At 36.5% G+C, this 123888-nt stretch overlaps 1 protein-coding gene across 1 annotated transcript; it reads left to right on the top strand.

The window, feature by feature from the left end:
• Positions 1-2293: 2293 nt before the first annotated feature.
• On the top strand, positions 2294-120511 carry ADGB (androglobin). The gene is made up of 35 exons (XM_037393047.1): positions 2294-2483; positions 21760-21910; positions 25139-25231; positions 28118-28189; positions 29437-29625; positions 35808-35947; positions 38273-38359; positions 40031-40233; positions 41823-41951; positions 47632-47726; positions 49787-49961; positions 50714-50804; positions 53537-53681; positions 61938-61983; positions 68257-68425; positions 70333-70396; positions 72065-72167; positions 73092-73233; positions 75348-75462; positions 76903-77070; positions 78999-79137; positions 83000-83134; positions 85412-85505; positions 88134-88268; positions 88464-88617; positions 93441-93628; positions 95210-95394; positions 101952-102136; positions 103360-103471; positions 110269-110399; positions 112035-112190; positions 114584-114692; positions 116769-116871; positions 118254-118437; positions 120060-120511. Exons 1-35 carry the CDS (start codon positions 2407-2409, stop codon positions 120249-120251), a joined length of 4656 nt encoding a protein of 1551 aa, XP_037248944.1. The 5' UTR covers positions 2294-2406; the 3' UTR covers positions 120252-120511.
• The last annotated feature ends 3377 nt before the right edge of the window (positions 120512-123888 follow it).

Genomic DNA, 123888 nt, shown 5'->3' with positions numbered 1-123888 from the left:
TAGCAGTTGACAATGTGATGGTTTAAGGGAAAAAATAAACAAGCCAGTGTTTTGAATTGTGTCTTAGAGGAATGGTGACCAGAATGCCACCCATCATCCATCGCTAACCAGTCCCTGTTATCTTAGTGTTTGTTTAGCTATGTCTCAATGGGTTCCTTCTTGTTTTGTTGTCTTGTATATTCAGTTCACATTTTCCTACTGTAAGGCTGCCTCTACCCTAACAAGTTTTCCCTTCAGGGAGTGTCTGTCAGATATACTTTATGGCTTGAGACACTATGCCAGTGAAACAGCTGATTTGACCTTACAGATTCTTTGCCAGTTAGAAAACTAGCTTTTTTTAAAATTCAGATTAACTTCCCTTACCAAACAAGCTGCCCTTGTCATTCCTGTTAGGTTATGGAATTCTAAATTAAATTCTTGGATAAATAAAAAGATGTAACTTGATGGACGCAAAATTTGAGATCCTTTTTTTTTTCTTCACAGAGCACCTAGGTACATGCTTGTAATGCCATCACTCCTGGCAAACAAAAGTTATTGTAGAAGTTTATAGTAAAAGGTGCATTCTGAACTTCATACCTAGCAGCTATCATTTAACAGAGCCAAAGAATGAAGGGCTCTGTAGCTTACATATTCTCTTCTGATTTCTGTCTTCTGTCCTTCACCACCCAAAAATGTTTTGAGAGACAGATGCACACAAGTTTCAGTTACTTTTCTGTTGTCTTTCACATAATTGTATTACAAGAATTGTATTTGCTGGGATGCTGTAAACCTCACTGGTCATCTGCAATGGGATCAGAAAGGAAATTTTCCTACTAGGAAAACATTCACAGGTGCCTCTCACACCTATGTTTCCTAGATACTTTTCCATAGTAGTTTCTCTGCCCAGTAAGTACAGGAAGGAAAGGGAACTCGGAGGACCAGACAGTCATCACAGCTTATTTGAGGTGATTTTATCTGTATTCTGGTTCACAAACTCAGTCCTGTAAATTCCAGCCTCAGTCTGCAAGTTTGCGTCAGCACCCAGCCAGGTGTGGAGGTTAACAGCCCTGCACTGGTACTGAAGTGGTAGCCAGCTGTTTGAGCTCACCTCTGTCTCTGCTATTATTCACCTGCATGCCCTGATCAATATTTGATAGTTAATTGTCTGAAAAAGAGACCAGCTGCTCAGTTTGAAAAGAAATAAATAAACCTGAAAAGTTTACTGGGTTCCCAAGTGAGAAGTGTCCCAAGGCGCCTTACTGAAAACGGATGCTGTTGGACATAATGCTGAAGGAAGTGCAAAGAAGTGGAAGAATTTTCCACTTTAAAATTTAGAAGTAGATATATCTAGCCTTCTGTCATCTTGATATAAATCAAGATCTGACATTTGTCTAAAATAAGCCTCTAGATGTAGCAACATCTGCATATTTTTCCTTGTATCTTTTGACCTACTCCTGCCCTCTGCAATTTGACAAATACATTTGCATTGGTTTTTATATTTCAAAAAGACTTAGCTTGAGTAAGTGAAGAAGTATGTTCCGTTTTATCATGGATTTTTCATCATGCACTACCGATTGGGAAATAGCAAATAGGTTAAGAGTCGGAAACAGGAGGAGTTGGCGACAACGTGATCTCAGGAATGTACCTGAAAAAGTCTGTTTCGTTTAGGCAAAGTTTGAGCTCCCCGCTGGTGTCAGAAGTAGCCGATTAATGTTAGTTTTGCCTGACCTGCGTGGGACCCCATTGACTGCAGTAACCACAGCCTTTGTATCAGAAATTCATTAGTTGCATCATTTTGAAATGAAAAAAGAAAATAAAGACATCCTCGTTCCGGCTCTAAAATCTCTCGAGGCTCCAGGATTAATTCCTTTTTGCTTCCTTCTCATGCAGCTGATATCTACTGGTATAAAAAACGGGGTGGGGGTGGGGGTGGAAATTCGACCATTTCAAGTCGGTGCTTTTTACGCTTGTTCTTCACTTGTTCAACGTAGTCATGCGATTAGAACATTTATAACTAAAATGCATTTTTCAGATGTCTACTTTTTTTCAAATTATTGCCTTCGCACAGACCCCGGCAGCCGCAGGGTAAGCCCCGAGGGCAATGTCCTGTCGCTTTCCAAGCCAAGCCCCTCCCGCAGGGCACTGCATACCGGCCCTCGCTTCCCTGACCGCGGAGGCGGCGGCGCGGGGCCCGGCAGCGCCCGGGGTGGCGACGGGACGGGACGGGACGGGACGGGGCGTCACCCCGCAGCGGCCCCCGCCGCCCGCCCGCGCGCGCCCTCTCCCGCCCCTGCTTCGGCGGGTGGCTCCTGCCGCCGGCCCGTTCCCGGTGCCGGGAGTGGGCTGGCCCCGGGGCGGCGCTGGAGCCGCTGCCTCCGGCGGGCCGGGTCGCCCGGCAACGCGGTGGACGCGGCGAGACCCGCGGCCATGGCCTCCAAGGGGAGCAAGAAGAAGGAGCTCGACAGCCGCAACGGCTCCGGGCTGCTGGGCGCCTCCGCCAGAGAGTAAGAGCCCCGGGGCGAAGGGGAGAGGCGCGGGAGGGGGGCTGCCCCCGGCCGGCCGCGGGGTGCGAGGTGCGAGGTGCCCCCCGGGAGCCACACCGGGGTGCGCGGCCGCTCCGGGGCAGGCGGCTCGGCCGTCTGGGGGCTTCCCCCGGGGCCGCCCCCCTCCCTCAGGCGCGGGCGGCCGGTAGGGCCCGGGGCTGGCAGCCCGCCGCCGCCTCCCGGGCTGCGGGCCTCCCCCCGTGAGGGCGAGTGGCCGGTGCTGAGGGAGCGCGGGTGCCCGTCACAGCGGCTTCAGCGGCCGGGGCGGTTGGGTGGCTCACAGGCGTCCTCCCCGCCGGGCAGGTGCGTGCGCCCGTCCGGTGGCAGCGTCCCGCCGGAGCGGGCTGGGGCTCCTCCTGCCGCCCCTGTCCCCGCAGCCCCGGTGCCCGGCGGTGGCGGCCACGCTTCGCGACGTGGCACTGGCTGTGTGCGGGGGGCGGCGGGGCGGCGCAGCTGCACCCGGCTTACGCGCAGGAGTTACGCGTTCGCTGAGGGGGTCGGTGGGGTTTCAAAGAAGCTCAAAGCTGCGAACAGGGGCAGTAGCAGCGGGAGCACACGGTCCCCGCCTGCAGCCGGTCACGGAGCTGAGCCGGCTGAAGATTCCAGAGCAAAATGGTTAATGACTCTTAGAGCACATGGGCTGCGTTTATAGAAGGGAAACACAATTCCCAGTGCCTTGAATGTTTGCTTTGTGTTATAATGCATCTGAGGAAATTAAGTGTTCGTTTCTTAAATATTTCTTTACGTATGAAAAATGTCTTAAATATTTCTTAAATCCCATTCATTTCTTAAATATCTCTCTGTAAATAGCATCTCTTGTGATATTTTCAAATAAATCACTGCTTGCTAGGTATCTGGTGTAATTTTGGATATTTACATGAAAATCTATATTTCTTCCTGCAAAGAAAATAAATAGGAAATATTGACTTTCTGTTGCTGTTGCTATTTTGACCTGAGAATTCTGGTTCTGTGTTTTGAGCAGCTTTCTTATCCTAAAGTGTGTAAGCCTGAGTGCATGGCACTGGATTCACATGATAAAGGTATCCAATGTATATGCTCATGCCCTTTTCTTCTTTGTCGTGCCGTAAATAAAGGTTCCAGTGGTATCACTTGTTTGTCTCTTGAAATCAATCTTCAGATGCCCTTTGTTCTTATTTCATGTTCCGTTACGCAGTCTTTGCTACAAAATAGTTTATTATTTCGTATTTTCATACTTGTTTCATATTTCACACCTTGATTCCTATTTTGGTAGCTTTTCAGTTGTTGCAGGCAGACAGTATCTTGATTTCCTCACTTCTCACTGCATCCCTTTGCTTAGGAACAACTTTTGTTTGTTGTCACCACAGCCGTGCAGCCCCTCATATTTACTGCTTCAGGCTGTTTATCAGAATTTTTCTGAGGATCTATCTAAGCTGTTAGGGACGCTTACTTTTTAGCGCTGTTAAAGAAAAAGAAGTATTTTCTTTCTTTTTTTCCAGCATATGTGAAACTGAATGTGCTGTCATCCAAAGATTTTGTCTAATATTTCAGATATGGTTCCCTAAGAGGCATTCTTAGTGTGAGAATTTTTTTAGCTGTTCCATTAAATTAAGATACATCTTTTTTTGAAGTCTTCTTTTATAGTAAAATTGTTAATTCTCTCCTGTATCATACGTAATAACTTGTAAAGGAATAATTCTTTCGGAGTTATTTGTATCAGAATAGCTAGAAGAGTATCTTCCTCTCTTTAGCACATTGTTACTTGAGACTTTATTAAATAAGACCACGATGCATAAAGTGTATTATAAGATTGTTTTCCCAGTGTCAACTGAGATGACAATATTTAATTAGAAACTGTTTGAATGGTATTAAGGTTTACTGAAAGACCTCTGAAATGCAATCTAGGAGATACACTTGTGTTTTATTTGAAATCTCATGTTGGACCTAAAGGACAGGAGACATGATTTATCTCTCACTTTGCAATTATAAACTAATTGCAATGGAACTAATATCTAGCATATGCCAGTGTTAATTCAGTGTAAGCTACCGTCATGGTTTAACCCCAGCTGGCAACTAAATACCACGCAGCCACTCGCTCACACACACCCCACCCCCCAGCAGGATAGGGAGGAGAATCGGAAAACGATAAAACTCATAGGTTCAGATAAGAACAACTTAATAATTGAAATAAAATATAATAATAAAAATACAATAGCAATTGTAATGAGAAGGCAAGAGAGAAGAATAAAATCCAAAAGGAAAAAAGAAAACAAGTGGTGCACAATACAGTTGCTCAGCATCCCTTCCCAGTTTATATACTGAGCATGACATCCCGTGGTATGGAATAGCCCTTTGGCTAGTTAAGGTCACTTGTCTTGGCTGTGTCCCCTCCCAATTTCCCGTGCTCCTCCAAGCCTTCTCACTGGCAGGGCCTGAGAAACTGAAAAGCCCTTGACTTAGTATAAACATCACCCAGCAACAACCAAAAACATCAGTATGTTATCAACATTATTGTCATGCTAAATCCAAAACACAGCTACTGAAAAGAAAATTAACTCTATCCCAGCCAAAACCAGGACAGCTACGAATCAGAGTTCAGGGGTTTTTACTCCCTTCACTGCAGCTATTTTACATTAAGTGTAGTAGCTCAAAGATGTCCTAGTGGTGGTTTACTGTCTTACGTTACTAGAATATGGAAGAAACCGTTACAATAACCTGATAGTAATGTAGAACCTTCATAACAGAGAATATAGAGCTTGTTTTAATTGTTTTCGCTAAGCCTATACCTTTTGTTTGAACTGTAGCATGTCTTTTGGGTTTATCTGCTCTGCCGTTGTGATAGAGTACCCATGTCGTAAATAGGAGTAACTCTCAGCAGCAAGCATCTAGATGTTTCAGTGCATGTGCTTTATACATTCCCATGTGATATCTTATTGTCCTGAACTATATGCAGGCATATGAAGAGATGACATGACCTTTTTTTTAAAAAAAAAAAAAAAATCTTTGATGGAACAGCTTTTCGTATACAGAACTACCTCTGCATCAATCAATATTTATATTAATATATATGTTACCAGAAATACTGGTAATGTAAAAGGGGAAACCAGGAAATTTGTGACTTTTTATAGTTCTGAAATATTAGTAAGGCCTTTTGGATAGATGAATGGATGGATAATGTATTGCCAAGTTCAGCAACTGACCTGATAAACCTTCTTGTTTAAGCTGTCAGGAAAGATTTGAGTTCAGCATCCATTGAGCTATAGATAATGATCTTAAATCAAGGAAAGCTAGTGACAGCTTATTCTAAACTTTTGCATCAATAATTTTTTGTTTTGAAATGATACAGAAAAAAGTTTTTCATGAAACAGTAGAGAATGGTGCTATAAAATATTTGAAAATCTGTGCTCGACTTTCAATCATGTTGTTTTGCTCCCTAAGTTTTAAGTGCTTTCTGGGTTGATTAAAGGCTCTATTCTACTGCAGTGTTCAGTCTTAGTAAGATCTCATCCTGCTGAAAACCCCCATGCATCTTAGTACTCTCTTGTCAAAGATCTGGGTGAAAATCTGGTTTCACTGAAATCAGTGAAAATTGTTGACAGTGGGGAACTGAACAGAGTGAGGCTCAGAGTTTACCCTTGAGAACACTTTTGATGCCTTGAATAGCCTTTCTTCTTGCTTGACCTTTTTTCCCAGATGGATTGGGATTTATACCCCAAACCCAGTATCAAAAAGATACTTTAGCATTCTTAGTCCCTCTGAAAGGACTGAACATATTTCTTTTCTTTAGTTATGCTATGTGCCAGTAGTCTCCAAACTGTTTTGATCATGCAGCTCTATCAGTAAAAAAATTTTGAGCAACCCCTCCAATATATGTTTGTTTGTTTATCTACAAGTTACATGCATGCAGTACTGAAGTTCTAATGTTATCTTCCTTGTGCGCACATCCCACTTTGGAGACCGCTGATAAAAGCCACAGAATTTCTATGGAGAGAACAAGCAACTAGGCAGTTTCAAGTTTTGAACTACAGTCTGCTAAAGTGTACAGGGAGCTTTTTATTTGGATGAGGCTTATGGTCAAAGTGGTGATTTATGCAGAATGGGGGCTATGTCTCATTTTTCAATTTTCAACATTGCTTCTAGAGTGCTTTCCCCTTTGTCATAGGATTTGTGATGTCAGAATGCTGGGAATGCAATTGATAGCAGACAGATTGATGTGTTATTTATTTAGAAATGGAAAGATGCTGTATAGTAAGGAATATCTGTTTTACAGTAAAGACATTCTGTGTTTGGAGGTCCATGAGAAGACCAAGAAAAGAATGTCATTCATTTCCTAGAAAGTGCAATTCTAGCCCATTCTCATTCAGAGAATGTTCAGTTTTCTGATTTAAGGCCAGATCTGTAGTCAAGAAAAATCAGAAGAGTACCAAGCTGATTCTGCAGGAGTCCACTCTGGGACAAAATGATTAGTACTGGTGCTCTTAGTATTTGTAATTGTTGAGAAAAACTGCTGAACATGGTGATAAAACAATCGTACTGTGACCCTATGACTTAAACCTCATCTTGGTTGGTAATCCTTGTGTTGGACAGATGTGTTTCCTAGATAATGATTTTCTCCTAATCGTAGGCAAGTGTTAGTAGTGATTATAAATATTTTATCAAAGGCAGTGTACCAAGTCTTCTTTTAGTGGGCTGTGGTTAGAAGTAAGTCTTATACACACACTGTAAGATTGGAGCTGTGTTCATTGGAGATACGACAATTACTTACTAGGTATTTCCTTGACATCTGTTCATGTTCATTCTGTTACCCAGCTTGTTCAGTGTATTTGTGAGACAGAGACAACTTCTACTGTACAAATTTTGTGTAAATGAGGACTTAAATAATGTTGCTATTTCTGTGTCTGAAAGAGGGATGGATGTGTGCAGGCAGCCTGAGAAAATGTTACCTTGTAAGTTTAGTGTTCTGTGGTAATTGCAAGTTAGGTTTTCCCTGAGTATCTCTCTTTTATTTTTTAATACAACTTGCAGTTGCAGCGATAAAAATGTCAAAAATATTTTGTCTTTTTGTCTAGTATTATCTTTCTGATAGTAAATGATACTTGGTTTATATGTCTGTAATAATTGAAATACCAAATAGAAATATCAGTAGTATAGAAAAGGAAGAAGGCTAAACATTTTAGAAATAATTTATTTAAAAAAAATTCTGAGATCTGGCAGTGCTTACCATGAAGAATTACAGTGTTATAATTCCAACATTAATGCAAAAGCCCTCTGGGAGTAATGCGTACAAACATCTGGGCAATACATTTTGATCACCTTAAAATTACTTTGCTTGATTTCTAGTGAGATCAGGCATCTTTTTCCCCTGCAAATTCCTACAGCAGTCAGCACAGTACATCTGCACTGTGGAAAATCAACAAGGATTACTGGTGGATATATTGCAATGCTGGAGTGGGACCTCAGAAGCATATGGAGAAGGCAGGAAAATTCCTTTGGACTCACTAAGTCAGACATAATGCGTGGGTCTCCGCAGGATGCTCCGTTGGGTCTCTCTTCATTACTGCTTTCTAATTAGGTAGCAATTCCCTGCAGGAGCTAGGCAGTTGCTAGAGATGACAGGTTGAATAGCTCAAAAGAACTGCTGTCCTTACAGCTTTTCTTAATTGCACCATTAGAGGCCACTGAGAATCTGATCTTTCCCAGGTTTCAATGACTATAGTGAATTGGAATTGATGTCTTTGTCAGCACTGAGAGAGATTCTGGCTAGTAAGAATGGATAATGAATTTAAATGCTTTTTAAGTGAATTTGATGAAGCTTTATGCCATCACGCCCAATCTTTTGAATTAAACTTGAGTCATCAGCATCTATCTGAATTAGGGTTTGGGTTATTAGATACAAAGGTGAGAAATTAATGGTCAGTGCCAAGGGAAGCAAATGATTTATGGTTAATTGTGGCACAGGCAGAGGTCACCATGATCATAGTAGTGCTAAAGTTCTTTTTAAGGAGAGCAGTAGCTAAGAGCAATATTTACTGCTAATGGATTCTTCAGGACCTGCAGACACAGGCTGAAGCCTGGCCTAGCTGGAAGAAATTATTTAAGGTTAGTTGTATGCCTGACTGATTGCAATGAGTAGCAGGTTGACGCACTGTTGTTGTACAGTGGGTTGCTGCACCAAAGCCTAGGATTCTGTAACGTTTCTTGTTAAGACTAAATGCTGGGACAGTAAGAACAGGGAAAAAAAAAATGGTGTCGCTGCTTGCTCATACTTGTATTCTCATATGTAAGGATTCAGCCATAGCTTGTGACTGAGGTTTTATCCACCACCAGCATGTGTTCCTCATGTAAATATTCTTAAGGTTTAGGCTATAGCAATGGTCTAGAAAACATAGACTGAACAGATTAATTTTTTTATGTTTTGGGTGGGGCTTGCTAAGTTAACTGAAGTTTGGGAAGGCAAGAGCTAAGGTCTTGTAGATGACAGCATGGTGGTTGAACTTGAAGCTGCTTTTAGTGTTGTACTGGAGCAGTTGTGTTTGTTAGTCTGAAGTTTTAATGAGCACTAAAAATTTACATGGGGTCATGGAACAAGTCCATGGAAAAGAAAGCCTTTGAAGATTATATAAATACATAGCAACCGCATCTAGCTCAGGAAGTGCTTACTCTAAAAATGACTGGAGACTATTAAAATATTAGAGAAATACACAACATATGCCTTTATGCTCTTCATAGGCTTTCAGTTGCGAGTATTGCTTGAGGCAAGCTGTTGGGCTATAGTTCACTCTTGCTCCGACTCAGTACTCCTGTTCTTATGTTGTGTGCAAGAAGGTGGCTCAGTGGTATATCTTTGTCTTGCAAAATATGTTGCTCTATTATTTTAAAAGTTACTTAGATTTGTGTCATAGAATGGTTTAGTTTGGAAGGAACCTTAAAGATCATCCAGTAAATACATCTCATACATCTAGTATGTAGATGCTTATGCATGTTTTTGACCTTGCATGAGCTTCAGAGATGAGTGTGGTGTGGCTTCTGAGGTTTGAAACAGAGTTAAGATGTTCTACAAAAGACATTGAGGATACTAGTCCCAATTTTTGCAATTTTTGGTTTAGGCATATCCATTTTACGGTTATTCTACCCCATTTCTTGGAAACTGGGCTGTCTTTAAAAATACAGTTAGTTTTGAGGTTGTGGTTATGATAAACATAATGTTCAAGCTGAAAACCTCCTAATGTCATGGTTTAACACCTGTAGGCAGCTCAGCCCCACACAGCTCTCACTTACTCCCCCTCCCCAGCAGATGGGGGAGGGAATCCAGGTAAAAAAAAATATCTCATGGGTTGGGATGAAGACAGCTTAATAGGTAAAGCAAAAACTGCATGCACAAGCAAAGCAAAACAAGGAATTCATTCACCACTTCCCATCGGCAGGCAGGGGTTCAGACATCACCGGGAAAGCTGGGCTCCATCATACCTAATGGTTCTATGGGAAGACAAATGCTGTAACTCCAAATGGCTACCTCTTCCTTCTTTCCCCAGCTTTTATTGCTGAGCATGACATCATATGGTAAGGAATGTCCTTTTGGTCAGTTGGGGTCAGCTGTCCTGGCTGTGTCCCGTCTGTCTTCCTTGTGCACCCTCAGCCTCCTCACTGGTTAGGCAGTGAGAAAAGCAGAAAAGGCCTTGGCTCTGTGTAGGCACTGCTCAGCAATAACTGAAACATCCCAGTGTGATCAACACTGTTTTCATCCTGAATCAAAACCAGCCTTGTACAAGCTAATGTAAAGAAATTTAACTCAATCGTAGCCAAAATCAGTACAGCTAGTTACTGGACTTTGCAAGGGAAAGAACATTTATATGAAGAATTTTAAACCTTCACTGAATTCATAACCTTCTTTACAATTGTAACTGATAATGTATACAAGATTATATATCTGTACTGCAAAGCTACTTTTGGGTAACTTGGGAGGGTCTTATGTCTCAGATATCTCAGTTCAGATCCTTCCTAATCATACCAAATCATCACCAAAGCCAGTTAAGGCTCCACAAGAGTCTGGGAGCGAGCTGTGTTATAGCTGGAGTTACAGCAGTTGTTCATTTCCAGTTTGTAGCTACTGTCCTGATAATCCTGAGGAACAGGCGTTTTGAGATCATGGTCTTATTTAGCAGGCTGTTAATTGCAATCACTCCAAAGATAAACAAAATTCTTTTGTTATGAATGGCTGTCCAAAGTCTTTTGGAAGGGTTTATTGGCTGTTTGCATTACCAATATGACAAGGCATTTCCTGTTCTCTCAGGTAATTCAGAAGCAACATAAACCTGTAATGCCCCAAGATTCCAGGACATTCAGCTGCAGAATTGAAGGAAGAAGTATCTATGTAGCTTAAAATTTAACCATCTGAAATACTGAGCAAAGATGCCATTATGCATGTGCATGCTTTCCCCAGGCATACTAATGATCGTGGATAAATGTGTTATGATCTTAGGTTCAATTTGGGTGACATTCTTTGGTTCGTGATGGTTCTTCAGAAGTTATTTATTGCATCAATGTGCATCTGCAAACTCTTTTACTGTACTATTGACTAATAGCTAAGTTGTAATCTCAAGAAAAACTAGGCATTACTGAAGAGTTTGCATTGTCCTTCCTGAGCATAAAATATAGGCTTTACATTTAGTGTCTTTTATTGTCCATTTGTTTTGTACATATTTCCAAGGCCAGTGTTTTTGTTTGTCTCAAAAATAAAGTTAAGCACACCTAGAATTTTCAGTATTAGCATTTTCTGGCCAGGAGGATGAAGATCTTGCTTTCAGCACCTGAGCTTCATTCATTCAAAGGTTTCAGTGTGTAAACGCAGTACCACTTTAATCTACATAGTTAATTTGCTAGTACTTTCATATTTTTCCATTTGTTCTGCCTTTAACTTTTGTTTAGTTTCATGCTTTGTGGTGAGACAGTGGGTTCTTATCAAAGTAAATATGATAAACGTATTAAAATAGCATATAAGCCAACTAGTAAGTTGAATTTTTTATTAAGTAGTTTAGATTTTAATTAGGAAATTATGTATTGAAGTTCGTATTCCTAATTAATTCTAATTAAAACAATGAACCCCTGAGAGCTCAGCCTACCCTGATCTGTAGATTTCAAACTTCATGGACTCATGGGCATGAAAACATTAAGTAATGTACCAGTGGCAATATCACACTAAATGCTGTGCTCTCTATTGGTCTTAGTTTTAGGTTTTGTTTCCATGGAACTCAAATCAGTGTCAGAGGATCTTGCAGGCAAACACTCTCCATGAGCCATTGGCTGGAGAAGGTGCAATACAAGTCTAACTTCTATTACAACGAACAGCGTAATAGAGAAAAGCAGTTTTCAGCAGAACTATATAGCAGAAAAAGTGCTATCAAAAGAAGAAAATAGTAATTGTGCATTGAAACTGGAGAGCATTCTTAAAATACCATGTTAAGGACTCTGTTTTCCATGGATTATTCATTCACTTAAGCAGAATGGTCTTCAGCTTCTTGTGTGCGCTGTCTGTACCACTGCTGAAGAAATGGGATTTCCTGGTTTTCTTATCAACGCACGCTAAGTGTTTTGTAAATGGGTTGACCTAAATCCACAGAAGTACTAATGTGCTCTGCCATGCAGAGATTTTTAGTTCTTAGTTAATTACCCAGGTGCCATACAGAAGGCACAAAAGGATTTTACAGAAGCCAACAAGGAAGAAATGCTGAAGAAAGGAGCAAAGCACAAGCTTTGTTCTTAAAAGTTACTTGAGGATGAAACCCTAGTGTGGAAAGAGGTGCTGCAATCTTCCCATCACACATCTAAGGCCAACTCAGTCTTTTTAGCAGGCAATATTGGGAGAAATAAGCTCAAAAAAGTTCTGTAATTTCTAAGGAGCTGTACAATTATATGTGGAAACATGGCTTCAGACTCCCTCTTTGAATTAGGTACAGTAAAGAAGGATTTGGAAAGAGATCCTCAGCTTCCTGCCATGGAGGACAACCATAACAAGTGGATGCTCTGTAACCTATACTGTTAATGGTTTTTCACACAGAGCTCGGAGGAGCAGAACTAAGATCCCCAAAACGGCATGTTCCTTCTTTTTCTTGTCCCGAGTTTGACAGAGGTATGTGCTGCTTGAAATAGGCTGTTCCAGAAGCTATAGATCATTGTTCTCACCTGAGTTGCACATGATGTAAAAGAGTTCAGCTGGCTAATTATATGCTGAGGAGTCAGGTGTTTCCTTTTATCAATTTTAAATGTGCTGTATTTAATGTTAGATGCATTATTTTTTTTCTTTTGTAAGAACAGGTAAATACAGTCTTACCTATACTACTCAGAAGTTTGTACATTTACACTTTTGTTATTCCTCCATGCTCTGAACTGTTGCCTGTCACTGAATTTCCAGTTATTTTCACATTGCTAGGGCAACTGAACCAAACACACTATTTGATACAAAGGACTTAAAATTGATTATACTGGATGGCATTGTACTCATTTCTTGTATTGGACATCCTGCTTCTAATGTGACCTGGTGTTTTACTTTCTTCCTTGACCTTACTTGAACAGAGATCTTAGTTATCTTTCATGATGACAGACAGCTCCTGATCTTGAAGAGTTTATCATTGACTGAGAACTATATACGCGTAGTCATTTGCTGCTGGTTGGAAGGACAGTGCATTGATCAAACAGAAATGTGGTCTGCATATTGGATGTAGATGTTACTTGCACTCAAATCTGTGACTTGTTGAAAGACTGCAAGATGCTGCTGGGACCTGCTGGTGCCTATGGCAGTCTGCACTCTGTTCACTTGGCCTGTTTCCTCCACCTTTTGAAACCAGGTAACTATAACGTTTGGGCTGGCTGACAACAGTCCCACCTGGAGCACAACCCAGAGTCAACTGCCTTGAAAGAATCAGTCAGAGATCACTTCTGTTAGCTGAGATTGGTGCCTGAAAATGACCAGAAAAGGCACTTCTCTTTCCAGGCCCTTGCTATGATTCTAGCTAGGTACTGGTATGTCATATCTCCACCCGTAAAACTGGATATAAAGCCCTCCTCTGTAAACTGTTTTTGTTTGTATAAATTAAAAGTGCTCATTTAAGAGCTTGATATTATAAGGTTTTTGGGAGGCATCTTGTGGAATTAACCTTCAGTGTTCCACTCTCGGGAATGTAAATTTAAAACAAAAAAAATATATTTTTTTTCCCCAGGGGTGCCTTCTGAAAGTCTAAATGACCTCCAGTGTGGCAGAACATGGAAGGCTGGCAATTGAATGACCTCCAGGCCATCTGATACCTTCTATTACTACTTTTCAAATATGTAAATTAGGGTTTTTTTCTCCATTCCATATTAAAAACTCTTTGACAGCAGACCTTTGGCTCCATAGAATCAGGAGCAGAGATTTTTTGCTATAGCTGGCTCTTCCTGGCATTCCTCTCATGGGCCACAGAGCCTTGTGCTGCTGTTGAAAGCAGTAGTGTCTATGATATTATTTCTGAAATCTGTAACTTCACCTGATGTTGCTTCTGTCTTTGAGCTCTTTACTATTGACAGTTTGTGCAATAAAAGCTATTCTTTTTCCTAGAATGCAAAAATAGAAGGTCAAATGAGTCCAAAATTCTAACACTGTGCATGAGCTTGCTATGAGCTTGAAGGTTGGATTTCACATTAACTCTTACAAAAATACATGAAAAGATGTATTCTTGTTTTAGCTTTGCTAAGATTTAGTCACACAAGGTAAAACAAATCTATCGTGATCGATATGAAATATTCCATTGCCTTATCACTCTATTTGTATTCAGTTTTTGAATGCATCTTCTATTTTTTCTCTAACACATGACACCAGTCTAGTACTCTATTCTGCTTTTTATATTCAATTTCTGACTTTTTTGTCAGTTCAGATTTTTATATAGGAAGAAGTTATAGCTGGTATAAATGGATCAAAGTAGCAAAAGTCTGAATTATGCTCATGAGAACTGACCCAGACTTTTAAAAAAAAGATACTCAAATATAGCTGGAATTTTAAAATTATAAAAGACCAAAACTCAGACATTGTTTATAAGGAAACAAATGGAATCAGGCTGAAAATTAAGAGAACAACAACAAAAAAATAATAAATTTGAAACCCACAATGTTTCTAGGCCACTACTTTCCATCAACTTTTCTTTGAAATAATGTCCAGGAAACACCACTGTGTATAATTTGAGCAAGGGATTTTTGCATGTAGCTTTTTTCTCCCCCTTCTATAACCTGAAAAGCAAACCAGGAAGGGACATCTCACCACCCATTAATACACAGGCAAATAAAAATAAAGTATGTGGGCTTCTAGCTAGCAAGGCTAAACGTGAGTCTAGGTGACCATTCTCCCTTAGCAAATGTTTCTGCATTTGAAATAGGCTCATTCTTGGCAAGTTACGGAAGTCTATTAGTAGTTTACCTGACACCTACAAGGATATCACCTATGTTTAGAAATGAGACTATTACACTTGAAAGTAGTGATCCAGTTTACAGACTCCTTCAAAAAGAAGATACCTATAAAGAATAATCAGTTGGTATTAATCCTTTCTATCATCACTTCAGTTTTCCATAGTTTGATCTTGCTTCACATGGAAAGCACTCTGTTTTTTGAGGAAGAAATCCTAGTCCAGTACACAAAAGCTAAATGACGACAAAACCTGTTGTCATAGGCTTTGCAAGCAACTATCACTGCAACTTCGATCCTTTACAATTATTTGCTCTGCTCATCATACCTGAACTGCATCCATGGCTTGAGTCTCTCCACAGGCATGACAGCTCTGAGCATTTAGACTAATGTACTTTTCTTTTGCAGAGTCCTTTAAGTTTTGGCCCCAGTGTCCAAGGTAAGAATAGTGGTAAATTACTGTAAACAACACATACATATATAGATTTTATTCTTTAATTGCTGCTGACTATACTAATAAGAGAAGACTGTATTGACATAGCTGCTTATGAGATCATTTGATCATGACTCATTGTGTTCATTCCTCTTCTGAAGAGTGGCACTAGGTATGAAGAAAAAGAGCAAATAATTTTGCCACAAAATTACTGATACTTGGTCAAACATTCTGATATCCTTTCCAGATTCTTATGAGCTTGAGTGTTGCTATGGCTTTTGTTATGGGTTTCTAAGATACTCAGATGCTACTTATAAAAAAATGTTTCAGTGATTAGAGCTTAAAAAAACTTTCTGCCATAAATAAGGTGTTTAAAAGCGCCTTTTGTCTTTGAGTTTTGAAGAGATTAGGGAAAAAATTAAGTAGCTTCCCCACAGGGCACGACTGAAGTTGAGCCATCTGTTTGTTTCTCTGCCTTCTTTTTTCCTAATATGAAAAGGCCTTTCCTTGGGCCAGAAGTTCTTTCTTCTGACTGCTCAAACAATCTAAGGGAAGGGACACATTTTTCTTTACTGCTTTCTGCTAAATGGAAAGAGACCAAAATTCTCATTTCCCTGTGATCCAACGTTGGTATCTATTGAGCAATATGAGGTGTGAGATTCCTATCTCTTCCTTCACATTGCTTTTGCTTCTGTACGTATAGAGGAGTTCAGAGCATCCAGAGGAGTCAAAGGAGGAAAGAAGGATAAAAGTTTCATCTCTGAGCCTCATTCATTGACGTGAATACTAGTTATCTAAATATCATGTCCTGTTACTGAATCATTTCCATTAATTATTGGCCGTCCCAAGAACTGTAGTCAGTGTGACATCAGATATATGTTAATACTGTATTTCTGGGGTTTGGATGAAAATCAGCTTTACAGTGTAATGGTTGCAGACATTTCATGGAACGAATAGGTTGTATTTGGTAAAAAATAAAAGGTTGACAATGCTTTTCTGGCAATAAGGTGAAAATGATGAGCATCAAATGGATTTTGTCTGTTGTTGGGGTATTGTTATGATTAAACCTACAATTTATTTTTTCATCTTTAAAACATACTAGGGGTAATGTTTGTGACCATTTAAACAATGTACAGGGAGCACTAAGATGGGATGAAGTGATGACCTGTTGGCAGTTATTTAGCAGCAAATGCCCTGCTGTGGAGGTAAACAAATTCTTAACTGAGTGAATCAAATGAAGACCAAACTCACAATCATTGCATCTACAGAAAAGCTAGTCTAGAAATACCTAATCATACCCTATCACTTAAATGTATCATACTGCAAATAAAATGACTGTTTTGTTTAAACAGTTTCTGTTACAGATATCAATGCTGTCTTTTGATTCTCCAAAATGTGCTTTAAGCAAATGCATATTTTACTCCCTAGTTAAAGTTAGCTAAGAACAGATGCATGGACATGAACTGTAGCTCAGCTGCTGAGTAGCAATTCACTAAATCAATAAAAACTTAGCTTTCAGTTTTGCGTCTCAGTCCTCAGGCAAAGATCCCAATACTGTATCCCAAGTCCATCAAAACATCTATTTTGATTTCTTAGGATGATAATATAAAGTAGATCTTAAACTTTGAAATGTAAATAGGTATATTAGAAATAACCAAATGAAACCTTATGAAAGTAGAAAAAAGATTTAGGTGCAAAAAATATCTCTGCAACCTATGTCATAAAGAATAACAAGGATCACAAAAAGAATAAAAAAAAGATTGAATATATCCATATGCAAATAACTACCCAGAAACCCTGAAGAAGTTGTTGATGTGGTGCAATCCCTGGGGATTTTTTTTCCTAACTTCCAAAGTACAGTCATGAAGACAGGAAAAGCTGAAGCACTTTTATCTTGTCAAGGCTCCAATCAGATTTCTGCATAAAGCTCCAGAGTCATTCTCTTGGGAAAACTCCTTCAGTTTTGCCGGGTACCCTCTGTGAGGAATGGTCAAAGATAGTTTACTGGTAGATTTAACTGCTTCAGGATGAAAATATTTGCTCCCTAGACTCCATCGACCATGTTGACAATATCGTGCTTACAGAGTGGATGAGCAACTAAAGTGTCTATGTCTACAGACCAAAAGACTATGTTTAACTTAAGAAAGCACACTTCAGTGCCTTGAGGGCCTGTTTCCCATCTCCCTATAAAATCTGAAGTCTCTGAAAAACTTAGGGTGCAATCTGTCTGCAATTTTTTTTTCCTGTTGTGTTTGTCTATGCTGCCATTCCCTATTTCCCTGTTGGCTCTGTATCAATTATAGCAGTATTTTTGGAGAAGCTGCTTAGAGAATCAGAGGTGAATTAGTGCCAACTTCATGTTTCCCTCATTTGGCAATTTATTCTTCCTTTTTTTTCCTTTAGGGTTTAGCACAGGATTAAAAAGAAGTCTGCCAGTAGGTTGGTGTTCAAAGTACAGTTGCACGATGAAGCCATCCAGTTTAAGCATAAAATACCAGTAATGGTTTGCATTGTCCTTGTGACTGTTAGTTTCAAAGGATTCTCAATGAATTATATTATTCAATTCCTCTAATAAAGGAACTTCTTAATAGCCTTATTCAAATATAGTATTTTAATATATTCAGCTTTTTTCACTTATTCATTTATATTTGGAGTCCCATTAAATTGCAGTTCTTGATGAATTTTTCCAAAATATTATTGAATCATCTTTTTTGAGAAGCAGGAGCACTGGGCTTCCCTCACTTAGTTTGGACATTTCAGTCATACTGTTTCCATGTCTTCCACCTTGTTAGTGTTGAGGGTATTCTATTATGTCAAAGTATATTGGAAAGTTATTTTCTGTTGTAGTGTGATAGTAAGCTAGGCAAGTCTTTCCATATCTCATCATTGGTTTTTATCCTCTTTTTTTATTCCGTTATTTTCCCAAAGCAGTCAGAAATCTTACAGCAATCATTGCAATTATTATTTAACTTTCTTTGGGAACAGCTTCAGAACATCTTTATAATTATTTTTATTACTATTACTATTATTATTATTATCATCATTATTATTGTTATTACTGTGTGAAACTTCCATGCTTCTCTATAAATATTTAAAAAGCAAATGCAGACTTAGAGGGATGAAAAAGATACAAAAAATTATACGTAGTCCTTGAATATTTAAAATTGCTACATAAATCATTCATATTTCATCTGAAACAAGAGAAAAGTAGAAAAAGTAAAAATTTTAACTGCTCATTTTTTGCTCATAGGTACATGTAAGAAGCTACCAGGAGTTGTATTTAAATCAATGTTGAAAGGGGCAAATTTTCAAAATATCACAACTGTCGAAGCTGTTGGTACAACTAGCATTCTGGTTTTTGTTCTTCATGCATGCAGTTGATTCAGATAGAGTAGAATCTTTGAAATAACCAGAACTAATATAGACATTCCTAGTAATTCAAAGAAACTGATAAACACTTTAGGATTTTCTACTGCTTGTTAAGTATTATTGAATGTAGAATGAAGTATCACTGATTTAAGAAAATGCTGGGAAAAAAATGATATGATTAATGAAAGATCAAACATAATGGAGAGGGGCTGGAGGCCATTTACAGATGACTGAGGTGACAAAGATGGAAAAGCAAAGTACCACTCCAGAGAATACATCTTCCTTCCAGCTAGAGTGGTAGAAGCTGTGGTTTTTATTTGGACAGCAGAAGGCACAGATGGTATTGAATTTTCACAGCTGTCTTCCAACAAGAGTTACTGGTAGTGTGGATGAATATACTTATTGTCTAAACAGTGAGAAATCTTTATTTTTACCCAAGTCTTTGTCCTTATTATTGTTAACAACAAAGTGTTACGGAATCACAGAACAATGTTGTTTGAAAGATGCCTCTGGAAACCATCTAGTCCCACGCTCTGCTCAAAGCAGGGCCAGCTTATATCAGGTTGCTTAGGTCCTTGTCCATTACAGTTTAAAGTATCTCCAAACACTGTAGTTCCACACATCCTCCTTACCATTTTTTGAGATGAATGTGGTGTTTGCCTTTTCACAGTCATCTTAAACTGCCTGATTAGCCATGGTCTTTTAAGTATGATTGACAGGAGCCTTGAAGTGACTCCAGTCAGCTCCCTCTGTACCTTTGCTCACATCTCAACTAGACTCGTGGAGCTGTGTGTGTCTAGCTGGCTTAAGTGCCTCCTAGCTGCTTTCCTGTAGTGCAGACGATGCTTCATTTCCACAGACTCTTGTTAGTAGCCTCATGGACTGGGAGGCTTGAGAGCCAAATTTGCCAACAAATTCTAAGACACAAAAAGGCATTGAGTACCTTGGCCTTTCCTATGTCCTTTGTGGCTAGGTTCCCTGCCCCGTTAAGCAGCAGACATGCATTTTCCTTACCTAGTTCTCTTTTTCCTGCCAGTGTACTTATAGAACCTTTTTTCCTTGCCCCTAATATCCTTTATTATTTCGACTCCAGCTGAGCTTTTGCTTGTGTAATTTCATTGCTCTACACTTGAGCAATGTCTCTGTTCCCCCAAGTGACTTGTCCCTCTGCTCCCACCTTTTGGGAGACAGGGCTTAGCAGTATTTTCAAGTGTCACTTGCTACACACCATTTTCCCCTAGCCAGACTACTCATTTATGTAGTCTGTGTTTGTCTTTAGAATGCAGTCATAGTTAGTGTTGCACCTGTATAGGAACAATGAATGGTTATTGTGTACAGCAACTGAAAAAGAACATGTGTGAATTATGACACTGACCATTTTATCTGAAGTGTCAAATGCTTTTTGCAATCTGAGTGATGCTGTAAATCATAATCAGGGCTCACTTCTTTTCCGTGCAGTCACCAAAATCTCAAGAGAAAGCTATAATTCTAGTATCTAAAATGTGAGTATGGCTTTATATGATATCACTGATATATATTGGTATAAATATCAACATGATATCATATGCAATATATGGCCAGAAGTTAAAAAACCCTGTTCTTAAATATAAAAAAAACCTGGAAGCTTTCCCTTTTAAATCTCCTGAAGACATCAGTTTCTAAAGAAATTAAGCTTTAATTTTTAAAATAATTATGTACTGGCATCAGTTTGTAAAAATAGGTCTCCAGCTATAGCCCAAGATACTGGTATCTTCCTGATCTCCTGGACATATTTGTAATAATCCTGCTATTTCTCATTTAAAAAGAAAAAGAAAAAACCAACAAAAAAACCACACAACAAACCATGGTGTTGTATAAGGAAAGGAAAGAGAAAATTTCAGTATCTTTAGCTTTTTATAGCTGATGTACATAATGTAATAGAAGTATCTTGTAAGTACATGTAAGTGTATTGTTAAGGCTGCAGTAGTAAAAAAGTCTGTCTCTACTGTTCTTCTGCTGTAGGACACTGCTGAGTGTGAATCAGAGGGAATTCTGACCCTAGGCCTTTTTATGGACTAGTTGAAGTCTGTGTCTTTGCTTGGCAATAAGATTTATTTAAACCCTTTTGCTCAGTTTCTGTTGCCATGTTGCTTCTCAGGTCCCTTCAGCTTCTTCCCTTTGTTCTTTTGAGTGGACATCATCTACAGTTTATTGCTAGTGGGTTTGGGAGAATATCATTAAGATGTGACCTGCACATACTTCATCTGCTTCCACGTCTGGTAGTTAAGGAGGAAGGAGCTGCTGTATTCTCATTGTAGCTAATTCAGTTTTCCAGCCCTTTCTATGCACTGGGAAAATGATGTACACAGATACTTCTAGTGATAGTTGGTAACTATGAACATGTTGTGGTTTAGTCCTGTGAAAATCCCTGCAGCCTCAGCAACTTCTTACCAGAGCTGTGAATCCCAAGAGGGTTGGGAGAGTGCTGGTAGCACAAGAGGTCCTGAGAATGAAACTACCTGGAGACAGAACTGGCTGGTCTAACAGCTCACAGATGCCTAGAAGTGGGAGTCATTTGCCCAAATATATCTTTTATCCATGGCAAGCTCCTTTTAGTTGGCTAAAGAAAATAAGTCAGGGAAAAGGGAAGGGGGGGGGGGGTGAGGGGGAGAAAAAAAAAAGATGAAAGCCTTCAGATGGGTGAGTTACTGGCACAGGAGAGGAAGGAGAATCATGTGGCTTAAAGCAGGGGAAAATGAAGAGGGAGGAAATTGTCCTTAGATTCTGCTTTTGTTCTTCAGCTGTCCCATTTATTTCAGCAGGACTCCTAATATAAATGCATTTAAATATTTTATTGGTTTATACCTAATAACACCATCCAGCACTTCTATAGGCATGCTTATTTTAGTGACAAAATGTTATTGTAGTTACTAACACTAAAATTTTTATTATAGTACATTAAAAAAGGAATATGTTATGAGATAAAAAAATCTTCCTACTACCTACCCTTGCCTAATGTACTACTCATTTTTATTCATGCCTCTGTTTCCCAGGGCAGCTATGTCTTCCCATGTAGGTGCTTCCAACAAAAAGTGGAGATTTCCTATTTGGCCAGAATGGAATGAAGCAGATATCAATGCAGAAAAATGGGATACTGGAAAGGTTGGAAAAGAGAAAGAAAAAACTGGAAAAAGTCCAATTTCAGTAAGTTGTGTGACACACATATATTATTTCCACTTTGTTTTTCGTACCTGTATTTAATAGAGTATTTGTCACAACTTCAGAATAATTTGTTATTGATAAATACATTAAATATATTTTAAACTTACTGAAATAGTTCCCTACTAAACTACAACAACAAACTATAAGTATTGTACCTTGTTTATTTGTTGCTTTTTAAATGAACTGGTAACATATTTGTATGCATTAATGTGTGCACATTAATGGTTAAAAAAAATGCAACCCCAATATCTGTTTCATAACATAATTAAAACTGGGTATGTGGAAACAGCTGAACTGTTGCGGTATGTTAGAGCAATCCATTCTCTGGGCACCGCACTTCCTGTGGACTCAAAAGGGTAAATGCACCCACTTTTATTATGGGAAAAACAGATGCTGAAGTCTTTTGCACACCTTGGTTTCTAGACATGTGAAGCACTGTCTACAGTTCTAGCGTGCAAAGACAGATTTGATGGCATGGGATATCCTTAGTTTGCAGAATGTAATTACATACCAGATGCAGAAAAATTCCTTGGTCTTTCCAACTCCAGGATGACTTCTGAGTCTTATGTGAATTTTTGCTCCTCCAAACTGGTTATCATTACAGAATGTGTGTGTGTTTTATGCAGGATTATAGTAGATTTCTTAAACTTAGCATTTTCAAGTGATATTTAAAATCCATTTAATACCGTGCTTAATCATCTATTTTATGTGCAAATTATGCATTGTTCATATATTTGTTCTGTATATGTGTGCTAAGTATATGTTAGCATATGTGTTCGTAGATTTTTTACATTTTTTTTATTGCAAGCTTAAATATCTTGTACTCCTCTGGGGCCAAAGTACTCTTTTTGAGAGAAGGTATAGGTTCTATACTGAATGCTGCCATTAACTTGACAGGTAAATAATTTTCCTTTGTGTCTTTCTTTTGTTCCATTACCACATTTGGTGTCCTTGGGCTGTACTCTAAACATTTATCTAGCACTGATCTGTTAGGTCTGCCAGACAGTATTATAATACATAAAATTTTAAAATACTTGTAACTGAAAATCTTTCTTCTTTTTTAGCTTGAGGCAGTCTGAGGTGTTTACTAGACTATTCAGTTCTTCAGCCACAGATTATATGAAACTTTGCTCTTTCAACATGTTTAAAGGAGTTGTTAAATATGTTGGTCACAGCAGATGAATTTACAGATCTAAAGAATTTTCTAATGTAGCCTCCTTTGATCCAAGCAGCTAGCCAGAAGTGAACACCGTATAGGGTATTTCAGTTAGAAACAGAATTAGTGATGGCATCCATTATGTTTGAGTACACATAGAACTCAACTTGTATACAATCCTATTTTCTTGTGTGGGAAAAGGAATAAATCAGAAGTGATCTCTTTCCTTGTAGGAGTAAAGCTCTTTTACCAAGCACCTCTACACAACAGCCTGTCTTAGAGCAGCGCAGTGTGCTGCTGAGATTGGGCATTTGACCTTGTGTATTTCCTCTTGTGACTTTTTCTTGCTTGTCTTTCCTGTATAACTTATGGTTGAGGCTCCTGTCCTTAGAGCATGAACTCCTGAGACCTGGCAGTTGTCTCGTATAGCCACCCAAAATTAAAGTTCAGTTAAACCTGATTTTGTCAGCCAACTTTAGCTGAACCTACAAAATCCTTCTTCAAAGTATTTTTTGCACTTGTAAGCTAAAAAAAAAAAAGTGTATCTCCCAGGTTTGTTTTTTTTAAGTGTTTCTTTGTGTAGTGTTCCATCATTCTCACCTGCCTCCTTTTTCTGGTTTATCTAGCATTTCAATGCTAAACTTCACTGTTACACTACATAGTGAGGGTTGGATGTCTCTGAAAGTAGAATATAAACACTGTTAATACAGTTCTGTATGGTCCAGGCTCACAAGATTTCCTTTAAGATTTCAGGAAAAATAAGTATTCCTAAAAGGTTCTTTTTTTCTCCGCAACTTCTCTTTTTTCTTTCAGGAACTTGAAATTTTTGCAGATTGATACTGTAGTGGAATGAAGCTGGGTTAATTAGCATTGATAATATAAAACTGTGGGCTGGCTTCAGGGGCGGTGGGCTGGCCGATGTGGATAAGGTGCAGCTGTGGCTGGTTAGGTTAAGTGGTTGAGAGGCAATGAAGAGGGAGCAGCTGAGGAAGGAGGAGAGAGTGTGCCCTGGATGAGGTGAGGAAAAGGCAGCAGAGGGACAGGCATGAGGAGTATGCTGGTATGAGATGGTAAAAGACCTTGTTGCAGCTTGATAGTTTGGAGAGTGCTGCAACAGATATGTGGAAGGAACGTACACAATGAAATAAATAAGAAAAAAATTGCAGGGAATAGACTGTTTTGGAGTCTGGTTTCTGTTTGGTTTTTATGCTTATTTTGTCTTCCTTTAATCAGTAAATACTCAAGTCTCATAGTTTTTCCTTCCCAGAAACACTTTCCCTTGTCTGGTCTGTGGAAGATAAACAGAGTACAACGTGGGCAGTGAAACACACAGAGATTATAATACGTCTAAAAGCTATGTAAGGTTCCAGGCACAAATAAAAGGCATTAACTGTGTTACTCATTAGTTTGTCAGTCAGCACGAGCAGCATCAGAGGCATCTCTTCATCCTACATGGTGCTATTAAGTAAACAGGTATCATATATCCTGGCGCCTTTTGTTCACGTGGAGGATAAATATCACTTGGGAAGTGAAAGTTTGAAAATTGTAGGATGCTCTCTTTAATGGGCTAATTTATGATGCTGTACAATTATAGCTCTGTTTGGTTTCTATGGCAGTTTTAAATGCATGGAACCCGCTTTGTTTGTGTCTAAATATCGCTTTAAATACTTTCAGTATTCAATTTAAAAAGCTTCAGAAATTAGTGAGTTAGAGAAAGTACCTAGAAACAAATTGGTAGAAGAGTGCCTGACTTAAAAGCTTGAACAGTTTTTTGGGAGGTTTTTTTGAAAGGTGGAAAAGAAAAAAAAAATCTCATATAGACCTATTTAGACAGTGCAGGCCACATAGACTTCTCAGAGCAATATAAGCAGCTTTCATGCTGAATCTTGATTTGGGTTTTTGCACTCTTAGTCCAGTTATAGATACTATTAGTTCCTTTTTATGCTGGTTTTCCTCTTCAGTGATTTATTGTGTGAACAATATATTAAATCTTGTGGAAGATACAGTACTGAATAAAAAATGTTTCGTTTTTTGTTCATGCCTGTTTTACATAGCATGTTTTTGAGGATCCTGAAGGGAAAATAATATTACCAGCATCTTTGAAAGTGCATTCATGGAAACGCCCACATGAATTTTTAATAAATAAGGTAAGAAACAAGCAAGGTCATAATGAAAAAATGTTATTTGCCTAGCTATGTCACAAGTAGAGGAAAATTAGCAGAGAAAGTTAGTTCAACAGGTAAAACCCACTTGACCATGCATATTCATCCTGTCCGGGAGACTGTTCCACACCGAGGAGTCCCTGATCCATGTAACAGTTAACCTATGCAGCACACACAACTTGGCCTTGAGGTCTTTGTGGTGCTGAGCTGGGCATAATCCCTGGTCGCTGGATAAACTCGGGCAGCTCATCATTAGGGAGGTGCCTGCAGGCAGCTCCCACTTGTTACCGCAGTTATACCACCTGCATCTCCTTGCCTTTGTCTAAATGCAGCAGCAAGTTCTTATGTGAGCATCCCTTCTGATGTACAGTAGAAATGACAAACAGAGTTGTTTTCTTGTAAGAATATCCTCTAATAGTTCAAATCCTATCACAGCACAATAACAAAATGGGGTAACCCTCTCTGCAGATGGGATCTGCACAGAACACTGAGCATGGATCAGAGGCCTGTTTGATGCTGCACAGCTTGGGTTTCCCAGTGGCTAAAAAGACACAAGGTTATCTGTACTCATCCCTAGCATTTTAAATGATACTCTATGGAGTCTGAGTGTCTTTCTTACTGGGAACTGCCATGGACCAGCACCTCCTGGTGCAAAGCATCGTGGTAGTGTATCTTCCCAAGTCTGCTCTGCTTTTTAGCTCTGCATTCATTTGGAAGACACCTGGACAGAGAGATGCCTTTCTGTTCTTCTTTGTCTTCTAGTTTTCTCATTTAAAAATCAGTGTCGTGGCTAAACAAGTTTTATTTGTTCCAACTATAGCTTCCCTCGAGCAGGTATCTGAAGTAAATATCTGTCCTGAAACCATGAATTAGCTTTACCAGAAATATAGCACTTTTTCTCACTTCAACTGTTGTATTTCTCCAGTCTGCATACACAACGTGTCCACATTTTTGACAGTACTTGTCTGGAAGGTAACCATAACATTTTAAAATCATGCAAAGCTCTTGTTCAGTTTATTTTTAAAATTCATTGCAAAGAAAAAAAAAAAAAAACCAACAGCCTACCATTTCAAAGGTTAGTGTTTTCCAGTGCTGTTGCTAGTCTAAGTGTTAAAGTAATTTTTGCTTCAGATGAAATGCTGAAATTTTAAAACACTTTGACCACCCTTCCAACTTCTTTAGACTTGTCAGTTTTCCTTTTGTCAGCTTGTCAGTTCCATTTTTTATTAACTAGATGCTAAGCAGGTCCAAATTTAATGTTTAATGGAGGAAGGAGAGGGGGAGGTCAGGGGGAGTAATTGACAAGACCAAAAGATTGGATGAGAAACGCTGCCAAAATGCATAAACTGAATAGAGGTATCTGAAGGATGAGGGCAAGAGTGCTGGCAGCCCAGAAAGCCATGGAAACATGTATCTGTATTAAAAAGAGCTTTCAAAATCTATCCTCAGAGCACCATGAAGAAAGCATTTGTATTCTTGTAGACCTGATTAAAACTTTGATGCTTGTTTTGGTCCAATGTATTTTGAATCAAGAAGCTATGATTAGTAGAAATTTTGTACGTTGTTAAAAATTAATGTAAATCACAAGTGATGAAAGGCTGTTAAGATGATACATGTTACTACCTAATCTGTTAGCAACTATAAAAGAAAGTGTCAACGAGCCTATTTAGTGTGCTAAGGAAAGAATCAAGCCATGATTCTTTGCTCACCACAATAAATATCTCCCCCCTGTACCCGGCCGCACCTGTACTGGTGAGGCCGCACCTGGAACCCTGTGTTCAGGTTGGGGCCCCTCACTGCAAGGCAGACACTGAGGTGCTGGAGCGTGTCCAGAGACGGGCAACGGAGCTGGGGAAGGGTCTGGAGCACAAGTCTGATGGGGAGCGGCTGAGGGAGCTGGGGGTGTTTAGCCTGGACAAGAGGAGGCTCAGGGGGGACCTTGTCACCCTCTACAACGACTTGAAAGGAGGTTGCAGTGAGGTGGGGGTCAGTCTCTTCTCCAAGTAACAGGCGATAGGACAAGAGGAAATGGCCTCAAGTAGCGCCAGGGGAGGTTTAGATTGGATATTGGGAAAAATTTCTTCACTGAAATGAAGCACTGAAATGGCCACGCACTGGAACAGGCTGCCCAGGGAAGTGTTTGGGTCACCATCCCTGGAGACATTTAAAAGACGTGTAGATGTGGCACACAGGGACATGGTAGTGGTGGACTTGTCAGGGCTAGGTTAGCGGTTGGACTCAATGATCATAAAGGTCTTTTCCAGCCTAAATGATTCTATGATTCAACGATCACCAATACGTGCTGAGAGACACATATATATTTAGTTCAATAAACTACAGTCCTAGTATGTTATTTCTACACTGCTTCCAAAAATAAAATGGACTGTATAAACAAGCAATAGTCATCAAAATTCGGTAATACAGTCAAAGGCTTGATAAAGTTAGTGTTCGTACTGACAATACCAATATCTAATTGACCATGAGGAAACAAATCCTGTTGAATCTTGGTGGGGGGCCAAGGAAGTCTTAAAGTATGAGAGTGTTATGATCATGATTTAAATGCAGAACTGCAAATATCATGAATAAATTGTGGGAATCTGAATTTACTTACGTCATTATTTAATTTTATACTCCACATCTGGTAACAATAATGATTTTTTTTTTAAAATTCTGAACATCTACTTTTTAAGACGTTTTTATTGAGAGATACCAAAGCAGCTACGAGATTTGCAAACTGATGGCCTTTAATTTGCATATAACAAATGTTTGCCAGATGTCTAAAATTTGTATGTCACTGCTCTTAAACATGAGTGTTCGTTTAATTTTTTCCAGATAATTCAGCTATGGACTTAATAATGTACTTTCTTCTAGATTCCTGTGGTTATCAAAAATGAAACCTCATTTGACCTTGTTTCAGCAAATGAGCATATATTTTGTAGTGAGGTAGGTAGAAATACATTATTGTCCCTTTTTAAAAATGTTCTCTTTAATTCTTTTTAACTCTTTCCACCATTTTTTATTTCACTCCAAATTTCTACCATGAAGAAATAAGTTGTCACAAATTTCCTATATGAGTGATGGGAATAAATGACAAGAAGTCATCTAGAATTGTATAATTAGTGTTTACCTTTTTTACAATTTGAGAAAGTAAACCAATGATGTTAAGAGATTTTTCCGAAATTTTTTTTTTTTTTTAAATATACAGTCTATGAACTACAAAGTTTATTATGGGATAATATTCTCTAAAGATAAGAACAAATAAAAGCTTTATTAGAAAGGGTTTATGTTTTTCATTCAAGCTTTTCTGAAGTCATTTTCTTAGTGTGCCTGCATGTGTGTGCAAATGTCTGTCACCCAGCTGGTCTTTTCCTTCTCTCCAGAGCTGAATGTTTACTGAATTTCTATAGATCAGGGAAAAATACAAAGCAGGTAGAATCAAGGCATCTGAGTGCCTTACTGAATATGATATTACATCATAATTTCAATTTCATTCAGTGCTTCAATGCAAATTCAAAATTCAGACTAGAGAAATTGTATGGAAGCCATCAGAAAACAGATGATGTAAATTTCACTGTCTACAGAACCACTAAATAATTTGGGGCAAGTTTCTTGTAGTAAAAGTTTATTCTCATTATTGCTTATATAAATCACTGTAACAATCTGGAAATACTTGTGAAATTATGGCACACATCAGAAATCTGCATGTTAGAAAAATACATGCAATAAAGCATGATTAGTTAAAGCTGCTGTTTTAAATTCTTTAAATTATTAAACGCTTTTAATGATTTAGGGTTGTTTTTTACTGAGTACAAATGACAAGTATTAAAGCCAATATTCACAGTGAGCAGATATCTAGTAATAAGCAATTAAACAAGTGACAGTTCACAAATCCTGTAACATAATTTAGTTTGGAATCATATGCCCTTATTTTTCTTCGCTAAATGATGAACAGTATAATTTATAGTATGCCTTTACTTCGTTTTGTGTTATTGTAGATATTATGATGATTTTAAGAAAAATTGTACCAGTGAAATTAATTTTTTGCATGAAACCATAGCTATAATTTTATGTCCCTTCATTTAAAACAGGATCCCTTTATTCATTGCACCATTCATAATAAAACTAGATTTAATTTTTCTAGAAGATGTAAGTCAAAAACCTTTTTGTTTTCTGTTTTCTTCTGTTTTCAGCTCATGAGATGGATTGTAAGTGAAATCTATGCAGTCTGGAGGATATGTAATGAAAAGGCCTCAACTAATGGAACACGCACAGTGTTTTGGAAACCATGGGAACATATTTATGCCTTATGTAAAGCTACCAAAGGCCACATGCCGCTGTACAATAGCTATGGAAAATACGTAGTGAAACTTTATTGGATGGTGAGTACTCCAACAATACATAAACATTATGCAGCTAGCATGGCAAATTTTAATGGTCAGGGTAAGTATTTATTATTACTGAAAAGATAGGGATTTATAGGAATAGAAGTGTTGACAAATTATTGATGAATGTTAATAAAAAGGTCTTTTACAGTTCATGTGACTTTTGTACAACTTAGAGCTTGATAAAGCAGAGTTGTTACTTGAAAAAGCAATATTATTTTTTCATAGGTTATGTAGAATTTTGCTGATTGTTAGGAGATATTTTTTTTTCCTCTGGGCACTATAGCGATATACTACATTTGAGTTCATTTGTTTATTTCATTGTAGAAAGAGGATCCAATAATGGCATGTTGTATATGTTCAAACTCTACTGAAATAACTTTCCTTATACTTGTGACTTTTTTTTTTTTTGGTGTCAAACAGTAGTTTTCAATGTCATTCCTTAGCCCAAACACAACTTCAGTGCATTTGACAGAAAATAATTGGTTCATTCTGTATCATATAGTGAGTGGTTAGAATAATGTTGATGTAAGATGTGATTAATTTTCACCATTTGTAGTTTCTTTGACCTGCATGTGGTCCTTTACATCCTGTTTTTACAGGGTTTTTAAAAGGGTTGATTTCTAAACCATGTGCTTTCTTATAGTCCAATGGTTTGTGATTTGGTTTTCTTTTTTTTTTTTAAACTCTTGTGTTTCAAAATGTTGTGACAATACTAAGCATCAATGGAAATTCCTTTTACCACTTGAATTCTCAGTGTTTGTTGGCTTTAACTAAATAGGAAGGTATGTTTCATTTCATTTTTGCTAGAGAGGAAGAGATGAATACTGATTGTGAAGTTTGCCCTGCACTATAAACTGTATAAATTAAATTTTCACTCAATAACTTTTACCCCATTTTTATTTCAGTCTTAATTTCATCTTGTCATTTTTTTTGTGTGTGCCTGCATTAATGGTTTTGAAATAATATTCAAAATATTTCTGTTCCTGTGTAGTGAATGACAGAATACAGAGTTTTGATGGAAGTGTTCAGTAGAGCCAGACAGCTGGCCCACACCTCTGGTCTATTAGGGTTAAGAATGATTTTTATTGTTTAAGTAACTTAGTTGGATGACTTTACAGAGATATTTGTATGCAGTTTTATTTAAAGGTGATCAAAGACTTCCAGTGTGAGGACCATTTACTGAGGATGTACTGGTAAAACCAAAACATCCCATGGAGCTTCTAAAGATAACAGACCATAACTTCCTAATGCATTTTACAGTCAACAGGGTACACTTAATTCAGTATTGAACCTCATACTAATAAACAAATAAATAATCTTTGACCTAAAAGTTAGAAGTTGTCAATGTTGTTAGGGTTATTCTGGTTACATTTGTTTTATGCAAACAGAATATATCACAAAACACAAAGACATATAATTGAACCCATTAAACTTTCAGTTGCCCAAATTTGAAAATATTTTTGATGCAGTCAGTTGGAAACATAAAGTTGGAAGTGTTAGTGAAAACTCAAAAGGTACCCAATTGGGCTTCTAAAAAAATACCATTCATGGAAACAGAAAAAGTTATACTTTAAAAAAGGAAACAAAACCTAGAAAAGAATGTGTAAAAGCTTTTTTTTAAAAAAGCCAAAATCAATGCTATGAATACAAGTGAACAGCTAAGACAATGCAGACAGGTAATTAAGCAGTCCAGAAATTTAAGCTGCTAATAGTACTGATATGCAATATTTTAAAACAAGCTATCACAAGTTATTGATAATAAAAACATAAATGGCAAAGTTAAAAAAGAAAACCACCAACAAGCTGTTGTTTGATGAATATGTTGCCTGAGCACTGGAAGGCTGAAAGAGATATATCTGTTCCTTGGCACACTGTGAATTGAACAAACATAACCACGTCTAACACAGCAGGCTAAGAGGCTTCAGCTGCTCAAATTAAATACTTTTGTATCAGTAGATCCAGGTAAGCTACGGACATTATTCAGAGTGCCTGCTGGAGATTCCTTCTTTAGGCATCACCACTCCACCTGTCTCTAGCAGCAGAATTTAAGTAGATGAATTAAGTGGTGAAGTGGTCTGGTACTGTCACTGGGAATAGGTGTGGGGTTTTTTCCAAGGATAATTAAGTTGACTCTCATACTGAGTGAGGAGCTATCTGAATTAGTCAAACAAACATCCAGAGTTTCTGAGAGATTTCCTGAAGGTTAAGCAGGGCTTTGTATTAGGTGCATCTGTTTATGCAGATACCAAACACTAGATTATTCTGTGAGAGTGCAGGAAAAGTTATAGAGAGCTCATATCTTTTATCAGATGGCTGCCACCTCTGCTTTTTACATAAAATGTGATGGTTAGAGCACTAACCATCCATAACTTAAGAGTGGAATAATTGAATATTCTTCCCTTCTCAGCTGTTAAGGACTAAAATTCCCAGTTTCTGCAAGGGAAGTTCCATGACTACAGCTATGACTGCTCTGCAAAGATGTATGTCATGGGACCAAAACCCAAAGGTGGCACCTGGATTCTTTTTCAAAGTTTCAGCATCATTTAGACTTTAGGATGTCATGTGTTTAACTTGGGTCTCTTCCAGCTTCATTGAGATTACAAAGACATTGTATATAGTTAGTTACAAATGGAAAGGAGATGATCCTAGTGAGGAACTTCTTACTGAAATACAGAAAGGACGAAGAGCTAGAATTCTACTTTAGATAAATTCAATCCAAAATATGGCATAATTAATTATGAGAATTATTATGAGAAAATTAATTATGAGAAAAGGCAAATAAATATTAAAAGATTTTGAGGAAAATGGCATATTCAGCACTACTTCATATGCTTAAAATGTGATTGGGTAATTAAAAAAAATGCTCACTTTGCTTTCTGGGACAATATGTTATTAATAGATATGTGCAGGAAAAACCCCATACAGTAAAAAGGAACCACCAAAGATTGAAGGAAATGCAAGAGGAGAGGAGGAAAATCAGGAAAGAACAACCTGAAGGGGTTTTTTTGGTCTTAAGCCATGGTAAAAAAAATTAAAAATAGAGGTCTCTTGAAAAGATGTTCTCAGCCAATAAGAGGCAGTCAAAAGAAAGAGCAACAATAAGTATATGAATGAAACTCAGATTTGGGGAGAAAGAGGTTTTGTGAGGGTTGTGACTGTGAAAAATGCTGATGTGGTTAGTGAAAGGATTTGGAAGGTGGAATGTAAGTCTGCAGGTCAGTGTACTCAAGGACAACACTCTTAAATGCATAACAATAGGAAAACAGTAAAATATACTAGAGGAGAAGAAGAGAATATATATATAATCTGGTTGAAGGGTGAAGAGATCTTGTCTTCCTATGGTCCTCATGGCAAGTCTCCAGTTTACCATTATTTGAGATAATTAGTATTGCTGTACAAAAAGAGAGGGCACAAACTTCCCATCTCAGGGTGTTTTTAGAACTTCAGAATAAAGGCACTTGCATCACATCAGCAGATGATGCTCCTGGAGAGGGACAGCAGCAGGTCAGTGCCTTGGATGGATAAGCTGGCCGTGTTTTGTGTTGGAGCTATGTAGAGAGCCTTGCAGTTGCGTGCAGTATGTCACTTGGAAACACCTCAGCACAAAGTTATTTCAGAAATCTCTGAAGTTACAAATACAAAATAATTATTCAAACACTTCCATGATCCTTGGAAATTTTCTCATATTCTGTTTCTATGCTGGAAACCGTTACTTAGTGGTTATAGTACAAAAGATTCCTGTGAATAAAAAGTAAGGAGAGATTTCTTTTACTTTCTCTATCACCCTGTTAAATTGTTTATAAATCTGTCTGTCTTTTGGAATAAACATAAATGCAGACAAAGCTGAGGAGAGCTTCTGAATGACTGCACTTACGCACGTTGCAGTTTGATATGTGCCTCCTGAGAGGCAATAAACCCCTGAGTGTATTAGTTTTACTTTTAAATAATCCTACACCATATATTTGAATTAAGAAAAATGTACCATTCTAATACAGCATAGATCAAATACGATATTTTAAAAGGAACTTTCCTATAGTTTGCTTTTGATACATGTCAGCTAGCCATCACTGAGGAAGAAATAGGACAGCAGTTAAAACTGGAAGAATCTCTTAACTTTCCTGTAAGGGGGAGCACTTAGCTGATTTGCATACCTGTGCTTTCCTTATCCTTTAGTACTGCCTCTACAGACCGAATATCTTGTATTCATATAGGGAATAAGAGCTGCATGAGTTTGAGAAGGCAGAAATGATGTTGCCCATGTTCCTCAGCAGAGGACATTATTCTGTGTGTGAATTTAATGCTGCAGAGGTTGTGTATTCATGTGATAAAACACTGCATTTTAAAGCATCTATAAGAATTATCAGGGCAGTTTAGGCTTTTTTTGTGTCTGTTTTGGGCCTTTGGGTTTATTTAATTTCCTTTCCTCTGGTTTTACAGCTGTATTTCACAGAAAGAAAATCAGGGAGGAAAAAAAATAGTGTCAGATGGTGGAAGGTTAAAGAAAATGTGCAAATGAGAAAAGACAAATTAGAGATAGATGTGAAACAGATTTTGCAGGAGAAAGTGGAAAATTAATAGGGAGAGAAGGCACAGTGGAAGAATAATGAACTTGTTTCAGTAAAGTATTTGTATTAAGTCCTGAGGGGTTTGTCATCCACCAGATCAAACTTGTGGATAGTATTTTTTCCCATAATAGGCACAATATTCTTTCAGTGCCACCCCATATCCAATTTTCCATTTTGCATTCCTGAGGTTTATTGAATTTGTTTCTTCATTTCCACTTTTTCTCACCTATAGATATCTTTTTCTATCCATAAACCTTCTGCCCCACATATGTTTGTTTCTTTTTGTTGGTGTCTTACCTGCTTAAACCAGCATAATTGTTTTTAGAGTTAATAGTGAAATGCTATAAAAAGGTTATCACTGATAGAAAATAATTGCAATATGAATTATATTATTTATTAAGCATAAAAGGCGAGCAATTGGTGAGGAGGGGAAAAAAATAATGGTGCTATATATGCACAAAAATACTATTGTCTTTTAAGAATTACATGCACAGAATTACTACTCTGAATTAAAAAGTGTCCTCAGCTGCAGAAAACCAGTTATCTCCTCAGTCTCTTTCTTTACTTTTTAACTTGAACTGTTCTGTCTATTAAACTTCAGCAATTACTGAAAGAGGAAATAAGTATGTGATCATTTCACTTACCAGGTCCTTTTCAAACTTGTGAAATCGTAAATATTTAGTTTTGGCTGTCAGGAAAAGTTTCTATCCTAAAAAATGTTAGCCTCTTTTAAGGTTTTTAGGTATCTTTGCCATATGGTCTAAATTTATTTTCTTCTGAAACCTAACTCATGTAAAGTTAATTGACAGGCATTTCAGCTTGGAGCCACACTTTAGTTACAAGCAGAAAGCAGTAGTTTTGCCCTCTCTAATAACATATGGTGAATATTTTAGTGATTTGGTCATTCTTCATCATTTTGTGGGTGAGTTAACAGAAGTACTTGCATTTCTCCACTAATTCCTTGGCCTCTATTATGTAGTGATCATTAGTCAGACTTTTTTGGAGAATGGTAGGCAAGATTATTTTATGGGATACTAGTTCAATTTACTAATTAAATATCTATCTGGTACTGGAGACATCAGTATCTTGTTTTGCCTGTTTTTTCCTTTTTCTGGAAATGTGGATATTTTTAACATTTGGGCATTTTGAGTTATTTCCTATAGTGTTTTATAAGATATAATCTTAATGCTTTCCAGGATACTGACCACTGCAGCCAGCATCCCCAGGTAGTTCTTGGGAAGCAAGGGGGACTGCTTATATCACAAGTATTTTCCAGACTAAGACCTTAAAGAGGCGTTTGCAAAACTGATATCTTAGTTAAGCCACTTTTTAATCATTGTTACAGGTATGAGAGGAAATATATTAGGCAGTAGCTGCAATTAGATTAATCACTGAAATTAATAAGTCAGAGCAGTAATAAAGTGTTATGAATACTGTTTCCATGCTTCTCAGATACTATGTGAGAACTTTTAAAGCCATCTGTAATGTAAATCAAATTACAGTAGAATTAGGTTCTTAGGAAAGTGTTAAAAGTTCTCTTACATACATGTTCTGTTTCTAGCCCAGAAACACTATTTTTGCTCTTCTTTCCTCCCCCTCCCTCTGTCACAGGGGTGCTGGAGAAAGATCACTGTGGATGACACTATGCCTTTCAATGAAGAGGATAGTTTGTTACTACCAGCTACAACCTGTCAAATAGAACTTTGGCCAATGTTGCTGTCCAAAGCTATCATTAAGCTGGCAAATACGAGGTATGTTTAGTCATGGGATCACAGAATGGTTTGGGTTGGAAGGGTCATCCTTAAAGATCATCTGGTTCCAACCCCCTGCCATGGGCAGGGACACCTCCCACGAGACCAGGTTGCTCAAAGCCCCATCCAACCTGGCCTTGAACACTCCCAGGGATGGGGCATCCACAGCTGCTCTGGGCAACCTGTTCCAGTGCCTCACCACCCTCACAGTGAAGAATTTCTGTGGAGGAATTGTAGAGGAATGAAGCTGGATTAATTAACATTGATAATATCCAGCTGTGGGCTGGCTTCAGGGGCGGTGGGTTGGCTGACGTGGATAATGTGCAGCTGTGGCTGGTTCCTGCTAAGTAGTTAAATAGTTCTAAGGGGTATGGAAGGGGTGGATTGTATGAAGAGGAGGACTGCGTGGAGGGAGACCTGGAAGAAACAGAGGGAGGAGAGAGAGAGTGTGCGTGCCCTGGGTGTAGGAGAGGCCTTGAAAGAAGCAGAAAAAAGGGGACCTGGATGAGGAGAGGCTGGCTGGAAGAGGAGACCAGAGAAGGAAGAACCCAGACATGGCAAAGGGACGGAGCAGTGTGGACAGGCCTGAAGAGGATGAAGAGACAGTATGGACAGTAGATGAACTTTTGAAACCTTGTGGGGGATTAGTGGCCGTGCTGGGGCAAGGCGTGTGAGCTACTTATTAGAGTTAACCTGGTATGGGATGGTTGCAGCCGGCTAGTTTTGATAGTGCTGTGACAAATTTCTTCCTAATATCTAGTCTAAATCTACTCTCTTTCAGTTTGCATCCATTGCCCCTTGTCCTATCACTCCGTGCCCTTGTAAAAAGTCCCTCCTCAGCTTTCTTGTAGGCCCCCTTTGGGTACTGGGATGTAGACATTAGGTCACCCTGGAGCCTTCTCTTCTCCAGGCTGAGCAAAGCCACCTCTCTCAGCCCATTTTCATAGGAGAGGTGCTCCAGCTCTCTGATCCTCTTCATGGCCCTCCTCTGCACTTCTTCCAGCACGTCCATATCCTTCTTATGTTGGGGCCCCCCAGCGCAGTACTCCAGGTGGGGTTTCATGAAATCAGAGTCATCTCACTTCTAGTTTGTTTTGTGAAGTCACATGGAGTTTGCAAAATGTTGTTTTAATACACATAGGAAATATATTTTGCTAAAAACTTTGTAATGACAAATATACACTTTTGTGAAAGCTGACGCTGTAAATCAGTAAAATCCCCTGTAGCTACAGAAGGTGCTATGTCTCCTTTTTAGATGTGTTTGTAAATTTATGCACAGAAAACTTTGCAAAGAAACTGGAGTGCTCTTGTCGTTTGCCATTATTCCTAAAAAGCTTCACATGTGGTTTTCTGCCAAATGGAAATGTTAAAGAATTTTTAATGAAATTTTAATTGTCAGCCTTAGCCAGTATTGACTTAACCAGTATGGAAAAACATTGTAAGCTACTTTGATGCTTTTGCTACAATTCTGCTGTTGTGGGCTGTACAGTGGTCCACTTCCCTGAAACTGGCCTGTGGTGCAATTATTGACAAATGATTGCCACAGGTTAGATTCCTATGAGATAAGCAATGAACACCAAGTGTTTAAACGACTAAGCTTCAGAAAATAATTCAAAACACTGATCTGGGTAATCAAGCTTCCCTCTTTTGGTCATATCAAGTTATGCTTGTCAGAAGCATGGTCTGATGTACTTCTATGCAGGCTAGGGAGTTGCCTAGAGCTGCCTGTTAGGAAACTCTGTTTGCAGGGATGTGTTTGAAACACTGCATTTCTCCAGAGCTCAAGGGTTAGTTGTGGCCAAGCACTGGCGTCTTTAACCTTGGTCCTCTCTCAGGATCTACAGACAGAAATCTCTCTGGAGAGTGCTATCAATTTGAAAGAGTAGAGTGTGGTACACTGGAAATACAGACAACTTGTGCATAATAACCTGGGGGTTAGAGCAGCTGCTCAGGAAATCAAAGTTCTAGATTCATACCCCCCTTCTAGCATGAGGGATTTCAAACCCACAGCTCCAACTCTGCAAAAAAAGGCTTAACTGTGTGCCAGTATACTTAGTATGCTTGCTAACAATTTTGAAACTGTTGTTGTATCGGAGGGAATGCTAAAACAATGAACCTGATCCAATGGCATAAAAAATTTGGCTTTGTAGGCTAGTAGTCAGCAGTGGTTTGGAAAACTGCTGAAATTGCAGTTAATCACTTGTTTTTCAGCAAGCTGTTCTGTTTATTTATGGTTTTGCTCCTACAGAAAGCAATGTAGACTACAGAGTTTACTGCAAGTTGGTTATATTACAATTCTGTGTAACGTCTGCTTTTGTCTTATAGTATATGTGAAACTGGAAGAAGAGAGCTGGAGGAATTTACAGTTCTTCATACGCTGACTGGATGGATACCAGAAGTTATTCCTCTCCAGTAAGTTCTTCTGTTAAACAATTTACATATTAGTTATTTAATATTTAATTCTATAAGGCATTATGAAAAATGAAGCTGAACCCTAGAAGTTGTCAGCATCAGTTTTGGGAAGTGTATGGGTTTTAATTCTGGCACTTGAGAAATATGCCTTCAAGGAATGCAATTTTATTGTGTTTTTCTTTGTGGGTCATACAGTTGCTTGTAAAGCTATTTATCATGTTAAGCTGGTGCCTATTCTTCATAAAATTAATTTATTTTTAACTAATATTAAACACTGTGGTGAAAACAGAGTTAGAGAAAACTTTGTTTCATGTAGTATACAAATATAAAATGTCTGCCAGTAATACTAATAACTTGAAATCTGAATGTCATATAGAAAGTATACTATAATGAATTTGGAAGTAATCAACTTCAGCTGGTATGCTGTTTTCACCTTTTAAATTGGAACAGTTGATATGCTTTTATTTCCAGTCAAAAACAGTGTTTCCAACCTATAATAACATTTTTCTTTTTTCCTGTGTGGTTCAAGTCTGTTTTGTGGTTTTAAAGAATAGACATTCTGATTTTGCAGCTTGTCATTTCATTTATTGAATGAATAACTGGGATACAGGGACTAAATATTCAGACTTTTAAAAATTACACTTTTCTGCCTTTTGGTGTATACATTCTAATGAATACCTAAATAAATAGTTTTGGTTTATATATAATTTATTTAGGTATAATTGTTCTTTATAACAGCATTTCAATATTAAATAAGTTCAGTCAAAGGCTATTTCAGCTCTTATTGCAGCAATTTTTATGTCTCAAGCTACGCTTGCAATTTAAGTTTTTGATATTTTGTGTCTTACAGTAGTTTGTATGTAGCCTATCTAAGTAACCTAAATTTTGGTTTTGTATGTAGCTAGTTTTTCAACTGCAACAGCAAAAACCAGTATTGACAACCCTGGAACTTACTGCAGATATAGTATGTTCTGGAATAAGAAAATGCGAATACCACAGAGTCTTTGCAATAGTAGTATAAGGTGGCTTTAGCTCATTGTACAATCAATTATTTTATTTAAAAAAAAAAAAAAAGGTTCCATGCAGTAAGCATGCTTGAGGGTTATTCATGGCCCTGAACGATTCATTCAGTTTTAGATGATTTCTGGAATCACTGAGATTCTGTGGAGAAACAGTACGACTGCAGCTGTCGTGTCATATCAAAAGTTGTTGTAGCTAGTGGAATCGGTGGAAGAGGCATGGAAGTACCTGTGCTGAAAAAGTTATGAAAACCTAGTTTGAAAGTACCTTTGGGAAGGTTTTTAATATACAGAGCCAGGATCAAGTTGTAGTTGGTGTAGCTGCAAAGTGGTCTGCCAATTTCCCTGCTGCAACTTTTATCTACTAAAATCTTTAGAAAGGATTCTTTATTTACATGCTTCTCTAACAACTACCTGTTTCTTTATGGGTCTGTCTGTAATCTATTCACAAATTGGCTGACGCACGAAATCAGGCAAGTGTGGTTTATTTGCTAAAATAACCCAGTAACTTTTCTTTGAAGAGTTGGACTGTCAGTTGTAGTATAGTGTTGTCTAAATGAACATCACACTTTCTTTTCTTATTACAAATATCATTCTCATTGACATATATATGTGGTGTTGTAGGGTTTTTTTGTTTGTTTTTTTTTTTAAGGCCTGGATACCTGGACAAAGTGTGGGGCTTTTTGAAAGAGATTGTGCCAGAATTTAAGTTGACAAATAAGAAAACTCCAGAACTTGATAGTCCTCAGTCAGATACAGAACCTAAAGAGACCGAAGACTCAGAGTTAAAGAATGAAGTTCCGTCTGTGAATAAACAGTCAGATAAACTTGAGAAAGCTGATAAAGCTGGCAAAGGTTTGTAATTTTAGGTAGTGTTATCTTTTTAGGCTAAATGTAAATAAAGTTAGCATAACCTCTGGCTTAGAATTTGTGTATCTTTATTATGCCACAGGCAATGTTTGTTGTCTCACCAAATATGTTGCAATGGTGTAAATTCGAAAAGGTTTTGCTTTAACTGTAGGTCTCATTAGAAGCAGTGCTAGTCTCTTATTTTATGAAAACAGCTTCATTTTATGGCAGAGATTTGTTCAGCTCTGTGTCACAGCTGTTTCTTTAAAGCCTGGTTCCTTGCAGAGACATAACAATCAGAGAGCTTACAGTTTCCCCAAAGGAAACACTACTCTGACCATAAATAAATTAAACATTTCATAATGGATGTTACAAAATGTGATTGCCTACAGAGTCCTAATAAGTACATTCTAATGTCTACCTGCATTTTTATTTATAGCAGCTTTTCTGTTTATGCTACTAGGTATAGGTATTAATTTTCTTCAAGAGCTGCTCATCCTATTTCCATTTAAATGAAAAACCTTAGGTTTAGAAACTTACTTGTTCCAGGGTATTGTTCTCTAGTGTCTGTATTTGAGACTAGTTTTCTTAGTTTTTGTTTTTAACTTGAAGGCATGGATGCAATTTCGCAACACTTCTAATGTCTTTGGAAGGTACAAATCGTATACTAAAATTTCTGTTTTTTCCTTGATTTTCAGAAAAATCCTTTCCTTCCACACTTTGAATCCCAAAGACTACGTCCTAATACCAGAAGTGTTACAAAAATCTTAGGAGAGACCTGGCTGAGGGGGTAGTCTGTCTTCTTAGGAACTCTTGCTCTCATTTTATGACCTACCCACCAGTATAGTAGATATTTCAGTTTGGAATGGACATGCACAGGGATGCAGCCCCTGGGAACAGCACTGTCGTTTGTCTAACAGGGTGCTGTAATTTATTCCCAGAAAACTTTGTAAATTTAATCCTGCTTAAGACATAGAAATTCTGTTAGTAACTGAAACAGCTAAAAATAAGGGAAGCATTATGTTATGATACAGCTCTGTAATCTCCATCTCTGAGGCCACAAGCTCTGTTCAGATGCTTTATTAATGTTTGGGATCTTTTTCATTAGAAATGGATTTTCCTATAGTCTTAAGTTCTAAGGCTTGAAAGAAGGCAGTGATGGTGGGAGACTTTCTTCTTCCATGTCCATTGGGAACTTATGCCTCATCTGTGTTAGATTATTTTTTTTTTCTGAAGTTACTGATGCATAGGAGCAAGGACATGAAGAAAATATTTAACACAGTGCCAGGAATTCAGGAATCCCAAGCATTATATAGGGACGTGACAGTTGTGCACTAACGGGAAGGTGGCACCAAAGCCTTCCTGGCCCCTTCTCAGTAAATCTGCATTTACATTTTAAGAGTGTTGGTGTTTTTTTAACTGAATGGTATTAGTTCTTTATTGTATCTCACAGCTCTTCTGAGTTGGAATAGTTTGTTGTTGATTTTTTTTTTTTAGTTTAGCTAAAATGTCATTGAAGTATTTTACACATATGAGACTTTATGACTGAAAGTTTGTATCTGAGAAAAATATTTAATCTTTATTTTGCTGAATAGAAAAAGCAGAGCAGGGAGAGAATGGAAGGAAGAAAAGCAGAGAAGGAGAAAAAGAAAAAAACAAGTTAACACTGCAATCTTCACGAACGTTGGCAGAAAGCCAGCATTCTCTTAAGGCCTTATCTGAAGGTGAGTCCTATTTTGAAGCTAAAAATACAGACAGGAGATATATATATAAAGCAAAGGGCTTTGCTTTTACTTGGTTTTGAACTTAATTGGGGGAAGGGATTATATATACTGATTTTTTAAAATATTGTAGTTTTTTTACAGGCTGAAGTCATTCTAACCTATTAAAATCTTGTAAATTATATTAAGAATAATATTGCAATAGTTTGTGTTTGATGTCAAAAGGTAAAGTAAATCTATGCAGAATATTTTGAAGTTGCTGGCCAGTCATGTAGGACCAAGATTTTTTCTACTAGTAAACTTTCTGTTAAAAAAAAAAAAAAAAGCCCAACCTCCCTTCTTCTCTAGTAACTTATCTACTTCATTCAGTAAATTGCAGCTGGAAAAAGCAGAAATGCTTCCTTGTTGAAGGGCAGGGTGACCACAGATATTCATGAGAATTCACTCCACAGTTTGTTTAATAATTTCTTTTCTTCTGGAAACGTAACTTGAATTTATTTTTTTGTATTGATACATTCATGATATCATAAAAATCAAGTTAATTCTTGATTTGTGCATTTCAATTTAATTATTTTAAAAAAACACCAATATATGGTTTAAACAAACCACAAGTGAATAATATGAATAAATTCAACTGATCAGTCAACAAGAAATGTTGTGCTTAGTAGCATAAAATACAGAAAATCTTCATTATTGTGCATTAAGCTGATTTGCTTTTGTGGTTGCTTATATTTGCATATATGCAGCATTTCCATTTGGCTAGCAGTAGGAAACATTTAATAACTAGAATATTATCTAGTTGCAAATCAAGACGTAAGAGTAGGTAGAACATCTGTCTTTGGGGAAATAGCTTCAAAGTAAAAATGTATAACAAGAATGCAATTCATTATGTAAATTGGATTCCTGATTCTTGATTTAAATCCTGATTAAAATTAGTGGTTTAAATAATTTTAATTTATATCAAACAGATATTGCTGTTTGTCATCATATTAATTTGCATTCCTACCTTATATACTATTAAAAGAGTTAAACAGCAATACATTTTAAAATGTATTGCAGGACCATAATTTGCTTTAGTGGTGGTAGTTGTGGAATAGGGAATGAGATGTTCCACGTGAACAGAAGGAACGTGACTAGTACTCAAGCACATCATGGAGAAAAAGCAAAGGCAAAGCAGAAGGATCCAAATGATGAATTCTAGAAACTGTGTGAAATGAGTGAAAGCACATTAAAAATCAGGCAGTGTTTCTGTATGAAAAACTACATGGCATTTTGATCTTTGTTCTGCCATTTAAAGCACAGTTTATGTTGTTTTCTGAAAGAGAGATAGTGGCCTGTGAAGAGGTTATTTAGAAAGGTTATTTAGTTTAGGGCTCAAATACGATGGTCAGAGAACTCTTTCATCCTAGGCTTGAACCAGAAACGAGTTTTGAAAAAGATTGAGGTAGATAGCTAACTAGTAAACTTGATAAGAATTTGAACAGAACTAGATGTGGAGATTATAAAGTCAGAGGCAGTGAGATAATTTAAGATTGTTGGACTGCAAGGGAAAAACCCCAGAACTGCAGTTTTAAATAATACTGAATTCAACCACATTTTTGTTGTGAGTTTGTAGCCACAGGAGAAGAAGCTTGCAGGCTTTATGAGACACAAGGGCTGGGTTCAAAGTCAGACTTCTGAGGCAGTAGTTGCAAAAAGTTTCCAAATTTTCTTGGGAATGTTGTAACAGTGACTTTACTAAATGCAACAATGTTTTTTTTTCTTTTTTTTTTTTGTTACCTTTCAAGCCACTTATGAAAAAAATAATCATTTTGAGCACCATAAAAGTATGTATTTCCTTATTGCAATATTTTGCTCTACCTGTTGAGTGTGAGGACTTTGAGGGAATTGTTCTTTCTGTGATAAATGTGAATTATTTCTAAAGAGGTATTTAAGTATTCTTGATATTGTTGATATTTTATTTCTAAAATGACAAAACTTTTTGTATTCATTGCATTGTATAGGCATTACCTTGTTTAGTTTCGTACATATTGACATACCACTTACTTCTAAGTATTTGGAAACTTCTCTTACAGGCTTTTGGTTTTGTGTGGGTTATGATGTTTTGGTGGATTGAGGCTGGCTGGCAGCTAAGCCCCCACCCAGTCACTCACACCCCACCAGTGGGATGGCAGAGAGAATCAGTAGTATTGAACCTCTTGCCCACCTCCAGCATGCTCGCTGGGGTAGCAGAGGAAGAAACAGAAAGATTTAACGCTATGTGAGTGCTGCTCAGCAACAGCTGACACATTTGGATCTGTTACCAACACTGTTTTGGTCACATATCTAAAACACAGCACCACATGGGCTGCTGTGAAGAAAGTTAGCTCCATCCCAACCAGACCCAACACAAATGTATAGATACACTTCTGAATCACTTAAGTACTCAAAGCAATGCCTACTGCACTCCTGAAAGTTACAGGATCCTCAAAATATTGGACCTGTTTCTCTATTCATCCTGTTGCATGGACCCAGCAGAATAAGGAGCCCTTCACCTAGGCATTCAGGGCTCTTCCTGAGAGCAACCAGCTCTCTGGTCCTGTGGCTTGTCAGCCAGCCAGTCCTTGGGAAGCTTTTGTAGACAATTCAAGTGTTCCTCCTGGCCCATTTTAGCACACAATCTGCAGTTTTCCACTCAGCAGCTTTTCTTCCAATAACTATTTCTCCTTTCATACCTAGGAGTCAGTTTATTCCATAAAAAGTGTTTATGATGATATGATGGGATCTACTTGGGCCCCTTGTCCCTATAAAGAACCACCACTCCACTTTTCATTTATGTTTCTAGAGTAATGATTTTCCTAATAATTTCTGAACTGCTGGAAAGGGAATACTATTCCACTGGAGAGGGCGTTAGCCAGGTATTTGAGCATTTGTTCTACAAGTCAGCCATTTATTTTTGCTAAGTCTCATTGTGCCTTGATACGAGTTTTGTAATTAGAGACAATAGTATTTTCACAATATTATAATATTACACAAGTGTTGGAAGAGTTCTTTTCATTTTCCTTTGCCTATTCAAAAGAGTTTTCACTTAGAAGTAGGGACCAGAGCCTAGCATTTTGTTCCAGCTTTTCAAATGCATATTACCATACTGTAATATTTATGTCAATTCTGAAAAGCACGTACATCGTTTTTCTGAAGAATAGAAAACCACCCTCCAATAGACTAAGCTAATCCATGCCTAACACAACCACAGAGGTTAACATAAGAGCTGCATACATGATAAGAAGGATATTAAAAGCCAACTGAAGTGTTTTGGAAAGTTAAAACTCAGCATCAGCCTGTTTGACAAAAAAATATTTAATAGAAACATTAAGGTACAGTGAGAAAATTCTTTTGTGAGTCTTCAAAACCTATGATTTTTTAAAAAATAAAAACAGTTCAGAACTACTGAAACTAGTAATTTTAATTCCTGGTCTGTCTTTTTAAGTGGCTGAATATATATTTTACATGGATCAATTCAAATGATACTTTCCCTTCTACCAGGGACTGAAACATTTGTTCAGGTTCCGTAGTACTCACTCTCTGTAAATGAATTTGCAAAGCCATGAATGTGAAACATAAGCAGCTACAAGAATTCAGAAATTTTTAGCAAAGCACCATAGAATTCTTAAATCCACATGGGTGGCTATAAATAACGGGCTTTGTTGAATCTGTTTTGTTGTACCATATGTTATAAAATTTTTCATCAAGGCTATCAGTCTTAAGTAGTTTCCCCAGATGCTGATTTCACACTAATCAACAGTACACTTGGTGGCAAATAATTTGCATACATCCTCCTTACTTTTTGTACAGTGGGAAAAGGTCAAGTAATATATTATTTTTTAAAACATACTGGCATATCTAAAAAATCTTTCTAGTATTGTAATAGTATTATTAAAGTGAATATGGTGTGCCTGGTTAATCATTTGCATGCTCTAATAATTTGTTCATTGCTGTTTATTGTCTGTCCTGCAGACATTGTATTTCACAACCCATCTGGACTGAGTGTGACCTCTTTACATTCCACCTGGTATTTGGTTAGATACTTTTATTTGATAAATACTTCTGCAAGCAATGAAACTGATATGTCTTGTGGCAGTACTGTTCTGTAGTGTGTAAGACATCATAGTTACTACTGCCGTATTTGTAACAGATCAGATATGTCAGTAGACACTGAGATTAAACCTAGATTATAGCCTTGCTTTTGAATAAATTGAAACCCACAGCTAACACAAGAGCTGTGGTTGATACAGAAATCGCAAGCGTGCAGTGAGAAATATTAAGAATCCACTGGAAAATAACTCTGATTTACCATCAGCTGATATTTAATTAAGTAATTGAATTTCTGGAAGAGTATTTAAGATTCAGAGATATCTTACTGTTTTAAGAAAAATAATATGACAAATCGTCTAAATAAATGGAGTCTGGTATTTTCCAGCCACTTGTCTGTCTTTCCTTTTCCTTTCTTTTCCCTTTTCTTTCTTTTTTTTTTCTTAATATGCAGATAGCATTGTTTTATTCCATTTCACAGAAAATACCTATTCTTAGAACAACTTCCAGCTGAATACTTACTAAGTGTAGGAAGCAATTATCCTGTATTTGAGGTGGAGCTGAAGAGAACAAAGACAAGACATTGTGGTGAAAAACAGGTGTCACAACCTGTGTACTGAAATCTGCTCTTCATATGCTTTCTTAGATGACTAAGAGAAAACAGAAATAGTTTTCTGTTGGAGCTGCCTTTTAGGTCAAACTGCAGACCTGTGTTTCTAATACTGTCTTTTTTAGATTTCTAGTTTTCCTTTAGCATGAGTGAACTGGCTGTCAGCCAGACAGCTTTGGTTTCTCTTCATTCAGGAATTAACAATGGCTTCTTTCACAGATACAGGTATGAGATGATTGCATGGTTGCCTAGTGCAACAGGTTCCTAGGGGTAACAAAGCGAACATGCCCTTGCTTCTATGCCTTGCCTCTGGCAGAATTAAAAGAAAAAAAGCTCCCATAGGGTGTGGGATAAGAGCTATGGAGTCATACCCTCACGCTTTCCGAGGCAGCCATCATCACCTCCATTCTCCCATCTCCTTGGCAGAAGTATGAGCAACAACCCTGGTTTATAAGCACTTTGTTTCTCAAACTGCTTATCTCAAGCTTCATATCCATGGCAAAAGTGGCCAGAGCACTGGATTTTGATTCTTTTGTTGGCAAGGTTGAATTTTGCTTTCACTGGTGAGCAGCCTTTAGCTAGTACTGACCAGTCGGTGCTTTTTTATTTCATCTACCCAGATGGTGTGTATTGTGTTCTTCATGCTAGTATCTAGTATTTTTAAATTTTGAAAAAAAAGCAAAATAACGATGTCAAGAGCTACATCTGACCTTTTGCATTTCTAAGTCGTGGTTTCTGTTATTCACTTGTGTAGAAGAAATAAAATATGCAAAGTAGATGACCTAAATAGATTAAGAATTAAAACAATGAGTTTTTTCCATCTATGGCTTCTCTTCTGAGTAGTTTTCAATGAGCTCTTGTTTTCAATGAAATAACAGTCAGTAAAAGAAAAGAATAATAAAAATAAGGCAGAGAAAGCAGAATAATTTAGAGTGAGATACAATAACATTTATTGACTGTTTACAGCTTACCCGGTTCTAAGGTATGTTGATGTTTTCTGTGTAGAGTCTTCTGTGCCAGCCCAGCCCGAAATGGCCGTGTATGCTGCCTGTGTACCACTACACTTGTTTGAAGAGGATATTTTTTCGTTAGGGCAGATGGTAAGGTTCTGTGCTCTGAGAACAGGAAGGCATTACTTATTTTATTATCAGGGAGTTTCATTTGTAGCATCTATGTTGTAAAAAAAATAAAATAAAATTAGTGTCGTGAAGCTGTCGCCAGGTAATAACAACCAGTTAAATTTATCTGTATTCTGAACATGCATTTTCTTGCCACAGCCTGCTCATTTTTTCAGTTTTTTCCACTTTCCTCTGGATCCCAGAAGCTGAAGTCTCCTAGGAGAGACTAGTTTTGGACTAGAAAGTGCATCATGATGAGAGACTTCTAAATGGAAAGCCTAATTATTTTAAGGGCTACTTGAAAAACATGAGTTTTTTTAAGACTACAGTTACTGACTTCTCCAATATACATTTTCTGATATGTTTTCTATAAGGAATAGCATGTTTATATCCTTGTATATCATTGGTGTTGCAACTGGTGAAAGCAGCTGGACAGAGTATAACATCATGCAGCTGGGGAAAAAAACAATGCTTAAATTTCCACTTAGTCACTCACGTTCTGCAGAAAGCTATTAGTAATCCAGAGCAGGCTTTCTTGAGTTGGTTATTAATTAGATCAAATATTTTGTACATTTAAATCATATTTATCGTAATTAGAACATTAAAATTTCAGCTGCCTTTTCAGGAAACTGATAGGCTTCATAGAATAAAGAAATTTACACAAATGGTTTGCAGGTGTTATGCTTACTGCTCGTAATTCTTGCATTTTCTTTTTAGATTTTCTTTAAATTGTGTTATGTATTTTAAGCTGTTTTGAAGACTAGCTTGTTCTCTGTGATTTTATTTTAGTTTAATTTAAGTTCTCAAACAATACAGTCTCTTTGCTAATAATAAGTCATCAAAAATCAAACAAAATGGTGACATAGGGATATGTTGTTCCTGCCACTTAACGTCTTGAGTCTCAAACTTGGCTTCAGTGTGTTAGGGTATAAAGATGACTGAAAAAGAGGCATGGCAGACCAAATAGGATGAGGCAGATGAATCTATATATCTAAACCAGTATTTTAGTAAAAACTGCCAGAAAAACGGAAATTGTCAGAAATTAAACATAGAAGTAAGTGTAGTAGATTTCTTGTGGTTAAAATGGTTTAAAAAACACCATTCCTGTAATATATCTTTATACATTCAGAGGTCAAAGGAGGCTGTTATATTGCTTGTGTACTTTACCATGTTTAATTTGATCCTCTCCTTTCATGTAACTTTTGACAACCACAGCTACATTCTTTGCAGAGTTTGTACAGAACATTAGGAACATTTGACGGAGCAGGAGCAATTAAGAGACTTGCTGATGAGCATGTTAAAGCAATAAGTTATGGGTGGTTTATTTAGCAAATAAAAGGTGTATTTTTAAAATAAAAAGGACGTAGAAATCTTGTAACAGAACTTTCCATAGTGAAAAATGTGAAATACTGGACCATTATTATTTTAATGGGAAGAGCACCACTCAATGTCCACATCTAAAATTGCTCTTAAGTCTGTTGCTAAGGGCTTTGGTACACAGGTCAGCTGCAGTGTCTTCAATGTGTTTTCTTAATTAGCCAGCTTAACTTTAATGATTTATTGGTTCAAAGTGATATTACATTATGGAGATCTCACAAGTTACCTAAAAGACCAGCTGCTTTAAGAATTGCTGCTTTTTAAATTCAGCATGAAGTAAGGACTTTTTTCCATGGAAAAAGTATTTTAAAATATGTTTATTTAAATCAAAATATTGTCACTGTTGGTTTCTTACATCTTCATTCTGCTTCACTTATATGTTCTCTGTAGCACCTAACCCAATATGGTTGTATAAATAAGTTGAAAAAAGTGACAAATCTATTATGAAAAGTAAAATATATGTAAATACTTCTAAGTACTCAATTATACTTATTCTCCTGAATATCAAATTCTAATTAGAATATTTCTGGATAGTCTTGTCAGGCGAACTATTTTTGTTTCATTCATTATCCAAGCAGTTAGATTGTGCATACTGTTCTTCTTTGTCAGAGATGTGTGATTTGAAAGATCTGACCCTACTCAGATTGTCTTTCCATGTTTTGTAGGCTGATTCTTCAGAGAAGCTGAGGCAATATGGGCTTACCCACACATGTAGCCATCCTGTCCTGATCACTAGAACTAGGTCCTGTCCTCTGACAGCACCGCCACAACCACCACCAGTTCCTCGTTGGAAACTTTTCCGTCAGAAAAAGGAAACTGTTGTGACATCTGAGCCCCAAGGTCTGTCTGCTTAAACCTCCAAAATAAAATTGTAATTACATTTTAATTATTATAAACATTTTCAACACCAAACTTAGAACATTAGTTTAATTTCAATGGAACTTCCCTAGGGATTACTTTTTCTCCCCGCAGCACCCCACCCCAATTTTGTATTACTTGCCCTTAGCCCTATTATTTCTTAAATGCTTTGGGAAGTGTCTTAATTTATCTCCAAAAATCAGTCTACTGGAGAAAATTAAGAGGGATTGCTATCAAAGCAATCATCAGCTCTCTGATGTGAAGCCATGAAAGCTTCTGAACACCTTTTAAACATTTAAAGTATGTAACTAGTCCTGCCACAACTCATAGGGTAAACTTGTTCTAGGGTTTGTCTGTACTGCATAATGGAGTTAAATGCATGATGTGAGATAGCTTGAATATGAAGGCATTGTAGGCATGCTGGCAAAACATACTGGGATAAGAAACAGAGGAAATAAGCAAAGGCAGAATATGCTGCCACAGTGGTTTTGCGCTAATTTGGAAAACCTTATGTGTAGGTTAAACACACTTCTAATACCTTGCAGAATAAGGATCAGAGTATTAAGGACTTTTTCTTTCGTGACCTAGTCACCCCTGTTTGTTATCTTCCTTTCAAGTGTATGCAGTGATATTTGGAGAATTATTTAGGGGTGATGAATCACCTAGGAGAACTATTTGTCAAAATTATACTATTAAATATTTCTTTATATATTTAACAAGCTGCTTTTTTCCAGAGCCTGTGGTAAAGAAGCCTGAAGAACATGTTGAGATCTCTAGACTATTTGTGAATTACAAATCTAATCTTATCACAATACCCACAGACATGTAAGTATTCAATGTAGTTTCAGCATTACCATTGTATTATTAGTCCATTTCACTGTGGAAGTGAGATGGCTTCTGTTTACTGGTGTCACAGGGAAAAACTGCTCAGTTCATGTAGTCTAAAGTACATCAGGATGAGAGTATTGATTTATTGATGTCATGTAATTAATTGGCAGTGAACTGTAAATCTAGGGTCAATATCAGCAGTACAACAGATAAACCACTGTACTAGATGCTTTAAAAAGTTAACCAACACCTACAAAATTCTGAACACCTTTTAATAACTAATCACAAGAATTTCTAATCACGCACACAGAGGCGTACACCTGCAATGATATGCACCCTCCTGGCACAGGGTACAAGCATGCCTTCTTTCAGGAGTGCAGATTCTTCTATGTGCACACACCTCCTGTTGGAGATGCAAGTTGGGGTGCTCAAAGCTTTAAATGCTGCTCCATAAAATCTGCTAATCTACATGCTGGTGAGAAAGGCCACCGGGAGGTGGACGTGCACGCACCTTAGGGGTGGGTTCCTACTTGTCACACCCTGTACAGCCAGTCCCCTCGGTAGATGCTTGCTTCTCAGGGCATCTGACGTTGAAGGACAGAGAGCTCTATCACGCAAAAACACTTGCAAGTTTTTCTACTCAGTGGGCCCTGAATCACAGAATATTCAGTAGGTCGCTTCCACCAGAAATAGGAATGTTCTATGAAGTCTTTCAAATTTTTCCTCAAACTACTGGTCTTTTTCAATTCCTGCACATTAACAAGGAAGTCATTGACTGGCCAGTCAGTACTTTAATGGGCATTAACTATTTGGCATGTAACGATTAATGTTAATGTTTATGAATAAAACAGGCTGTTCTCTGTCCATTATAGTTGTTACAAGAAGCCTGAGAGTGCAGGTGAAGTTCATGCTCAAAACACAACTTTGCATAAATGCCTTTTAAAGACTATTTGGAAGTCTTATAAACCCTTGAAAGCCAGGATCTTTATACAGGGTGTCTTAGAGAGGAAGTTTCAGAAATTGATGTATACATGACCTCTGGACAATATTCAGTATAATACTTGCTCACTGACAAGAAAGAAAGGCTTACCCTTAAGTGTATCAAGGCCTTGTTTGTTTTCCTATGACCCACTGCGTAACAAATTTCTGTCAGGCTTCTGCTTATGATGTAGACATTCAGCAGACAACTGCTAGAATCATTAATCTCTCATTGTGACTGAACTCCTGACAGAGGAAGTATTGAATGTATCATATACCGAATGAGCACCAAAATGTTTGTCATTTTGGAGGATGTTTCTGTTCCTCAGACTGAGTCCAACCATTTGTAAATTATTGGAGGCATGTATATTTTTTAAAGGGTGTACACCTTTTGTTAAGTACATCTCTAAGTAAACTGAATAAATTACATACTTGGCAGCTTCTGAATTTTGACCATCCTGATTTGATGGGTTGATATTAAACTAGTTAGATATTTTTTTTATTTTTAAATAGCAGCATTTGTCCATGGAAGAAATGACCTTTGAATATTCTGGGAATATCATTGTTTTGCTGATACAGTTGCATTTTATTGGTTTTAAATACATTAAATTACTTACTGTTTGTTTTGAAATAGCAGGAGTAGAAATCCATAAAAATGCTCTAGGCAATATCCATTAATAGGTTAGTAAAAGAATCAGAGAATAATAATTAAGATGTTACATTATTTGCATAACAATATATTTTATGTTGTTTTTTCATATGTAATGGGTTGTTTCATGGTCAACTGACCCATTTTGTCAAGAACAGTTTATTTAATGTGCCAAGTTTCCATGGCTATCAGCTAATTTAATGTCTTGTGATTTAATTAACAGGTAGTAACCAAAACTAAATTACAAGTATTAGCATTTCATTAAAGTAATATAGCTGCCCAAATAAGATAAGGGACTTAATACACAGTTGGGACTGAAACTATTTAATCTCTTACCTTTATTCTAATAAAATATGTTGAAACACTCAAAGGCAAGATAATTGTGACTGTTACTGATAAAAATCTTGGTATTTCATTACCTCAATCCTTAAGAAGAGGGCCAGATAACACATGCTTACATTTTTCTGTTGTTTATTGCTGCAGTAGCACAATTATGTTTATGCATGTCTAACTGGCATGTGTGTAACATTGTTTTGATCTTCTCCTAGTTCACTTAACAAGCAGTTACTGATATTTCCATCAGTTTGTACTTCTGCCTCCACTGAAGTCAGCAACGGAGCTTTCTTTTACTACAGCCAGAACAGGCCTTCCACAGGTTTCCTTGGTTATTGTGTGTGTTAGCTTAATGGTAGCTATGGAGACCTGTTTTGAGGGAAAAAAAAAACCTATTCTGACACAAAACTTTTTTTCTCTACCTCCATTTAAGTAGTGCACATTATAATTCCTTTTTTTCGTTTCTGGGGGCCATATAAATTTATTCACTTCTGGTGTTGTCATCCAGTTTTCCTCAGCTGACAGGTTTTCATTTTTTGAGAATCAGTTGGAGGCAACATTTCAGGTCTTTTGAGCATAGGTATGTGTAGAGCCAAGTAATGATAAGGAATATATGCATATATAGATTTTCTGCTGCCCTCTTAATCTGTCAAAATAAAGGAGATGCAAATTATTTTGACAAAATTCTGTTCAGAATAATAGTTATGAAGACTGTCATTTGAAAGTAAATGTATGGATTAAAGTGTTTGATTTTTCTTCTATTATTTAGCCGCTTTCCACAGTCTACCATCAAAAAAGGATTTCATTCTGTATCCTGTCTCCCTCCTGTTACTGAAAGAGATGAAAATGTAAGTGACAGTAATGTGGATATGAATCAAAGTGGGAGACACTTGAATGCAGAAGACTATTTTCAGGTAATAATTTTCCTAATTATTTTTAACTTGACCTATTTTTATATTCCAAAGAACAGTGAAAGGCAAAATAGAAAATACTTAATACTTAAACACAAGTTTTTAAAGACTTTTCAGTAAGCTTTTTTTCCCCCTGCTATATAAGTAAATCCCCTACCCTTTCCACTTCATAGTTGCATTGATGTGTACTGGGTGGGAAATCTTTCCTAATACTTTTTGGTTTAACCTTATTTTTTTATGAATTATACCTCACATTCTAAATGTCCTATTGCTAACGCTATGAAGTATTTTGGCTTTGCTCTTTAAAATCAATTTGGTGGGAGAATGTTAAGAAGATAGTCAGGTGTTGTTATAAATAAACGTTACCTCATTGATTATTGTTATTCGGCTACAGTGAAGGGTGTACCAAGGCACGTGACTATTTGAAAAATGTAAACTTCATAAACACATGCCTTTTTTTAAGGCATCCTTATTTGGTTCTTAATTGAAAGACTTCAGGCTAGATCTAGAAAAAGAGTTAAGGCTTCAAAGATTAGTTTGCCTGCTCTTAAATTTCACTTTACCTTGTAAGGGATTCCTCAGCCATGAATTAGACCCTCTGGCTTTCTGAGCGATATCATGAGAGCGACGTTCCTCCCGACAGGTTCACTAGATGCAGCACACTGACCATAGATTGCCCAAGCCACCTAAGGAAATGCTAGTTACTAAGTACTAGTCTCCACTGTAATTCTCCAAGACAGATAAGAGGAATCTTACCCAAGTTCAGTAAAACGTTACTAGGATGCCTTTGGGCAGTTCTAACTACTGTGAGGTGGTTTGGTTTTTTTTCCTTTGTTACTGTCCTTGTTTTTAAATTGGTATGTGCATGTGCTACCTAAGTCTGCTTTTAGATAAACCTTTAACAAAATGCTTCTTCTAATATTTAAATCTTATATGTTGAACAGAGAAAAATGTGTACTTCTAAAGAGTTTCTGGACAGTACACTATTTCATGCAAAATATTTTGTATAGAGAAATAATTTACAAAATAGAGAAACAGGGACATAAATATTGAAACAAACAAATAGAGCTCCACTGAGTTGACTTTATTTGCTCAATACCTACAAATGAACTCAACGTGGCAGCACCAGTATCTCTTCAATTTCATTCGCATTGCAGCTAACACTGCTCATAAGAACATTTGATAGCATTTCTCTTTTTGACTTTAAAAAAATTGAGGGGGAAAAGCAGTCTACCCAACATACAAATGCATTTAATTAAGTTCTAATCAAAATCTGTGTTCAAATCAATAAACCAGTTCTATTTTGGGGAAGATGTAATTTTAGCTTGTAAATGTTTAGTACAGTTCTCCCTGCTACATTTATTTTCTATCCCAAGCAAAGAGCGATTACTTTTTCCTTATCTGTTACATTTAGTATGATTACAGTACAGAAAATAATTTAAAAGAACCTATAAAATGTATTCATCCATAGTGCTGCATAAAGGAAAAAAGCAAGAAAATCCTTATCTGCACAATCCTGTAGTAAAGATGACCTAATAATTTTAAAATTTCTACTGTCCTTTTCTGGGCAAACAGATAAATCTACTTGGGGATAACATTTGTGGTATTTGGTTGATCTATAGTGACTTCCTGTAGGGCTGCAAGATGTGTTTGAAGATCAAAGACATACTGTTAAGGATAGTATATAATAAGGTATCTTCATGAACAAAGAAAAAGAGAATTTAGTTTGGTAGATTTTGAAGTAAAAGGGAAATAATTTTCTATGTAATTTTTGGAGTGCATATTTATAGGTTCCTCTTCAGAGATGCTCTCATATCATTTTTGTATTTCAGATGTGAAACTCAGTTGTTTTAAACTGTTCTGTATCTATTGTGTATATAGAAAATATGCATGTGTGAATATAGTTATTGTGTATTTATGATTTAAAAATAAGGCAATTCTGTAGTGAAGCAGAATTCTTTGCAATAGAATATATATGTAGCTATTTTGTGTTTTGCATACATTTTATAAACAATAGTTTAATTAGTACTTCATTAATATTTCACCTTTTAAAGTGTTTTTAATAATTGCAGCTTATGAAAATCATTACAAAAGATCTGTAAGTAGCATCTTAAAATATATAATATTTATTGGTTGTATGACTTCAGTCTCTCTAGCTGTACAGATATAGATTTAGTTATTTACAAACTATAGACATTTATGTGCTGTAAGCATAAAAGTAGTTTGGAACATCACTTTGATTTTCTTCCCTAGTCCAAAAGTGTAAAAACCACGTGAATATGGAAAGCTGGTTTGTTGCAGTAGGACACGTGGTCACGGAGAGGCAAGGGCAAGTAAGAAAATACAAGACAGGCATTGATAAAACTGGAATGGTTGGAAGAAGATATGTATGTGTCTTAGTCTGAGGGTGATCTGATTCAGCTGTGAAACGTAAGAAGTCATGAGCAGCTGACTGACTTATACTTGAACTTTTGCCTCAATTTAAAACTCAGCTGAAAATGCTATATCTATTAATAGCTGCAGTATGTGACTAGGACTGCATTTCTGTGCGTTGTAAAAGAAAATAATGTTTCTAACTTGCAGATCTATCTTAGTTTCACATATTACATCAACAAAATTACATAGATACCTCTGGGAGATTCATTATGGCGGAGCTTTCTTTCCATAGGTTTAAAACTTGAAATAAAAATATACATTTATACTTTTTTTAAAAATTGATTAATGATTTAAAAAGCAAACACTGAAAGAGAAACTTTGGTAAACTCACTAGAGTACTGGTAATTTGTAGAATTTTGTGTTGTAGTATCCTGGGTGTGAATAACTTTGGCTCCATTTTAAACTGTGCAGTTGCTATTCGGGAGACCTCTGCTTTGAAAACTTTGATATAGATTTGGTAGATCTTTGGGATGCAGTAGTTTTATGCTTTGAGCTGACTGAAATTCAGTCAGTTGCTATGCCAGACACTCAGCAAGTTAAAATTGGCATATTTCAATTCACTGCAATGTAAACTGTATGAAGTTACATCACTGAATATCTGCTTCACTGTTCCTAAGGTCTGTTGTCACAGAAACAGAGACCAGTGATAAATGAAAGATAAAATTTTAGGAGCCAGATAAACCTTCTTTGAAGAATATCAAGTTGAAAGACATGGCATTATCCCTCGTGTTCCCAAAGTACTCCTCCCAAAGAACAAAAAAATGCTTTATTATTGATTTTTTTCAAACTTTTTTTGCCTTGAATTTCCCATCCCCTCTGATTTTACAGTTCTGAAAGCTTTGTAGATTTGCATTAGGAAAAAAAATCTTTAAAAATATCTCTTTTTGGTAGTTAAATTGACCTTGAATCACACTATTATTAAGGAAATAAATTTTGTGAATTTTTTAAAAACCTCCATAAAATAGGGCCCAGTTCTTTAATGAAAAGGCTTGCTTTTATTTTTCTTCACTAGGAAGGTAAGTAAATTATACATGTAAGATGTGCTGAAACGCATGTGAAAGTAGGATTTTGGCTTTTTCCAGTTGGCTGGAAAAAATTATAATTATTTGTGGAATAATAGCTTCCTGAAATAGAAAGATTTTAGAATCTGATTTTTTTTCTTTAATTTTTGTTCCTTATCCATTTTTGTGGTCAGGAAAAAAGTGAAAGTGTCGTCATATGTAAATTGCACAGTGTCTTACAGTTTTCTGGAACAGTAATTTTGGCAAACTCACTTGAGAAAAAGATGATCCTGGAATAGTATTTCCTTGTAGCTCTGCCATTAAAAAGCCTACTGGAATACCCTTCCATCATTGTGATGAATTCTTTAACACAAGTTATCTCTAATTCCATTGAGAAGAAAGCTGTTTGCATTCTGTTTGAGGAAATGTTGACTCAGTAACAAAGCAAGAAAAATCTAAGCCAAGTATGTTTACCCTCAGAATTTGCAGCGGCTACTAGGTATTTTAATAGACTGACCTGATTGCTATATTCAGAAATCTTAAGCAGAACACTCCAATCTTCCTTTTTGGCTTCTTCAGCGCCAAGCTCCCTGGCAATGCTATTTTCTAGAGCAGAAGGGTTAAAATTGCCACTCTCTCCCACTGATATAAACACAATACACTTGCTTTTCAATGTTTGTGTTTACCTAGTTTTTCTTAGTTCAGTGCCGTCCTTTTATATATGCAAGCTCAGTCTTGCCTTCTGCTTTACAACTGTTCCCTGTCTATTTAGTTTACATGCTGTGTTGTGTGCTTTTCTCATGTTCCTTATAAACATTCAGGACTTGTATCATAACAAGTCCTTTTTTTTCCTCATTTTAATCCTTCGGAGGCTGTATTTCATAAGCCCAGTGAATTGGTATTGAGTCAACAGGAGGGCTATGTAGAAAATGAAAAATTCAATTTTCTTCGCAGATTTTAGAGTTTTGAAAATTGCTTCGGTCTGCACAAAATTAAATGTACAAAATACACAAAACCTGTGCAAAATCCTGTTTATTTTTTCAGGAAAAAAGTATACATGAGATGAGGTACATGAATTAGAAGAGGGACACAAATTCAGACACTTGTGGTATAGAGAATCTTTCCGATGCACCCACAAGTATCTGCTTGCTTATACAGATGGGACAGCTCCCAACATTAGAGACTGAATAAAAGAGAAGCTGAGTTGGTAATCCAATGTTTTTAAGCCATTCCTAAACCTCGGTCTGTGCACAACTTTGCAGCTGTTCTTTTGTACCAGTGCCTTTTTTCAGGAGCCACCTCTCTTACTTTTGCTCACATCACAGCTAAAACAAGAACTGGTATTCCATGGAGTGAAAACACTGACTCAGGAACAGGCAAAAAACATTGTGTCCAAGTGACTGTAGATGCAAAACTCTTTGATGATACGACTCTCAGGTCAACATGAAGCCTAGAAATGTAATACAGGGTTCAATCTTAAGAAGTATTTTGGTCATCTTTGTCATTTTGGAGGTAGATTCAAAATGGATTTTTTTAATCTTAACAGTGGTGTATTTGAAGCTTTATTCCTTTACCTGCCATTATATCCATATACATGTATATCTATTTGGAAGAAGACTGGTGTTTTTTATTAAATAACTGGTGTGAAAAGATTTGCCATGCGTCATTTCTACAATAGAAAAGGATACTGGGCTTATAAAAGTATCAGATTTTTAAAACATTATTTGGTGGATTTGAATAAAATAATGACGTAACTAATGTTAGGAGGCTGAAAAATGAGCAAATCCTCAAAAGTAGCAAGATAGCTATACATTTGTGAATTACCATTATTTTTACAATTATGTGTTAATGATTTTAAAGCATAATAGATGATATATTAGATTTTTAAGTTTACCGGCAAATTTTCCTCACATGTTGCATTCAGATTTCTCATTAATTGCAGGAAGAACATTGAGTAACTAAATTCTCTGGAGTCTGTGTGCATCCTTTCATGCTTCACAGCTGGATACAAGTACTATTTATTTACTTATTTATTTATCCATCCACTACTGTGGCAGCAGACCTGACCTTTCAGACAACATGTGTTCATTAAGGTGTTAATGAACGTTAGTTTCTTTTTCTGTGCCAATGTCTGTTGTTGTAGCTGAGACAATAGCATAACAGAATGAAAACTTCCTTGACATTCCCAGTTGTCCCAGAATCAGTGAGGTTTAGGTAGACAGATACATCCCTTACCATTAGAGAAGCAGACAGCTTTTGACTAGGTTATGTTTGTGTTCCAAAAACTGAGTAAATCAGCCTACAGGAGTCTCTACACACATCTCAGACTGGCTGAAGTAACATCACTAAGCATCCAGATTTTCAGGGTATGTTCTTCTTTACTGAAAATTCTGTTGAAGCAGTTTTGGAGGGTTTTCTGTATCCTTCCAGGCCTTCCTGCTGCCAGCTGTTAATACCAACAAAGTAGCCCTATAGTAAGCTGCCCCATGTCCATACTAGAAGCATGGATCATGTGTACTGTTCATGAACAGTAAATCTGGCAGAAAGTGCTAGACTCATGGTACAAACGTTACCATCTCCAAGGCTTGGACAGTCGATCTGATACTTTTTATGCTTTGGACATGTCTAGGATTTCTGAGAAGAAACTCGAGAAATTGTACAGTTGAGATGTGCCTGTTTGGTGAATCCTGTGACTCCTACAAATTTGGCAATATTGGAATCTTGCAGGTTGTAGACTCCCATGAAGAAATATGACCGCTGTATGCATGTGTTCTTCTGAAGTTGATTTAAAGGGGAGAACTGTTTCAGACCCAAATGTTGAGGCATGACTGTCAATGTCATGTGACAAGTGCTGACAGCTTCCTTTAGTTTTGCACAGTTGTATGTACCAAAGTCTGGAAACAGGTACATGGTCAATCAAAAAAATTCTGTTTTGTCCTTTTCAGCTCATTTGCTCTAGAAAAGCAAGAAAACAATCCAAAAAGGGACCTGTAAGACTTAATATATTTCAACTACCAATTTTTTCAGCCACCTGTTAACAATTTCAACAATGTCTGTTTTTCTCTTAATTGCTGTTTATATTAGATCTGTCCCCAGCTTTGACTCATGAATATTTTTTAAAAAAACCCACAATGAACTTGGAATAAAATTTAGGGTTTGTGCTGTGCAGAAATGGGCTTTCAAATTTTCTCAAACAATACTGAGTTAATTTATAATTATTAAACTATTTGGTACTTTGTATTTTGGGACAGAGACTTAAATCTGTAGTTTATTCTCTCAACTCTTGTGTTTAGTTAGTTCAGAGATCAAATACCTAATATTTTGATAGAGATGAGATTCCTGAGTCTAATCTGGGCCTGTGAATGTGCTGTAAAATATTGCAGAAAGATTTTTACTGCAACCAGGAATTAAAGTAGAACACTATAAGTCTTTAAAGGAAGCATTCGCAGGTCCCTTCATATTGTGTACGCAACATAGTCTGTAATAGGAAGTTTCAGGCACAACCTGGATTTACAGAACAATGACTTTGTGCAAGCTTTAGGTACTGTTCTGACCTACCATCCAGTCTAACTTACTCAGACTAGAAATGATATCTGTCTGCCCCTGAAAAAAATGTTTCTAGATTGTGCTGAGAAAGTATAAATGCAGCTTCAAGTCATTATAGCTGCCACAACTCCTCTTTGAAATGCAGAACAGAGAATCACTGTGTCCCCAGATGCTGGCCAGCTCAATGCTATCTGTTTCAGCATTAGTGCCTTTGACACATGTAGAGGTGGGTATATGTGAGGACTTCGGGGGGAAGTGTGACAAAACTTGTTAAAGGGAGACCAGGTGTGAAAAGAAGCTTGAAAATTTGTTTGCAGTAGTCTTTTTATGTTCTAGTATTTGTCCTTGCAAAGGCAAAGCTAGTTCAGTTAACCCATTAATAAAACTACATTCAAATAGGAAATAAGCTGGAAACTGTGGAATCTTTCTTGGGCTTTCCCTCCTTAAAGGGGAAAAAAAAAAAAAAGTGCAAGCGGGTCTTGTGCAGAGTATGTCATATTGCAGGTAAGAGGGCAGTCAGACGGAAGGATGACTAGGCGTGCATTTTTACCAATATCAAAGATTTTAATCTGTCAGTGAAAAGGATGCTGTCTTTTCAAAGTGAATGAGCGGACTTTCAGAAGGGCTGGCTAACTTAATTTCAACCTTAAATGTAGGTGGATATTGCATTCGTATTAGTTCAGCAGCTCTATCTTGGAAATGGGATTGACCAGGATAAAGTTGTTTGCCAAAAACATTAAAAAAGAGCAGGCTACTTTGTATTTATGCAGCTGATAGAAAACAAAAGATGCTGTAGCAATCAGGCATGCTGTTGCCAGTGTCAGTTGTGTATGCTTCCACAGCTTGTTGGAAAAGGACATATACTTTCCAAGAATGGAAACTTAGAATAGAAAAGAACAGAAATGGTTCTGGAATAGGACTAATTAGTTCTTAGAATAGAACTTGTTTTCTTTTCAAAGAACAGTAATATCAAAGAACATTTTTTTTTTTACTAGCAGAGGACTAGGCATATGGAATAGCTTTTATCATAGACTCCAGATCACATGTACTTCTCTAGAAAAACATTAGCCTGCCTATTGGTGATGTATATGTAGGTATTATGGTGAATTTTATTTTTTCTATTTTTTCTTTTCTAAAAATATATACTACAATGATAACTTACTAGATTGTTTCTCCATCTCGGGAAGGACTGCCCCCAAACAAAGTATTTTCTTTAACAAAATAATGCAAGATTATAATAACATTGACGGGGTTTTGTTGTTTTTTTATCATATAGGAGACCACCCTCTTTTGGCAGCAAAACACACAGAGACTCAGTAAAGGTAAGTGTGTTTGAAGTTTATGTTCAGACTTCTGCCATTCCCATATTGTTTGGCCTCAATGTTAATCCTCATGTACAGATATCAACACTCTTATTTATGGATGTTGGTTTAATGGGAAAAGATTTTGAAGAACTGGTAATACCATATGTAATTACATAGAGTAGAATCTTCAGATTGCTATTTACAAATGCCTAATTTACAAGAATATTTTGAAAATATAACGCTTTTCTTAAGTTATTCACCAGTAAAATACACTGGATGTTGTACAGAGAGCTCTTTTTCTAATCACTATGAATTACACTTTTTTTTCCTCCCTGAAGTAAAAGGCAAGAAAAAAGGACAACTTCCATTTCAATAAATGTTGATTTTTTTTTTTTTTATCTGTTCAAGATTAGTATTGGAAGAGTATTCAAACTGAGTCATTTTTTCAAAATGTATACTACTTTAAGTGAACGTGTTGAGAGTTTGGTCAGGAGAAGTTACTGAGCCACTTTTAAAAAAGACGTGACCAGATTTGCTTGGTGAACAATGAACCTCTCCTAAAACTGGCTGCGAGGAAACACCTTTCCTTTTACCTTAGTTCTGAAAGTGAATTTTGGAGCAGAATAAAGTGTGAAACGTGAGTAGGATTTGTACTTTATTTACACCATGATTCATACATGTGACACATCTTGGGTTTGATTTTCAACCCTTCAGTCCACGTAGAAGCCTGTGCAATGCACCTGTGCTTTTTAAGCATTTCTGAAGATTGATTCTCATGGTGGGGAAAGGCATAAGAGTACTGTTTTAAAAAACATTTTTATTTTAATCTCTAAAATGTCTATGATCCCCTCTTGCAATAATTGAGAAATACAATACATATCTTCTCAGTTAAAGCATGTGCACAACTCCCTGACTTCTACTTAAACTAATGTCTAATTAAACCCAGTAATTTTACACACAAAGTTTAGATATTTTCACAGTTCATAACACTATTTTCATTCTGGAAAAATGTGCACCCTATCAACCATCTCTAGTAACCCTAGTAAATAGGGTAATAAGAGATAAGTTTATAAAGGGAGGGTACACGACCCAACCAAAAACCTGAGTCGTACTAGAATTATAATGAAGAGTGAGAATACATTTATGATTTTAAAATCTCTTGAAGCAAATGAAGATCATACTTCTCCAAAACCTATACTAAGAAATAGTTTTTAAACAATTTTGGTAAAATTTGTTCAGTACAAGCAAAAGATATAATTTTGAGGTTATGCTTTTAAGAACTGATACTGATTTAAAGTACTTTAGTGCTTGAATATCTTTTCTTATTAATTTTTAGTAATATCATCCTAGTAAAAAAAGAACCTAACCAAAAGAATCTCACTTTATCAAAATGCTACAAGTTAAAGAGCTGGAAATATATAATTCAGTTATTCTTTCACCTCTCAATGCCAAAACCTAACAGAGATATAATACTTTGCAGTAGACTACTCCTTAAGCCTGCCATGAATGTGTTGGGAACTTGGAGTATTTTTGTAGCTGTCACTATTAATTGTTTCTGAAGCTAGCATATCTCAATAGCCAGATTGCCATCTTTTCTGCTTACTCAAAAGTATGCTCAAGAAATGCCCATTGAAGAAAAGCTTCCATGGTACAACCAAGGAAAAGGACGAAGTGGGTATTTCCATCCTCTGGCCCATAGTACTAATAATTCACATAACTACTGTAACAAAATCATTTGTACTCAAGTTCTCTTCACAATCTCCAGGCCATCTCAACCATATGTTGTCATTTCGCTATGCAAAATCCATTTATTCCAAATTTACATAGCAAGTGTTAACAGTCATTAGAGGATTTGTAGACTTTTCTTTAAATAACACAATTCCTTTTAATGTCTTAATTATGCAATAAACCCATCTTCAAAAAATCCTTTTTAAAAGAAAAAAAAATTGGGAGAGGAAGCTTGGCGATATATCTTGGTTTAATGCTTTGCATTGTGCCATGCGCTGTAGATTATGAGGTTTACTTTGTATTACTGTTATTTCAAAACGATTTGTTACAACTAACTCCACAAAATGTGAGTGTGAATCATGAACCAAAACTGAGAGAAATAGAGAAATCTTTTAAAAAATCTTTTATTTACGAGAATGAGGGTTTTAATATACTTTTTAACATAGCTAAAATTGCCCAAATTCGAATGAGATTTCAATAACTTTGTTTTAGGGTTTGGTTACAGGTTATTAGACAGTTAAATATATGAATAATGTAATGTCAATGGAAGTTCTTTCTGTTCACTTGAATGGATTTGAAATACATTCCTATTGAGAACAGTGATATTTTACAAGTAAACTCACATATGTATACCAGTCCTTTCTTGGATATATGATTGCTTTTCAATATTTCAACCTTTTGATTTAGGAATCTCTGTCCTTCTATGTATGTTTAAACAAAAAAAAGTTTTAAAATAGTCTCATTAAACTACTTAGGCTGCTGAAGTCCAGTGAAATTTTGTGCTATGCCAAAATTCATCAAATGCAGTGCAGCGTTTTTGTCAGTGCATCGTCTGTCTGTAGAATGTCCTCAGAGTAGGAAATCATAGCTTTGCAAATTTACCAGCACAAAAAAAAATTGTCCTAAAACATATAATTACACTTCTGTGCTTTGTTGTAAAATGAAAATATGTACATTTACACTTATTCTGTGTTGTTATGATAAAGCAGTTACATTCTCTCTATAAAGTGCTCTTGTATGATTTCAAATTGCTTTTGGTGCAGATACTCAATCTGATGAAAGTTGTTTGTAGTATCACACTATTCCTACAATTATGTTATCTCAAAGAAATCTTGCTGTGCCAGTATTTGTCCAGAGACATGATGAAACTAAAATACAGGCTGAAAATTACAAAGCCAGAAAGTGAAATTTCAAATAAGCATGCTGGAATTAAGTATGACATTGCTGTACAGTGTATGCAGGCTATATTGAAGCAGTACACAGTAAGGGGAAAATTTTTTTTGATCACATACACAATCTTTATATTTTTTCATAAAAGCAGCTAGAATTTGGCATCCTGTTAAAGTGGATGATTTGATTCAAATCTATTTACTATTTTATTCCTTAAGCTGATAGATTGGTTGCCTTCAGGTTTGCAGCATTGTGTAGTGCTTTTTTCATAATGAAAATGCAATTCAGTTTAAGACAGAGCATGTATTATACTTCTGTTTCTTTGTGTGATTTTTTTACATCAAAAAATACCCACACGCACGCCCTACACCCATGGGGAAAAGAAAAACAACCCAACCCAAAGCAAAAACCCTAGAATACTCTTGAGATGTTATACTTGAATAAAATTATTTTGCCTCTCGTCCACCCATCTGCCTGTATTTGAGATTTGGTTTAGGCGTTGTACTAAATAATCTGTAGTTGGTTAGATCACTTCTTAAATTTTCTTTAAAACATTTGCTAATCTTCAAACTCAGGTAGAAAACCTTCATTCAAAGACACCTTAAGTACAGTTTTGTGGATTGAAGATTTTGTATGCCATTATCTCTGTTAGGATATGTTATAGTCTGTTATGGCAATTACCTACAACTTTCATATTCAGTGTGTTAAATTCTTGCAATTTCTGCTGCAAAAAGGAAATTTCTGGTTTTGTACTTCTACTCCAGTAAGCCAGCCTGTCTATCCCTTCTTACTGAAAATGGAAACAGGGGACTTTTTTCAACTTTGAACCATTTTAAACGTTTTCTTTGCAAGGTAGTAGTTTCTGGTTCTTTTTCATTTACTTGGCTAGCAAATGTTTTAATTTGCCTGTTACTGTGTTCTAAAGAGCTAGTTCATGACTATAAGGAGAGAGATACAAAGCATCCATATACTGAATAAATGTTAGCGTCCAAAACTGTAGTCAGTTTGATGAGGGGCTTGATTTCCATTTAAGCATCTCAGTGAAGAGCCAGTGCTTAAAAAGTAATGAGCACTTACCAAAAGCAATGACAGTCTTTGATGTTAAACTGTCATCTTTGTGTCTTCTTAGTTTAAGAACATTACTCTTTCTAATAATTTGGGGAGTTCCATGCAGTACAGTATTTTCTTACCATATAAGTAGAGATTTTTGTGATACATTCTGCTAATCTGTGTTCATTTGCTACTTTTTTCCCTTTTTTGATTAATTATTCTAGTTTGTATGCTGCTGTGCTCTAAGTTAGTGAACTGGTTTTATTTGTCTTCTGGTTTTTGTTGTTTTTTTGGGGTTTTTTTCTTTGTTGTGGGGTTTTTTTTTCAGTGGATGTTTTGTTATTCTGTATTTGAGTGTTTTCCCTTATTCATCAAGTTACTTTTTTTCTCTTGGGCTTGATTGTAACATTAATATTTTTTACTTGAGTTCTAAGTAGCATAAAATTCTGGAATTCAAATATGCTGGTCCCTTTTTCTGAAGCTCTCTGTTCTGTTTATAATAAGCTCACATTATATCCCTATGTATTTGATTCGTATTTACATTTGCTCAAGTAATTAATTATATGATACTTACAGGCAATTTTTTCTGCAATTATCTTCTATATGTCAGTTTTAAAGTACTGTTTTATACTGAACATCTCTTAAGATTTGCTTCAAATTTCTTTGTTGTTTTATTCCATAAGTTGTATCTTCGTTGTATCACCCAGTTCTTGCAGTTTCTCATAGCTGGAAGCGGCACTTCTTGCCTACAAGGTAAACAATAATTAGTTTGATTTGCTTTTTTCATATCATTCTATCAGGAAGCTCTGAACAGCACTGTCTTTGGACTACATATATCAAAAAGGATAAAATAAGCTTTTTGATGACATTCTTACAAGATTCTCATTACTTCTTCAAAGAGGAGTGAGGAAACTTCAGACGTTTTGTTGACACTGGTTTTGCTTTCCTTTAGCTGCACTGGAAGAGCCGTCTTCCCTCTGACCCCAGTCTGCATAAAAATCAACAGAAAGATTTATGTATTGACTTCTAAATAGGGTGGAGCACATCTGTTTGAAGGCTGCAGAGATCTACTGACCCTGTTAACCCTGCAGGTCTATCGATAGTGCTGTAGTACTGTTCAGAATGAACAAAAGGGCAGCACTGAGCCACAGAAGGATTACATTGGGCATAGTTCTGCTCTGGTGACCCCTTCATCATCCTCTCTGTGATATGCACATTTGTAAGCTAAGCACTGCAGTTATTTCACTGAAGGCCTAAAACCCATGTTAACTTAAATGTAAGAAAAAATCCTAGATTACATAGCTCCAAGGTAGTTTTTCTGTAGAGTGAGGAGAAAAAGGTCTTTGGTGCATTTCCTGACATCACATTTCTTTCAATTCTTGAAAAATAATTGCAAACTCTTAGAGCCACCTTGTAAACTCATTAGTTATCCATGAAATACCTATGTGTCTTGCTGATCTTGAAATATTACAAAGCACATTTAAAAAAACAGATAAATTATGTTTAATTAGCTTTCACATTTTTTATATGTTACCTGTTTGGATTTTAAATCATCTTTTTCCTCGGCAAACATTCTGAACTAATGGCTGTTCATGTCTGATCTGTTGTCAGCTCTTCTGAGATATTCTGAAAACTTCTTCTTGGGCCAGATTAAACATTATCAACAAATATTTATATGAATATCACAGGGTAAAGTCAGAGAAAGTGACATTACAACACAACTTAAAAAGTTATTAAATGATTGCAGAATGTGTCTTCATGACATTTCTGTGTTTATATTTTGGTATGAGTCTGGGAGTATTTCAAATCTGTTTGTGTTTAGAAGTAGTTGGATTGATTTGTGTGAGTAGCATCACAGGGGACAGTATCTAAGTACCAGAGGCAAGGATAGGTACTTTTCCTATCTGTGTCCTCCACAATTCTGTGTATTTTTTATTTTCTGTGGGTTGTAAACATTTTATGATACTGCTCCATCGGCTTTTCACTGAATAGGAGCTTTGACAAGGGGTTGTATCTTTCTATATATAGATGACTTCAGGTTTGCAGAATTTGTATGTGTGTAGCTAACGTGTTCATATTAATGGTTCTAGTGCACAGTTTAACATTTGATAGTATGTTGAGGCGGAATACTGAAGCAGTTGCAGATGTAAGCAACAAATATCTATACAGAGTTGTTTCAGTCACCTTTTGAGCTTTTTTGGTTAGTGGGTTTTCATTTTTAAACACTGAGATGTATGGAAGATATCCTGGTAATTTTAGGATATTTTTTCCGTAGAACACTGATACTACTTTAATGTTCATATTTTCACTGTATTGGCTTTGTGTGTCTTCTTATCTCTGCAGATGAATTAGATGAGAATATCAGTTTTGATGCAAAGCCAATGTCAGAAACAGCTGATACTGGTATGAACCACCAGACAGGGGATATATCAAAGGAAGAAATCGAGTCGGAAAGGACTTCAGTTTCCAGGGAAACCTGGATTAGCTTTGATGACTTCTGTGTTTGTTTCCAGTAAGGAACAGAGTTTTTCAGGTTTATTCTGTAAAGTACACAGTATAACTATGGTAAAATGTGAAACGTGACTATATAACAACTTTACCTTCTCAACAGATCTTTGCATAACTATTCTGTATTTCAGGGTAGTCCCAAGGCTGTGCTTCAGACCAGACTTACTGTCCCTGTTGACAGTCAGTCTGTAGGTGCAGCCCCATGGTATGGCTTGCATATGTCAACCAGAGTACAGCAGAGAACACAACTTCCAGCTTCGTGACGCATATATCAGACTATAATGTGGGTGGGAGATGGTAGGTTGTGGACTGCAGCCATTAGGGAGCTGACATACCTGACCCGTCAGCCACCGGCCAGACACCGCCTGCGTGTGCATCATGCAATTCGAAGGCAGAAAATGTTGATATCTTCTTTAGGCATCAGCATAGCTCATCTTGGTCAATAGCTGCTTTCTTTTGCTTCCTTTTCAATGTAATTCCAAGGCATTTATATCTCTGCAAACATGTAATAGCTACTGTAATTGTAGCATACTATCTTTAATTTCTGTCTTTAAGATTTAAGAAGCCTGGTACAATACAGATCCTATATAGAATCTGACATTGTTGAGAGGAGTAATTTTATGAGAGAAAATCTACCCAGGTTTGTTTTTTTCTTTTCATTTGGATTTGTAACTGAGATGTCTTTGTGAAGCTTTTCTTTTCATAAATGTTTTCTTGAGCATGTATTAAACTCTGCTCCCTCTCTGAGAGAGCATGCATAACTTTTATTCTAGCAGCATTACAGGAACTTTAGGAACAAAAGATCATAGATCACTTTAGAGCTGGCTTGTTTGCCTGAGTATTTTTAGGGAGCCTCAGGTCCAGGAAGGTAGGTCCTTCAGAAAAAAACATCACAAGCAAAGACATTTCCTTTCTAGCTCACAGTGTCATGGAGAGAGAATATGAAATATGAACTTTTAAACTCATCAGCCAAACATTAAATTACTATTGAACTTTTGTAGACCACTGTAATATAAAGGTATAGAACATATGTCAGTTTCTTATTTCTGTCCCTAAATGAGTGAGAGTGTGCTTATTTTCACAGTGAGCTGATAGAGTAGCTGTTAACAAAGCATCTTGATTTACCTTAGAAGAATTTATCACTCAGAAGAAATCAGGCACCTAAGATTTTCATTTTACCAGTCAGTCCTGTTGAAAGTATTTCCACGTCTGACACACCTACATCTCAGAGACAGTGACAAGAAGAAGAATGTTCAGAGTTATCAACTTTGAGAAATGAGCAAAATTGTAGTCATTGTAGGAATTAATATGTCAGCAATGGATCAGGATCCCTCTGAAGTTTCTGAGTAATCAAAACATTTATTTTACATAAAACATTGAAGTTTGCATCTGATTCCATCCTCAAGTAAAGCTGAAGACGTTTATGTTGCTCTTGGTTATTTCAAGGTCAGAAAAAATAATTGTCAGGATCTAAGTAGCTTTCTGAAGGTGTGAAAACACCACAGGATTGAAAAAGAATATTAATAAACTATACAAAATAAGTATAAACCTATTATAAATCTATAAACTTTATAGAAAACTTTATTACAGTAATTTTCAGGCAGGCATGGAAGCTTCAGAGTAATGTTAGGTTATTACCATTTATAGAGTCAAACTGGACAAATTAGTGGCCTGACCTCCAATGGAAAACTGAAGTGCAGCAGAGATAGAAATTGTCATACTCTTTCTCTGGAAATGAATGTATTTACCCTTTATGAAACTAAAAATGTTGAACCATTTCTGAGAAATAGCTGGGAGTCTGATTTATGAAACTAAAATTAGTATCTTATGCTATGAAATAGACATTAACCTGAAATATGTAATTTATACTATGATTTTTCTACATGTAGTATTATTTTATTTTCTCCCTAGGAACCTGTATGTTTTCCACAAGCCATATACATATGCTTATAACTATCAGAAGACAGATTTTAAGGTATATGACTGTATTGAGTTTTATGTACTTTTTTTAACTTTGTCAAAGGTTTACATACTTAGGTAATACATATATCCTAAATGATGTTGTTCAGATCACAAAAAGCTGCTGTTACTGAAAAAATAATAATACATTAACATTACTGTAGTCAATACAAAGATAAGGCTTGCTAGCAAATATCTCAAAGTATTTCACTATCTTTAAGACAAAAAAAAAAAAATGTTATGCTGTTGCACAATAGTAAAAGAATTAAATACGTAGATCATGAAAATTGGTAGTGAAAGTATAATTTACAGTGAATCAGATTGCCATCCTCTCTTTATCTTGATTTAAATCTACCTTGCAATAGTCTAGAGACTACATTAAATTTAATCATGATTCAGCTGTAGAATCTGCCCTTCAATTCTCCTTCATCTTTGCCTGTCACCTAAAACCCAAATCGGCACTCTGTATAGCATAGCCCTCCATTTTCTCTTTACAGGCTGTCCTTTAGCAGTTTACAAGATTGTGCTGCAGGGATTAGAAATACCCCTTAGTTACACTAAAATTACAGTATTTCTTTAAAACTGCCATTAGTTCATGTTATCAGAAGGTTATTCAACATGCTTGAATATTCTGTTCCAGCTCTAGTTTTATACTGCAAATGAAGTGTAATTGTAGAGGACTGAAACGTGAACTCCAGGCGTGAACATTATGTAAAATCCTGCACTGAGAAGGTTAACTACATGGATTATGCTTCATAATTGTAGTATATCTGCAATTTCACACCTCTCTATTTGTAATCACATCACAAAAAAAATTTTCCTGATCACTGCATGATATACTTTCACAAGCCATAATTAGCATCAAGATTATGTCAGCCTGTGTGCTATTGTGCCAAATAACTAACCCTTTGCTGTAAAACCATTCTATTTTTTTACATGGATCTATATGAGGTGTTTACAGTATTAGGTAAATTCAGTATCAGACTTAAAACCAACACTTTTATATTATGCTATGAAGGTAATAGTAATGGTATTCCAGGATCAAATACAAAAAGTATATTGATATAACTCTGGAGAGTGTAGGAAGACATGTATTAAAACAGTTCTGAAGCAAAGAAGCTCATTCACCTTCAGATTTTGAAGAATTTCTAGGAACTTTGGAGTCATTCTGTAGGTTCTGATATTGGCATAGGAATTATGTATTGAAGCTGAGAGTGAAAATTGCTGCCTCTATGGGGTTTTTTTCCTACAAAAACGTATGAAGTGGTATCAGTCGTGTGTTACAAATTGAGTGCTTTTTTTCCCCAAGCTTACTGTAATTAATTAGAATCAGAAAGCTGCAGCACAAAACAAAATTTTTTGGCCTTCCATTAAGATACTTGGCAAGTAAAACTACTACATTGAGGTGCATGTGGAGAATATCATACAAAAGTAGATATATTCTCATTCAGGAAACTCTTCTGTTTCCTTTTATCTCTTAACTGAACATCATGGTTTATACATGCGGCATGAGGCTCTGGGTTTAAATGACATGTCTGAATTTGGAAGTAGTGACAGTTAATTACTTCCTGTACCATAGTAAGGGTCACAGTATCTGAAATCTTAGCCATACTTTGTATAAGCCCGGGTGGACAGCATATTCAACGAAACAGAAAGATGATCAAATGCCCATTTTTCTATGCAGTCTACCGATGACCAAGTCTTCTATTATTTACTTGTGGACAGTCTGATGCCCATTGAAATCCTGGTTAGCTTTTCTGCATTAGTACGCTGGGATGATACTGGAGGTAAGGCCAACGCAGAAAAGTGCATGTTAACGTTGTGTTATCCTGTTCTTGAATATGTCTGTGCTGCTGTGTTTGTCTGTGGTGTATTTTGGCACAGTTTGAGAGTTTAGCATTAGATAGCCAAATTGATTCTAGGAAACGCACTAATATTCGAGCAACACTTTCTTCTTATTTCATAATGATGGTCAATATTTTCTCAGAAGAATCCCTCCCTTTACTGTTTGTTATGATTTGCTGCAAGCTTTTAATCTGTGTGTTGTATGGATTTCCTTGTTTCTTAAGGTTTTTTTTTCTACCAATTCTATTCTTGCAAGCTATTTCATACCTTAGCTGATCAAAATACAGTAAAATTAGCAATATGACCAAAGTTTATTTTTGAAGTGATTTTTAAACTGGTGCACAGTAAGATCTTAAGTATAATTACAGTTGACTTAAGTCAAGATCCAACAGCTTGGATGGCTTAAATAGAAGTCACTTGTATTTTATCAAAACCATAGAATGGCATTCAAAAAAGAAATGCATGTTATGACAGTTGGCTTAAATTAATCCCAAACTGACCATCCTGTTAAAATATTCAAACTATAATATAAATATAAGCTTTGCATGGCTGTTTGCTTCCTTTGCATGTGGACAGAGTGGATTTTTATGAAGTTTTAGAGCAGCCTTAAGTGACTTGAAAGATGTCTGATCTACACATAATCCTAACACATTCTTTTCTAGTAAATAGTACAAATAAGCCATATTCTGTACCACCTATGCATTTTAGATGACTGGCTCCATTCTCTGAGTTATCAAAGCCTAAATGAGGACTTCAATGACTGAAGTAGCTACAGATTCTGCATAAGTGTAGTTGTCTTAATTTTTCCATTATTCCCCCTCACGATCATGTGGTTTGTTGGATATTTTTTTTTTTTCTTAATCTAGGTACTGAACAACAATGTTCTAGTGTTTCAAAGGGTATGCTGATGGTTGAACATTTCTCTTGGAAATGTGCGGCTCCTGGGGAACTTGTGTTAAAGATGCATACGTCTGCAACCAAAGCTACTGTGTTAAATCTTCCTGTTGGGTATGTATGAAGCTTCATTTCTGTCCTAAAACTTTTAAGGCTTGAGATGATCTTTTACTTTACACAGTAACTAAGAGTTTATTTCCTAAAACCTAAGTTTTTGGACTGCCAAACTGGTTGATAGCTAGGATTTGGTAAGACTGCAAAATTGCTATGAATTTAAAATAATTACAAAAATCTCTATAAAGATTTGTAATTCTTAACTCTTATTTAAGAGCGTTTAGCAAGAAAAATCACACTAACTTGCTAAAAAATAATCTAGAATATGAACTCCTACCTAAGTGTTTCTAACTAGAATGATTTTGAGATGTTCCCTGGCATACCAACAAAAATTAAAGAACTAGGATTTTTAGTGGAACTGTGAAAGCATGATGGGAGGTTTCATAGCTTTTCTTGAAACAGAATTTATGAAACATGACAGGAGAAATTCTAAGGCTATCCATGAAGCCTTGCATATCTTACTCGATGTTCACATGGTGCTTAATATGATTTATTTCTCTTTGCATGTAACTCTAGGTATTCAGTGTAGAGCATTGACTGTTTAAATAAACAGGTGAAAGGCAAGAGCCTTTGGTATTTGTTAAGTTTCTGAAAACATTTCCAGTGAAACAAGGAAGATGACATCTTCGTGTCTTGCCTTAAGCATAAAGTTGCTGACTAATTCATGGAGGCTGCCTACTTTTCCAAAAATAGAGAATCACCAGTTTAATCTCAAAGACATGAGACAAAATGTATATTTTAGAAATCAAGTAAGGTTTCAAATAAATAGGCGTAGAAGGAGAACACCACAATACTAGCATGTTGATATTAAATCAAAGCTCTTTAATAGTACTCCCTATTTGTTTTGATTAAGACTAAAATTGGAAAAGTTATTACTGTGTTTATAGCTTAGTTCTGCCACCACATGTATTTTCTTAGTGTAGTTTCCAGAAGCTGCATACCTCTGTCCTATAGGGAAGCCAAAAATGTGTACCTTTTTGCAACTGCAGATTTCAAAGCTACCACAGATACAGGCAGCTCAAACTGATAAGCTTCTCCCCTTTGATTTGCTCTACTCCAGACAGATCCAGCAGGTGTTCAGGAAGATTTAATTTACAGCTGGTGTGGGAGACAAATGAGCTTGTTGACAGCTTCCTTATTTCATTCCAAATAAGAAATGTCTTGTTAAGCCTGGAAGGTAGTTTCTTCCCTCTCTGTTGGTGGCCAGGGGACATTTCAAATTTCACTCGCAAGAAGGTGCAACTAAAATAGTGTGAGTGTGCGTCGAGGGGTAACTCCTCTTTCCTACTCTTACTGCTGGATGTCTGGTTAACACTTTGAAGCTGAGGCCTGGATGAACTTGCCCAGCTAAATGCCATTCTGACAATGGTACAAGACCATGAAGCTTCACCATGTGGTGTCAGCAAGCTCCTTAATATTTCAGTGGGATTTCAGGACATTGTTGACTGGAGAGAAGAGCCTGAATCCCCTGTGTTGTATAACTATAGTTAAGAATGGTTTATTTTAAGATTGGAATCCATTATAGGATAGCATCAGGCAGACAAGAATGAGCTGAGTGTATCCCAACAAGACATACTGAATTTCTGTTGTTTTACACCTTAGGAGGCTATGGTTGAGTGGTTTGGTTCACAGTTGCTCCATAAAATGCTCACTCTTAAAGTTCATCTAGCCTGACATGGCTATGCATTAATTTTTCCTGGTTTTGCAATGCAAACATGGAAATTATGGTCTAAGTAATATATGTCCAGCACTTGATTTCTTTTCTAAGCTTTCAAGAGCAGATATATTTTTGACTGTAGCTAACCATATTCCTGACTAAAAAACTTCAGTTGTGTATCCATCTGAAATAGTGAACCTACCTATTTTGCTAAAGAAAATCAAAATAAAGCCTAAACAAATAAAATAAAAATAGTCACTTATCTGATTCCACCTACTGCCTATGTTTGGAGGCTTTTTAGAAGAAAGAGTTAGAAATACAGAATTTGAAAAGCCAAGGCATCTAGGAAAGGATTTCATTTTTACCAGTTGTATGAAAGGGAAAGTTTAAGAATTGCTGTGATTTTTTTTTTTTAAAAAAAGATGCTTTTTAGATATTTTTTTTTCCTTCACTGCAGGCGACACATCCTGCTCTTCACAGTAAGTTCTCCCATAGGACACCATATTCATCTCTGTAGCATGGTGCCATGTGTCTTTGGAGAAGAGGATACTGTTTTGCCAGCTCTTGAAAAGGTATGCATAACTAGAACTAGTCAGGCATTGTGATGATGGTGTTTCTGACCATTATTAAAGTGAAGTACTGTTGGATCTTCATTTAGAGTTATTACGTTTAATGGTATAATATTCATTTCTATATGAAATGAATGAATGCGTAAAAGAAATGTGTTTTACAGCACAGAGGGCACTGAGATGGGTATTGCTACAGTTGTCTAAAACATATGTAAGTAAACATTGGGTAGTATTGCGGTTTACATAGGACAGCAGCATGAAATAGAATGTTAAAAATACTTTTGTTGAAATACATGTCAGAGGTAGTGTATAAACTCTTTTTGAAACATGTGATAAAGTACATGTACAGGTATTAACTAATATTCCAAAATACCTACCTAGTAAAATAAACTGTCACAGTAAAGTTTGTTTTCTCCCATGTGATCACATATTACTCACTGGGTCCCAGAGCAGCTTTTATATCTAAAGTGAATAGTTGATTCAAACAACTCTTCATAGCTGAGATAAAGAGACCCAGGGGAGTAATTACTACAGGTTTTGTTCTTTGTTGCCTACAATCGAGGCAGACATCACTGTCATCTGTATTTTCAAGATTTGGCAAGCAGGAGGCCTGAATATTTGTCACAGGCGCTGAGGGGAGGGGGAGTATAGCCTCTAGAGCACAGTTGTGCAAAAATATTTTGAAATCTGAGGGTAACAGCAAATTTATGTAGCGGTGTAGATCCAGTGTCCTAATCATAGGTCACTAAAGCAGCTTGTGCAAATGTATTACGTTTACTGTAGCAAAGAAGTTTACACATAAGAAGCTGGGCTGTTAAAAATGTCTTGTGGCTGTACTATCCCCTTGTCTTCAGCTTGTGGATGAAAAGCTATTCCTCATCAAGAAGATAAAGCAGAATTTTATCCTGGGGTCTTCTCTGCACTTCTTTTTGAAGACAGAAATTTATCTGCAGAGTGTCATTTGTAGGAAAGCATCCACATCGTTGCACAGGAATCCTGATAAAGATTAATGATACTTTAGGCAGCATGTATTTGGACATTGTTTTCAGCGGGACACAAATACTCATCTGTCCTTTTATAGTAGAGGAGATGCTGAGCATTTCAGCTAACAAGAGTCTTATATTATCACTGCAGTAGAAATTCCTTACGTGCATCTTATCTTTTATTAAATGTCCTAGGACTAATGATACAGGAAAATAAAATCCTTAACAGATACATGTTACAGTGCCTGTTATAGTGTTGTAACATTCTTATTTCAATGCCTTTGAATACCAGATACCTAATTGATTTCACAGTTTATAAAATTATTAACGATTGCTTAGTGGTTTTGTACTTCATCATAGAAAAAATGCTTATGCTGTCACAGCCTAGAAAGAAAACAAAATAAGATATAATCTCAGAGCAAACTTTCTAGCATTGGTTGGTTTTATTCTCTCTCCCCAGGAGAGCTACCGGTTCATAGAACAAGCTACAGCTGTCCTGAAAGCTGTTGGAAATGTGATAAATAATTTCAGCAGTAAGCCTGAACTTTCTAAAGCCTTGAAGGAGTTGGAACTAACTCACTGTCCTCCTGACCTCCATGGTACTGGAATGGCTGAAGAACACTTCAAGGTGAACAATTCTAATAAATACATATCTAAAAGCGACAGAAGCTGGGTAACAGCTTAGTATTGTCATTATCCTCTTCAAGACAATGACTGTGCTTTTAAAAAGGACCTCCAGAGTACTCCAAATGTGCCATTTGTTACTAAGTGTAAGCCTAAATGACATAACTTGCAACATGTACAAAAATTATCTTCTTTAAATACAAACAAATTTTAATATGCACAGAGTAGCACAGTCTAAATTTGAGTGTCTAGTATTGTCAGTTTAGTTTAGTGTACTTTGGGGCGGAAAGCATCAGCTTTTTTTTTTTTTAAGACTTAATTTTGGATTTAAAATACACTACCTGAAATGCAGAAAAGCCAGAATGGTTCCTTTTGTGTGCCTAATGTGATGGCACAAGAAAACATTATTATAGCTTATATTACTGAAAACAGTAATGAGTTTTTTTCACTCATACTATTTGAGTTGTTTACTTTTTGAAACTGCAAGATATTTATTCAGCTCTCTTTGTGTGTGATAAATTAAAGGGTCTATGGATACAATGAAGATGTTATACTTTTCTGAAGATCTCTATACTGTTCCTTTTCAAGTCTATAGAAAGATTGCAACAAAATAGTTATGTAAAAGATACACTATTTTTTATGTATATACAAATGTTGATAATACTGCTATAACTTGATTTTTGTATGGTTAGTACTTTATATATTCTAGATTCACTTACTTTCATCAAAGTACTAGAAAGCTCATGCAGTTTAGACTGTGTTTTAAAAGACTGAATAGAAGAAAGGGATTAATAGTTTTATAATCACTGATATTAAAAAATAGAACATCTGCGTCAGTGCTTTTATATATGGGCTTGACACTAGGCTTCAATTCAGAATTAAGAAAGAATGATTCCAAGTGCACCACTCATGAAAGAGGTAATTTTCAGGCCAAGTCCAACAGAAAAAAAATTGGTTTGACCTCTCTGGAATGGAAAATACAAATTTTAAATGTATATGCTCATATGAGGTATATGTAAAACTTGGGGACCTTAAGAAAAGTTCAGTGAGTATGAACATAAATATCTCTCCCTCTCTGCTCCTCTAAGACCAATGTATAGTTGTAAAGGAGTAAAAAACCAGAAATCAGATAAATGACACTGAACCAACTGTGATTCAAGAATGTAAAAATATAAATTGTCTGTCTTTTAATATAAACAGTGAAAAAATATTCTCTTAAATTATGTATTTTAATAAACACTTTATTTTGGAAGATACAGGATAAAATATTTCCAGGAAGCAGAAAAATCTGAAAATGAAAGAGAAAAATAATGTCTATTCCAGTAAGTTATTACTATGTTCTTCAATTCAGGTTATGAAACAAACTCTGAAAAACACACTTTAAAATTTGCATCTATTGGAAAAAGGAAAAAGAGACTAGATTTCTGCTCTTTAAAGAGCATCAATATGTAGAGAATAAAAATTCAGCCATCAGTTTAGTCATATAAGTAGGACACAATCTTCCCCTTTTGCCTGTGAATATATTCCTCTTTTTTCCTTGTGGTGCCACCTCTTCATTCAGTAAGCATACCTATTAGGTTGTGGGTCTCTGTTCTGAAACCTCTGATCAGAATGCCAGTTGTCGTGATTATGTGGTGTTCTGTCCTTGGGTATGAGACCATCATCTCACTTCACATAAACTACTAAGATATTGTCATGTGATAGAAACTGGCTGTAGCATCAGTCCTGTATTTAATAAGCCAAGCATGAAACGTTTTCTCTTGATTGCTGTCTTGAAGCATTGTAGTTCTGCAGTTGGGACTAATTTTCAGATGCTGTATGTTAGAGGAACTTAGAAAAGAGCTACGCTGTTTTTGAATCGATAAGAAGAAATATAAATCAGCTTTTTAAATTTAATCATTCTTTGAATGCTTTATTTCTTTCTGATTTTAGGTTTTCAATGGTGCATTTTGGAATTTAATCAAATATATATTAGGCAAGAAGACTCCTTACAGCTATAAATTTGCCTTCAGGTCCTTCACTTTGGATTTTAAAGACACAGAGGTTTCTGAGGATGACACTGTGTCTTCAGGTACTGTACTGGTATTGCTAACCACTTCAAATAAATCTGCCCGTTCTTATTTTCAAGGAAGCCCAACTCTTCACTAATCTTGTGTTTTCTTGCCTGAGTAAGCATGGTTCATTTCTTATGAGATAAGCCTTCTTCTGTTGACAGCACATCTGAGACTCATCTCAGAATAGAAATGATCCTTTTCTTTGTTCCAGAAAGTCTGTTCATGTTTCGGTTATTTATAAAATTGATAAAACTGCCCTCTGTCTTCCTTGACTTGGCATTTGTCAGTATTAATAAGCATCTACAGATGCTGCTTTTTTTTTTAACCTGCTTTTTACTGCACATTATGTTTTTTGTTCAAATTACCAGCTGAAGAGACCTTAAATGGCTATTTTGTTCAGGAAATGAGAGTGAAGGAAGACAAGTTAGTACCTTGATTGAAAGTTCAACTATTTCTTGGTAATGGGTAGAGGGGTTTTTGTTTATTTGGGGGAGTGGGGTATTTTGGTATTTTTGCTTGCTTGCTTGCTTTGGCAGATTACCATATTGTCTGGCTAGTTAGTTCTTACGACAAATGTGGTGAGGAACCAGCTACAGCACCATCCACCTCTTCTCCAGCTTGTGATTAGGGTATGCTGTATACCTGAAGGTACTGTGGAAGGTAGATTTATTACAAGCAGAGATAATTCTTTTCCCACAGGTTCTTTGCCTTATTTTGTATGCAGGCTAGAGGCATAAGCAGTTAGAATTAAGTTTTCCTGGCAACCAAATGTATGGCTCTTTTTCATTTTAAGAGACTTATTTTGCAGTCTATGTAAATTTTTAATCTATTAATATTAATATTTAATTTATTAATATAAGCTTTATGTATATGGTTTCATATTATGACAGAAAAAGAATTTATCTGAAAAATTGGCAGAAAGATATACATCATCATGAAGGCCATTCAGGGTGACTTAGCTTTTTCTTCTGCTATAATGAATTTACAGTACAAAATCTTACTCCTTAGCCAATCAGAATGATACTTCCTTTCATTAATCAGTTTATTTTGGAAAATCAGTGTTAAAAAACTTCATTAAAATTTACATAAGTATCTTTACTGACAAAATGGTGTAAGACTCCTGTTCTTCAAGAAAGCACACATACTTGTCTTTTACTTTTTAATGGAGACTTTCCTCCAAACCTTCTGAAAGTTATTCTTATGTGAGACATTGCCATTTTTGTTCTTATGATATTGTATTAACAAAGAACAAAAAGGAAATGAAATCTTTAGAATAGATATTATTTCACAAATCATTCAGCATTTCTAGTTTTCAGCCTGATCTGGGGTAACCTTTGACAGTTTCTATTAAAAGAATTCATTTATCTCTGTGGTACCGCATCCAAATTATTACATTTGTATATTCAGAAATAATTTAACATTTAACCATGACTGTATATCCATATATTCTTTAGCCTCACAAATTAAATGTATTATTTCTAGTGAAGTAGCTGTTTATTTCTAATTATGAAATCCACTTGACATCCCCAGTGGATAAACTTTACAGTTTGTTCAAAGGGCAACACCAAGCCAACACTCTGTGTGTGTTCTCCAGCATTTCATAGGTCTGTTCTGAGCGTGTAATGGGGGTAATGTGCTCTTAGTTCAGTGACAGGTGAGCTGGAATTTGAACTCATCAGCCTGGTCTCATATAAAGAGATGGGAAACATCTCTTGGGCTAGATCTGAACAGGTGTAGGTAAACAGTTCTGTAATCAATAGCAATATACAGAAATATGAATGCTGTTACAAGTGCTTATGGCACTATGATTTCCAGCTTTTGGAAAATGCAAGCCCTTTCAGTTCCTGTCTTTGAATAAACTCCTCTACAGCAGAAGAGTAAAATGCAGCTGTAATTGCTGACTACAGCTAGAAATACTTACTCTCCCTCCCAAGTGAAGCTGAAGCTGATGTTCCACAGCAGCTTAAACCAGTGTAACTGCAGGCTGTTGCAGGACTATCCCTATACTTTCCTGCAGCTCCAGCACTGATCAAAGCTTGTGCTGGGCTGATATAGCCTGCTAAATTGGCAAAAACACGACACAAGAATAAGAAAAAATTAGAATCGTAAACATCCAAGTAAGTTTTAGTCGCTTCTGGAGCCCAAGAGCCTGCTTATATGCAATTCAAAGTTCTCTGGATAATTATCAATGTTGTTGCCGACAATACAAATACTGAAGGACAATATAAGCCATTGATTAAATGAAGATCATGTTCTGATCATTTTAGACCTTAAGGTGCAGCTTTACTGTATGCTACTACTAATGTTCTGTAATTCTCCCCTTCCCATCCCAGAACATATACTCCAACATGAGCAACAGTTGCACAGATGCTAGGGAATGAGATCAGCTTGCTGATTTTTCACCAAGCTAAGCCAAGGGGAAAAAAAAAAAGTTAATTCAGCAAACTAATCTGACTCACCATGCCACTATGTAATCTCTTGGAACATGTTTAATTACAGTTGGGTATTAGCAAACTATTTTTCACCATGTGGCTAGTCAAAAATTGGAAGAGATTGCCCAGCAAGGTTGTGAAGTCCAATCCCTGAAGTTATTAAAAAATGAACTGGACATTTAATCAAGAACATGAGCAACCTGCTCTAAGCTGATCCTGGTTTGGATGTGGGATGGGACCAGATGACCTTCAGTGGCCCTCTCCAGCCTCTATTATTCTGTGATTATATGCTTCTGTTTTATAACACTGGTTGTGTCATACGTATTGTTGAGTTCTAATGTGTTGTCTATTAAGTGGGCTATGTAACCTTTCAGAGTCAGTAAATATTAAAGAGGCTTTCTGGGGTTTGGAAATGAGACAGTAATGAGGAATGATGGTTGGGAACACAGCCTCGTTTAACAGTGTTCAGTAAAAGAGATTGGATTGAAATGTGTGATCTCCTGGCTGATGACAGCAATATCTTTTCTTAAGCTAGTTTGTTTGTCTGCAATGTTGTCTGCATTTTTCAAGCAGATTCCTCTTTGCTCCTCCCTTTTGTTTTTTGCTACTTTCTTTTGGCGCACTCTTTTCTTCCCCTCAGACTGCCTCGCTGCCCTTTTTCTGTATCTGTGCAGTTCCAAACTGGCCCCCTGGCACTGGCTGCTTGTAGTGCTGTCCCCGCACCCTCCCCCTAAAGCCTGGTACTGATGGCTCCCAGGATGCTAATTCTAGGCAAGGATGCCTTCAAAGAGCTCATTACTAAACTGTCAGAACCTACTAATTTCTGTTCCACTCCAAAACTCCTTAGTAACAGAAAGTCACAGTCAGATAAATGAACTCTCACTTTATCATAGATCTTGTCCTTATTCCATGGCTTCTTAGCAAAGGTTGAAGACAATGTTTTGAACAACATTGGTGTTTAAATTATTACTTAATAAAATTATCAGATTGAGAGACAGAAACACTTAAAATCTTTTGAAGCTCTGTTTAGCTGTATTCAGTCAGGCTTTAATGTATCGCAACCTGTTGGTTCATGTTTGGAAGAGTATTTTGAAATTACATTAGGAGACTTGATTTTTAAAAATGCACTGCAATAGCTGTCCATAAAGAGAAATAAGAATTTAGTGATTGGTATTTGGAATTAGTATAGTAGTTGCATTCTGACTTTGTGTAATTACACCGTATATTTTGCCTGATTTTATCATAAGAGCAAAATTTTAAGAGTTTGTATTTTTGTCATAAATGGAAATTTTATACAGAAGCACTCTGTTTCTGGAATACAGCTCCGTCATCATTTTGTGTTTTTTGTTTCTTGGGGTTTTTTTGTTGTTTTTTCTTTTTAAATTTATTGCAAGCAGATACAGGACTTTCAGCTTTATTGATGTTGCTCATTCTCCTCCCCTTTCAGAAAGTTGTGAGAAGAATTCCATTAATAGTTGGCAAAACCAAATTCCCATTTCTGAGGAAGAAGCAGCAGCTCTTAAACTTCAGGCTGTCTGGAGAGGGACCTATGTTAGGAAAGTATTGAACAGCAGAAAACCAGGTGTGTGCTTTAAAAATACTTTTTAAAAAATGTTTCATTCTTCCCCTTATTCAAATGTTTACCATAAATATTTTTTTACTAATTAATATCTAATTTAAAAAACTGAAATAAAATGTTACAGTTGAATCTCTGATCTCTCATAAAACTAAGAATAGTTTTCAACCTAACCACTCAATTAGCACATATGGTACTAAAAAGCAGAGGAAAAACATCCCCCTAGATTTTTGTACATATTAAATCGGAATTTACATTACTGTAGATTTAGCTCAGAGCTGGACTAAATGGTGGGGTTTTTTTCTGGAAATGTAAGGGAAGTCCATATGAGAACCTAAGTATCATAATAGAAAATTAGCAGAACACAGCATCAGAGGCTGATACTGTGCTCAAAAGATACTTTGCTGTTCCTATCCTTCACTCTCATGTACATAAATAGAGTAATCTTACATAGCAGTTGAACAGTGGAGCTACATTTCTTACTCAGCAGTTCTATTATCTCAGCTGCAATATTGTGTCCAAGTGCAGTGTCCACAGTCCAAGAAGAAAGATAGGTAATGACTGTGAAATTTTGGGTAGAGCCGTAAGGATTGGGATTAAAGAAGGGCCTTGTACTTGCAGGCTGTTGGTTTGTAATTTAAGAAAGAAAAGATTAACAGTGACTTAATCTGTAAGTAGCCATGTGAGAAAAGGAATTTGATAGCAACAAGGTCTTTAGTCTGACATCCTCCAAAGGGTTAAAAGAAGCTCCTTAGTCTGAGATTCAAAGATTGTGAGTTGAATCCAGACATACTCAAACCAGAAAAAGTGGCATTTGTTTTGAAAAGGATAAAGTTTTTATTGGAATAAACCAAGATTCGTGTTGCACTGCGGAAAACTTTCAAATCGGACAGATACTCATCAAATTCAAGAAGGATTAGTAATTTATATATTATGGAATAGCAATTAATATGTACAGGACTGTTACACAGAAAGTTAGATCGCAATGATTCCTTCTAAGCCTCACAGTATATATAGAATGCCTGAGGATCCTGACAAAGGAAACTGCTCCATTGTGATATAGATGTCTGTAGTAAGTCATCCCCATTCTGCTGGAAGCTCCTTCTTGAATTAACATTATTGCTGGGGTTCTTTTACGTGTATATTTACCTGCACCAGATGATCTCTCCAAGCTATCTTTTGTACCCTCATCTCCTCATCAGCAAGTCTGGTGCTGCCTCTCTCCTAAACTATCACCTGTAGCCCAGTCTTGCTTAAGCTTTCCTACTAAGTAGTGTAGTGTCCTTCACTTTTTGTTTATGAAGTGCCACATAAATTAGGAATTTCCATAAACTTTCACTGTATTATGAATTCCTATAAATCCCAGAGCCCAGAAGCTGCTCTTTTGAAGTTTAGATTTTAGATTTTTGACAATTGAGCACTATGTGAGAAGCCCAGCTCTTTTATTCCATTGTCTATAATGTCTGTCTTGTCTTCTTCCGATTTATCAATATTCTGTTACCTTTAATTCTGATATTATTTTTACAGTGGCTTACTGTGGCGTTGGGGGTTTTTTTCAGCCATACTATTCTCCATTTTTTCCTCATCTGTATATTTTTCTTGCCATTACAGTACAATGTTATTACTACCACAGTCTCTTTTTTTTTTTTAGTTTTCCCTCGTTTTCCCCCTCTATTTCTGTCATTAATTGTTTATGCCATAAAGAAGGATTTCACTTAACTTCAGTCTTGAATAGTTGGACAACACATCTAAACTAGTTGCGTAGTCTTCATCTGTATTCTGTGGATAGAGGTAGACACCTTGAGGTGGCAATACATCCTGTCATGTTAAAGGTATCAAACATGGGTGGGATTAATTACCTGCTGGAACTGCCTGATTCTTTTTAGCTACACAGATTGCCTAGGCACATACTACCCCTTCATGGTATCTACAGATAAAAGCTGCTGGGAGCTAAACAGCATATTCTTCAAGGACAAAGACCACCTCATATCACTACAACATGTTACAGTGAAAAAACTGTAAATCAGAAAATATTGATCACATCATTTTTGCATTTGTAAGAGTGCTGAAGACTGCAAAGGTGATGATTATTTCCTCCCTCTGTCAAAGGAGAAATTAGTTTTCAGCTCAGTGAGACTTCTGTAAAATTTCAAATAAAAACTAGACATTCATAAGACAATTTACTTGTGCAAATGGCATTTTTCACAAGCATTTGGCAGGTGTATATTTAGAACAATAAAAAAGTTAGGTGTTACAGTTTCAAACTTATTTTATTATTTCCAGGTACTAAAGAAAATGCTAATGTCAAAGAAACCTTGCAAAAATTGTGGACTGTGATTGAGTTAAATTTTGAACAGTATGCCGTAATGCTGTTAAGGTAATCATGTAATAAATTAAACTATTGCACGCAGTACCGCAGAATTGCCATAAATTACTGGTTCACAAAATAAATATGATAAGAGTGTTACTAGTTTTAAAATTGCAAAACTCTGTTATAAGGGATGAGACATATTTAGTTAAGGTATGCCATGCTTTATTCTGTGTACCCTACATCAGTAAAAGTATGGCAAATCTAATTTTTAGGTATGTGTGTTACAGGTTTTTTCCTGCAGCTTAAGCTAGAATATTACCTTTCTCCTGTATTTAAATTTTTAGTATCCTTTAGGATGTTTCATAAGTTTAACTCTGATACTAATTCCTTAGTCAAACATCTAACCAGTTGATCTAAAGATGCATTATGATTCACGCTATCTGTTAAGCAATCCTGGCTGACATTAGAAAGGAGATAGATATACTATGTAATTGTATCACAGTTTAATATCATCATAAGCTTTGTTTGTAGCACTTGCTTGAAGGAAAGTAGGTGTATTTCTAGGTAGATGCTTTCCCTGGTATTTAATTACAGCTTTTGCAAAGATAGCTACTCTAATTTTGACAGTGTTTAAGTCATTTGCAAGCATGACACTCACGTATTTTCATTAAGTCCTTCAAAAACCTCTCTGCAAGCATATGCAAAACTGATCTAGCAGTAGATCTGTTCTGCCAGGGGTGAGGAGTAAGAACTGGCAATAATTACTGGCTGTGGGTATAAATCCTCACTCCTTATAATCAGCAGTTTGAGGAACACTCATATGGGGTATAATTTTATTACACTTTTTAGTGGTTTTAATCCTGTAAAACCTTTGTATGTTGATGGGATCAGGACATTGCAACCACAGCCCTGTTCCAAATATTAGACCTCAGTTTTAGGTTTGCAGCATCTCTGTGCCAGCAAAGATCAGATGCAGTTTTTAGTCTGCCTTCAAACTTTGAAAACTTATGGGACTGATTCTTAGGCATTGTCTCAGAGTGTTAAAATCATGATATTATGATTTTGTTTACATTTTTTAACAGCTGACAGATCTGCATTTAATATAGCAAGCTAACATCTTGGCCTGTAAGTAACATGCAGGAATATTGGAAATTCAGTATTGGGGTAAAAGTTTTCCCATTCTCTAACCCCAGACTTACTGGAGGCCAGAAGCAGTACCATTTTACAATACAAACACCAGTTTAAAAAGCCCTAAAACCTCTCAGTTTGTGCTAGGATTGCCGCCTGTTTCTCATTATACATCCCATGTAAGCTCATCCGTGTTTGATCCCTACTGTCATTTTCAATGAATTAAAAATCTGAGGTGTCTGAGGGGCTTTTTCAGTCTGTGTGTGCGCTGTTTATCAGTGGTGGAAGGAACCTTTGCAAAGCTTCATGGACTAAAAATTCAAACTGTTGTGCTTTCAATCAATTATGGCCATATCTGCATCCACTCTGTGACTCACCTTAATGAAATGTCAAGGTCAGCTATTATCATTGCTAAAAATATGCATGTGGTGGTTGTTTCTGTAATTTAAATTACTATATAGGAATAACAGAGTAGCATTGTCCAGATTTTGTGGGCAAAACTTTTGCAACTGAACAACTTGAACACATTCATATTTGACACAGAAAAGAGGGCAGCTATCACCAAAAATGGATGTTATGAGGTTTCATTAGACTATCCCCTTTACGTAAATCATATAAACCAAAATTTGAATGAGAGCAATTAAAAGATAGCAAAAGAGATATATTGTTTACTTACTGCAGAAAGCAGGTAGTTAAAGAATAATGCAAGACCGAGGGAGTGGCAGGGAGAAGGATATTCTTTCCTTCACCTCTGTGTAGGCATACTTTCACTCCTCATCTCCAGAGAAAATCACTGGAAAGAGCCAGAAGATGGAGTGAGACCAGTTATCTTTCCTCTGCTCTTTACCCAACAACCTGTTCATATAACAGAAAATTTTGTACGCTGGTCATCACATTGCTTTGCCCAGGGGAACATAAATTTTTGATACTACCTATGATAAATAAAATTCATGGTGTTCATTAGGTGCCAGTGAGGTTTGTTCTAAATTTGCAAAACTTCACAACACCTGCAAGTTTATATGCTGTACAGATAACTTCTGAGTTTACAGTCTTAGGTTCCTTTGTGTGTGAATGTCTTTCATCCCATTTTAAATTTATTTGGTTTTGCTTTTATTTTTATTTTGTCCAAAAAAGTTTTAAAATCAAATAAATCTATTTTTAGTATCCTAATGATGTCGCAGCATTGAGATGACAGCTTAATATAAAGAAATGGAAGTTATGCTAACTGGTATTTATTAAAAAAAAAAAAAAAAAAATTAAAGTTCCGTAGAAGCCATAACATTTTGCGCTATTAGAAGCAGTTATACTCAGATAGACTGACAGATAGAAGTATTTGTATATAAGTATTGGCCTTGTGAGGCCATTAGCTCTAAAAAAGGTGTTCACTACCTGATTTATTCTTTTTTGAGAGTAAACAGCTAATAGAGAAACATTAGTAACGCATTCTATATCATTGTTTTACATTCCTGCACAGGCAGTGTTCTTCAGGATTAACATAAGTTAAAGTCAAGATACGTGTGCCTTCCTGATTAGATTTAAAGATTTATCTTACTTTCTGCTTTCCAGAGAAATGTTTAAAAGAAACTGTAAGTCAATCGAGAAGTTTCCTTGTTACGAAGATGAATGGTGTAAGACCTCTTTTGCTGACTATGCTGTAACGTATGCTGATCAGCCACCAAATGTGTGGTTTGTGGTTTTCAGGTGAGCTCCATACTGCACTATATAACCCTTATGGGGAAGTAGTATTCATACGCTGTGTTTTTTCACTAACCTGCTTGAAAAACATGATTTTACATAAGTCTGCTTTCCTTAAATTCTAATGTATACTTCTACTTTGTGTTACACAAATAATTTTATTTGTGAAAATAATTTTAATATAATTTGGATTTTTTTTAGAGAAATATTTCTTGTTCCAGAAGACATGCTTATAGTGCCAAAGGTGTATAGCACTATCCCTTCCTGTAGACTTCATGTTGTTGATAATGACACACTGGAGGAGATGCCACAAGTCTTTTTGAAAGTAGCACCTCTTGTTTATCCCAAAAATAAGGTAAATGCAAAGAATTGTTTTGAAAAGTATACATTTTTGATACAATGACAATTACGCATATTCTGTAGACATTTTTAGCTATGTCATAATGTTCTGCTTAGAAATGCGCCATTATTTATTAGCAAGTTTGAGCAGTGACTGTCACTGATCTGCTTTTGTGCTAAACCTTTTACAGCAAAGGAAAAGTTTTAATTTTCTTTGAGATTTTTTACTGTCACTAAATGGAGGAATATCATCAACTTCCCAGTACTGTGCTACTATTCAGTAGCAGTACAGCTGCTGCTGTCCATCTGATGGAACAACCTTCAAGAGTCAGGGACCAAACTAAGAATGCAGTTTGAAAAGCCTTTTATAAGTCGTGCTTACAATGATTACATTAACATGCATCTTCACGTTCTAATGATAATAGCAGCATTGATGCCAAATACAGCTTTAGATACGCTCCCCCTCAAAGCCAGTATGTTACCTCAGAAGCATTAGTGTAAATTCCTTCTGAAAAATAACTATATTGTTAAATAATTATCACAGCTTCCCCTCTTTTTTACCTTTAGATTAAAGACAACTGTTCGGTCAGTCTTTCCTTGCCAATTAAATATTCTGCATTCTTGATTACTCTCTCCTCTGGACTATTTCTAATTGCTGTTGTCTCTTGTCTTGTTTATCACGCACGACACTGAGCACAGTAAACTTTGTGCCAAGGATCAACTTGTGGCCATACCAATGATGAGTAATGAACAATTAGTTTGCCTGTCTTGTGGGCTTTACCTCTACTTATATATCCAACTGTGGTGCCTGCTCTCTTTCACAACACCATTGTTGGCTCATACTTGAGTGATCCTAGGTTCTCTTCTGAAGAACTGAATCCTGTAGTTTATTAATTTTGACTAAATATAGTGTATTTCTTTTCTGATTTTAATGCTATTTTTTCAGACCATTTCTCTAGTTTAAAATGATCTTGCATTCTTATTTTCTCTTCCTCTTAAGTTACAATCCTTCTTATTTTGTGGTAAATTAAATATATGCTCTCCATTCTACCTTCCACATTACTAATAAAAACATTGAATGGAATCAGGTTCAGGTTAGATCTTTGAAATCTCATTGATTGCATCCTGCTCTTCCAAAAGGAGCCATGAATATGTGCATTCTGGATGTGGCTGTCCCACAGCCACCCCACAACAGTGTGTTTCCTGAGTCTTAGAAGAATCATCAAAGAAACAGTGTTAGGTAACTCCTTCTTTCCCATAGCGTGCTTTCCTGTAGAAGAAGCAAGCTTCATTGGTTTGATAGGACTTGGTTTTTTGCAGCCTTTTTGCTATGCTGAAGGAGTTACAAAGAGTTAATCTTATTATTTAATGATGTTTTCAGCTGTTGGAGTTACGCTGACCGATAACTTTCTAGACACCTTTGTCAGTCTAAAAAAAAAATAGAACATTGCAGTTCTATAGTCTTCCAGTACCTTACCTGTCCTCCATCAGTTATCAAACATAATCTGAAAGTTTTTTTGTTTTAATCTGTTATTTAATTATTGGTTTAAGAGTATTAAAACAGAATTGTGTAGGCATGCTGCATTTTTCTACTCATTAGTATTACATTTCTTTGCTTCTCAGTAAGTATATATATATATATCAGTACACTGAGTTTCTCAGTAAGAATATAACCTTATACTGTACAATTTAGCTTCTTTTATTCCTGTTTGTAAATGGCTCATTAATGTTTCAGTGGACCTGCAAAAGCCTTTGAAAGTTCTATTGAAGTTTTGACAAGACATTCTGCAATTATCATGAAAGACTGAATACAGCGGTGTTATTTTAATCTGACTCTTACCTTTTTTTTTAACAGCATTTTGTAAAAAATAGTCAATAATGCAATACCTCAAGCAAGGAATTATACTGTATGTCTGAATTCCTAATTGTCAATATTATTACAGAGAGTCCATTTTTTTTTAATAAACCTACCAGTTAATTGTTCTGCTTCAAAACTATGAATCAGCAATTTACAACATGGCTAAAAAGAAATCCTATCAACAGATATTGCTATTCTGCTGCAGAGACACTCTAACACACTGAAGCTCATTTCAGAATGACTGACAATGTAAAATGACAATTGACATGTAAAATCTGCACACTAACAATAATGTCTGTCTTCTTTCTGCTGACATTACAATCTAGAAACTACTTGTTTTGCATTGTTTGGATTTCTTTTGCATTAAATCTTCTTCTTCCATGGTTATTCTTTCTACTGCTGGATGCAGTTGTTTGTTTGTTAATTTTACTGTCTTTGTTATTCACAGATTATTGGACAGATTGTAGGAAAAGACAGAGATAAGCGTTCTTCAAGCTTCAGCTGACCAACAGTGATAAGAGTTTAAGAAATCATCACTAACAACACATTTAGTCTAGAAAATGGAAGTCTATTTAAGCAAGGGCACTGATCAGTTATTTGCCTCGACTAGTCATAGAATGACATAAGGAAATCATCTTACTTTACCGAAAAGTTAGTTTAGTTGGTGTGTTAGGAAACAACCCTTTCTGATTCTAGAGACAGTGAATTCTAACAAGATACCTAAGTAGGTAATGAAACCTCTCAAAGGTTTTTAAGAAAGAGACATAAATCTGATGGGGTTGTCTAGATCTATTCGCTTATTACTCAGTGGTGACTGATGATTACCCAGTGTTCCTACCAGCCACAAAATTCAGTTACCGTGCTTTCTAATTGCTTATAGTACTCAGAAAGTACCCACTCAAAGAATTTTTTTAATCTTAATTCTGAATTTTCTGCGTATTTATAATTAACATTAAGATTGTATAACCTTATCTTTATAAATAAGATACACAAAGTGTTTTTTTCATGCACATTGTGCTGTCAGAAAGCACTTGAATATCTGGCTGAATCCCTCTCAGTTTGCATGTGTACTTACTAAGAACGGGGGTACTAACTATATGCTTAACTAGGTATTTAAATAAGTGAGTTGTGATTCATAGCTTTGAATGGTTGCTATTACCTTGCAGTGATTAAAGGCTGTAAAGTTCCTTACAGTTACAATTGCACAAATTGGAATTGTGACTTATTTCTTTTACTTCCATTCTGAATATTCTGTAGTCCTGAAGTCACAACCCTACATTATTGGATCGTCCTAAAATCACAACCCTATTTGTTCTAAGAATTTTTTAAGAAAGCTTTCTTATTGGTAAATACTGATTTCTTTTAACTGAAATTTAGCAGAAGACTGTCAAGAAAGAAAACCTTTCAAAGAAGTTTCACCTGCACTATTTCTTGGGAGGAACATGAAATTTTAATGTTTGAAATAGGAAGTTGGTAGAGCTAGCTTAGAGAATTTGAAGATGGGACTTAATTCTGAGTACCCCTGTTACGTTGCAACTGGCCATTGCACTCGTATCCCTTTTTTCTGCCCCTGCCTTTCAAGTAATCACATTCATATTGCTTTCTTTTTTTCAAATACAAAATACGATGAAATTTTTAAACTTTTTAATTTGTATTCTGGTTTCCCATATTCTTCTCAGGATTCTTAAAGAGCAGATACATCTGCATCAAGCTTCTTAATTGTGTGGGTTTATTATTTTTTTTATTTTTCATTTTTTTATATTTTTCTAATACTAGAAATATTTTTTCTTAAATCAGTATCTTCCTAAAAACAAGACCCTGACCCTTAATGCTATACTTGCAATGACATTGTTAAGAATAGGGACAATATTAATTTAACTTCAGATTTGAAGACCGAATGAATCTTATCTCTAAATTTCCTTGCAGCAAACTGCATTCACCCATACTTTCACACTGCCTATAGCATGAAGGGACATTTTAAAAACTCTGGTTTATCGGTGAATGCAGTAATTCTCATGTGTACATTTTATCTTTATCTAGTTTTGTTTTCATATGTGTGAGGACTGCTAGCTTTTGATAAATGTCATGTGAGCGAATAGCCAAAATATTAGTTTCCTTATCTTCAGCTGTGGTCACCTTTGGAGTTCAAAGTATCAATACTCTCAAAATTGTTTATGCAGTTTTCAAATACATCGACACTTCAAAATACACATCTTTTTTTATGCCTGGCATACAGGCCAGATGTTTCCCAGGAGTCGTGAGTAAAGGTTTAATGTGGTTGTCTCAGAACTTGAGGTGAAAGTTCTTGGCTTATGTAGTCTTTTGTTCTTTCTTCATTGTATCTACTGCTACTACAGCTACTACCACCACATACAGTTTTGGTCAAATATCAGAAGGGAAAAAATGTTTTGTACCAAATGAAAAAATTGATACTAATGCTAATGTTTTTATGAGAAAAAGAACGGTAATATTATAGAACACAGAGATGTATAGATGTGTTTTATCTGGGAGCTATTTGCATAGTGGTATGATATACAAAGCAAGAAAATCTGTCGAATAAATGTGTTTTACTGAACTTTAGTCATGTTGTACAGACTAAAGTACTGCACATGCTTAAATAAGAGTAAGTACTCAGTAACAGTTGTTAAATTAGACTTTATTAAACAACTTCGAATCATCAAATAATTTGCTTAGAAAGTGGCCTCGGGAGTTTGATTGTACCTACCCCTAAAAATACCTCCCAGCGGTGGAGTTAGATGAAATTGGATTTGAGTTGCTATGTAACTTTTTGCCAAATATAAATTCCTGGAATAAGGGCTGCTTCATGAATTAAACTATAATGGAACTGTAAGATTCTTGCTTATGAAGGATATTTTATTTTATTAATAAGCGTAACGGACAAAACTGTGTTGGGTATAGTCATAGAGTGGATTTTGAGTAGTGTTATTTCCATGTAACACTGACTCGTTTTCTCCTTTCAGAAAGGATACACATTTATGGCTGAAGCACGTACTGGTGACCTGCCTGTGGCAGCTGGAAAATGGAGGCTCCGGCTCATTGGTTCTCATAATCTACTCCCATTTCTTTCTCGTCAGGCTGTAAACAATGTTTATTCTACTAAAGAAATTAGAGAGTATTACATACCCAATGAAAAGCATGTAATGTTCAGGTAAATATTGACAGAAGAATGATTAAAATATGCTTTTTATATGGACCATCACTGACAGAAAAGTATGTTATTTCCTCTTCCTTAGAAAGGGGAGGGATTTAAGGCAAATATCTGAATTTTATGGGTCATCAATGTGCAATACCCAATTTTACGTTTAATTTGTGGAAATGTTATTTTCTGAAGTATTGCCACTGCTTAAAGGAAGAACAGGTATGCAGTACACAGACTATAACTTTAAAATCATGATAACAGTATTTTGCATTTCTGTGAGCTTGATCTTAAAATCTATTCCATAGTACTTTTGGGGATTAAATAAGTATTTAAATCAAGATTTTGCAGGTGGGGAGGAGACATAGTTTGATGTATTTTTTTACAGCTATTCAGATAAATCTTTAAATAATACAGAAATACAACAGACTTTTCTGATAGACCAATTTCCATCTTGCCGTGTTGGCAGAAAAATTTATATACTTTTTTTAGCATGCTGATTCTTTCAGGAGAACATATTTAATAAACACATGATTATTTCATTTTTACTAATCCTTTCCTAGTTTATTAAAGTTTATTATTAAAATCAGTTTATTCTGGCTGAGTTTGAAGTTCAGAACTGACCCTGACTAAATCACTGTACTTAAGTTTTTACAGAAAGGGCTATACACTGCACTAAAACAGCCCTGGGCTTAGACCTAATTACATGTATATATTTTGAAGGTTAATTCTAGAACATTTTGCCTTGATTCCTGACAGTTTATATCAATATTTCAAATAAATGACTTATTCTTGAGCTAGAGGTCTATTCAACAAGAAGAATCAGTTTCAATACGTGAAGAAAGCATATAATGGAAATATAAGGAGTGCACTGGAATTCTGTAAACTCTCTTTCTTGATGAGTTTTTTTTCTTTTTCACCCCTTTGTTGCCAATATTTTAAAATTTTTATTTTAAAGTATTGATATATTTTTGGCTCCGAATGTGCTGAAGTCAGGGTGATGGAGGTTTTGTGTGTTATTTGCTTGCTTGGTGAGATTAGTCTAACGATTGGAATTTATGGACAAAAAGCAAGTAATACATAAAGTTATGAGTCATAACAAAACTATTAGTTAAATTTCATCCTAAAACTCTAATTCTAGTATTTTAATCCCATGGTCTTTTAAATTGACTGGAGTAGCAGCTGCTGTCAAAGGAGGTAGCTCTACCTTTTGAAAGCAAATCGTTCTTTTTTTTTTTTTTCCTTCAGTTACCTTTTAATTGAAACAGTCCCCTAACCTGGCCAACCTTGTTTTTCAACAAATACTAATATAGCAGGAGGGAAAATGTATATCTGGACATTAGATAAGGCAGTGAAAAAAACAAATGGGAAGACCACCGCTTTTTTTGCAGCAGTACCTATTTTGATCACAGATTCACTGCACAAGTTCACTACAGGAAGCTTAGCCCACCAGATTGCATGGTGACAGTTGACTATAAACTCAATTGTAAGTCTTTGCTTCCAATCAGCACAATGTTTAGGTACATTTCCAAAAAAAAAAGAATGATCTGGTATAGTTGGTTATATTGCTGTAATTTTTTTCTTCTTCTTTAGGTATTCAGTAAAAGTCACAGCATCACATATCACTACAGTGCAGGTGCAAACATCTAAATCGGAAGTGTTTATTAAACTACAAGTCCTGGATAAAGAGGAAGAAATTGTGAGTGTCACTGGAAAGGGCCATGCAGTCATCCCTGCTTTTAATTTCTTGAGTAATGAAACACTTTTGAGTTCCCACTGTAAGTATTGTATTCTGATTTATAATTTTATTCACTGAGAAATATGTATTCTTACAGTAACTTTAGGTAATCGGAGAAAATATTTTTTTCCTACTTTTCCTATGAATCCCTAATTTCTTTGTGGTTGACTGAAATCAGCTACATTTTTGAGCAATGGACAGGAGTTCTTGGTCCTCAGCAATGAGGAAAGGTACCAAGAGGATTGATTAAAATAAGGTGTCCAGCCTTGTCGTCTTCCTCTGCCTTTTGGTCTTGTTTTATAACAGAGTAGAGAGTTTTGTGGATAATTGAAATAGCTTCTCAGTTCTGAAAATTTTTATTCATATGTTTGCTTTGTCCTTGACAATTGAAATATGTTTTATTTTCAAGATCTTGCCTTTATTTGTTTGATCTTAAAATTTGAAGAATTTTGGGTGTTAGGAAACTAATGTCCAGACCGTGAAACGTGGTAGATAATTCACAGATTACACTTACTCTTATGGTTTAAATGCACCATCCTGAGCATCACTCCTTTTAGCAGAAGTACAGGTTTCATTGTCTCCTCATCCAATATACGAGCCCCAGAGTACAAGGCAAAGCTCTTGAATAAAAGATACAATATTTATCCATAATAAAAACTCCACATTTTTTACTCTACCTCTGCTATAGCTTCACAAGGATATTCATGGGAATAGAAGACACTGAGGGAAGAGCTACCTTGCCCCAGACTTGCAAAGCTGGCATAAAAGGCATAAATGACCAATATACTGTTATACTGTTGACAGTTCTTTATATGGCAACTGAAATACTGCGAAAAAGTTACACATTATGGGAACACTTGAATTTAAACAAAATTTCCTTTGAGACAAATTTATTTGAAAGTTACAGCAAAGACTCATTTTTGCCTGAACATTTGAATCAAAGAAGTTTATTTGCTCAAAGCTTTGGGGTTTGGGTTGTTTGTGTTGTTTGGTGGGGTTTTTTTCATTCATCATTACATTGCAGTCTTGTCAGCTTAGCTCTTGTTAAAGGTGAGAATCAGTGTGTATTTAAAGGTCACCTTTCATGAGTGTGCTAAGATTCATGTATCTTCTCAAAGTACTTTGAAACCAATGATTGTACCTTACAAAAATCCAGCTGACATCAGTTAAAACTGACTCTCTGTAGTCCAGCAAACGAACATTCAGAATCTACTGTATGTCTGAGCCTGGCAGCATCCAAATACTGGGAGAAGTGGCAAGGAGGTAGAGAAAATGAAGCCAAACTCTTTTCAGTGGTACCCAGTTACAAGACAAGAGGCAACGGGCACAAACTGAAATATAGGAAATACAATTCAAGCATTAGTAAAGGTGATTGGGGAGCAGGGGGTGGTGTTTGGGTTGTTTTTTTTTTCTTGTTTCATTTTTACTGTCAGGGTGTCAAACACTGGAACAGATTGGCCAGAGAGGTTTTGGAGTCTTCATCCTTGGCGATAAGAACAAACCCAATGGGATATGGCTGTGAGCAACCCTGCTGACCCTGCCTTTAGCAATGGGATTGAACTAAATGATCTCCAGAAGTGTCTTCCAGCCTCTGCCAGGACCATTCAGCCTCCCATGATCCTGTGATACCAGTTAGTGGCTAAGGCTTATGTGGGATTTTTTTGGTCTTAATCATACACAAATAATCCAGTTTCCTTGGGATATGCTGTCCAGCTATGGTGGTATTAATTTACAACCAGATTTAATAGAGTCTTCAGCTTGAGATGGCAGCAGTGCTCTGCCATCATCCCCTTTTGATGTAGCAAGGGGGATTCCTGGACACTCTAGAGAGCAGAGTGAGGTTATCCAGACGTCTTCTGTCATGTTTCACTTCCAGTACTCAAGAGCTACCATCAGACAGTATTAGCTGTTTGCCACTGGTATTTTTATCGTTTGATAAAATTGCGACCAGGCTACTAAAGAAGCTAAAACAAAACTGGAATGAAAATTTTGTCATCTGAAAGTATTATTGGCCAGTTGATTGATATTTGAAGTGCTGTTTAATTTTACTGTTCAGAAACGATAAATACAGCTCAATAAGGTATATAATTCTTAGACATATTTTCAATAATTGCCCCCATAGTGCTCAGGTAGTTTTTAACAAAAATGAAGTATCATCTACCTGCTTCTGCTACGCTACTTATATGTAATAGAATTCAGGTGCTACTGCTGTGCCATCGTAATGTCATTCCTAATCTTCATTTGTTTCCCTATTTTCATTATGCTTCACTTCTTAATCAAGCTATTTCCGTAGTATTTGTAAGATCATATACTATTTTGAATTTTTCGTTTTATCTGTGGGTTTCATTTTGAAAATTATTTTATTCATAAGCACTACAAGTTTGCTTAAATAAAGCAGTTGTTTATAAGCAAACAAGTCAGCTAGTGTACTCTCCAGGGACATCACTGTACATCAGTGTTGTAAGATACTAGTCTTCAGTCCTTTTATGAAGACTTTTAGACAATAAATCGTCTGTAAATCAATCAGTTTCTGCCTGTTTGACCATACTCAGAACCTGAGGAGAAGACAACTTGTTCAAATACTGGATTATTGCTTCACTGAAGCCCAAAATAGCATCATATTTCATGTATTTACCTCCACTCTTTTGAACTGTGTAGTTTTCTGATGTGATCCTTTAGAAAAATGTTTTGTCTAAATTTCCAGTGATGCGTGGGAAGAATAACTACTTTAATCATATTTATGAAACATCTTGATTTCTGTCTCAACTGCACCTTGTTATTACTAGAAATGTAAAATTAAATCCTATGGAGACCATGCTCTTGAAGTGTAACTCATCAGATCACAATGTTGTGGTTTTAAAGGAAGTTGTGGAGAAGCGGTCATGATTCTGTCTGAGTTACCAAGATAATCGGTAGCTATTTTTGGTTACTGTTTTTGGAATGTGGGAATGGATTGTTAAACATAATAGTAGACTGGTGGAAATAGAAGCAGGAAGGCTGTAATACAGATTAGAGTCAGCATCACAATACTTGAAATAAATCACCAAGTTACCCTCGGTAAAGTGAAGGAGAAACTTCCTTTCAGGAGACTGTCTTTTTGACAAAGATCACAGTCTGAAGATGGAGATAAGTTAAAAGGCACAATCAGGTGAAAGAGAAAAGAAATGGGTTTCAACAGACGCTGGAAGGGAGAGCGTGGGGCAGAATAGCAAAGAGGGACGTTTTGTCTTTGCCAGACTAGCAGGGGCGTAGGTGAGAAGAACTAAAAAAAATATCCTCACAAAATCCGTTATGATTCAGTCAATGGTAATATCTGTTATATTAACCCGATGGAAAATAGAAAGGTCATCACGTCAGGTTCCTATTCAGCACTAGAGCCTATTAAAAAGTGTTGATTTTAGACTGTATTTGAAGGTGAAATGAATATTCTGATGTCATTTAAGTGTATATGCTTGCATAGAGAGCTGTCGTTTGGAAGGAATGACTCTGAAGCTGTCACTATTTATTGGGTTTTTTCACTATTACTGTTATTTTTACAATACTAGGCCAAGTGGCCTTAACATTGAAGTTCTTTTCCTATATATATGCATGCTGTATATCAAAAATACAACATTTTGTATGTGTTCCAAATTTTTCAGAGCATTCACGCTAAGTGAAAAGATTATGAAATGTACTGAGCGTAAGCAGTATGACAGTATTATATTACCCACCCTGCTGAGAGTTTGTAGGTGCAATTTATGGAATTGTCAAAGCATGTTTTTCTGCTATTGTCAAAAGTGTTAGGAAATTATAGCTGTACAGTAACAATGTAGAAACCTCCATAAATACTAATGCCAAGTTCAGGTGGGAGTTTGTACAATGGATACTCAGTACAACGACATTCCTACTGTCAGTATCTGTTTATTCTTTAAAAAAGTGTGTTTTCACAGAGTAAGAATAATCAGAAACCACTGCTATACCACCAGCACCAAACTTGTTCATTAAGCAAGACAGTCCTCACATTTGAGACCTATTCAGAATCACACATTCTGCCTAACATAGAATTGATTAGTGTATTGCCAGAAGTACTATTAAGTGATGTTATTGTGCAAAACCAATAAAACATTGTCCCCTTTTCGCACCCACAAACTGTTAATTCATCTCCAGTCACAGCTGTTTTATAAATGTATGTTATAGCTCAAAAACTACATTAAACCAATTGATTTTGATTATATTTACCGCTTCTGAGATGTATCAAATGAACATTCACTTGCCAGTAAAGGACTTGCATATTGACACGTTGCAAGCACAACTCATTTTGTTGATACAAGCACAGCAGTCCTGATAAGCACAGATGGGCAAGCGAACGCTCATAATCCTTTTATTTTCCATAGTATAAGCCTGATACATTCCAGTCTCAGAATATCAATCTTTGATGCTTCGGATATTTGTTTGAACCTGGAACCAAGGTAGGCAGGAGCTCCTTCTAGCCAGAGCTTTGCTTAGGAAAGCCAGGGCTGAATATAGATGCATGTAGCAAGAAAACAAATTTGGTGTCACAGCACCACCTGGTGACAATTGCTAGAACTGTTTTTTTGGGTGTGTAGGCATTTTGGGGAACTTCCAAGTAATCTTTCCAGCAAGGAAAGCAGAATGAGCTTTATGGACCAGATTCCACCAGATTCTGAGCTGAGGTATCTTCATGTCAGGATCATCCTCTGGGCAAACCACTATAGAATTTTTCAATACTTAAGCTCTTCGGGTTTAGGAAAGAAAAAAGAGGATTTTGAGGCGTTCATGAAAGATAATGATAGCCTAAGGAATACAGCCTCCCTTGAAACCCACCTACCTTGATAGTTATTCTTCCATTTAGAATCTAAATTGGTTTTTTGCAGGAGGTTTTTCACACAGATGTAAAAGAACATGTTAGATTCTGGTCTGGATAATGTTTCTTCTTCATCCATATGTACTTCCGTTGAGTGAAAGCTTCATGATTTTGGTTCCCTCTGATGAAAGATTTGATAATCTAACCACTGCGAGTTACGTCTCCTCTCACCTCCACCGCATGGGAAGCTGACTAATCCCTGGAAAGCTCAGCAGGCTGTATTTGAGTGAGGAAGTACTCTGCAGACACAGGCTTGCTTAGGCATATCTTGTACAAAAAAACACCTGTGGAGTTGCATCACTCTTAAAAAATGGGTTAGAAGAAACCAAGTGTTGTTGTCTTCCTTCACGTTTCTCTCACAGACCTCCTTACCACAGGGCCAGCAAGAGGGATAGCTCGGGTACTACAGATCCTGAATGTCATGCAAAAGAGCAACTCATAGCTTATGATTAGGAATTTGAGACATCTTGAAGAAAGCATCTCTGCAAGGTCTTGTTTTAATTTCCTGACTTCTACTGATTTTCTTAGGAAAAAGGAAGCACTGCCTTATGCAGAGGAAAGATGTGATAGCAAGTAATCTGTGGCCTTTGACTTCCATAAGTGATAATAGCTCCTGATTCCCTTTGAGTATCTAGTGGCACACTTAACCTTTTATTTGGCGCTTATACACTGACACACCACCAGTAATTTTTGCTGAATCTGATCTAATAGTCCTGTCAGCTCCTGAGAACTCACCTGGATGTTTTGTCAACACACATAAAACCCTGTACGTTTTTCTTTTGAAGTGTTGCAACAATACAGTATCATCCTTTGTTTCTACAATAAACCTTGGGAAGAGTAAAGCCTTCTGTCCTCAGTGAAGTCAAAAAGATGTCCCTTTCCCAGTTGATGGTCCAGCTGTTGTTAGTGTAACACAGGTGAAGCTGCTTCCCCAGAGGTGTTATTTTTTCCTTAGTCAGTTTTCTACAAGATACTCCCTTTCAGAATTATCTTTCTGCAGATGTTCAGGCAATGTAATATCATAGATTTCAGTGAATCTATCATTAGAAATGAACGCAAGTTTATTTTCTGGATTAATGCTTCTGTGACAGCCCTTCCTTAGCACATACATGGTTTCACAGTTTTTCCACAGTAATACCTTCCTTAGGGGACAATGATATAACTTTATAAATGATAGACCGCAAATAGTTCTATAGCTCCTTTCAAGACTGCCTTTTCCTAAACCTCAATCAGCTGTGATCTTTGTGTCAGACTGACAGAAGAGGCTTCTGGAAGGGTGGGAGTTGCCAGAACTGTGGCCAACGCACCTCTCCCTCCCTTCTGCAGGTATACCAAATTTATTAAATTAGATTAGCTACACAGACACCCCACCATACAGAGTACGAGGCTGTTTGTATCATGTAAGTAGGATCATGCTGGGGTGGTTAGTGTAGGAAAGAAGTGTAGGTTTTGGGGGGAAAAATTATATGCTTTATAAACAGCCACAGTTATATATATATAGTCTTTCAAATTTTTCATTTACTTTGAAGAGATTTGTGATTTGCATGTAGAGTGAAAGCAGGATATTATTTGGAATAAGCATAATTTTAATTAGAACCTTGTGATCATAATACAGCATGAGAAAATTGACTATAGTAATTCTTTCTCAATTTCTGGGGGCATCTGTTTACCCCATGACAATAATTCATAGAATTTCTGGAAATTAACACTGACTTTTTTTTATCATCTTGCAGCAAGCAAAACCCAGATTATTCGAAGTAGAATGAAGAAGGAATCGGAAACTGGAGGATCAAAAAAAAGAGGTCATATTTCATCTTCAAAGGACACCAAAACTCCTTTCAAGCCAGGACTTGTACAGGAAGGTCCATCTATATTAAAAGATGAATCTTGCCTCTTGGAAAACTTTCAGAGTAATGATGTAAGTCCACAACAAGTAAGAGATTCCAAGTCATTGGGGTTTGGGAAAACAAAACAAAAACCCAAACCAAAAAAAAAAAAACCCCACACCCTAAACGATGAAGGGGTACTGGTAATTCTTTTAGTACATGTGGAAAACTAATATTCTGAAGGAAGAACAAGGAATCCAAAATTAAGGTTGTTGATAGCTTCTGAATGAAGCTATGGAGAAAGGATCATGTATGTATATGAATAAGTAAGGAGGAGTCATTTTGGTTTTCAAATGAAGGTATATTCAGTCTTTAGATATTCTTCATTTGCCAGGTCCAATTCAAGTATAATTTTCAGCTAAGGGCCAAAACCAACTAGTAATGAAATTAAACTTCTGACGCTTCAATGTGAGTTTTCTTTGAAATATGATGTAAGAGAAGGCCACCTCTAACAGTTTTAATAGACCTGTTGCCAGTCAGGTGAAAGCTTTAGTAACACACACACTAGCTGCTACTTGAGCAGAGTTTCTCGGAGACAGATGTCAAAAATGTGGATTTTTCTTGACTTCACCTAGTATTATTTGTCTTAGAAAAATAACATTTCTTTTCTAAAATAATTCTTGATTCTCTGTCTCCAAGTGTTTCTGTACTGTGATTTTTCCTGATAACGGATTTAAATTGCAACAAAATATTCAAAGAAAGAGAAAAAAAAGGTTATTGAGAAATAAATTCCACAGTTGTTCCTTTGATATGGAACTGGCTTTAGAACTTGGAAAACCATTTTTAAAGAGAGTAATTTCCTGTTCAGCGTAGAAAATGTTTCAAATAACCCATGGACCCTGTCACCTCTACCTCAAATTAAGACATTATTGAGTACTTTTATTAGGGCTCAAAGCCCTTTAGTAGGTCTTAAATTCAAAGACAAAAGTCTTTGTTTTAGTACAGGACATACATAGGAAAGTTACATGGAAATCTTACAGGAATGTAGGTCCTTGTTGTATATCCCAATTTAGTTTTACTTGATAAACACATGAGTAATTGTTTCATTTCACAGAAATGAAAATAAAATCTGTGGAATTAATGCTAATTTTTAAAGCTTCTTGTGAATACTTTAATGGTGTAAGCTTGTAAATTTAACAATGTGTTTTGTTTGCTGAGTTCAATAGCTGGCAGTTTACTAACCTACAGGACTTTTGAACGGTTACTATAATTGTTAAGCCTTCAGCATGTTAACATACTGCATTTTCTTTCACAGTCTCACAAGTATATCATACAAGCATTGGTGTTGTATAATAGTTGGCCACTTACTGAGAGTCAGTCTCTGTTTGTTCAGGAACTGAAAGAAATGGAGAAAAATTATATCAAAGGTACGTCAATCTAAGTGTGTATTCAGTCAAATGCATCATTTGATTTTAAAAAAGGGTGACATTGCTACAAGCCAAGACCATATGACATTTTTCTCTTTTATTCATGGCTTGAGTGCAATAATTGAGCAAAAAAGCTCTTTGTTGTGTTGTTCATAGAAATGAGATTTGATTGCATGACTGTATACCTTTAGTTCCTAAATTACAGAGAAGTCAGAGAATACTTTACAAAACTCACCTGAGCTTCATAGGGCTTAGCTTTAGGTAGGGATCTGGAACAGCTGTAGTATAACTGCTTCTACAGTCAGAGACCGATGGAGTATAACATAAAGGCACAGTGCCCAGACAAAGTACATCCAAACATAGAAGTTTCTACTGAAACTAGAGAAACGTGTGCTGGTAATTTAAGAAAATGCACTGACAAGAGGGGGGGGAAAGGCCTCTTATTGGATATGTATTACTTCTGTACTGCTAGGAGAATTTAGGCAGGAGGCCAGACTAGGAAAGGTCCCAAGGATAAGCTGTGTATTCAAGACGGAATGGGGACAGAGAAATTACAGCAGTTTTTCTTTTTTTTCTCCATATTCTCTTAGCATTTCTTGTTAAGGGACAGAAATAAACCCCAACACATATTAAAAGCAGTTAGAATACTAGTCAGTATCCTTAGAAATTAGATAAATGTCTCATCTTGCTTCTCCTTTTGTCCCTGGGGCTGACACAGAACGATTTAGATCTTAATTATGTTAGAGGAAAATTTATCATGCTGGATCCAGCAGCCCAAGAGAGGCAAGGCTGAAGATACAGCCCCAGCAGGAACACGCACACAGGACACACACACACTACGTATATACATACATTCATTGCCAGCTACACAGATCACAGACAAATGCTCAGAGCACTCAGACTGGAAGTCCTTTAGAGAGACTATATATCTAGGGTGGTTCCTTCCAGCAGCTGGAGTTAGACACCTAGTCTACCCAGTTGCTGGCCCCTGGATCTCACATGAGCTCCTGAGGCTGCAGCCTTACTCCAGCTGCTGGTGCAGATCATCACACACACACACATGCGCACACACATTCAACTGACTCCCCTGTGCTCTCACCCCTAGATTTCTACAGAGCCTAAAATATTACTTTCCACCATTCATTCCACCACCACAATTCACATTTCCCATATAATTAATATAAAAGTTCTAGAACTCAATTTTTAAAATATGAGCTAAGGTTAAATCATTTGCATTATCCTTCTTCATATATATATATATATATATATATATATATATATATATACACACTTGCTAATACCCTTACATTTTCTTAGGAAGAGTTGATCTTTATTTATTAGTGGTATTTCTCACTTCTTACTTTGGTTACATATTTCTTTTTAAATGTCTGGTCGTATTTTTTAAAAAAAATTCTGATACCTTAGACTTTATTCAGATTCAGCAGCAGTAATTGCTGACATATATTTTTTCATTTCTTATTTTTAAGATGAGTGTAACATTTGAGATTTTTGCAGTCGTTTCTCAGCTAGTGTTACAGAACTTTTACGAAGACGTATCTTGTTGATTTACTATAGTCCCTATCCAATTTCAGTAATATTTCAAGAGCTATCTCATGTAGCCTTACAGGCCTGTACACAGCTTTTTTAGTCCGGATTTCACCTGCTTTTAGTTTGTTGCATTCTTTACAAAATCATCGTTTCTTCCTAGGTGACTCCGTTTATTCCCCTCCTTTTCCCTTTACTGATAGACTGCTTCTTACAACAGACATCCTGTGACATTGCCTTACCCTCCTGAGTCAGCTGTGTAGTAACAGCTTACACTTAACACACCAGTCGTGCTATACCATAGTCTGTAAAACTGAAGGTCAAAGGGGGTCACTTGATCTCTGAGTTTCTTCACTAGTTCTCAGCTGTTATTACTGAAGCTTGTCAACATCAGCAATATTCTCATGCTTCATTCAAGGTAGCAGTATTCCAGTTCATAGCTCCCCTTCTCCACCCTGACTGATGCTTCAGCTCATTTGCAGTCAACCATATTCGAGCTGCAGTCAAGGATAATGAGGACTTTGCTCTTAGGATTCTTTTTAAATATGGTGTTTTTTGTGTCCTCTCACAATTGCTGACTTTCAAAGTAACCCAAATACATTTCACAGTTCATATTAACTGGGTGTTTCTGTTTATACAAGGATACCAACAGATTGCCCAGTTTAAAAACAAAATATATCATAAAGTTTAAACACCAACACTTATGATATTTACTAATTGGCATTTATTTTATGTATGCCTATTAACAGCAATATTTATCTGGAATTCTTACTATAGTTAAGTATTTTGGGAAAAACATTTAATCTGTGAATCTTTTTTTGATTGTGAACTAGTCTTAAAGCAATTTAAAAGCTGAGCTTTACCATTTGAAGCTGGCAGCAGCAGTTGTCAAACACACAATTCATGTAATAGCAGTGTTGGTATGTAATCAAGGCATCCTCTCACCATGTGATTTTCAAGAAAGCTGCAGCAAGCCAGGTGGAAAATTCCTGCCACAAATTTTCACCTTTTCAGGTATCACTTCTTCATGTAAGACAACAGTGCCATCTGGAGTTAGTTTTGTATTAAAGCTAATTTATCATGGCAAAAGCATATTTTGGCTTTGGATTAGCATTTACTAAAGTCTTTTAAACTAGTCTGCCTTTAAATGAAAACCCATACTACTATACTCTCCTTATTCACCAATATTATAAGTAATTTTAAGAACATTTTTGCAGAAAAAAAATAATAACAAACAGCAAATACAAAATACAAAATTATCATAGCATCTGTAAACTGGAGAATTTTCTTCCCTAATACTACAGTTTGGCAGTACTTGTAAAAAGGACTGTGTTAGCAAAATTTTTTTTCATTACTAATATTTAATCATATTTATTATATATGAAATCTCAATAAATGTTTTATTAAAGAGCACATTGCACACACAAAACATTAAAATGGCATTAACCAGGAAAACCCAAGTATGCAGAAATTAGAAAGTGCCAGATAGTTCATTATTTATACAGTCTTCATTCTTTTCTCTCTTCTTTTTCCTTTTTCCCCTTCCATTGGGAACTGTTAATGGGGCAAGACTTCAGTGGAAAAATAGTAAAAAAATATAAGGTCTGGATAATAATTCTTGTATAAAAAGGGGGAAAATAGCAGGCAGTCTTGCAACTGCTGATACCATTTTAAGTTGCTTGGCTGTGCATACAAAATTATTTTAAGATTTGTTTTCTACATATGGTTTTCAGCTACTGTCTTTTTGAGTTCTTTGGTTTTACTTTTCCTGTAGTAAGATCAGTTTTGTTGTGCAACTGTCACAACCCAGAGTTGAATCACCAGTGCACTGAATGCTGCCTGCAGCATGTATTTTGTATAGTGCCTTAAGTTGACCAAGAGTGTTAGCTGCTGCTAAGAGAAGGCTGTCTATCCAACTGGGAGAACAGTGGGAGGTAGGGTGCCCAACCCAGGCAGTAGAGGTCGGTTTGAAAAGGCAGGAGAGGCAATGATCCTTTGGATATTCCTATTTTTTTCTCTTCATGCGAAGCACAGCATTTCACAAGGAGTTTAACAGGATGTTCAGTTCCTCCTCTCGTTATATCTTTCCCACCTTGCCTTTCTGTAGTGATTAATCATTTGCCTGGTGTTCAGTGAAAAAATAGGTCACTGAGGATATATGATGGTGCTAGGGTTTAAAGACCTGTAGACCCCTAAGCCATGCTCTACCCCCACCCTACTCCTGCCACCATATTGGTGGTTTGGTTCTATCCTGGTGTCTTTTTACTGCTACTTCAGCATCTGGATGAGCCCAGCTTCGGAAAGATTTGTCATGTTGCTTTCTGTTGAGAATCTTTCTGAGTGTCCAGTCAGAGACAGCAAAAGGCAACGTCTGAACTTCTTGGTCATTTCCTAACCAAACCTGAAAGCCTGTCATGGGGCAAGTAACAGTCATTTCTGCCAACTACTGAGTAATCCCACTAAATGCTCAGAGCCTGTTTTGGACAGTGGGAGCATAGCAACTTCTCAAAGAAAACTTTAAAGGACTCCTTTGTATTTTACCTATGAATAAGATACATGTTCTGTAATTTTAATTTCATAAATCAGGAGTAGCTGTCTATCTTACCTAAAAAATAGAATTGTATCTCAATCTGGAGTTATGAGTTTCAGATAGGAATCACTTAGGGTAATTATTTAGGGTGTCATAGATAGGACATCTGACTGGATGATCACTATGGTCCCTTCTGGCATTAGACTAAATGAATCTTGGCGGAAATAATTGCAAAGTGGTAGAGAATCTAATTTTAAGAGTTGCTGTCAGCTGTTTGTCATCACTGTCAATTGGTGTGATGCCCAAGCTTTTCTCGGTGCCACACACATACAATAACTGCCACTGAGAGTTTGTGATGATTGATGCATAAGCTGTGAGCTTTCTGTATCATCTCCCTGCCTTTCTTCTTATCATATCCCATACAAAGCATTTGCCTGACTTTGTCCTTGGAAAAGCCCCAAGGAACTGCTCACATCCCCCGTACAGACAGTGGGCTGCATGCTATAGTGCCAAACTGCAGCCATGCTCCCTCCAAGGAATATCTGGAGAATGATCCCAAAACCAGGGAGACTGCCTGCCCTGCTGAGGGAGGGAAGAGGGCTGGGGGAACCCGGGCAGCACTGCCATACCATGAGCTAAGCGAGCTCAACTGAATCCTGCCCTAAGCCTTCTTATCTGGAGTTAAAGCAAAATGCCTCACCTTGTTTCATACGCTTGTTTGTTATGTATTAACTTCTCAGTGTATGCAGTAAGTCCAGAGCATCAAAATGTTAAAATTCTGAGCTGTACAATATTTATAGAAGCCAGACAAAGCTGGTGGTATTTCATGACATAGAAGTCTTTGTCTGATATAATTTAGCTAAAGACACTGAGTGTCTCCTGAGTGTTTGTATAAACAATAAATAATTAATATTTAAAAATTAGTAATTCACTGAATAATGCATGTACACCAGCCTGATTCATGGTGCTAATATGTTATGATAATGTGAAATTAAATGGAAAGCCATTTAGGTAATGATATTATAACTTCAAATAATGTCATCACTATTTATTTTATATTTGCATTTCCTCTGGAGCTGTTTTAGTATCTTCAATATTTGTGGAGACCACTTTAATTTTTGCTTTCATTCTTTAATGTATACTTTGGTAGCATTGAATCAATTTAAGCTTAGCACTTTGGTGCTGTTGTCCATTCTTTAAGTAGCATGAGGACATAAGAATAATAAATAGAACTTAATCATAAACACATCTATAATGTATGATGTATTACACATATATATCTTATAATATGTATTTGTATGTGTGGTTAGAATCATAGAATCATTTAGGTTGGAAAAGATCTTTAAGATCTTTGAGTCCAACCGTTAACCCAGGACTCTCAAGTCCACCACTAAACCATGTCCCTATGCACCACATCTACACATCTTTCAAATGCCTCCAGGGATAGTGACTCAACCACTTCCCTGGGCAGCCTGTTCCAATGCTTGGCTATAAATATGTTTCTATATATTTAATATTTACAATTTTATATATCCATATATCCTCAACCATGACATTGCAGATCTGATCCAAAGCTCATTAATCATGCAGCACAGTGATTGTCATCAGTGGAAAGAAATTAGAAAAGAATAGCATTGAGTGAAAGGTATCTTATTATTATTGTCACATTATAAAACACTCATTTCCTCTTTTTTCGAAGATAAATCCTCTGTTTTATTGTACTGACTAAATCTAGGTTTTCAATAATTGTTTTTATGTTTTAAGTACAGAGAAACAGAGATTTCAGAGTCACATCTTTAATCTTTCTCATAGTGTTGTGGGTCCTTTCCAAGTTGTTTCAGTTGACATATTCCTTATGCTATTAATGCTATATGCTATTACAGGCTTTATTTATTAATTTATTCTAATGAGAATATGACATGCATGGTCTTCATAACAGCTCCTACCAACTAAGACAGTGCAGAATAAGTGTTGCAAATGTCAATTCTCAGTATCTTTAATTCAGACATATAGCGTATGTATGTGCTGATAAAATAACAAATCCAAAATGTTCTTAGGTAGTTCTGAATGATAATTTTTAATGATCTTAAATATGCAGCAAATATCAGATATTTTTATTTGCCTTAACTTCCTTGAATTTTTGATGGGGTGTATCTTCCCTTCTGCACTTTACACTTTCAGGCTTACAAGGATATGAGACACTGAGAACATTGGCTTCACCTGCTTTGAGCTTCTCACCTGCCTGGTGCATAACACTGACAGAGATTGTATGAGCCTATATAAGAGAAGTAAGACTCAGGCAGTGATTCTGTACCTTGCAGTCTTTGGACTGACCCATACACAAGGCAACAGTGCAGTGACTTGATGTGTAGGGACCATGGCAAACTCACAGTTAAGCCCAGGGTAGAGTGCTATTTAGGACAGATAAGCCTGTCCACCTTATAAATCTGTTTTTAAAAGTTGTTTTGTTGCCATATTCTTTCTTGGTCCACCAATAAATATTAGTGTAGTACTTGAAAGTGTCCACTAATTAACTGACTCTTCTTTGTGTCTCTGTATGGCTGTTTTGTGCTGTTATTCCACCTGGCTTTTATATGGGGAAATAAATTAATGGATGACAATGGTATCCTCTAATTCATCACACATCATAACTACATCTGAATAGCATATGGGGAAAAGCATACGGAGCATAGCTTTCCTCTAATGCCCAATTATTTTGAAGGAAAAAAGTCTGCAAGTATTCCTAAACCAACCAGAAAATCAAAAGATAAAGCATCTGAGAAGACAGAAAAAGAGAGGTCCAGTAAAGAAAGAGGATCATTTCTACATCTTGCATCTCCACCTGAATCTCAGGTGAGAACAAAGCCAAAAATTGGGTTTGTTTCAGGTCTGCAGATCAGTATTAATAGCTCTTTTACTGTATCCTTTGCATTTCTCTATGGCCTGCTTTGCCACCTTCTTAGCTTTACACTGAGAGAGACTGAATGACACATGTAAAAGACAGGCATCCTGTATTTAGAGATGCAATGTGCTCCTTTCGTGTTTATCTGTAAAGCAACTACTGTATTAAACCTTCTGTCTCTGCTGAAGGTTTAATAAACTCCATGAATTTGCCATATTCACATCCCATTATTCCCTCATGGTAGTGGTTTTCATGAGTTCCCAGGGACATGCAATAGGTCTTTCTGCAGCAGTCAGTTCCTGTCTCATATGTCACAGTTGTCATTAACTTGCAGACGTACGATGGCAGAAAAACTGGTACCTGCTTGCAAATTCTTCTCATCTGTGGTGCGATAATCTGAGTGTTCTGTGGCTGACAGAAAGGCTACTGCCAGCCTGTATGCCTTAAAAGGAATAATTAACTCTATTGATTGTGAACAGATTAATGGAAGACAAAGAAGAAACTGGCAGCTCCTCATTTAATGGTATTACTTTTGCTGGGAATTTTGCTGCCTCATGGCAGGTAGTTCAAGGGGTGGGCATCTGCATAGAGTTTTTAATAAAGAAATCTCTACTGAATTGTTTTGTTGACTAAACCTGCTGCAGAGCAAACTTCCTTATGATTCGTATCCACACCTAATTATACAGAGTTCTGGAACAGTGCTTTAACCCTTCTTTCAGAGCAGTCTGAGTGGCTGCAGTTGAGATTATTGGCCATAGAAATGCAGTGAAGCTTCAGGCTGTGTCAGATTTCTGCCTTGAGCTCCAATGACTGGGTACGCTAGGCATGCTGAGGTGATGGTTCTTGGGAGTTCTTTGGTCTGCCACTAAAATAGATGCGAGTTTTGAGGTGGGACTGCTTGCAGATAAGATGCCCACCTTCAGTCTCAAATAAAAGCTGAACTCCTATCTCTACTTCTAAATCTTGTTCTTAAAGATTCTGTAGATAGTATGGTTTTCAGAAGTATATACAGCACAATGTCTCATTCATTGCTCAGACAGCAGAATAGTCTCATACATTTCAGGCACTAGTTGTACCCTACAGTTCTGGATAAGTATGTATAGAGTTTGGGAAGTAACTGGAAAAAACCTGATGCCTCATAAGACAGAGCAAGATGTATTTCTATACAAAAAGCCTAATTGAATACAATAAGACTTCTAGTAGAAAAGCTTGTGGAAGAAAGGAAGGGGAAGGAGGGAAAGAAAAGAAAAAAGCTTGGCAGGGAGGTAAGACAACTGCATGAAAAATCGCTACAAAATACTCTTGTTCAGACAGACTGTTCAGAAGAACTGGGAGTGTGGAGCATGCTGTATGGGAGTTGGCAGAAGCATGTAAAAATAAAAACTCAAAGAGCTTTAGATGTTGCAAAGTAATTTCCTTTCCTTTGGCAGCCACTGTTTGTGTAGTAATGCCATGTCAGTGTGTATGAATGTATAATGTGTATCAGTCGGGAAAATTATCAAGATACAGAAACATAACTTCATCCTAAATAGTGGTAGTAAATGTAGACCAGTGAATACATTGTCTTTATAATACTTCACTTTCAGCAAGCCGCTTCAAACAAACCATACTGGACTTTACGTCTAGTTAGTGAACAGAGGCAGGCAGATGTTCTGGAGGTGAAGAAAGACACCCAGCGAGCAGATGAGATCAAAGCTATGAAACAAGCATGGGAGTCTGCAGAGCCAGGAAGAGCTATCAAGGTAATACCGGAGCGCAATCTTTGCCGTAATGTTTCTTCACAAGTTCCAGGAGCTGCTGTTATGGTAGAGCAGTTGCCACAACAGGGACCTGACTTCACATGGTTGTCCTCACCACAATGTGGAAGACAGGAAATCTTAACACAGCTTCAAGAATCAAAAGTGATTATGCGCATGAATTCTGGACAGCATTCCAGATCATCAACTTTAGACTTCTCTAGATCACTGAGATTCTGCTTTACAAAACAAAGTTTCTCCTTAGCAAGCCCACTACCTCCACACAATTGCAGAACTGCTACTTGTGACAAGTTTAATGTTTAGCATGAACAGATTCTAGTGAGAAATAAACTGTTACAAACATGACAAAAAGATTTCTCTTGAAGAACTGGCACCTGGCCATATCATCACTCAAATTGTCCCCTGCAGCCAGGATCCCCTAATTCCTTCTGGGTTGCAGGTTACCCACGAGCCTGTACCTACTGTGCTGTATGAATTCACTGTTCTGGAGAAGCAACTAATTCAGATATCAGCTGCAGCTGGGCTCTTTTGACATGACGTATGCTTAAGATGGAAAAATAATACAGGTTCTTTCTAGCAAAGCAAAAAGTTACACTGCTGATTGAGAATTGGAAGCATCGTTACCAAAAAAAGGAAAATAAAAGAACAAAATGCAGTCTTTAAACTTGCCTGTACAGTCAGTCCCAGTCACCACCACCACCACCACTGGCCATTGAGAGAAACCCAAGCTCAGAAGCATTTTGCCTTTTTTGTAGTACCTTTCAGAAATGAACCTCAGACATGGCTCTTCCCAGTTACACTTTCAGATCTTCTCAGTTCTCTTCAGTGTATCCAAACCCCAAATTTTTTCCTGACACTACTTTATTAAATTCTGATTTAAGAAGAGATACATTACTCTGCAGCTTTAATTGGCTGTGCTGAGACTGAAAGTGCAAGTACAGCCTCCTAAAGATGAGCTGGAAATGCATCCCCTTTGATGTGTAGAGTCTCTTTAGCATGCTGGTTCTATCACTGTTGCCTTTTTCCATCAGAAAATCAACTAAATTACAACTAAAGGTTTCCATTTTAAAAGCCCTTTAGGTCTGTGACATTTTCCTAAAACAGCTATCGTTAAGCAAATTGCAGCAACTGCATGTGATATGCTAAAAAAAGAAGGTCTAAATTGGGGTTCTGCTATGCAGACTAAGGAATTTTCCTTTCTCCTTTCTTCCTGGTCACCCTGCCCCAATGCCTGCCTGTTCCAGGGGTCACATGCCCTTTGACTCTAGGAATTAGGTGCCTGGCTCCAGCCTGAACTTTGGCTTTGTTCATTCTGGCAATGAGCCCTTAAGAGAAAGCCCAGTGAGCCAAAGTCACCTTCTGAAAGGACAGGCAGAAGTGGTGATGCCAGGTTTTGTCATCAAAGGTAATTGCACTTGAAAGTGTTTGCACCCATAGCTCCCCTTTCTCAGAAGGAAATTTAAATCACCATGCTATAGAAGCTCCTAGGAGGAAGCAGTATTTCCCTAAGGAGGTGCAGTAGCTGTACGTATTCTGACCATACATTCAGCTATGAGGGAACCTTGCTTTTCAGGTTTTCGGTTGTTTGTTTCTATTTTCAAATCCAAAGATAATTTTATACTGCCCAGAGATAAGTGATTTTCCAGCGTTTCATTGCATGATGATCTTTAGTGTGACATCTTGGGACTGATTCAATGGGAAGGAACCCTAGCATCTTTTCTGATTCCAGCCCCAGGCAGAGTTACACACTGCACTCTGGCATTAGGTTTGTTATTGACAGCACTGTTTTCTCATCTGGGATATGTACTAAATATAGCCAGTATGCATCGAGCGGAGTGAAACCATTCAAAGTGTACTGCCTACATTTTATTTTAGTGAACGACCATCTCAAAAAGGTTTACTTAGGGGTTCTTACTCATATACTCAAGACACACTTGATAGAAATTAAAGATTAACTGTAAGTACTGATGCTAATTTAGTTCTCCTCTACACAGCACATTAAAACTAAACAAATAATGGTTCCAAAATATTCCTAGAAAAATTGGATGTTTAACGTTGATATTATTTCAGAAAAAAAATATCTGTTGGAGAGCTGGCTTGAATATGACTCTGACATGAAATGTGGTCCTTTTGTGTTTATCTTTTTTTCTCCCCAATGTCTCACTAATGGTATTCCTTTTGTTAGAGGTGCAGTTTCATAGATCAAACCAGGGAAATACACTCACCAGTAATATAAAATAACATCGTCTCTCACATGCACTGGATTTGAAGATTTACTGTCTTATTGACTACTTATAGATTCCTACTTTTAAAAATTCTTTGGCATTTAAAGTATACAGTAGAAGTTTTCTTACCTGGATTAAAACTTTGATCTCTAGGCTTTTCAGGAACGCATGCGGTTTATTAATAAGTATGCTGACAGATACTCAGAGGAGCCCGTAGCTGGGACTGAGACTGCCACTTTAACACCTACTTCAGGAGAAAGAGGTAAGGGCGTAACTTTGTCAAGCGTGTCTTTGCTTCATCATCAGCATCTTAGAAAAGACTTCTGCATTAAATACTAGTAGTAAATGGATAGAGCAGCCCTGATAAAGGTGCCCAAATGCACCAAAAGGTGTCGTGCTTGGTCTCTATCTGCTCTAGTTTTAGTTGTTGCATTGCTCTGTTTTCAGACACAGATACAGCCTCGTGGCTCTTGGAGGCTGCCAAGTTACCCTTAAGCAAACTGCAGGCAGTCCTTCTGTAGTAGAATTCTAACCCTGAATTAACCTGAATTTTTTGGAAGTTCAGTGGAAAATAGTCCCTCTACTCCAAGTTAGTTACCAGAGGTCATTAGTGTTGAAATTTTTAAAAATTGTTTAGCAGCTGAAATAACATGTAAGACAGACAGTAATACTTCTAATACACATTTTCTTTATGTTAATGTTCATGGAAACTGTTCGTGGACAGTGCTCTGGAAGTAAGCTGTCAAAAACTGCATACTGAGTAGCATCAGCTTCCTGGCAGCTTCCATAAGTATTGTCTAATTTTATTTAGGGTTACAACTTCTATGTATTCTTCATTTGTATTCCCTGGCAATTACTGGACTCCTGAAAATTTGAACTGAGTGCAAGGATGTAAGGCTGTTTGTTGGGTTTTTTCTTCTGCAAATACTGCTGAGACCAGGCCATCACAGAAAGGGAAGTAAAATACCCATCTGATTGTGACAACATCTGGTCATGGCTCATCTGCATGGAAGTAGAATCTGTGATCAGTACATAACTTGTTAAGATTAGTATTTTTCCAGTCAGGTGAGTAATCCTCCCAGGAATGTTTCAGAACTTAAAGCAGAAGTAGTCCTCACCTTATGCTTTAGACAAAGACGTCATTAGTTATTTCTTGCATTCCAAAGGAACTTGAAAAAATATTATTTTCTCTAAGTTACTGGCTTGGGATTTCAAAAGTAATGGTTGTCTGCCAAGAGCTTTGTTCTAAACTAAGCATTTGGAGTCTAATACAAAGTCTCATGAAGTACAGAGGTGACACCCTAATGACTTTAAGTTGTTATGGTTCAGTTCCATAGACTGCAGCAATAGGCAATAATGTGCTTGACCATTTCTGTAACGTTCAGTATCTTAATGAGAATTTTTATGTTCTGGAGAAAACTTTCCTGATGGGCAGTGTCTAAGGCACTTCCAAAATCCATGACACCCTTCTAGACCAACAGAGAAGGCTGGTATATTTGTCTATGTATAGACAGAAAATATAGAGACAGTACATTTTTTTTAATGCTCAGAAAACTACTATTTCCAGTGAGAAAATTCAAGTAACATTTTTTAAATGTTTTAATTGATTGGTACTATAAGTAGAGTAATAAGAGAGGATTTATGGAAACAAACTACCCCAGTCAATGTTAAATCTCATAAAATTTTACAGGGATTTTTAGCCCATCCAGGTGAACCAAAAGAAGGAAGCATTGGAATAATCACAAGGCAGCTCAGCATAGTGGCGTGCTTAATATCAGATACATCATTATATTGAATGGTACATTAAAGCATAATATGGTTACTATACATGTGATTAAAAAAATTCAAGACTTCTGAATGAGAATTTTAAGTTGTCATGGGACCTTTCTTCTACAGACCAGTACTTCCCAAAGTAAATCTTTGCCCAAAAGTGCACATCATTAATTTTTTTTTAACTACAGCCAGGACTGAACAATCATATTTTGGTAGATTTATTTTTAATAAAAGAATGTGATTCCTTGCTGCTTAGAGGTTGTTCTTATATTCTTTAGGCAATTTAAATTGAACATTCTTGCTTAGATTTACAAACCTTCTTGAGTATTGTGGATTTAGCTAAAATACATATATTAATTTCAGTCTAGCATGCGTGGGTTTTTGCAGCATTTTTGATTCTATCATGAGTGTTGGAAATAAAAAGGCAGAAATATTATATCCTTTCCAACCCATACTCTCACTTAATAATGTACTCTGCTAAGCCAAAAGAAGAAAAAACTATGCAAGAATTTAGATGGAACCTCCTAACAAAACTGCATAACTGGTTTAATTTGTTCTGTTGTAGATTCTTTTACCGCAGGAAAGAAAGCATCACAAGAAGCTACTGACTCAAGCTTACAAAAGCAGCAAAAAAAATGGGAGCCTATAGACCTTAGTCCTTATATGAGGTAAACAGCAGGAAAACTTAAGTCCCAGTGAAACACCAAAATGAACAACTAGCTAAGGATTTTCATATACAGAAATCAGTAAATGCAATATAATTTTTATGCATTTGTATCCTATCTGTAATTGGATGCAGTATAGTAGGTGTGAATTTAGGCTTTATCCTTCACATGCCACTGAAGTAAGCTACTATTCTGTCACATGCTTGTTAGAAGTTGCCGTGAAAATCCTCAGCCATGTTTTACCTGTCCTTTATGTTGTGTACACAAAATCACTGAGTAGTGAACGCAAAAGTGTAGAGGTAGATCAAGATACAGTTTTCAGCTTTGATTTTCCTGGTATGGATGTTTTTTAAAATCTGTGTTTTCCTACATTCAGTTATAATTTACGTCCTTTCCTAATCATAACATATCAAAGATGCCGAGTCACTGCACTGCAAGTAATGAGTATGTGATGTAAAAACTTGAAGAAAATGCATGTGCAGGCAAAGATGACCATTTCAGTGGTCATCTTGAAAGAAGCACATATCAAGTTTGTCAGGATGTGATGCTAGATTCAAATAATATATTTTAAAAATGCAGTTCAGTTCATAATAATAGTTATTAGCTGAAATAATTATATTATTTCTTTATTCAAAAGAACTATATTCTTTATTACATGTGCTAATATGAACTTACCTAGCTAATATACATGCATCTGCATGTTTGCTGTGCTGCAGCTAGAACCCAGTTCGTGCTTAAATCCATTTGTATTCAATGTGGCATTTATACAGCAAATTGATTTTCAGTAAGACCTTAGAACATGCTGAAAAAAAATCCTCAAATTTAATTTTATATTGAAAAGGAAACTGGTGTTATATTGAAGTGAATAACATTAAAACAATAGAAAATATGGAAAAATATCTTCCACAGGCATTTCATTTGCCTCCAACTCATTGACTTATACACTAGTCATTTAAGTCAAATTATAAAAATATATTATACACTTGGTTTCCATTATGCCAACAGGAAAAAAAAAAACCCAACAAACCAAAAAACCCAACATTTGTCCCAATGCTGAATTAAAATACCAAAAACTTCTGGAAATACTTCTTGCAAATTAAAAATAAGTGTCACATCTATGAGTTTTTCATATGTTCAAAGATAGGCATGATTTTACAAATATTTTTTTAAATAGACATTCAAGTATGAGAAGACCTGGCCTTAGGAATGTACTTACTTATTGGTGATATATATAAGCAGAGGAAAAGTGACTCCTTAACCTTATCTAAACATACAATGGTGACATTGAAGTATATATGCCAAATGTATGACTATAAGTGTAACGTAAAATATACATCCCCAAAGTTATATTTGAAATGAGAAAAATATCTTTGTATTTCCTTCAGAAAAACCATGCCTGAGTCTGTGCTAAGAAATGAGTCTATCATTCAACAGCAAGAGATACGTAAAGCAGAAAAAATCAATCATTTTAGGGAACTTCGAGAGTTGGCTTTCAAACAAAGAGAAAAAGAACAAAATGCCAGAGCTTTATTGAAGCAAGATATACTTGAAATGTATGAGAATCTGCAGGTAAGTTTTCAAGATTACTTTCTGGTAACTATTACTGTGATATGCGCTACTAGTATGAATATCTTGATCAACCATTCTCAAGACTTTTGTATTCACTATCAATAATTAGAAACAGTGAAAAAGCTTGAAATTTCTTTTGGGCAAAGGTTAAAACTAAAGGTTCTAGGAAAAGAAAATAGTACTGTAGAACATCCTTAATATGATGGTCTTAGTCTTTTCTTGACCTAGCTCTTTGCAAAAAACTTTTAAGAATATTACCATAAAGGATAGTTATAAGTGAGAATAAATTAAGCATTTGACATATATGATCAGATGCATATTAGATAAAGCATCTCTGGTTTGGGGTTTTTTTTGGTTATAAATTGTACAGGTACATGGCTTTTTGGAAAGTAATAAAGAACAAGATAATTTACATAGGAGGGCAAGTTGCTCCTAATGTGCCTTACTGCAAAGGTAGAGAAGGTTTTCCTGGAATATACATGACACCAGCAAACAAAAAATTGGTATTATTAATCCATTAAAAAATCATGTCTATAAATCATAGATTTGGTAGCATTAGTGTAGGATCCATTGTTAGGATTAACTCAGCATTGCACATAAAATTGGTATAAATATCTTCACAAAATTGGCTTAACCCTTGAGTGTCAACAGGAACAACAAAATGCTTTGTTACACAGCAGTGATAAAATAGCCCCAAGCAATCAGCTGGCAACTATTCAGAGCTCTTAAAACTGGTTAAGAGACAGTATACATAATTTTACATCAAACCAACCTATTTACAGAAATCACTTGAAAACATCTTCTTAACTTTCCAGACAGCCAATTTATATTACTTAACTACAAGTCTACAGGGTGCTATAGCTCTCTACCAGTGACTGATTGATCCTAACAAGAATGCATGTCCAGGTGTCCAACCAGATGTTGCTAGGATTTTGGATGCCTAACATACCATACATTAGAAGGGCAAATTTTTATTAAGATCCTCAGGTCTTTCTAGAAAGAATGTCCATTAAAGTGTTTCACAGTGTGAATATAAAATGAGAGTTACTTGTGAACACGCATACTGTGCTGGTTAGCACTTTTACAGTTTTTTCATCTGCTGACCACAGAGGACCGTGTAAAGGTATCCCCATTTTCCAGGATGGAAATGTAAAAGAAAAAGTTTTCAGAAGTGTCCAAGTCCAGTTTGCCCTAAGTCTTGTTGAAGGTCTTGTGTGATTTAGGCTCCTTTAGTCTCTTAAAAGATTAAAGCTCCTAAGGCATTTTGAATTTCTGAAAACTAGATTTCAAGAGACCTGTTTAAGACAAAAAAGCAAGCCAGGAACTGAAGAGGGACTAGACCCAGATGGGTAACTAGCCTGTTGCCTATCCTCCTTTCACTCAATTAGCTTATTATGCCAGCAATTTAAAAAGGACTTTCGTTAACTTTCTCTCCTTCTTTATGGTGAAGAGACTGACATATAGCTGTGTCACTGTGACAAATAAATAAAAATACCTGTAAAAAGAAAAGGAGAGATGTCCTCCCTGTACTTACAGAGTGACAAAGTAAAACATAACAGGAAGGGTGCAGTTGCTTGTGATGAAATCAAGGTTCATGTGTTGGGGGGTTTGGTTTTGGCTAGGCGTCCTTAGATGAAACACGAGGCAGAATTCACAGCATTCGGGAAGCATACAGAAGGAAGCTGCTAGAGGCTGAGCGCAGAAAACAAGAAGAGTCGGAAGCTCATGAACCAGTGCTGCAAGCAAAGCAAGAGAAGAAAAGCCTAGATGCACACGAAAAAAGACCCAGAAAAGGTTTAGGGAAAAAAAAGTAATTGCTAGCACTTACTGAGTTGTACTTAACAGTTTGGGAAAGAAAGTTTATATGCAAAGATGGCAAAGAACGTTTGTTATTTTCCAGTATTTTGTGTCAGCTCTCTCACATTTTATCTCTTTGCCTGATGCTAGTGAAAAAACTGATCTAGTATTCTTCTTTATTTAAAAAGTATTTGGTATTTTGATTCTCACTCTATAAAGGTACTCACTACTATTAAAGCTTGTATGTTTTACTGGAATAAAATTTTGCAATAAAAATCCATATTCCGTTCAGATTCTTCTCCCAAACTGACAGTGTCTTTTGCCCTTTTTTTCGAATCAAAACAGATCTAGTCAAGAGTGAATCGGAGTTGAAACAGTGAATGTTATCTACCAGTTCTGAAGTCATTTAACTTGGCAGAAACATGAGCTCCTTAAGTGGATGATGATTTATGGAGCTTATAATAATTAGATAGTGGTATACAACACTTTTCATATGCAGGCATTGGAAGGCTTCCCAAAGACTGGTTCAGCAGGCACTCACAAGCTTTCTGTGTACTGTAATATTTTTCCCTTTCATCATTCTCTTGCTTTTGAAACTTAAAGTAACTCTCTGTAGTGGCGAACTCATGGTCTACCCTTCCAAGGCTTGTTGACTACTCCTTAAAACCCAATTATTGTTATTTTTCCTTAAGCTATGTTTTGCCCATGGTGGCTCTGCTCAAAGTGATTACAATAGATCCTTGGTTCCTAGACCTTCAGCTGGAATTTAAAAATGTTTCTTAAAGGCAGAACCAGTGTGGGAATGAAGTGACAATCACAGGCTTTCTAGATAAAGGGTGAAACATTTCCTCTAAGCTCTTGCTTCCATTAGCATAGAATTCCTATATTTTTTTTGTATTGTCATCAAACACAAAAAACTATGTGCATTCATACTCATTAGCTAGCACTCTGTACTTGGAGACAATGGTCAAAGTGTTTACAATGGTGAAAAACTCTCTCTAGACCAGACAGAGCTGTTTTAAATGGCTTAGAAGAGTTTTCTGTGTATCTAGTCACAAGCAGAACCTTGGGAAGTTTGACTTTGTATATATTGTATACATACAACATGTCCAGGGTGTCCAAAAGCATTTCATCTTCTAGGCAACATAAGAAACTATGAGACTTACCTATTTAATGCAAATCACAAGAAATTTTATCCTTTGCATTCTGGCTGCTGGTACCGGCTAGCCTTTGCATTTGAAACTAGCCTTTCCTCTGCATCTCCATGATGTATCAGATGTTCAGCTTCTGCTGGTTTTGCTCACTTCTGTTTTATCAGTACCTCTCTGCCTGGCGTGAACTTGACTCACTCCTCTATCCATTCTGTGATGTCTGTTCTTTGTAAATCGTCACACCTACACACCTGCTGTGATGTCTCTGCCTCCATTCGGCCTCCTTGCTCCCATACAATGAAACCGAAAATAACTGGCTTGAGTTGTCACACTTGAAAAGGAGGAATTGAAACCAGAGTCCTAAAACTGCACTGGTGTTTTTTATTTTGAGGACCAGGAGCTAAGTTCTGCTTTGACCCATACAGGTTGCAAATAAAGAGTCTGTCAGTCTTGTGCTAAAATTGCTCTGACATTGTCCTCTCTATTTTGGAATATGGGCTATACTGCTTCATAATATTCCATCTTGTTTCCATGGCAATAGCACGTGTTGGTTGTCTTCTTATGTGAATCTCTAATGAGCTTCTGTAGAGGAAGATCAAGCTGAAGTTCTGTTCTTGATGTCACTGTAAGCACTATAATGACATTCTGTTGTAAAAATCAATCCAGTTCCATAAGCCAGCATAATCGAAATCTAAATGTCAAAAATTCAGCTAATAACCTGCATAATCATAACCCATCCCCACCTGGAATCAGTATAAACTGACTTAAACTCGAACACAGTGTACTCAGATCTACATTATCAAACCTAGTTCTGATGTTATACACAATTCTAAGCTTCATAATTTCCTCATTTTAAAGAGTAATGTGGCTTTGTCAAAATCTGCTGTGTGGTTTGTGAATGCCTCTGTTGGCTCATTTAGCATTTCAACAATGCAGATATGATGAGGGAGTGTATTACTGTCACACTGTTTAATTGCATGTACTTTGGAGTATGTAATATTTTAAGAAAAGCCAGTAGCAGTTTTATTAAAATCCTGTGCATATTCCAGAAGAACAAAATATCCACTTACCTCGCAATGGAGCCTGGGGGAGAAAGGCCCTTGTCTGGATTGTGCCAAAGAATTCACGTACATTGGACCCAGAAACAAGATGACCGATGAAATTTTATATGCATCAGTTCTACATCAACACAACGGCTTTTTACATGGCACACTATATTACAGGCTAAGTTAGTGGGGAAAGATGTACAAAACTGAAACAAAATTAAAAAATATTAAACAAACTAACCCCTGCCCTGTATTTCAAAACTGCCATTTGCAGTAATTTAAGGAGCCAACATGTTTAACACTTTACTGTAAAAAACAAACAAACAAACAAACTATATGTTGTGTTTTAATTGATAGGAGTGTTGCTTCCAGTTTGTAGACCACGTTGCCCAGAGTCTTAAGTGTGTGTTCACATGGATAAAGCACTTTTATTCTTTTGCTCTTTAGAAGTAAGACAGCTTTTAAGCACCACAATTTTATTACATTTAACCAGACTTTATATCAAAGGAATTTACTGCCTGTATTCAGTGCAACAAGTCCCTCAAATTCTGTTTTTACAGATCGTACATTTCAGGAATATGTCACGCTGCATCAAGCACTCCAATTTTCTTAAGATTTTCCATAATAAAACTCTGGAATTTGCATAGTCATTGTTCCTGCTCATACTCAGCTTGGCCATTCAGGGCAAATTCAGCAGGAGTGTAAGGACAAGTTTTAAATTATGTGCTTTCTTATTCAGTAAAGGACTGAAGCATGGGTTTCAGAACAGAACAGATAGGGAAAGCTTATCTGAATCAAGATGTGATTGCTCAGTATTTGAAGGTTGTTTTGGAGGCACAACAGAGGACTGGCTGCATCAAAACCTACTTTACCAGGTATCTGGTGGCTTCAAGTCACAGAAGAGAGGATTTGGAGTTGGGGGAGTGGGAGCAGGGCTTGAACAGTTGCCTTGTAACATTTCTTACAGAAAATCATCCCTAAGAAAGTTTGCACAGTTTGTTACTTACACAGCCTCTAATTTTTGTTCATGGAAGGACTCCGTGTAAGAAGAACAGCACAGATAACTATGTTGATCTCTAAATGTTGCAGTTTAGTGGTCTTGTGACTTGGAGAGGTGCGTACTTCTCCCCTGAAATTCCAGGTCTTACTCCTAAAGAACAGCATGGCAATAGCCATTTCTGTACATATATGAAAAGGATGGGGTACTCCAACAGTGCAGAAGTCCTGATCTGTCTCTGGCAGAAGACTGTGCACTTCTTACAGAGCTGGTCTCCCAATATTCTGGTAAGATTTTCTTTTCGTGTTCCTGTGATTCCCCCACACCTTAAGTGTCTCCAACTCATGAAAAATACAAAGCCAATTCCAATCTCTGCATTTAAAATTCTGTTAAACAGTCTCTTAGTATCCAGTCATCGCTGAGAACATGCACAAGGAGAAGCGGTTTCAGGAGCCAGCAC

Source organism: Falco rusticolus, chromosome 6 (genome assembly GCF_015220075.1).
Source record: "Falco rusticolus isolate bFalRus1 chromosome 6, bFalRus1.pri, whole genome shotgun sequence".
NCBI classification, from domain to species: domain Eukaryota; kingdom Metazoa; phylum Chordata; class Aves; order Falconiformes; family Falconidae; genus Falco; species Falco rusticolus.
This window is presented reverse-complemented; position numbering and strand designations above follow the sequence as displayed.

Bases quoted from the DNA above. Each gene is read 5' to 3' on its own strand.
- ADGB (XM_037393047.1), top strand. From the start codon at position 2,407: ATGGCCTCCAAGGGGAGCAAGAAGAAGGAGCTCGACAGCCGCAACGGC. The intron at 41,952-47,631 runs GTGAGTCCTATT...TTTTCTGTGTAG, and splicing joins TCTTAAGGCCTTATCTGAAG to AGTCTTCTGTGCCAGCCCAG. The intron at 102,137-103,359 runs GTAAGTCCACAA...TTTCTTTCACAG, and splicing joins AAAACTTTCAGAGTAATGAT to TCTCACAAGTATATCATACA.